Genomic DNA, 144,179 nt, shown 5'->3' on the forward strand with positions numbered 1-144,179 from the left:
ACACTCTCCACAACCAGGCACATCACCAGCACCAAGGAGCATGCCAAAAACATCACCTCCATGTGGGTGGCCCACCACAGCCACCCCAGTAACCATGGCTGCCACGAAAGCAGCTAGACGCCACAACCACCACGCAGATCGTCTGCCAGCTACTGGAGTGCATTGACACAAGGAGAATCACCAGCAGAGATAAAGAAAAGAAGGGGATGTCTCTCTCCACAAAGCCTATTTCAGAGTGACAGAAGAAGCATCTGCTCTATGATAACATTGGGGGACCTGATCACACCTCTCAGCATTGGACAGATCATCAAGGCAACAAATCAACAGAGTAACCATTATTCTTTCAGAAGGAGAGAAGAAATCTAGAGTTATCAGTGATGAGAGGGGTGAGGGAGAGTGGGATGAGGAGAGATTGGACAAGGGGCATAAAGAATAATTATGATTTGTAACAATATATTTGCTAGTAATATTGATTTGATCAACATATCTCAATGTTGAACCCCAAAAATATGTATAATCAATTTTGATTCAATAAAATTTTTTTTAAAAAAATAGGGATTGCAATGAATCAGTCAATTTGTGGAGTATTGCCATCTTGACAATACTAAGTCTTCCATCCATAGACATGGAGTATCTGTCTATTTTTTTAGTTCTTAAATTTCTTTCAACAAAATTGTGTAGTTTACAGTGTACAACTCTTCCACTCATTTGTTATTATTCTTAGGTATATATTCTTTTTAATGTTATTGTAAATGGAATTATTTTCTTAATTTTATTTTTGGATCTTTCATTCTTAGTATGTAGAAGTATAGTGGATTTTTCAATAATGATCTTATCCTGCAACTTTGCTGAATGTATTTATTGTAATAGTTTTTACTGGTTTTCTTAGAATTTTCTATACAGAAGATCAGGTCATCTGCAAATAGAGGTAATTTTCCTTCTTCCTTTCCAATCTGAATGCCTCTCATTTCTTTTTCTTGCCTAATTGTCCTGGCTATACGTTATTGTATAGAACTGGAGAGAGTGGACATCCTTTTTTTACTCCTAATTTTAGGAGAAAAGCATTATCTTTCATCATTAAGTAAGATGTTAGGTGAAGATTTATTTGTAGATGCCTTTTATCAGGTTGAGGAAGTTCCCTTCTTATTCCTAGTTTTCTGAGTGTCTTTATCATCAGAAAGCATTCAATTTTGTCACATGCTTTTTCTGCATTTGTTAAAGTTATCATGTGGTTTTGGCTTCTATTCTAGTAGTAAGTATATTACATTAGTTTTTCATTTTAAGCTATTAAGCCAACTACTGGCATAATCCCCCTGGGTCATGGTGTATAATCCTTTTAATATGTGCTGAATTGAGTTTGTTAGTATTTTGTTGAGGATTTTTATATCTGTACGAGGTATTGGTCTGTAGTTTTATTTTCTTGTGATGCCCTTGTCTGGTTTTGGTATCAGAATAATACTGATCTCACAGAATGAGTTGGGATATGGTCCTTTCTCTTCTCTTTTATGGAAGAGTGTGTAAAACGATGAGAAATAGTTCTTTAAATATTTGGTATATATTTAAGTTTTTAAGAAATGCCAAACTTTTTTTCCAAAGACACTGTATCATTTTACATGCCCATCAGCAATGTATGAAATTATGGATTTCTCTGTATCCTCACAACATTTGTAATGTCTTTTTTATCATAACGATTCTAGTTGGTGTGTGAAGAGGTATATCATCTGTCTTAACTTGCCTTTTTCTGGTTGCTTAGAATGTTGATAATCTTTTCATGTGCTTATCAGCTACATATATAAGTTGGTGTAATATCCAAGTCATTGTTAAAAAATTAAATTGTCTCCTTTTACAAATTATTTATATATTATGAATGTAAGTCCTTTATCAAATCCATGATCTGAGGCTTTGTCTTTTCATTTTCTTAATGATATCTTTTTAAAGAAAAAAAGTCTCAATTTTGATGAAGTCAAACATTTTTTTCACTTGCGCAATATGTTGTGGTATCACATCCAAACACTCTTTGCTCAGTCCAAGGTCATGAAGAATTTTTCCTTAAAGTTTTATAATTCTACCTCTTAAATTTAGGTGTATGATCCATTCTACCTAGTTGTCTAATTTGTTGGTTCTAAGTTGTTCCTGGTGTTTGCATTTATTATTTTCTGTTGCTTTTAAGTTTTTTTAAAGACCACCTTTTTTTTTGCATTGAGATTCACTTTTTCCCCTGTGTTGTTTTTCTGTTTTCTGTTTCACTGATTTCTAATTCTTGGGGGTGAGCGAGTGTTCTTTCCTTTTGTTTGCTTTCAGTTTAATTTACTCTTCTTTTTCTAATGTATTAAGGTGGAATATATTAGATTGACTTGAGATCTTCTTTTCTAATGTGGGTGTTTAGATAAAAGTTTCCCTCTAAACATAGTTATATTTAGTTATATTCTGTAAATTGTGTATTCATATGAATTCAATTCAAAATATATTCTAATTTCCTTTGTGACTTATCATTTTGCCCTTGGGTCATTTAGAAATATGTTGTTTAGCTTTCAAGTATTTGAGGATTTCCCAAATTTCTTCCCATTGCTGATTTCTACTTTAATTCTTTTATGTTCAGAGAACTCACTTTTTATTTCAATTCTTTTAAATTTATTGAGATTTGTTTTATAGTGTAGCATAGCATGTTATTGATCTCAGAGGAGATTTCAAGTGCACGTACAAAGAAAGTGCATTCTGCTGTCATTGGGTTGGAGGGTTCCCACCATCAGCTAGGTTGAGTTGGTCAGTAGCGTTGCTCAAGTCTTCTACATGTTTGGTGTTTTTCTGTCTACTTTTTCTATCAGTTATTGAGAGTCGAGTATCCGGGTCTCTATTTGTTGAACACCTATTTCTCCTCCCTGTCCTGTTAGTTTTTGCTTCATATATTTGGGAGCTCTCCTGTTTTATGCATAGACATTTATAATTGTGTCTTCCTGGTGAATTAACTTTTATTATTATGAAATTTCCTTCTTTGTCTCTAGTCATGCTTCTTGTCTTAAAGCCCACTTTGTTATTAATAAATAGCCACTCCAGCTTTCTTGTGGTTACTGTTTATTTTACATAGCCATGAATTATTTTTAAACTCTTGTATCTTTGAATCTAGAATATGTCTCCTATGGACAGCATATAGTAGTATCTTCTTTTTTCATTCCATCTAATAATCTCTGCCTTTTGATTGTAGTATTTTCCATTCACATGTAGTGCTATGATTGATATGGTTAAATTTAAATTTGCCATTTTACTATTTGTTTTCTATATTCTAAGGTGTTTTTTGTTCCTGTGTTCATCATTTATTTATTATCTTCTTTTATATCAAATAGATATTTTTTAGTGTAGCATTTAATTCCTATTTATTTTTTTAAACTATATTTTTGTGGTTTTTTAGTGATGGGTCCAGGGATTATAATAGGCATCTTAGTTAATTACAGTCTACTTCAAATAAATACTAACTTAATTCCAGTAAACTATAGAAATTTTGTTCCAGTACATCTCCATCTCTTTTGCTTCTTTTGTGCAGTTATATCTATACATGTTGTAAACCCTATAATAACTGTTATAATCATTTCTTAATGCAATCTTATATCTTTTGAAGAAGTTAGAAGTAAAATAAATACACATTTTTGTAAACTTCGTTTTATTATTTTTAACTGTGGCAAAATTCACATAACATAAGTTTCCATCTTAACCATTTTTAAGTATACAGTACACAGTGTTATTCAGTACATTCACACTGGTGTCAACCATAGCCACTGCTCATCTCCAGAACTCTTTCTATTTTGCAAAACTGAAACTCTACCCATCAAACAATGACTCCCTATTCTCCCTACCCCCAGCCCCTGGCAACACAGTTTTACTTTCTGTCACTATGAGTTTGATAATTGTAGGTACCTTATACAAGTAGAATCATACAGTGTTTGTCTTTTTCTGACTAAGTTATTTCACTTAGAATAATGTTTTATCAGTGTTTGGATACTTGGATTGCTTCCACCTTTTGGTTTTGTGAAGAATGTTGCTATTAACACAGGTGTGCAAAAATCTCTTAGAGAACCCGCTTTGAATACTTTTGGGTATATATCCAGAAGTGGAGTTGATGGATCACATGGTAATCCCATTTTAAATTTTTTGAGGAGCTGTCAAGCTGTTTTCCATAGCAGTTGCACCATTTTATGTTCTCATAAACAGTGCACAAGGGTTTCAATTTGTCCACATTCTCAACAACACTTATTTTTCTCAGTTAGTGTTACTGAGCATCTTTTCATGTGCTTATTGTACATTTGCTTTTTAAAAATTTTTTTGAGAAATGTCTATTCAAATTCTTTTGATTTTTCAATCAAATCATTTGGGTTTGGTTGTTGAATTATAAACATTCTGTATATATTCTGGATACTAACCCCTTATCAAATAGATGATTTTGAAAATATCTTCTCCCATTTCATGGGCAGCTTTTTCATTCTGTTGATAGTGTCCTTTGATGCATGGAAGTTTTGAGTTTTGACATAATCTCATTTATCTTTTTTTCCTCTAATCACCTGTGCTTTTGGTTCATATCCAAAAAATCATTGCCAAATCCAATGTCATGCAGCTTTTCCCCTACGTATTCTTCCAAGACTTTTATAGTTTTAGCTCCTACATTTAGGTCTTTGATCCATTTCCAGTTAACTTTTGTATATGATGTAAGGATCAACTTCATTCTTTTGCATGTAGATATCCAATTTTTCCAACACCATTTGTTTAAAAAACTATTTTTTTTTCCCATTGAGTAGCCTTGGAACCCTTGTCAAAAATTATTTGACCACATATGTCAGGGACTATTTCTGGGCTGTCTATTCTTTTCCATCAGTCTGTATGTCTGTCTTTATGCCAGTATCACATTGTTTTGGTTATTATAACTTTGCAATAAGTTTTGGAACCAAGAAGTGTAGATTTCCAAATGTATTCTTTATTTTCAAGATTATTTTGGCTATTTGGGATTCCTTGAGATTCCATTTAAATTTCAGGATGAATTTTTCTGTTTTTGCAACAACAAAAAAAAAACCATTGAGGTTTTAATAAAGATTACACTGAATATGTAGGTCACTTTGGGTAGTGTTATTACCCAAATTAATATATAGGGTAATATATTAATGACATTAAGTTTTCTCATCTGTGAACACAAGATGTATTGCCATTTATATGTGTCTTTCTTAATTTCTTCACAATGTTTGTAGCTTTCAGTATACAAGTTTTGCTTCCTTGGTTAAGTTTATTAAGTATTTTTGATGATATTGTAAATAGAATTGTTTTAATAATTTCTTTTTCTGGTTATTTATTATTAGTGTATAGAAATGCAACTGATTTTACATGTTGCTTTTGTATCCCACAACTTTACTGAGTTTTTTTTTATTATTAATTCTCTCAGTTTTTGTGTGTGTGGAATTACTAAGGTTTTCTGCGTATAAGATGATGTCATCTGTGATCAGAGATAATTTTCCTTCTTTTCCAATTTGATGTCTTTTTTTTCTTGCCTATTTGTAATGGCTGTGACTCCCAGTACTATATTGAATAGAAGTGACAAAAGCAGGCATCCTTTTCTTGTTCTTGTTCTTAGACGAGAAGCTTTCAGTCTTTCACCATCAAGTATGATGTTTGCTGTGATCTTTTCATAGATGGTCTTTATTATGTTGACGTAATTTCCTTCTATTCCTAGTTGTTGAGTATTTTTATATTACTATTAAATTTCATTAAAATGTTTTTTTTGCATCAGTTGAGGTGATCATGTGGTTTTCTTTCTTCATTCTGTTGATGTGATGTATTACACTGATTTTTGCATGTTGAACTATCCTTGCATTCCAGAAAAAAAATCCGACTTGGTCATGGTGTATAGTCTTTTCAGTATGTTGTTGAATTTGGTTTACTATATTTTGTTGAGGAGTTTTGCATCAATATTCATTAGGGATATAGGTCTCTAGATTTCTTTTCTTATAATGTCTTTTTCTGTCTTTGGCATCAGGGCAATGTCGACCTTTAAAAAAAAATGAGTTTGGAAATGCTTTCTGTTCTTCAAGTTTTTGGAAGAGTTTGAGGAGGATTGATGTTTTTACGTATGTGGTAGAATTCACTAGTGAAGCCATCTGATCTTGGGATTTTCTTTGTTGGAAGGTATCTGATTATTGACTCAATTTCTTTAATAGTTATAAATCTGTTCAGATTTTCTATTTCTTTATGATTCAGGCTTGGTAGGTTGAGTGTTTCTAGAAATTTCTCTATTTCATCTATATTATACAATTTGTTGTCATAAAATTGTTCATAGTACTCTCTTATAATCCTCTCTTGTTTTATAAAATTGGTTGTATTGGTTTTATTGATTTTGTCTAAATTTTCAATTCTCTATTTTGTTTATCTCTTCTCTAACCTTTATTATTCTTTCTTCTGCCAGCTTTGTATTTAGTTTGTTCTTCTTTTTCTAGTTTTTTAAGGTATAAATTTAGTTTTTCATTTTGAAATATTTGTTCTTTTTAACATAAGCATTTACAACTATAAATTTCCCTCTTAACACTGTTTTCATTGCATCCCATATGTTTTATTATATTGTGTTTTTATTTTCATATGCATCAATTATTTTCTAATTTCCTTTGTGATTTCTTTTTTGGCCCACTGGTTGATCAAGAATATATTATTTAATTTCCACATATTTGTGGATTTTCTAAGTTTCCTTCTGCTATCAATTTCTAGTTTTATTTCTTTGTGCTCAGAAAAGATACTTTGTGTGATTTCAGTCTTTTTAAATGTATTAGCATTTGTTTTGTGGCCTAACATATGGCCTATCCTAGAGAATGTCCCATGTGCACTCAAGAAAAATGTTTATTCAGCTGTTGGATAGAGTATCCTGTATGTCTGTATTAAGTCCAATTGGTTTATAGTATTGCTCAGGTCCTCTCTTTCTTAATCTTCTGTCTGGTTGGTTACATAGATTTTTCTACTTATCCACATATTTACATTTACCAGTACTCTTCATTTCTTCATGTGGATTTGAGTTACCATAAAGTATCATTTTCTTTCAGTCCAAAGGAATTCCTCTAATATTTCTTGTAAGGTAAGCATGATGTCAACAAATTTTCTCAGTCATTGTTTATTTGAAAATATCGTTATATCACCTTTCCTTTAAGAATAGCTTTGCTGAATATAAAATTCTTGGTTGAATTTATTTTCTTTGATTACTTTCAATATGTCATTTTACTGCTTTCTGGTTTCCATTGTTACTGATGGGAAATTAACTATTAATTGTATTGCTGTTCCCTGCATGTAATTTCACTTTTCTCTTGCTCCTTGTGATGGTTAATTTTATGTGTCAACTTAGCTAAGCTATGGTGCCCAGTTGTTTGGCCATACACTAGTCTAGATGTTCATGTGAAGGTATTTGTTAGATGTGATTAACATTTACAATCAGTGGACTTTAAGTAGATTGCCCTCCATAATGTGGGTGAGCTTCATCTAATCTGTTGACAGTTTTAAGGACAAAAACTAGGGCTCCCTGGAGAAGAATGAATTCTGCCTCAAGAATGCAACATAGAAATTGTTTGAGTTTCCAACCTGCTGGCATGCCCTTCAGATTTTTCACTTGCCAGTCCGCACAATCACATGACCCTATTCCTTAAAATAAATATTTTGCTCTATAGATAGATAGGTATAATATGGATTAGGTGCAGATGAAAATGTAGATAGATAGATAGATAGATAGATAGATAGATAGATAGATAGATGTAGATGATATAAATATCTTATTGTTTCTGTTTCTCCAGAGAAGCTTGAATAATACAAATTTTGGTACCAAGAGTGGTTCTAGAAGAACAACATCTTAAGGATAAGTTTTCTGACTTAGTTCTGAGGTTTCTGGTACTGGTTTCCCAGTAGTAAAGAGCACTGGTAGTCCATGGCATAAGGTGCAAAATATAACCATTGGCTACTCCTAATAAAATAAGAGACAAGTTTCTGGGTAACCTTGTATTTGATATCTTAGAACATTTTTTGCCAAACTAAACAGTATAATGACTTTGCCTGGTGGCCCCTAATTACTCTAAACAAAGTGGGAAGAGAAAAGAATGTGCTCAGAGACACAGATTTCCAGCTTAAAAACCACATAAATGACTTAAAGATTTCTATGTCTTCCCTAAAAGAAACCTCATTTCCTCTAACCATAGAGCTGAGACTGCTGAAAGCAAACGAAGAGTCTCATCCTATGAACAGATAAATTACGCCACAAATTAAATTCCCAACTGTCAGTCTACTTGGGCTGCTAGAACAAAATACCTTAGACTGCCTAGTCAGACAATTTATAAACAACAGAAATTTATTGCTTACTGCTGTGGAAGCTGGTAAGTCCAAGATCAAGGTGCTGGCAGACCCAGTGACTGGGGAAGGCTTGCTCTCTGCTCTATAGATGGTGCCTGTTGCTGCATTCTCATGTGGTAGAAGGGCAAGACAGCTTCTTTTAACCTCTTTATAAGGATACTTATCACATTTATGAGGGTGAAGCTCTTAATCATTTCCCAAAGGCCACACTTCTTATACTATCAATTGGAGGTTAAGTTCCAATATATGAGTTTGAGGGGGACACCAATATTCAGACCATAGCGCCAGCTTTGCAAGGTGTCTGCTATGAAAATGAGGGCACTGACAAAGAAGTAATGGGATCCTGAAAATTGGAATAGGGACGTATAAAAAGATCCTTATGAAGCTGGGGGCATTGAAACCCTCAATTATTCTGAATCTTCCTTGCCAGTAGAAGCAGCTCTTCCAACCCCATCTGAAGGGATTAACCCTGATTTGCCTCAGGAAACTGCAATGGGCTCCCTGTGCATTTACCTTGCAAGACACTGCTGTTCTCCTCAGGACCCACCCCCACCATTCCTCTTTGCTTCTAAACCTTGAATGTACTTACATTCAAGTCCCAGCAGTTCCCAAAAGGTGAGGTACAAAGTGTGACCAATGAGGAGGTGAGGTACACTCCAAAAGAACTGCATGATTTTTCAAATTTACACAGACAGAAATGTGGGGATTATATGTGGAGAGGAAATTAAGGGTGTAGGAAAATGGTGGAAGAAACATAAAGTTGGATCAAGCTGAGTTGACTGATATGGGCCCACTAAGCAGAGATTCTGGATATAATGTTGCAGCTCAGAGAGTAACAAAGACTCTAATAGTGTGTTTGGTTGGTTGGCTGCAACATGGAACAAAAGGTGGTGTACACTAAATAAAGCTGAAATGCTAGAACTGCCTTGAGGAGTACCATAGAGGAAACATGCTCACCTACCCCAGAAAGGTCTAGAGAAGAAACCTTTCAACAGAACTGTGAGAAATAAATTTGCAAGGGAAGCCCCATCATCCTTGAAAAGCTTTATGGTTACTCTCCTCTGTAGCTCAGAAATTACAGAGGGAACTGCTATCAGTTGGGAAACCTAAATGAAATGAGGATAATTGCATCCTGGGATGGTAAGGGCTAAGTCGACATTTAATTATCAAAGGCAGGATGGGTGTGGTTAATGGAATGGACAGCAGAGTCGACGCGGTAATCAGAACAGTATGACTCACAGAGACCCTTGGTGTTGGCTGGTTGCTCGTGTGGACCCCTAGAAGTGAAATAGATAGGCAGTCTACTAAATTTTTACTTGACTCATATAAGTGGAATAGTTTTAGGTCAAGTGAATAGAAGTATAAGTTGAATCACAGAAACAGAGAGTCACACCCCCTTAATTCCCAGGTTTGAACCAGTGTACAAGCCCAGAACTCTATAAATGAAGGAGAAGCCAGATCCACTTTGAGGAAAGATCCGGCTACATGACCAAAAATGCTTACTGTTAATTTTTCTCCCCTACCTTCTCCAAAGGAACCTACTGCTCTTACCAGCATAACAGTGCATTGTGCATTGGGGGAAAGGAAATAGACTTTTCAGGGATTACTGCACACTGGCTTTGAATTGATATCACTTTTAAGAGACCCAAAAGGTCACTGTGGTCCATAAGTTAGAGTAGGGGCTATATAAGTCAAGTGATTAATGAAGTTTTAGCCCAGGTCCATCTCACAGTGGATCCAGTGGGTCCCTGAACCCATTATATGGTTATTTCTCCAGTTCCACAATGTACAATTGGAATAGACATACTCACCAACTGGCAGAATCCCTGCATTGGTTCCCTGACCAGTGAAGTGAGTGCCATTATGGAAGGAAAAGCCACGTGGAAGCCACTAGAACTGCCTCTACGTAGGAAAATAGCAAGGCAAAAACAATACCACATCCCCGGAGGGGTTGCAGAGACCAGTGTCACCATCAGGACTTGAAGAAGGATGCAGAGGTGGTGATTTCCAGCACATCCTCATTCAACTTGCCTATTTAACCTGTGCAGAAGATGGATGGGTTTGGAGAATGACAGCAAATTATCCTAAGCTTAACCAGGTGGTGACTCCAACTGCAGTTGCTGTTCCAGATGTGGTTTCATGGCTTGAGAAAATTAACACTTTCCCTTGCACCTGGTATGTAGAAATTGATCTGGCAAGTGCTTTTTCCCCCAAAACCTGTTAGTAAAAACCACCAGAAGCAGTTCAGCCACTTGGGCCATATGATCCAGCAGATCCAACGGTGCTTGAAGTGTCAGTGGCAGTGAGGGATACTATTTGGACCCTTTGACAGGCCTCTATAGGTGAATCACAGTGCAAAAAAAATTCAGAATTTTGGAGCAAGATTTGCCATCCTCTGTGGATAACATCTCTCCTTTTGAGAAAGAGCTTTCAGCTTGCTCTTGGGCCTCATTAGAGACAGAATACTTAACCATAAGCCAACAAGTTACCATGCAGCCTAATCTGCCAGTCTGACCCACCAAGCCATTAAGTTGGGTGTACATAGCAGCTCTCCATCATCAAATTGAGGGGGTGTAGCTGAGATCAGGCACAAGCAGGCCCTGAACGTACAACAAAAGTTACCTTCATGAGGAAGTGGTCCAACTGTCTGTGGTCTCCACTCCTGCTACACTACCTTCTCTCTCAGTCCGCATCTATCACCTCGTGAGGAGTTTCCTGTGATCGGCTGAAAGAGGAAGGGAAGACTTGGGCCTGGTTTACAGATGGTTCTGCACAATATGCAGACACCATCCACAAGGGACAGCTGCAGCACTACAGCCCCTTTCTGGGGCATCCTAGAAGAACAGTGGTGAAGGGAAGTCCTATGAGTGGGCAGAACTTCAAGCAGTGCACCTGGTTCACTTTGCTTGAAAGGAAAAATGGCCAGAGGTGTGATTGTATACCAATTCATGGGCTGTGGCCAATGGTTTGGCTGGTTGCTAGGGTCTTGGAAGGAACACGATTGGAAAATTGGTGACAAGGAGATGCAGGAAGGAGGTGTGTGGATAGAGCTCGCTGAATGGGCAAAAAAGTGAAGATATCTGTGTTGTGTGTGAATGCTCACAAAAGGGTGAGCTCAGGATGATTCTAATAATCAAGTGGGTAGGATGACCCTTTGTATGGATGCCAGTCAGACTCTTTCCCCAGCCACCAATGGACTCATAAACAAAGTAACCATGATGACAGGGATTAAGGTTATACATGGGCTCAGCAACATGAACTTTCATTCACGAAGGCCAAGCTGGCTACAGCCACTGCTGAAGGCCCAATCTGCCAGCAGCAGAGAACAACACTGAGTCCTGATGTGGCAGCATTCCTCTGGGCGATTACCCAGCTACCTGGCAGCCAGTTGATTACTCTGGCCTACTTCTGTCATAGGAAGGGCTGTGTTTTGTTCTGACTGCAATAGACACTTACTCTGGATACATATTTGCCTTCCCTGCCTGCAATGCTTCCACTAAAATTACCATCCATGGACCTACAGAATGTCTTGCCCACCATCATGGTATTCCACATAGCATTGCTTCTAATGAAGTAACTCAGTGTGGCCCATCCTCATGGTATTCACTGGTCTTATCATGTTCCCCACCATCCTGAAGCAGCTGGTGAAATGGCCCTTTGAAGATTCAGTTACAGCACAAGCTAGGTGGCAACACCTTGCAGGGCTGGGGCAATGTTCTCCAGGAAGCTGTATATATCCTAAACCAGCATCTAATACATGATGCTATTTCTCCCATAGCCAGGTTTCACAGATCCAGGAATCAAGGGGTAGAAATAGAAGTGGAACCACTTCCTATTACCTCTAGTGTCACACAAGCAAAATTTTTGCTTCCTGTCCCATGACCTTATGATCTGCTGGGCTAGAGACCATAGTTCCAAAAGGAAGAATGCTTGCACCAGGAGACACACAATGATTCCACTGAACTGGAAGTTAACACTGCCACCCAACCACTTTGAGCTTCTCATGCCTCTGAATCAAGACAAAGGAGGGAGTCACTGTACTGGCTTGAGTGATTGATCCTAACTACCAAGAAAAGATTGAGTGCTACTCCTCATGGAGATAAGGAAGAGTATTACGGAATACAGGAGTTCCATTATCTTAGTATTACCATGCCCTGTGATTAAAGTACATAGAAAACTACAACAACCCAATTCAGGCAGGAATACTAATGACCCAGACTCTTCAGAATGAAGTGCAATTTATCAACTTTGCTTTATATTATGCTTTTGTTTTATGTTTAAGGGAAAAAAATGCCTACCCTAAAGTCATGAAAACATCCTCTTATGATTTCTTTTAGAAGCATTATTGTTTTAGAAGCTTTTAAACTTAGATCTATGCTCCATGTCAAATTAACTTTGTGCATTGTGTGATGAGTTAGAAATCAAGAATCATTTATCTTTTCCATTCAAATATTCATATTGAATCAGCACCATTTATTGAAAAGATTGTCCTTTTCCCACTGAATTGGAGAGATACTTTTATCATAAAAAGATGACAATTATGTGTACAGCTATGTCTCGACTTTTTTTGCTATTCTATTGGTTTATTTTTCACATCAGTAACACTCATTCTTAATTTTTAATTCTATTGTTCATCATGATATCTGGTAGTGTAAATCCTCCTGATTTTTTTATTCTTCTTCTTGATTTTCTTGGCTATTCTAGGTCTTTTGCATTTCTGTGTATGTTTAAAATCATATTGTCAATTGCCACACAAAAAACTTCTGGAATTTTGATTAGTATTTTATTTAATCAGTAGCTTAATAAATTGGAGAGAACTGAAATTTGTTAAAAAGTAAGATTTTCACCCTAGAACATGTTATATTCCTTAATTTATGCAGGTCTTCTTTAATTTTATTAACAATGCTTTATAGTTTTAAGAGTAGCAGACTTGCACATGTTTTATTAAATTTATTCCTAAATATTTGATATTTTAATGCTACTTGCAATTTTATCTCATTTTGGTTCAGTTCTATTTCAACTGTTTGTCAGCAGCAAACAGAATTTTTTATATTGTCTCTGTATCCAGAAACCTCATGAAATTTATTTATTAATAGTAATTGCTTATAGATTCTTCAGGATTTTCTGCATACACAATCTTGTCATATGAGAATAATGATAATTTTTCTTCCTTTTAAATTATTACAGTGCATCTTTTTCTTGCCCTATTGCATTGGTTAGTATCTTCAGTAAAACACTGAATACAAGTGGTGAAAACAATCTTTGCCTTGTTTCTAACCTTAGAGAAAAAGTGTTCAGTAGTTCACCATTATATATGATGCTAGCTTTTTAGTAGGTTCCCTCTGTTGAATTAAATAGTTTTCCTTCTAGTCCTAGTTTGATGAGAGTTTTTGTCATGAAAGGTTGTTGAAATTTATCAATTTTTTTCTTCATTCATTGAGATGATCACATGGTTTTTCTTTTATTATATTATTTTAGTAAATTATATTGACTTATTTTCAAATGTTAAACCAATGTTGGATTTTTGTGACAAATCCCAGTTATTTTTATATATGTACAGACACACATAAGGCTAGCTCATAAAAGACACTGAAGCTTCTTCCTTGGTTTTTTCATTTGCTTAATCTTAGGGAAGCTTGAAACATCCAAGCAGTCCTGTGGTGAGGTCCACATAGAGGATAACTGAGGCCTCCCACCAACAGCCAGTATCAACTTGCTAGCCATGTTGAAAGCAGATCTTTCAGCCCCAAGAAAGCCTAAATACGACTGTACACCAGCAAACATCTTGGGTGAGACTTTATGACTGACTCTAAGCCTGAATCACCCAGTTAAGCTGCTCCCAAATTCCTGACCCAGAGAAATTGAGATGACAAATATATATTGTTGCTGGAAGCCACTAAGTTTAGGAGTAATTTCTTATGAAACAATAGAAAAAATAATACTAAATGTCCATATACACATTCTTGTGCACACTTTTTAAAAAATTCAATATATCCTGAAAATTATTTTATATGATTTCATAAAAATCTTCATTTTTTTACAGCTTATAACACTACATTTTGTGAATGTATTACAGTTTGTTGAACCAGGCTCCTGTGAATATACGGTTGGATGTTTCCAATATTTTGCCATTACTAAATAATGCCACAATTAATAACCCTGTGCATATTTGTTGTTGTTGTTGTTGTTGTTGTTGGAGATGCTTCAGGATAAATTCATAGAGGTAAGATTGTTGCTTCAATGTGTTATATATTTGTAGTTTTGCTATATATTACTAGATTTCACTCTGTGGGCTTATACCATTTTTACTCTCACTGGCTACACATGAACATGCTTATGTCCCTAGGGCCTCACCAACATAGCATGTTTTCAAGCTTTTGAACTTTTGCCATTCTGATAGGTGAGAAATGGTATCTGTGTAATTTAATTTGCCTTTCTGTAATTATGAGGAAATTTGGGCGTATATTCATTTGTTCAAGAGCCCATTTATATCTTTTGTGAACCCTCTACATGTTTTGCCCATTTTTCTATTGAGTGTTTTTTTAAATTTTATTGAATCATAATTGATTATACATATTTTGGGGGTTCAACATTGACATATGTTGATCAAATCAATATTACTTGCATATATGTTGTTACGAATCATACTTATTCTTTATGCCCCTTGCCCAATCTCTCCCCATCCCCCTCTCCTTCTCCCCTCCCACCTCTGATAACCCTAGATTTCTTCTCTCCTTCTGAAAGAGTAATGGTTACTCTGTTGATTTGTTGCCTAGATGGTCTGTCCAATGCTGAGTGGTGTGTTCAGGCCCCCCAATATTATCATAGAGCAGATGCTTCTTCTGTCTCTCTGGAATGGGCTTTGAGGAGAGAGACATCCTCTTCTTTTCTTTGGTCTCTGCTGGTGACTCTCCTTGTGTCAATGCATTTCAGTGGCTGGCAGACTATGTGCATGGTGGTTGTGGTGTTAGCCACTTTTGAAGCAGCCATGGTTATTGTGATGGCTGTGATGGGCAACCCACATGGAGGTGATGTTTTTGGCATGCTCCTTACCTAGCTGCTGGTGGCTCCTGCCTCCATGTCTTAGGACCCTGGGTGGGCCCCATGGCACTGGCAGTGTGCCTGGTTGTGGGAGGACAGTCTGGTCCCCAGATCCATACCTTAGGACCCCAGGAAGGCCCCAATGGTTACTCTGTTTTTTCTTTCAGTTCTGTGTTGGATTATTTGCTGTTCCCACCACTTAACTCTGTGCTGGAACTAATTTGTTGTCCTTTGCTTACTTCTAAAGTGGGGGAACTTCCTGTGGGGACCAGTACTTGAGCTCTGTGGTTGAGCTTAATTGCTGCTTTGCTGCTGATTCCCTGGGGAAAGCTTTTTGTGCAGCTCAGGTTTTAATGGTTGACTTTATAGGTACTTCTGAGTTCAGTGAAATCTGCTTCACCTGGGTTGTGTAGAAACACTGGTCTGGGCCTGAGTCTTTTCATCAAACTACACCCCACACAATTCTATATTCCTGACCAGTCTCCTCTGAGTGGTCCTGCACTGATTGGGGGGCAGATCAGCTGTCCTTGCTATGCCCAAGTATTCTCCTGATGGGCCCGTCTCCCCACCGCCCATGCTCCAGACACTTCCCATGGGATGAGCTGTGCTCTGGTTCCTTGCAATGACTCATTAGCCTCTGAGGGGCTCCATTTTTTCAGTTGTTGTAGCTTCTCGATCCTATGTGGGTCCACAGGAACTCTATTAGTGGTATTGCTGGCCTGGGGGCCACCAATGCTTCCTCCAAGCAACTTCATCCAAAGGGTACAGCTGCAGATTTTGCCAGTTCCTGCTCCACATGCTCAGCAGCTCCAGCCTGGAGATGGCTGGGATTCAAAATGGTTGGAGTGGTTTTTTCTTTCTCTCATCGTGGCTTCTCCTGCCTTCATGCTCTCTGTAGGTCTCCCCTCCTCTTCCCCTGAGCTCTAGCGGCCCCAGCTTGGCTGTTGTTGCTTTTTAATAGTTGTAAATTAATTGATTTGTGGGTGATAGTGATGCTGGGGACCGTGTATTTCACCATCTTGACAGGAAGTCAAGTATTTAATTCTTTTACTTTGATTCTTGAAAGTTCTTTACATATTTGGTGTACTAGTCCTCTGTCTATGACATATGTTGTAAATGTTTTCTCCAAGGTTATCGTTTTTCACGTTTGGCCTTGCTTATGGTGTTTTGCCATCTAAAAATCTTAATTTTTATGTAATCAAATTTATTAATTGTTTTAATTGCATCCGGGTTTTGAGTCATAGTGAAAAGTTTTTTTCTACACACCAAATTATACGGAAATTTACTAATACTTTCATCTAGTACTTATGTGGATACAATTTTTACATTTAGGTCTCCAATCATTTGGGAATTTATTAAGAATATTAGTTTATGCATCAGTTATTGATTACCTCAATAATGCTGCATTAAGAATCAAGTATAAAATACCAGTGAAATATAACAATACGTGTTTATTACTTATAAACTTTTGGAATCATAAACACATGGAAACATGGAATCCTACCTCTGTAATCAGCTAGGTGTCTGCTAGGTTTCTCTCCTGATCTTGGCTGGGCTCACCCACATGTGTGAGAACTAGCAGATCTACAGTGGCTTCTCACATAGGTTGGTTCCAACTGCAGCAATTAGAGCAATGTGGCACTGCTCCACATCTTCATAATCTTCCAGCAGGACACCCTGGGCATGTTCTCAAGGCAGTGGCAGAAGCATAATAGAGCAAGCTCTAATGCACAGGTGGCTCATTCCAAGCCTTTGCTCTGTAACACCTGCTGACATCCCACTGGCCAAGCCTGATCAAGTCCAGAATAGAGAGGGAGGGCATGAGAAAGCTATATGGCAAAGGGTTTGAATACAGGAAGGGGTAAAGAATTGAGGGCATCTTTACACTCTAGTATATCCTGTGATCTCCTAGATCTAGTTCATCCTAGAGCCCTCCTTACCATCTCAGGCTTCTGGAGAGAGTCTTTATCACTCACTGTCTCTGTTTCCTCTTCTCCCCTTTAACCCAGTCCACTGCAATTTGGCTTTCTCTCTCAAGCTTTCCACTAGACCTGTTTTCAACAAGGTTGACAATGGGCTGTAAACTGCCTATCCAACATGCATTGTTTGGTTCTTATTTTATGTGACAGAATATGTGAGTTGAGCATAAGTCTAAGTCATACTTTCTGTAGGCAGGTCATGTTTGTGCCAGATATCTTCTGATTGCCCCTCGAGATCCTCTCTCCATTCCTCTCCTCCCTGTTCTCTTCCATGATATGGGTCTCACCCATGACCTCCTGTACCATCTGGCTTTTAGTTGCCTTCAGCCTGCAGGAATCTTTGGCAGGAGACTGGAGGGAGGTAAGATTGAATTACTTGTTCCCTCGGTTCCGTACCTGAGAGGTCTTCTGGGGCTGGCTGCAGCCCTGGTCATGGCTCCTTTCGAGGCAGCCTGCTCTATAGGACTCCTCTTTCCCAACGATGGTGGCCTCTCCTTCCCTACTTGCCTTCAGGCCTGAGATGGTGACAGCCAGCCACTAACTGCCCTGGGTTCCTGCACTACCCACATGGTCTAGGTCTTCCTATACCCTCCCACACCTATGAAAATAGTCTCTTTATAAGGAAGTCTTCCTCAGATTATCTGCTCCCTGCTGGAATCCTGATTGATAGTGTGGGACTATCATTGCTGCCCTCTTCCTCCCCAGAACATCTGTCTGCATGTAGGACTTGGATGTGGTTCCTTCTACTCATCTGATCAAATCCAATAGATTATATTGAGGCAGAAGGGAAGGAAATGGAGAAGGTCGCTGGTCCCTACCCTTTGTGATTCTAGGAACAGTGTGTTCTTTCAGGAAACAAAAGCAAGCACATAAAACAGAAGGAGGGGGGACTCTGAGCAGCAGTGTGTGGCTCATGCTAGCCTGGGAAGCACCTGACCAGCATTTGCATGCTTGCACATCTGGATGTGCTGCTCTCCACCTGCTCTGGCAATAGCAGCAGGAGCAGGAAACATCCTGAGATGCAAGATCAGCTGTTGAATGAGGCTCTGAAGTTTCCATTCTTACCAGCAAGCAGCAAAGACATCTGGGATTGATTCTGACGCTCACATAAACACCCCAAGGATTCTGAGAAACATAACGATAAGGAACCCTGGGAAAACTGGCCTTCCTGTTTATTTGGCAGATGAGGCACAGAGTCATTGAAATGTGTGGTTTTGATGGAAAGTTAACCCAATTTTCATCGCAGTTGTGAAGACACACAGGCTGTATTTATTTACATGACCTTGACCCAACTGACCGCTCCCTCCTTCTTGAGACAGTCTGTTCCCTGGTTCTTCTCCTAACTTTCTGACTTGTCTTTCGAGGTCTCCTTCTTAGGCCCCTTTCCCCCTGCCTGCCCCTTAAACAGTGGTGCCCCCCAGGATTCTATTCTTGGCCACTGCTCATCCCACTCTCCATGTTCTCACAAGCAATCCAAACACTTTCATGACTGAACCTGAGGCTCCTTCTGTTCTTCCTGTGCAACACACTGACTCAGGCAAAAGTGCTGGGAAAACCCCAGAGCCACACAAGGAAAGTGGTGAATCCCAAAGAGAGCTTGGTGTGCAGAGATACCTGGACACGGGGGAAGCAGTAACAGCCCACGGGGCTGCACCTGTTCTCTGTGTCCTCCAGGGAGCAGAGGAGGAACCGAGCAAGTGAGCTGTGCCTTCTCTCCCCCTGGTGCCTTGAAGGATGGTTGAAAACTACCTGCTGCTACGTATTTGCAGAAGTACACGGTCCAGAAACAATATCACCATACACTTGTCTAAGAAAAAATCTGGAGAAAAGACTTTAAGAAAAAAAAAATCCAAATACAGATAGAGAGTGATGGAGAAGAGAAAGTGGTAAGTAATAAACATACACACACAAATGCATATTGCCTTCATAGATATCATTTTATGTATAATGTAGTTAAGTATATATAGAAAGTGAGCATCTGAGAATGTGTAGTCTAAGAAATAAGGATTCTGAAGTAGAAAAGACCTGCTTACTGCAAGATAAATTCTAGTAATAGCTTAGAATAAATGTACTCAACTCTCTCAGCAAAACCTGGGTGCTGAGATAGGGAGGCAGAAGTAAATGTTTAAAGGCATCATTCAGGTTAAATAGCAAATGAAAAATAAATACCAAACAAGCAAAAATAAAGAAAAGAAAAATCAGGAAACCACAAAATAAAATGAATAAAAAATACAAAATAAGACGCTGTGAGGTATAGTGTAGCAGTTGTTGGTGTGAATGAACAGAATGTTCTTTGAAGAACAGACACCTGCAGATTAAATGAAAGATTTTCATAAATATGCTATTTAGAAAAAAAAAAATGCATACTTTAAAAAAAGAAGAAAGGTTAAAAACTTTCCAGTGTTTGTAACAAGGTCAACTAGATAAACTAAAAAGCCTCCTGCCCCCAAAATCTAGAATGCTGGATAGCATGCAGCAAGCATGCTTCTGGACACATAGCCAAGGTTATAACTGCCATTAGCCAAAAATGAAAAGGTGATTGGAAACCAGAGTCTTAAGCATAGGCTGACGCTCCAGTTGACCCGAGTAGAGATAACAAGAGGGAAGGGAGGAGTCCACTGTTGTCAGGAAAGAGCTAGGGTCTCGCACCCAGGGAGACGTGTCAAACACATAGGCCTGTGTAAGGCAGTGTTGGTCCTCAAATGCCACATAAATCTAGGACCCTCAAAGACCACACCCTCCGAGAAAGGAACAATTCAGAGAGACAGGGTTGCTTGTCTGTCTTGATCTCAGCTCCACATTTATTTGGGCCTTCTCTTACAGCTCTCAATTACATCTTACCATTTGACCCAGAAGGGCCTTACCCACCTCTCAGTAGATTTATTCCTTTTTATCTTATTTTGTTCCTGTTGTCATTATCACTATTATAAAGGTGCCTTTTAAATCATGATTTCTGTGGCTGGTATAAACACCATCCATCTTAGATCCAGCAATCTTGCTTAGTTCTCTCACTATTTCTAATAGTTTATCCATAGATGCTAACAGATTTTCTAAGGAGATATTGTATTATTTGAAGATAATGGAAGTTTTGTTTTAGTTTGCAACTTTTAAACCTTCTATTGATTTATCATGTTAACTACACCGGTTGGGTTTCTGATACAATATTTCATGGTGGAGTTGATGTTTTATTTCTTGGGCTTTAGAAGGACTGCTGCCCGTGTTCATCAGTAACGGCGATGCCTTCTGTGGGTTTCTGGTCGACACCCAGTGCTGCCACCAGTGTGTTTGGTCACCAGCCCAGCCCCTGGAGGACAGCCACTGCTGAGCTCCCCCCACCATGCTGCAGCCCCCCGCCTTCTCCATGGTGAACAAAGAGTCCTCCAGCCCAACTGGAAAACGGTCAGTGGGTGGGTTTCCTGGTTTTCTAGAGTAGATCCATTCTAGTATGACCACTTCTCTAAGCCTGAGAATCCCTTCTTCCACAGTCTGCAATGGGGTTCTGACTTATCTGTTTTATTTCACATGAGCCATCACTCCCACCAAGATTAAAAACAATTGCAGCACCAATTAGAATTGCCTGCCAGAGCCCTTGCAAGATTGTTAAAGGCTGCTTCATGGGTGAATGCCCCCATATGAACAAACTTTCCCCTAAAGAGCTTTATAGGATGGCCCCTTGATCCAGCACCCTGAGGATCCACTCCCAGGCAAACGCCCCCTGTGCCTGCCCAACACACATTAGCTGGGCACTGCAGCTCCCTGAAGAAACCCCTCTCCTCTCTTGGCAGACCCACCCCTTGCCCAGTGGGGTCATGCTGAGCTTTGAATCTCTTACTTGTCTAAGCACAAGAAGGGGTGATGCGGCAGCTGCTGACAAGGCAGCTGGGAGCCAGTCAAGAATTTCCTGTAAGACGCCTGCCTCATTTCAGTCATCTGCCTGTTCTTCAAGCAAGGAGGAGCTTCTGCCTTCCAGCAAGGGGGAGTGGCCATTCCTGAAGGACCAGAGGTTTCTGGGGGATCTGGAGGTTCAAGGTCTTCTGACATATTTACCTGTATATTCCCATCCCAGATTGCAGTGTCTCACTCCTTTTCTATCAGAGCCATGACTTTGGCATAGAAGACTCATTCAGACTGGGATTCAGCCTTCTCCAAAATCCTGCCACTCTCACAATTAAGTCCTGGGTCTGGTCTTCAGCTTTGTGGTCCCTTTTGCTGCATATAAGGATCTCTTTAAAGGTTCCAAAGAAGCATTCTGATTCACACTTTGCTTTAAACTGGTGATTGACTTATGATCAGGATTGTGCATTTTCTCTTTTCAAAGTGTCGATGGCACTCTGCAATAGCCACTCAATTCCACAGTTCCCGTAAGTACTCTGTCCCCAGAATCTCTCAAATATAATATATCCTATGAAACAGTATATCTGCTTCACCTGTACCCTGCCTCAGTTCTGCATAGGTGACAATCTTAGCAACTGCACTGTTAGCACATGCCAGGAACTATTACCACTGTACCTACCACTATGATGCAGTCCAATTGCCAGCCAGTTGGCAAGTGTCACACTTCAGAATTCCATCTTTAGAGTCCCCTGGCAGCAGGTCTTAGAGTGGATTACCTATGGGCAGTGCCAAAGACAGACAATTGGGAGTGTGTGTCTTATTGTGGGAATACTCGGGAAGAAAAAACATGTAGGGGAGTAAGGAAAGCTAAGCAAGGTTGGGGAAAGAAATGATCAAGGATGTAGTCACAGGTGAATTCCAGCCATGCCTGATCCCGGAGATCACCACAGAGGTGCCCCCCTCATAGGACAAGTGGTGGCCTTCTGTATCCTTGTATCAGCCACTGGCTGAGGGTCGCCCCTAGGAGAGGGGTGCATAATCTCCTGGGCAAGGAGGCTCGTGTCAGTCAAGGGCACGAGGGCTCTCTCCAGTGATGGGGGAACCTGTGAGCCATTAGTCACCAACAAAGAAGCTGGGGGATGGGCACACCCATCCACAAAGGGGATCTGGGGGCACTTCAGCACCGCTATGCTCCTAAACCCTACCTCTATGTCCTGGAAACTTCCACTCAGTGATCAGCAACTTCCCCTGTGTTGTCAGAACTTCCCCTCTGCTTCCTCACCCTAGATTAGTTAGTAGTCCCTGTCTCACTTTCTCCTCAACCCATTCCAACTGGACTACTGTCCCCACCCTTCCACGGAGGCTGCCCTTGTCAGTGCCATCATCAGCTACTTACCTCTATGCTGCCCAAACCTATAGTCACTCCTCCATACGTGCTTGTCTTCACCCAGTGGCTTTTATACACCCCTCTCTTCTCTTTCTGCCTGTCTAGGATTTAAATACCATCTCTCTGGGGATGGTTCTCTGATCTGCATCTCCACCCCTGGTCTCCCTCTGGAATCCCAGATTCATATATCCAGTGGCCTCTGACTCGACATCTCCAATGGGATGTTTGTGATCATTACAGACTTTATGGCTCCTGATTTCCCTCCCCTTCCTTACCCCCTCTCCGCTCAGTCCTCTGGTTCTCAGTTGCTCAGGGCAAAAACCCCAGGAGTCACTCTTGATTCCCCTCTGCACCTCGCCCCTCACGTCCAGTCTTGCAGCTCGCCTGTCAGCTCTCTCTCACCAGCAGATCCCCGTTGGGCTGGTTTCTCTGCATCTCCACTATGGCTGCAACGCCGTCTCCTCAACTGTGGCTGATGCCATTAGCCTTCTTACTGCTCTCTGCCTCTGCTTTTTCCCTTCCATGACCCACTCTCCACTGGCAATTAGAGGGGCCTTTTTAAAGCATAAATTAGATAATGCCATTTTCCAGTCTTAAACTCTCCCGTGACTTCCCATCACCCATGAAAATAATCTAGTCCTCATTCTGGTTTACGGAGCCCTGGCTTACTGCTCAGCTCTCTCCTCTGCCACTGGCTGGCACTCCCCTCGCAACCCCCATTCCTGGCTCACTCTTCCTTTCCATGCCTCAAGCAGACCAAACTCTTTCCTGCCTGGGGTCTGCATTAGCAGCCCTGTGCCTAGGGCACTCTCCTCTGCTAAACTTTACCTGGCTGGTGCCTCCTCATCAGCAATGTGACAGGCATAGATGTTACTTTGGAGGGGTCTTCCCTGACCACCCAACCCAAGGCAGACAACCCGTCATGGAATGCTGAACCCCCTGCACAATGCCCATCACAATTGAATACTGATTGATTTGTTGATTGATTGGGTGACTGATTGGCTGGCTCCCTGCACCAGAATGTAGGCTGTGGAAAGTGGACACTATCCACTGGTTCCAGACCATTTCTCTTTCCTGGAACTTGTTCCTTTCAGACGTTTGTCCTCGGATTTACCACTGCCCTTCTTCTTGTGGTCAACCTCTCCTCTCCTAAAATTCCCTTTTGTCCCCTGAGAATTTTAGCACCTGCTTCACAATTTTCCTCTCTCTCCAACTTCAGTTGTTATGCCCCGTGGGGAGACCTCCAGGTGACCCACCCACAACTCTGGTCTCTTGGTTCTCTGAGCACCTTGTCTTCAGTGAGCTTTTCTTTACCCTACCTGAGCCAGCCACTCCCACAGTCACCCCAGACTGGTCATTGCCAGAAATTCTTCCTTTAGATTATGAGCACCAGCATCTGACTGCGAGCTCCTATTCTTCCAGCACAGTGGCTCAGTGCCGTCACTCCACAATAACCAAATGGTGACCAGGACTCCAAACCACTGGACCCATCGCCTCATTTGTACTTCTCAGTCTTGTCCTGTCCTTTTTACCTGTCAACCTCAGGTTCCATGGTTTCCTATCATTATTATTTTATAACCTCCCTCAGCTTGTCCTGCTCGCTCCATCACATTGTCCCAGAAAATCCACAACTCTGGATAAACCACAATCTGTTCATAAGCACCAACCTCAACTGACACACAACCCAGCCCATGACTCGGCATTTCTCCAATAAGCTCACATATTCTTAATAAATTTTCCACCACCACCGTGACCCTCCAGCCCTTCAGCTGATAACCTTGTTCCCCACGTGAGAAAACACGTCATCCAACGTGAGCTACTTCTCTTCCCGTGACATCCCAGCATTTCCTTCCTGTAGGCCAATCTGCCCACAAGTGACCTGGGTCCCCTTCAATGTTATGCTATAAAGGACCATGTCCTTTAGTTAACACCTTTCTCTTAGGTATCATCAGTCTCTTCTATTGGGTCATTCCAGAAGCATGAAAACATGCTTTAATATCCTCCAGCTAAAAAACAAATAAGGTCCACCCTTGTGACACATGCCTTCACAGGCTGCCACCCCATTTCCCTGCACCCCTTCGCTACCAGGTGTGTCAGCCCTATCTTAATTTTCTGTATCCCGATGCCTTGATGGCTGGAGCCTTGCTGACATGGGAGGGACTGCCCCTCCCAGGGCTCGCCAGTTCCTACAGATAGCAAATGACCCATCCACGAGTGCACTTTTTAAACACAAACCAACCTCATCCAGATCCCGCATCCCCACATCTCCTTTATACTCTCTGGGCCACCGGCCCCCGCCCTAATCACCCCAGGGCCAGGTGCCAGAGATCCAGGGTCCCCATGCCTGGAGCCTGCTGAAGTATTTAAACCAGCCAGTCCTACACCTGCTGACCCTGCCTCATCTAGTCCATCCCACAGAAACCACAATAAAGACTCTTGCTCACACTCCTCCTCTCCCTCTGTCTCCTGACGAACCCCAGCACCCCATGTGTGGCCCTTTGGTGTGATGTCACATGTCCTTTCCTCTTAGGAACTGTAACAAACTATCCTTTTGATGACAGTCCTCTCCCAATCTGTTGGCCTTGCTCTACCTCAAATGTTCTATTAATACATTATATTCTAGAAGAGCAGGCTTCTCAGAAGTGCTGTCTGTATGGCGTTGTCTCTAATTGCCCATTTCCCACTCCTCAATCTGCTCCCACCTGTTCCCGTTCCCGTCACTCCATGAAAGCTACTCTCACCAAAGGTACCGATGGTATAATAGGCATTTTTCTGACCAGTCATTCATTCTTTCAGGAAATATTTATGAAGTCTCTCTTTAGTGATAAGCACTCTGCTAGGGCTCCAACAGTGAACAGGACAGAAAAGGCCTTGCACAGAAAGTGGTGTGGCAGGACCTCCCTGTGGCCACCTGGCGACTAAGGTCCCAAACTGAGAGCACACAGGAGCTCTATACCTCTTGTCCTCGAGGGCTGCTTCCTCCAGCATAACTCACCAAGAGGCAGCGTCACTGGCCCCAGCACCACCCCCACCCACCCCAGTAGCAGTGAGACAGGCTGGGGGGCACAAAGTAAAGATGAAGTCCAGAGTCGCTGGTCTCAGGAGGGCCTGCACACTTTCCCTCCCACCCTCTGTGGGTGAAAAGGGTGTGATTCCCCTCAAAGTCACATGAAATAACAGCTCCAACATAACCTGGCACAGCGATTGGGATCGCCAGTAAGGAGAAAGTGGCATCTCTGTCCTCATGGCCCAACCCGGTGCCGCTAAGGGAGGTCCTGAGGGCGGGCCTTGGAGAGCACTGCGAATGCCAGGGCGGGGGGTGTTGCCGCAGGAGAGAAGCCAGCTCCTCCCTCGGAAACGTTAAGTGATCTGCCCACGTTCTTCCCTACTAAATGGCAGAACAAGGACTTCTCCAGGGGGGAAAGGCAAGCCACTATAAATGTGGGTGGGTTACAGACTGGGACTGCAGAGTAAAGGGGGTCCTGCCCATCTCCCTCGACTGATGAAATAACTAAAGCATCTTGGAATTCTTCTCTAACCCCAGGGGTGTAAGCAGGAGGGTCCTAGGCCCAGAGGGAAAGGGTTTTATGGATATAGGGGAAATGGCCCAAAAAACGGGAGGCTGGGGGACACACCAGGGGACTTTGGCTAGTTTATAGGTCTGACCTGGGCTCCCCCTACCATCTTCATGAGGATGAAGGGTCTTGACCCTGAAATCAGCACTGTCTTGAGGTCTGTAAAGCTGACAATGTTTGTTGTCACATGGCCCCCCGATCCCTGTCTTCCCCAGTAACTGAGCTGAATGTCCACCAAGAAGTACTAGCATTGCTCAGCGGGGCCCTGAGGGGCTACATGAGATCATGTGGGGAACACAGGTGTTTTCAAACTATGTCGTGTCAATCTGAGAGGCCAAAGGGGAAAGTACTGGGGCCTCACTTTTATTTTCTAGGCAACACCTTGCTGCCTTAAAGCCTTTGTGGAACAGGAAGGGGAGTATCAAAAGATGGAAGGAGGGACATCAGAAGATTTTCATCATGGCCTGCTAAGAAAAGCAGAGGGCGGAGGAAAGAGGAAATGGGAACGGCACGAGTGAGAGCCGTGGCAGACGACCGAGGCAGAGGACAGCTGTGCAGACTGGAGGCCTCTCCTGCTGGGACATCCCACCTCTCAGCTTTCAGGGAACTTTATGTGTAGACTCTTTAAACCATGACTGATGTTTTCAAATTTGTAGACAGACGTATTTTTGTTGTTTGATTGGCTGTCTGGTTGGTTGTTTTCTTCATTTGGAACAAGAGACATAAATAGGAATAACATATTCTGGTATTTGCCCACCACTTAAATCCCAAATAAAATCAAAAACAAGCACAGTAGGAGTTGATAGATAGCCAGGCAGCATGGCCAAGACAGTAAGGAAGGAAGGACGCTAGCAGATGAGAAAGACGATGTAGTCAGGAGGGAAAGTCTGCGTTGGGTCTACCACGCCAGCCCCGCAAGGGCAGAGGCAGGCCCGCCAGCCTGCAGGTCCCGCCCCATGGACGGAAAGCCAAGTCAGTGTCGGGGACTCCACGGCACCCTGGGCTCCTGGGTAGGAGATTTTGCCAGGGCCAGCCCTGTTACAGCTGGGGACTCATTTAGACAGAGATGGAGTCAAGCCAAGAAATGACCTTCATCACTTAACTGAAGCATCAGCAGACTTCAGGCAGTGTAAGAGCCTACAAAGTGAAAGAAGCTCCTGCACACTAGACACTGAACTTGGTTTTTGCCCATGTGCTGCCTTCTCGGTGAGACCCACTCTGAGTACTCTATTTTATCTTATTTTATTTTGGCAGCTGGCCAGTGAGGAGAACCAAACCCTTGGCCTTGGTGTTACAAGGCCACGCTCTAACCACCTGAGCTAACGGGCCAGCCTGAGTACTGTCTTATAATCTCCAAACAATGCCCTTCCCCCAGACTTCAGTGGCCCCTTCCTTTTTTTTTTTTTTTTTTTAAACCAAAGCACTTATCACCTTATTACACTCTATGTAATTTTCCTGTTGTGATAATTGAGTCTCCTCCCCACCTGTAGAATACAAGCCCTACAAGAGCAGGAGCCTTGTCTGTTTTATTCACTGGCAGATCCCACATGCATAGAACAGGGATGCACACTTAATATACCCTCAGTACACAGTTGCTCAATGAATGGACAGCAGGTCTCTAATTCTCCAAGCCTCACATCCTTTCAGAATCATGTTAAACTCATGAGCAATGAGTTTAAAAATGGGTTGATATGGGGGACCTACGGCCAGAGGTGAGATGAGATGGCATCAGAATATACTTCCTACGTACAAATAAAAATTAGAAAATGAACTTCTTTAACAAATGTTTATTTATATCAAAATACAAAACATTTCTGAAGCAGAGTAATGTTACATGAGGAGCAATTAAATACTAAACTTCTTTTAATCAGTTTAACTTGCAACACTACCGGGGGCCTTTGCTGACCACACATCTTGTCATTTGACGTGCCTTCTTTTTCTGTTTGTTTGCTTATGTACTTGTTCACTCGTTTTGATTTTTAATTCAGGACATGAACATGCAATGTTACTGGCGATGAGTTGGTTAGTATTCGGCAAGCCTGAAAATACCAGCGAGTGGAGCCTGGTATGGCAGCCTGAGTTAAGGCAGGCTGCCAATTCTCTCCCTAATTGAGTTTGGGGTGTCACTTGGTTTTTAGTTGGCAAGTCTAAGGCCAAAGAAATCACTGTCGTTGGTAGCCAGGGCAGGCATTATTGCTGAGGGCCATAGAGCAGGTGTAGCTTAGGGGTCACTTCCGGTGGGGTCTTCTCAGTGGATTGGGAGGAAAGGGCAGGACAGCCAATAGGTGCCCACCTGGAGGGGTGGCAGCTAGAACAGGCCCAGACCCAGGCATGGGAGGTCCAGGGAGTGTGCAGGAGGAACCCTCTTCCCCAAGAAACCAAGCAAGAGTGGGGAGGGGAAAGGTTCCTCCCAGTCTTGGAAGTCTGTGATTTGGTGACTAGAGGTGCCTGCCCCTTGGACGGGCCCTTTATAAATGATTAGAGTTTGGAGATTTTGAGGAAAAAGCACCTAGTTGAGAGTGCAGCTGTTTCTAATACGCCTCCATTCCCCGACAGAGAAGAAAGGGAAGGAGACAGGGAACAGGGGAGGGACACACCCCCCTTGTCCCTACAACCGCCCCACTCCCAGAGCCCACCTGGGTCTCCCTTTCAAGCCCCCAGTGAGTGCATTCGCTTTGGCATTGTGCACCTGTATGCTCACACACACGGACACACGCACACGCACACGCACACGCATACACAAATGCCCAGGGTCCTTTCAGAGTCTGCTCGGGCAGCAGAATGGTGTCCCATCTCCACCATTCTCTGCTCCCAGGGGTCCCCTTGGCCCCACGGGACCCCAAGGTCCAGCCCCAAGCTTGGCACACGCTGGCATTCCCAGGCTTTAGAAAAGAGGGTGATAGAGCAGGGAGCTCCTCAGAGACAGGTTATACAGAGTGTAGAATATGTTCATATAAGGCTTTGGTACAGCACCGGTTTAATGTTCTTATAGTTTGATTTCTAAGTTATCTTTTAGAAGAAAAAAAAGCTTACTGAAAAAATAGTGGTTTTATTTACTTTTGAGTTACATACCTGAAGTTCAAAAAGTAAGCCTCTAGTTGCCATTCAGAGTCACACTCAAAGGTGTCCTGTGTGCAGCTGCACAATCTGTTGCTTTGTCTTTTATATCGAACCAAGTCAGCCGACCGATACCATGAAGTCAACTGCCATGAAAACTGACTTTGACCAGTCCATACATACAGAAGAGAGAGAGAGAGAGAGAGCACACAACAGCCACCCTACGTCTCCCACCCCCGATCCCTAGGGGAAAACAACCAAATAGAAGGTAAAAGAGAGCAAGGTATGAGGAGCCAGCGGGGCAGGGGCCCCGGGGCCTGGTGAAGGGCAGCACCATGACGCACCCAGCGCAGCTACGTCGTGTACTCAACATTCAAGGGATGAAGACGAGGTTTGAGTGTCCTTCCTGGGAAGACCTGGCGTGGATGGGGTGGTCCCCAAAGAAAGCCAAAGAAAGAAAAAAGGCATTCGAAATGAGAGCAAGAAATCTCATGACGAAACTGAAGTCCTCTCCAGGATACAAGGAAAGAAAAACCAGAGCGAGAGGCGCCAGCGTCCAGAGGTCCGGGGTGTTTGCGGGGCACCCCACTGCCTGCTCACCCCCACCCCGGGCATCTGCGGACCACCGGGAAAAACGAGGGAAGAAGTTCATGCAAAAATTGCCTCCAGGTGTGCGATGTAAGAATTTTATCCAGGATGATAAAGTCCCTCCTGCCAGCATCAAAGACGAAAGGGGCCAAGTGCTGCTAAGGGCGCAGGATGTGGCCCCTTCCCGTCAGGGGCTGTGGGAAAGAAGGAGCGACTGAGGAAGGCACATGGTGCCCCACCCTCAATCCCTGGCCCCACACGCTGCAGTTAGGGGGTGGAGCCTGAATGGGACTTTGAGACTTCCTGGCACTGACGTCTGGGACTTAGTAAACAAAATTGCTTTTCTTCCCTAACCAGCCATCCCCTCCCAACACCACCCTCTACAGCGCCTGCGGCAAGGTCACCCATGAAGCACTCCCTCCCAGGCCCTGGAAACTGCCCTAGCAGTTCACGAACAGCAGGAGAGACCCCACGCCATGACACCATGACACACGTGGTCAATCCCATGCGACAGGAAGTGTGCTGTCTAAGCCCTCCTGACCCCACCTCCTGCCTCTCAGCTGCCCAGAGTGGTTCAACGTGACCATCTAAGCAAAGAGGAGGGAGAGGACTCAGCAAAAAGCCAAGGAGGAAGGGACAAACCCCATTTCCCAAGCTACTGGTTGACGATAATTGAGAAAAGGACAGGGCCCATGCTGATCCTTGGGAGAGCAATTCCCAGCGGATCCGTCCACTCCAGACTCTTGTTCCAGGTGACAGACAGAGGTAGCAAAACTAAAACAACTCTATAGTTTCCCCCGCCTCCTATCAAAAGAGAAAAGCACCAAAATTCAAATATCCCTTCCACTACACGGGGACTAAGGAGTGTCACAAGCCTGTGGAACAGCTCAGTGTCCTGGCAGTGGTGGTGGCCTCGAAGTCTCCATCAGAGCCTGTCCCACTAAGGGAGAGGTTTGAGGACAGAAAGTCTCACTTACTCCATGTCCAATCAGATCTCAATCCCCTTTGCACCACGTGCCTTTGTGAAAGGCTGGCTCTTCTGAGACACTGGAGATTGATACTGGGCCACCTCTCCTTTCCCTCCAGTGCCCCCACCCCCATCACGGTCTTGCTGAGAGCTGTCACGGCAAGGGCACTGCAAGGGAACACTACATTCTCTCCAAGTTCTAAAATTGCAAGGTAGGGGATGTCTCCATCTTCCCTCTTCCTCCCCCAAATGGAGTCCATGTAGAGGCTAAGGAAGGGGACAGTGGTGCGCAGGCCAGTGGCTCTCCGACCTCCTGCACCTGATGCTGCTGGCTCAACGTGGGAAGACACTAGAGTGCTGGAGGAGCCTGGGCCTCGCACAAGGACAAGCCCCGGAGCACCTGTGGTGCGCAGTGACTTCCTCTGCTGGTTGCATGTGCACCAGAGGTGGGCAGAGTCCACAAGAAAGAAAGGAGGGAGGCTCCAAGAGCCCAAAGAAGAGAATGGACAAGCCTCCACGTGGAGGCTCTGGTAGCCGGGTGGGGGCTGCAAGCTTGCCAGGGCCGTAGAACTCACTGTGCTTTCTCTCACTCAACCTCCCTGAAAAATCTCACAAGAAACACCTGGCCATATCTTCCTTTGGCCTCCTGAGGAGACTGCAGGAAACATGAGTTACTTATAAGGATGGACACACTGCCAGTTGGACCCAGTATTAGAGCCCTTCTAGGGGACTGCATGGACACAGCCCATTTTCCTTCAGAGTCCTTGGAAAGTAGGAAGTGTTCAGAGCAGATAATCCCCGGGACCCACAATAGTGCCCAAATGAATGGCAGGGCCCCATTAGGTCTACAGAAGAATCAGGAGCTGGACTCAAGCTCTCCCCAACCAGCCCTTCTCATGGCCAAGGCATCTGAGTTCCTCCAGTGATCAAACTCCACAGATCACACCTTATTTTGGCTGGGGAAGAGAGGTTAGTATTGCCTTTTTTTTTTTTTTTAAGATGTGAGAGACTGCAGTCTTAAGTCCCTCTTGTCTGCTGGTACACCAGCTTCCAACACATCACTGACCTCTTAGCAAGTCAGAAGAAAGAGCTAGCACCCAGGAGACGTTTGCCAAGGCTGTGAGGCATGGAGCCCTTGCAGCGCATGCGAAGTCTGGAATTCTTAGAGAGGTATTCTTCAGGGCACACAAAATTTCCTGCTCAAATATAAGGAAACTTCTCTCCCCAGAATCTCCCATTCTGGGTCAAATTCTTCCAACACATTGTTCAGTTTTGCAAGTCCCAGGCTGGGTGCCAGCAGGAAGGCTGCAGTAGGACCCATCCTCCTGGTCACAGCCAAAGTTCATCTCTCACCCTAATCCTCCACCCAGAGTACCAGGATTGGACCATCCCAGTTCCAGTGGCACTTTATTTTCCATTTAAAAATAACTGAAAAGGGCAGAGTAGCGATTGTTGCCAGAGCATGCGGTTTCTTCCCTTTGGATGGGACAAACTAGCTTTTAGGAGTGAAGAGGGTACACAATCATTCCACAATGTCTGGTGAGTCAGCCAGCCTCAAGCTGGTCCCTCATATGCTGGGCTAAATTTGTCTAGCTTTGAGAGAGATCAGGCTGGGGTCCTGGAAGGAGTGATCCAAAGGGTGGGCACCCAGGGACCCAGGTCCTGGATCCAAAAGGTTCTTGAGCAAATAACGGGCTCACCTCACCAGTGGATCACTCCCTCAGAGGTGGTGCTTGTCACTGTACTGGCTATCCAAAGGTACGTGTTAGAGGATAAGCCACACAACACAGTGCCCAAGCCTCCCCTTTACTGCTATGATATGACAATCTTGGATGGGGTGTACGAGAAGAAGTGCTACCTGGACCCCCGCTTGAACTCTCTCATATACCAAAATGTTGTTCAAGTTGACATAGAAGTGAAAATTACTAGAGTCTCATGTCTTTACAAGAAGAAAAGGTTAGGCCAGGGGATCCTATACATAGACAACCTCCACTGTGGGGATATTTTGGATAGAATTTCTTTAGAAACTCCCTTCAGAAATAGAGGACATGAGGAGAAACCAGAGAGGTCTTTAAGGGGTAGGAAGAGTCATTACCTGGCAATGCAGAATAACAAAGATCCATATGGAGATACCTGGCTAACCGACAGGCAACCCGAGGACCACAATTTTAGCAACACCAAAATAATTTCCCTTTCTCACCTCAAGATGACCTTGACTAACACAAGGAATGTTCCTGCACTGCTTGTAAGGATCTTGCATAAATCAAAACTGCGATACTACGGGAAACCTGATAAAAAGATGATTGAGCCATAACAGACCTTTCTGGAAGTTGCTGACAGTTCAGGCATCGTGTCAGTGATTATGTGGAATGCTCTGTGTCCCGAGTGGTATAAAAGTTTGCAGGTTGGTTTAGTTCTTCTGCTTCAAGATGATTCTGTTAAGAAGAGTCACCCATTCAAGATACAGCCTCTCCCTGTGGATCCAGAGATCAAACTAACTTCTGCAATGGAAATCTGCCTGAACCTTCAAGATCCTCCCACTAATATAATCATCATTCCAGAAAGGCAGGTAAAATCAGAATGGAGACTGCCAATATTAAATCACCGATTTGTCACAAGATCAGAACTAGATGGTATACCAGAAAATCATATCTGCGATGTTATAGGCATTTTAGTTTTTGTAAGAAAGGTCCAGCAGTCAAAAAAGAAAGAAAACTGTGAAGATTCCTGGTCATATCACTGCATTCACATTGCTGATGGGACTTTAGAGCAACCATTTATAGTGGACCTATTTTCTACAGCTCAGCCAGAAATCTTTGAAAATATTTACCCAATGACATATTTTGTGCGTACACAGCTGAAAGTTGTCAGAATTGACACTCAAGTGCCTAAACTGCTTTACCTCACCACTACAAATGAAAGTTGAGTGTTTATTACTGGTCATAGAGGCCAGCCATATACCTACGATTCCAAGGTAAAAATCTTTATTCAGTGTATTAAAACAAAGACTGATTCTGAGGAAGCAAAGAACACTGTTCTTGGTGGATATTACCGCTATCCACCAGTGCCAAAGACATTTTCCAAGTATAGTACTTCCATTAAAGCTGAGTTGCTCTTGACAGCTATAAGTGAAGTGAGGAAGGAGACTGAAGGCTTGCAGTATAAGGAACAAAAGCACACTGCAATTCAGGGGATAATGACTGTTATAAAGTATATCCCCCCAGCGGTGCAACTGAAGTACCTCAGCATCAGAAACACTCCAGAATGCTAACAGACCCTCCGTATCCCAAGCAGCTAGAAGAGAAAGTCAAAGTCAGGAAAGAGATGCTAAACAGCATCAAGATGACAGGCCTAAGAGTTCTCAGTGTTTTCAAACTACATCTGCAAGTTTATGTCCAAGCAAGAAAAAAATAATTTTTCAAGGCCCATATGCTAACCAGTTGCTGTACCTCAGCCAAATGATTCTGCACAAATAAAAGGAAATAAACCACGCATGCCAAGCATCTTCCAATATCAAGAAAGTACAAGCACTAGAACCCAAGGGAAAGCCAGAAAAATTATAAGTGATTAGGTGGGAGAGTCAGTGTGGAGAGAGAAAAAGTTTGGCTTAATAAATCACCTACATTACAGCCATGTTTATCCTGAAAGTATTCCATGAAAATTTATTTTCAAACACAAGAAGTTTCTTACCGAGCTGTATAATTCTAACCCTTCAAAATACATACCACCAGAAGGTAGGCACCCCAAACTTGATGATTTTAACAGTGCTCAAAGCCTTGGACATTTTGAAGTAACTATCCTAGGTCTAAACCATGAGATAGCAATTGATGTTGCATTTCTGCCCATGTACTGTCCAGAAGATCTCTGGACATCTCAAATAGACACATTGTTAACCTGCGTGAATTATAGCTGTATATATCCACAGGAAGTACCTGCCAATGACCAATTTCCAGGTTCAAGAGCACTTGCAGGTGATATTATAAAAGAAGTATCTGAACTGGATAGAGTACATATCATCGGTATCTTGGATATCTGTAATTTGGGTAACAACAAAGTGAAAGTCTATTTGCAGAAAATTTATAGTTCAGAGAATATTCTTAAAAATTAGCAAATGAAATTATTACAGATTATAAAGAGAGCATTGCTTTAAAGTTATTCTGTCATTTTGCCCATACACCCCGAATCAGCCATGCAAGGAAACGCAGACACCGCCAGACCCCCAGCCCAGGCCAGTCCCCACTGTCCAGAATTGGCAGTCCCTGCAGGATCCAGGCCAGACACCAGGGTGGAGCGAGTGGACCATGAGACCTCCAGCCACAATGACTAAACACCATAGGAAAGATACCAGAAATATGAAAAATCAAGAAAGTATGACACCACCAAAGGAAAATAATAACTCTCAAGCTCTAGATCCTATAGAACAGGAACTCCTTGAAATGACTGACAAGGAATTTCAAGCAACAATTCTAAGGAAACTAAATGAGATACAAGAAAACTCAGTTAAACAACACAACAAGATGAGAAAAAATATATATGACCTGAAAGAAGAAATGTACAGAGAAATCAATGCCCTGAAAAAGAATGTAGCAGAGCTTGTGGAGCTGAAGGATTCATTTAACAAAATTAAAAACACAACAGAGAGGTTAACCAGCAGGCTAGGACAAACAGAAGAGAGAATTTCTGACCTTGAAGACGGCTGTTTGAAATAACACAGGCAGACCAAAAAAAAAAGAATCTAAAAAATTGAAGAAAATCTAAGAGAGATAACAGACAACCATAAGTGCTCAAATATCTGAATCATGGGTATTCCAGAAGTGGAAGAAAAAGGAAATGGTATTGAAAACATATTCAATGAAATAATGGCAGAAAACTTTCCAGGTATAGGGAAAGTCACAGATCTTCAAATTCAGGAGGCCCAAAGATCCCCCAAAATATTCAACCCAAAAAGGTCCTCTCCAAGACTTATAGTCAAACTGGCAAACTCAAAGACAAAGAGAATCTTAAAAGCTGCAAGAGAAAAGCATCAAGTCACGTATAAGGGAGTCCCAATCAGACTAACATCAGACTTTTCATCAGAAACCCTAAAAGCCAGAAAAGAATGGGATGATATATGCAAAATACTGAAAGACAAAAATTACCAGCCAAGACTACTTTACCCAGCAAGGCTATCCTTCCAAAATGAAGGACAAATAGTATATTTCTCAGACAAACAAAAACTGAGGGAGTTCACTGCCACACAACCAGCCTTACAAGAAATTCTCAAGGGAGTACTGCGTTTGGTACCTGAAAAACAACCATCACTGCCATGAATACTCAAGCAAGAACAAAACCCATCAGTAAAATTAAAATGCTAACAATAAAGAGGAAAAATAGTTTATCTACCACCCCAAGAAATCAGAAACACAGAAGACAAACAGAAAATCAGAAAGAAAGGAAAAAAAGATACTAAAGACATCTAAAAAAATCAATTAAATGCTAGGAGTAAATCAACACCTTCAATAATTACTCTAAATGTAAAAGGATTAAATTCCCCACTCAAAAGACACAGACTGACTGGACTGGATTAAAAAGATGGACCCAACAATATGCTTTTTTCAAGAGACTCAGCTCACCTATAAAGACACACATAGACTAAGAGTGGAAGGATAGAAAAAGATATATATACCATGCAAACAGAAATGAAAAATGAGCTGGAGTAGCTTTTCTTATATCACATAAATTAGACTTTAAACCAAAAACCATAAAGAGAGATTTAAAAAGGCCACTATATAATGATAAAAGGATCTATCATAAATATATATGCACCCAACATCAGAGCAGCCATATTTATAAAGCAAACACTATTATACCTAAATAAAGAGATAGACACTAACACCATAACAGCAGGGGACCTGAACGCCCCACTATCAACACTGGACAGATCATCCAGGCAAACAATCTATAGAGAAACACAAGATCTAAACAACACTTTAGACCAATTGGACTTGGCAGATATCTACAGAACATTCCATCCAACATCCTCAGAATATTCATTCTTCTCATCAGCTCATGGAACACTCTCCAGGACAGACCACATGTTAGGTCACAAATCAAGTCTCAACAAATTCCAAAAAATTGGAATTATTCCATGCATTTTTTCAGGTCACAATGGATTAAAATCAGAAATCAATAACAAATGAAACTCTGGAAACAAACACATGGAAATTAAACAACATTCTACTTAATGACATATGGGTCCAAGAAGAAATTAAATAGGAAATCAAAAAATTTATTGAAGCTAATGAAAATAATGACACATCATAGCAAAACCTGTGGGATACTGCAAAAGCAGTACTAAGGGAGAAATTTATCGCACTGAATGCTTACTTCAGAAGAATGGAAAGATGGCAAGTAAACAACCTAACATGTCACCTTAAAGAACTAGAAAAACAAGAACAATCCAAACCAAAAGTTAGTAGATGGAAAGAAATAATTAAGATCAGAGCAGAACTAAATGAAATAGAAACCCAAAAAGTGATACAAAAGATCAATGAAACAAAAAGTTGTTTTTTTGAAAAGATAAATAAAATTGACCAACCTTTAGCAAGGCTAACTAAAAAAAAAAGAGAGAAGACCCAAATAACAAAAATTAGAAATGAAAAAGGTGATATCACAACTGATAACTCAGAAATTCAAGGAATCATTACAGACTATCAACAACTATATGCCAACAAATTTGAAAATCTGGAGGAAACAGATAAATTTCTGGACACATACAAACTACCAAAACTTAGCCAAGAAGATAAAGAAAATCTGAACAGACCAATAGCAATAAAAGAGATTTAAGCTGTTATCAGAAGTGTCCCAACAATGAAAGCCCAGGACCGGACAGGTTCACTGCAGAGTACTATCAAACCTTCAAAGAGGAACTGATACCAATTCTCTACAAACTATTCCAAAAGACTGAAACAGATGCCCTTCTCCCAAACTCATTCTATGAGGCAAAAATCACCCTGATACCAAAATCAGACAAAGATACAACAAAAAAGGAAAACTATAGACCAATATCCTTGATGAATATAGATGCAAAAATCCTCAATAAAATACTAGCTAACAGAATACAGCAACATATACACAAAATTACACACCATGATCAAGTGGGATTCATCCTGGGATGCAAGCTTGGTCCAACATATGCAAATCAATAAATGTGATAAACCACATCAATAAAATCAAAGACAAAGACCATGTGATCATCTCTACAGATACTGAAAAAGCATTTGACAAAATTCAACACTTGTTCATGATAAAGACTCTCTACAAGTTAGGTATAGACAGAAAGTATCTCAACATAATTATAGCCATATATGATAAGCCCACTGCCAATATCATCCTGAATGGGGAAAAGATGAAAGCTTCTCCCTTAAGAACAGGAAGTAGACAAGGATGCCCACTCTCACCACTCCTATTCAACATAGTGTTGGAAGTACCAGCCAGAGCAATCAGAGAAGAGAAGGAAATAAAGGGCATCCAGATTGGAAAAGATGAAGTCAAACTGTCCCTGTTTGCAGATGATATGATCCTATATATCGAACAGCCTAAAGCCTCTACAAAAAAACTCTTAAGAACTGATAAATGATTTCAACAAAGTTGCAGGATACACAATCAACACATAAAAATCAGTAGCATTTCTATACTCCAACAGTGAACATGCAGAAAAAGAAATCAAGAAAGCTAGACCATTTACAATAGCCACCAAAAAAATAAAATACTTAGGAATAAAGTTAACCAAGGATGTGTAAAATCTCTACAATGAGAACTACAAACCACTGTTGAGAGAAATTAAAGAGGACACAAGAAGATGTAAAGATAAACCATGCTCTTGGATCGGAAGAATTAACATTGTGAAAATGTCCATACTATTCAAAGTGATATACAGATTCAATGCAATCTCCATCAAAATTCCAATGACATTTTTCTCACAAATGGAAAAAAACTATCCTAACATTTATATGGAATAACAAAAGATCATGAATAGCCAAAGCAATTCTGAGCAAAAATAAATAAATAAATAAAGCTGAAAGCATAACACTACCTGACTTTAAACTATACTACAAAGCTATAATAAACAAAACAGCATGGAGCTGGAATAAAAACAGACACATAGATCAATGGAATAGAAAAGAGAACCCAGAAATCAACCCATACACCTACAGCCATCTGATCTTTGACAAAGGCAACAAGCCTACATGCTGAGGAAGAGACTGCCTCTTCAGCAAATGGTGCTGGGAAAACTGGATATCCATATGTAGGGGAATGAAACTAGAACTGTACCTCTCACCATATACCAAAATCAACTCAAAATGGATTAAAGAATTAAAAATACACCCAGAAACAATAAAACTCCTTAAAGAAAAGAGGGGAAACACTCCAGGAAGTAGGATTGGCTATGGACTTCATGAATATGACCGCAAAAGCACAGGCAACCAAAGGAAAAATAAACAAATGGGATTATATCAAACTAAAAAGCTTCTGCACAGCAAAAAACCCCAATAGAGTGAAAAGACAACCAATGGAGTGGAAGAAAATATTTGCAAAATATACATCTGACAAAGGATTAATATCCAGAATGTACAAGGAACTCAAACAACTTTACAGCAAAAAAACAAATAGCCCAATTCAAAAATGGGCAATGTAGCTGAATAGGCATTTCTCAAAGGAAGATATACAAATGGGCAACAGACACATGAAAAAATGCTCAACATCACTCAGCATTCGAGATATGCAAATCAAAACCACTTTGAGATACCATCTCATTCCAGCTAGGATGGCTAATATACAAAAGACTGAGAATGATAAATGCTGACGAGGTTGCAGAGAAAAAGGAACCTTCATACACTGTTGGTGGGACTGCAAAATGGTGCAGCCTTTATGGAAAATGGTATGGAGTTTCCTCAAACAATTCCACTGCTGAAGGGATACCTGTACTACAATGTTCACTGCAGCTCTATTTACAGTAGCCAAGAGTTGGAACCAGCCCAAATGTCCATCATCAAATGACTGGATAAGGAAACTGGTATATCTACACAATGGAATACTACTTTGCTATAAGAAAAATTGAAATACTACCATCTGCAGAGACATGGATGGACTTAGAGAAAATTATAATAAGTGAAACAGGTCAGGCGCAGAAAGAGAAATACCACATGTTCTCACTTACTTGTGGCAGCTAAAAAATAAATAAATAAATAAATAAATAAATAAATATACAAGCAAATAAGGGTGGGGGGGAGAAGACACAACAATCACAATTCCTTGAACTTATTAAGACAAGTGAACAGGTATGATGTAGGCAGGTGGGGAGAGGGATGGGGAACAGAGGAATGGGTAAAGGGACACAAAAATCAATTACACTGTATATTGAGAAGTTAAAATTTTTTAAAATTGGCAAATGAAATTATTTCAGGTTATAAAGAGAGCATTGCTTTAAAGATATTCTGTCATTTTGTTGGTAATTTCAGTAGCTTTTCAGCAAGAATATTACTACATGAGCTTTAAAGTTATTAAGTAGTTTTATGTTCATCTTGTACTTGGAGCTAACACACTTCATTTTAGATTCATTATTGAAAAACGTCACTAAAATAAGTTTGTGTATCAAAAAAAATTACTTCTACGTGACTATTATCTTCACGTGAGAATTTACGTTCACTATTCCATTTGTGATGTGTATTTTTTTTGTTTTGGGGTTGTTTTTTTTTTCCTGACCGGTAAGGGGATCGCAACCCTCGGCTCGGTGTCGTCTGCAGCAAGCTCAGCCAGTGAGCGCACGGCCATCTCCATATAGGATCCGAACCCACGGCCTCCTCGGCGCTACCAGTGCCACACTCTCCCGAGTGAGCCACGGGGTCGGCCCTGTATTTTTATTCTAAAGCCTCAGTATGTCATTCTGACTTACAAGAGTAGCTTTTCATGGAGATTTAACATCCTTCCAATTTTATTCACATATAATGGAAAACTTTGAATTGCCGCTCTGAAGATTAAATTTTCCTAAAGTGGTCAACCTGCATTTCTCACAACCATGATAGTTTTTATCATTTTCAAATCTGCAGATGGATTGTTGTGTTCCAGTTGCCCCTGCTCTATAGTTTGGTCAGCTGTAAATGAGTGGGCTGAATTAAGTTGTCTTAAGGTTTTTCCATCCCACATCTTGACGTCATATTCTCTGAATTTCTAAATATTTTGGCCATTGTATGACGTTAAAGCCAGAGGCTGAAGTATGTCTGTATTCTTGCTGTATTCCCTTGTAGTTTCAGTAAATGTAATGTGAGTTTAAATAGTGAAATGTTATCTCATATTTAAAGTGTTCATATTGAAAGTAGAAAACAGTAACTAAGATAACACGTTTTATTCTGGTTATCTGTTATACTTTGTTTTAAATGTAATAGGCCACTCTGCATTTGCAAGACCCTCTGGTTGACACCTATATGGTTGTCAGATGAGCCAAAATGACCATCAGTTGAATTTAAAGATTATTCTGTTTCAAGATGAATCTGATTGTACTTAAGCTGTTAACTTGTGGGATTTTTCCTAGTAACCCTATAGCTCTGTGACTTCATATGCCATACGTTTTAAATGATTTAGGCAGCCTATGAACCTGAAGACATACTGTGGTTTGTTTATAAATATGCTCAGTCTTTTATTCTTTATAACTGTTTAAATGTTAAATAAAGTAGTGGATGTTATAATTTTGAGTGTACTATTAAAGAAATTAAAATACAATAACTTTTTTATTAAAGAAGTTAAAATACAAAAATAAAAACAACTGAAAAAAGCATATATGACATATTTATACCAGATACCACACTCACACTGGTTCCAGGACCCAGCAGTGATAATAACCAGGGTGTCTCTTCTCCAAGAGTGAGCCCACGCCATTAACCTCACAAACTCACTCACCGCCTCTGCCTTCCAGGAGCTACCTGAGTCAAGGTGCTACACACCAGGACGGGCAGCAGTGTCAGTCCCCTGGCAAGCCTGACCTCCCCCTTTCCAGTGCTGCTGAGCAGAAATCCTTCCAAGAAACCACAGCCATGGGGATGGATCCAGAGCCTTCAGCCCACGGTCATCCTCACCACATGGAGCATCTCTGCCAAAGAGCTCCAGGCCATGTCCCCTCCTGGTGGCAAGAGATGTGTGGACCCTGGTTCTCTGGGACTATCAGATCCTGCAGCTCCCCACAACCTTCAGTTCATCATCCTTTCTGCAAGTGGGTTATGCTATTTAAAAAATTTTTATATATACACCTTGCCATCAGAAAGACCCAAGCAACTCTGCCCACAGAGTGTATCAGAGGAAGGACGGGTAAGAAGGTGGAGACAAGGCATGACTCAGTGCCCCAGCCTACCTGGGGGAGGCGGTGCTGCTCAAAGCATCTCTGGCACAGGTACAAAAATAAAGCAAACTATGACTTCATATAGATATATAGATAGATAGATAGGCTTTATATAGGTTCAATATATATATGTGTGTATGTGTATGTGTGTGTGTGTGTGTGTGTGTGTGTGTGTGCGTGTGCGCCGAGGGCATGAGCCCCGCTCACCTCAGCTTCAGGTGCTGGCCCTCCCACTCCACTCCCCACCTGCACCACCTGCCTGAAGCCCCCGGCTACCATATTGCATCTGACCCTTGCACCTCCCACCCCCCCAGACGTTCCCCTCTCTCTTTAAAATAGAACCAATTATATATATTTATATAATTTTATATACAATCTCCATAAAAAATATACTAAAGATGTTGTATTACTAATTTGACCCTCCTAACCAAAACATTAGCTGTCTAGCAAAGGAAGAGCAAACTAAAAGAGGGTCTCCTAGGCCTGACACTGCTCAGGCAAATTGGTGTGTCTCCACACATCTCCTACACACACACAACACACATATACACGCGCCACATACATACAAATACCACACACTATACACACATGCCCCCAGTCCGCACAATACACCACACACACACACCACATACACACAACACACATACAGACACCACACCCCTCCCACACACACAGCACACACATATACACACATCACACAAACCATGCACACACACCCATATCACACACATGCAGATACCCCACACATACAGACACCACCCATACACCACACATCCCACACTCCACATACACTTATACACACACCAAAAAACCATGCACAAACGCCCATATTACACACATACACCACACACCATACACGCACAACACACACATCACAGAAACGCAACTGCACATACACATACACCACACACATTACATAGACACGCTCACACACACACGCATTCCACACTTACTTCCTGAACATAGGAAAGGAACACTGGAATAGGCTGCTGGCTGGGAGGGAGTTAGAGACCAGGGAGATGACCTGGTACCTGCAGAGGGACAGTGAGATAGATGATCCCACTTCTCTGACCCAGCCAGGACACTGTCAACTCCTGACAGACCCTCACTGTTCACAATAGGCAGTGTAAATACTCACTACCAGAGTGACTGGAAATTTCCCTTCCAAAGACCGCAGGATGACTATGAGGAGGTTTATTACACCAGAAATAAGGTGTCATAGATCCCTAATCCCTCGTCACCAGCATGAGGAGAGCTGGGCATTTGCCCCTCCCACCTGCTTAGGTGAAAAACCCACACATCCCCCGAAAGCATGCTCCCGGTATTTCTAAGGCTGAAAATGAAAATCCCCCTCCCGCTGTGCCCTCCCAGGTTCCCTTCCCCACTGCATCCACCTCTGCATCCTAAACCATGAACAATTGTGTTCAAGACCCCTGGAGTCATAAGGAAGTTGGAAAGGAAGGAGAGGGAACCTAACTAGTATGTACATGGGGTGGTGGGGGAGAGCTTGCCTTAGTTCTTAAAATAAATCCAGAAGTCCAGTGCCAGGGTGAGGTAGGACTGGTGCACATTTCTTCAAGTCCCTAAAGAAAGACAGGCCTAGACGGCTACTCACATCACCATCTAGTGGATGGGAAAGGCAGACAACCAGGGGACCAGGGACGGGAGCGGAGAATCTGCAGCACTTTGCTGCAACTCCCCACGTTAGCTCTCCCAGCCAGTGGTGCAGAGCTGATAACCACTTTAGCAGCAGCTGTCTTCAGCAACCTTAACACTACCAATGACCCCCACGGAAGAGGATACCCACGTGATTTCAATGACTGCTGTTCTACCAAAGTATTTCACAATGAAAATATCCTGACTCCCTTCTCCAAGGTATGGCCAGCCATTAATAATATCTGCACTAAGGCTTAAATTTTTCTTACTCTACACAGAAATCTTTGGGATATGGGGGTGTTTGGGGACCAGACAGTCTCTGGGAAATGTTTCCATTGGCTTAAAATGAGGTCTGAATAAACTCCTATCTTCTTGACAAGCCAACACAGAAAACATATGGTGGGAATATTATATTTTCTCCAGAAAGACTTATTTGCAAGTATAGTCAGGGGCCCAGAAATAAAGCTCTGGACCAGTGTAAATCACCGCCAGTCAGCGGGAGGGCTGGTATGGACATTCCTCACCGAACACCGAGTTGGTAAGAGTGCTAATGTCCAGTCTGGGCTTTAATCCTTGGTTTACTGACTTCTCCTAAAGAAGAGATTTTTAATTTCGACTCTTGACCCAAAAGGAAGCAGAGTCGGAGCCATCGAGAAGGAGAGAAGGGCTGGTCTTTGATTTCGGGGTGAAACTCTCTCACTCTCCTACCTCAACCACAGACTGGTGACCTTAACCTCTCGAGAGAAGAGAGAGTGAATACCCAGCCTCTGGATGCAGGACCACTGTGTGGCTCCATGGCCTGAAGGAAGCCTCCGCACCTCATAGAAAGGGTGAGCCGTGCAGAGGCCGGGCCCCGCTCCCATCTCCATCACCATCACTAGTGTCTTGTGCACACTTTCAGAGAGCAGAAAAGAAAGGGGGGCACCTGCCGCTCGTGCTCAGGGGAACAGGCACCTGAAGCCCAGGAGAACAGGCTCTCCTCCACTGATGACAGGCCGGCAAGAGGATGGGCTTCTCCAGACAAGTCTCCAGCACCGGGCCTGAGGAGCCCCCAGAAACAAAGAAAGTTGAAATACATTGCAAAGAAGACGTCCGTGTTTGGTCTGGGCACTTAGTGTTAGAGGCTAATTCTAGAAGAAGCAAGACCTCTACCAAGATCCAGTCTGGGCCAATGTGCCAAGATCCCACCCCACAATCTGTTCCTAATGTCATCACCCTCCCACCCCTGCCTTCCCTGCCACCGCTCCCCAGCCTGCCCTCACCAGGCAATCACTCTTTTCTTTCTCTTGAGATTATGCCCCGATGTGTACACTGCAGCCTCAGGGTAGCGAAGTTATCACACGCCCCAAAGAGAATGGCAAGGCTTGTTGTCCCTGGTTTTGTTCTTCTGCTCTGTCCCAGGATCCCACTCCTACTCCATGACCAACCTGTCTATCCCCTTCCAGCCTAACACACCTGGTAAAGGGTCCATCTCCTCTCCATGCCCCAACTCTCTAACTCCTTCCTCAAACATCCTGCCCCATCAATTACCATATACAATCTAGATCTGGCCATTAGGACATCTCCCGAGCCCTCTCCCCAAAGCAACCAATGCAGCCACATTGGAGTCCAAGCCTCCATCCTGATGACGACCGCTCTTACTTGATTTTGGAGAAGAAACAAAGGCAGAGCTGAGCGGAGAGGCACCAGTGGGACTGTATGCAGTTCCCAGAGGGACAACGGGGGCCTCCCCATGTCCTACCCCTCTCCCCTCTGACTCCTTCCTACTGCTCCCCAACACTCCCTGCAGTGCCCCCCAAAGCTCCTTTACATGCAAGCAAAGCAAGCCCAAGATTAACCATTAGCTTTTCTTTTCCTAGGTTTCTGTACATATTAATAAAATGTACGTTATGTACAATTCTTCCCCCAGCCCACCCCCAAACCCCCAAAAGGCTTTTGCTAACAAAATCAGAACACAGATGCAGCCACGCACACCTCGGCCTGGATGCAAATCCTAGGCACTGGCAAAGACGTCCCGATGCTCTGTGAAGTCTGCTTCTCCCCAAAGCTACTGTTTGTCAACTTTGCCCAGAACAAAACAAAAAAGAAGTCAGGAAATTCCACATCTGAACCTTACCCAGTGTCCTCTGCATGAAAAGGGCAGAGGAATAAATAGCTGAACTCAGTTCAACCCCAAATAACTTAGGTCACAAATCAGAAATAAAGACAGAGAGCTTGGAAAAACACCAGTAAGTACTCTCCCCAATCCACCCCAGCTTGGGCCTTTCCAAAGAGCATGATCACAGGGCCCAGGCCCCTCGTCAAAGGAGGAAGCAGACCCTGTCAGCCCTTTGGGATGAAGCCATCCTTCCAGTTGAGATAATGGAATCTCAAAAGGCCTCTCCTAGCCCCAGCTGCTGGGGACAGGCTATCCACGCACTGGCGGCCAGCCAGCAAATCAAGAAACAGGATTCACCTTCTCCTGATCGCTCATCTTCTTTCCCTAAACAACTGCCGTCTCCAGGCTCCCTAGAGAACGATTTTACTCTCTTCCTGGTCTGTGGGTCACCTACCACTGAAGCTACCACAGCGTCCAGCAACGATGCAGAAGGAAGGGGCAGATTAAAATCTGCCCCAGGAACAGGTTTTTATCTGAGTTGCTTCCACTGCAGGGCTGCCAGGCCAGAAAAGGGGAAGCTCGGAAGTCATGTGATCTCCCACAGGGTGGAGCAGGAAAACCCTAGGAAGCTTAATCGTGGTCACTGCCACTGTTCAAAGGCAGAATACAAAGGTCATTGGTCCCTAGAATTGGCTACACACCCTCATGCACACATTCACAGCCACACTGTCACCCACTGTCACGCCCAGCATGAAGCGAGTGCCTGCGGCATCTTTACTCACCACCCCACAGAGCCAATTTCCACTGCAGTCCTTAAAGGAGGGACTGAGAGAGCTCCCAGGGCTGTAGGAAAGCTGCTGGCCTCCAAGAACACTGTCGCAAGAAGGAAGCCCTCTTGAGAGGAGAGAGTCCAAGGCCACGGACAGATGGGGAGACCTTGTGTCCTTTCCCTAGCCTCGGGGATGCCACAGCACAGCTGCCCCCCAGTGGCAAGCAAGGAGCACCGCCCACCACTATCTAATGTGCTGAGGTAAGGAACACTGCTGGAGGACAGAAGAGAAGAAAGGAGTCAGCACCACCGTCCACACTGGGGCCTGGTGAGCACAGCCATGGTCTGAGAGTCTCAGCCCACAGAGGGGGGCGCTACCCCCCAGGACATGCTAATGCAGCAAAGCCTCCCACCTCGCCTTCTCCTCTTCTCTTCTAACCTCAAGGCCTAGAACTCCCACGACGGTGCTCAGAAAGGTTGACTGAATCCATCCTGTGGTCAGACAGCCCTGACACCCGCATTCGCCGTCCACCCCAAACCCTGGGCTACCACCAAGCCCCGCCCTGGTGGAAGGATCACACAAAGACCACAAATGACGTGACAGCCCCACACCCCACCATGAAATTGCAGGTAGGCCTGCTCCCCACACCCCTCAGGGAGATGCTGGCGTGAGCAGCATCTGGTGGCACAGTGGCAGAGGAAGGGCTGCCTCTGGAAAGATCACAAGAGTCACCATGCTCTACTCTTTTGTTTTGCCAGAGCTGCTGCCCGGTGGCTGAGCAGTGCATCCCCAGATGCCCGATCCCCAGAGCAGTACATCAGCGGGAAGGCCCAGGATCCACCCAAGGGCACAAAGCCCCCAGCTCACCAGGCAAGAGAAAGGAAACACCAGGGCCTGTCTGGCAGAGAAGCCTATTCCCTAAGACAGAAGCTCCAGGAAAGAACAGCTTCCCAGCCTCTGGCGGCCAACTCCCTGGCAGCTGCAATGAGGCTGCCAGATGCCTTCTAGTGCTTTGACTTGGCACTGGGGGAGGTGGATTGCCCAAACCCACCATGGCAGCAGCACCAAGAAGGAAATATTTCCCAGAACCTGGCAGCTGCCTCTATTCCCGGTCAAGCCAGAAGGGGTGGCTCCTGCACAGGAAGAGGGCAGATCCCCTCTACCCCACCCTCAGGGCCTTCTGCCCTGTTCCTGGGCAGCACCATCATCTCACTGGAAGAGAGAGAGAGACATCTTAGTAGCAAGACGACCTCACAAAAGCTTCTGGGTGCTGACAGCCTGAACTAAGACAAGACTGGGGCAGAGGAGGGGTTGACAGCCAGCCCCTGCTGACCCCTTCTACCTTCACTCCTATGCCCCAGCCAGCTCCACATAACAGAACTGGGGAGAGAGAATGGGGATCGAGAGCACCCCAGAACTCTGAAATCTGAGGCCCCCTAGCTTCATCTGCTCCCGTCCTATGAAGCTTGCATCCACGGCGGTGGCGGGGGTAGGAGTAGGATGGGGGAAGGCCCAGGGCACAGAAGAGTCAGCAGGCAGCACATGGGAAGGGTGCAGAGGAACCACGGTGGGCTCCACACAAGCGCAATTAATCACTCTGGAGAATTAACTCCTGCAAAAGGAGAGGAGCAGAGCTCAGGGAGTGCCATGCAGGGCCAGCATAGATAGAGCTGCGGCAGCCTGGTGCTCAGCACAGCCACTCCAAAGTGGGACAACTTTCGGCCCCCAGGTGGCCAGCCCTGGCTGGACCAAAAAGGATGGATGGATGAGCTTGAGTTTGTGCTCGGGGCTCCCTTTTGGCCCCACTGCTGAGAAGCTTCCCCTCTGTGGTGTGAACAGAACTGTGGAAGAAAGATGCCAGTCTGGCCCCGTGCCCGGCCACCCAGGAGCCAAGAAATGAAGGCTATGTTTAGGTCTGTGGTCATTCATTGCTGATCCCCCAAAGCAGGCAGCTGGGAATTGGGGCAGGGCCCCATTTCTGCTCTGGATGGGAGAAGGCGGTGAGACAAACGTGAATTCAGCTGAGAGGCATGAATCCCATGTCAAGAGGAACGATCGCCAGCACAGATGACAGGCACCCCATCAGCCACTGCCCTCCTCTCCTGCTCTCATTGGCCACAAAAGCAATAGCACTTTGCTCCAATGTACATACATATATACATGGAGAAACCCGCAAACTACACACATATGCATTTGCATCCACATCTATACATATGTGGTGTTTGGAAGACGGGACGGAGGCGCAGCCCTCTTCCATGACCCGAGAAACTGAAGCAGAAGCAGAGAGCAGTAAAGCCTCGCCTTCCTCTTCATCGCTTCCAGGTGCTGGAAGAGGTGAGGAAGGTCAACCTAGTGAACAGGGGCGAGAAGGGGAGGAGACAGATGTCTGCCTGTCCCCAACCCACTTCCTGACCCCGACCCATAGGTGAAAGGGCTGCCCCCAGCCCTCTGATGTACATCCGAGGCCAGCCTGCCAGGGTCTGGGGTGAAATGCCCACTCTGGCAAGAGAAGGGTATGCAGAGCAAAGGTCTGGGCCATCCCTGGGAGGACAGAGGAGGACACATCCCCACACAATGTCCCTCCCTGCTCCCTTGGCCCAGCACCTCGCCCTGGGGACACTTAGAACGGTGTGGAGTCACAGCAGAGTGGCATGGCCTGGGTCATCTTGGTCCACACTGTTGAGAATTGCCGTCTGGTCTTCCGGAAGCTGGCGGTGGCACAAGTCTGAGAGCCGGGCAAAGGGGTCAGGACGAGAGTGTCTCTTCTTCCTTCGGAGGCAGACAGCTTCGTCGGGCCACAGAACCTGAGAGCTGGGAAGCTGCTGAGCCTGGGAGGCAGGACAGTCTAGAAGGGGGCAAGCACGCAAAAGACAAGACGAGAAAGAAGTGAAGAGGGCAACGCAGCCTCATGCTAACCCTCACCACCTGACGAGGCTCACACCCTGGGTTTCCAATGCTGAACAAAGCAGTCACCCGGCTGCAGTAGGGACGAAACCTAATCACTCGGGGAAACCATCCTCTTCACCACTAAGGCGGCAGACAACCCACCCTGCCCCCTTGTTCTAGTGAGAGTCATGAAAGTAGAATAGATATGACTTTCCTTTCTGGAGATGCACAGATCTAGTCAATCAATATATATTCCTTCCCAGTGCCTCCCAGGTATAGGCAGCATTCAGGCTTCTAAAAGCAGGTTGGGACTCAATGCATTTTTCTCATCTGCCCCAAGCAAGGACGGACTTTACACAAGACTTCAACTGTACCAACAGGGTCAGGCCTGGACCCTCCTGTGCTGCCAGGGCCACCCCTTCTGTGGATGCAGCGGGAAAGCCTTTGTTTCCTGGAAGATTATACGAGGGCATGGGGAATGGGCAGAAGAGACAAACTGCCAAGAGACAAAATGTTCAGGTACTGAAAGTGCTAAGAAGAAAGGTAAAATAGGGTCTTGTGACAGCAAATGATGGAGGCACTGCCTCTGCACCTTGAAGGGCTAACACTTGAGTTGAGTCATGAGTTACGAGCATTCTAGGTCTGAGGGAAATTACTCCCAACAGAAGAGACAGCAAGGGCAAAAGCCCCAAGCTTAGAGCAAACGTGGCATGTTCCGGAGATGGAGGAAGGTCATCTCAGCTAAAGCAGAGTGAGGCAGGAAGATGGACGGGTGTCAAGAGGTTTCAACCCTGTTCTGGTTGCAATGGGAAGCCTCTGGAAGGTTTTGATCAGAAGTGTGTGTGTGCGTGTGTTTGCATGGTTATGGCTAAAACATGGTGGATGCTGTCACATTTCCTAAAGCTCACTCTGGGTGTGTGTGTAGAATACACTGCAAGAGGAGCCAGGATGGGGCAGGAGGGCTGGCCGCAAGGTACTGCAGTAGTCAAGGCGGGAGATAAGAATGACTCAGAATGCAGTCTGAGCAGTGGAGACAGCAAATTCGGGATATGTTGCAAAGGTTTAGCCAACAGACCTTGCCAAGTGGGCCGGATGTGAGATGTGGGGGCTGAAGTAGCCTGAGCAACTGGGCAGGCAGCAGTACTAGCTATAAAACTAGGGAAGGATCAAGGAGAAGCAGGTGTGGAGAGGATAATCAATAGCTCTATTTTGGACATTTTCAATGCTTATAAAACATCCAAGTGTATATTCAGCAGGCAACCAGAAATACAGGACTTAACCTCACAGAAGAGGGCTGGGCTAAAGACAGACATTTGAGAGTTGTCAGTGTGGGACAGGTAATAGCACCTTGTCCTCAGAGCAAGAGAGAATATAGGCATCTGGTGGTTATAAAAAACAAATAAATTCTACAGGAAAGATAAAATATATATGAATGGGGTCTTAAGCTGAAACGAGCATAAATAGTTTAAAATTCAGCTTTGGGCTCAATTTCTCCCCCAAGCCCTAAAAAACTCATTTTCTTTTTCTCTACCTCAATATTCCCACCTGTGAACTGATAGGATACAAGCACCACCCACAGGCTAAGTGATCAGTAAGTGGTCACCGACTCCTGAAGATTCAAGGGGTTTCACCTCTGCGTAACACTCTTCCATAACCCTGTCTGTAGAGAGAGTGACTCTCCAGCAGTGATCGGTAAGCCGACAAGAAGCTGTTCAGCCCTCTTCCTTGACAGCCTGCCACAACATTCCTAAAACCACTGTGAAAAAAGAGTACTTGATAAATGTTAAGGAATTTTCTAAAGTCTAAAAGAGGGCTAAAAATAAATAAATAATAAAAGAAGGCTAAATTATTTTTTCACTGTCTTCGAGGCTGCCTGTCACTGCTGGGTAGACATCGAACAAATTTCAATAGAGGTGCCCTTTCCACAGGACAAGAAGATTTCAGTCTATCTCATTGACAAGAGTTTGGTCAACCTGCAGGGGCTAGGTGCACACCACACTACCCTAAGCACACAGTAGTGCCCCATTATTCCCGTGTTCAACTAGAAGGCCTGAGATTGTGATAGAGAAGAGATGTATAAGGAGATAGGGATATTTGCAAAATATGCTCCAGAATGGAAAAAAATATGACACAATCCATGTTGTCTAAAAGCACATTAAAACAACACATTTTCTAAAGCTGTATGTACAGAAAAGGTTCTGCAGACATACATGTCACTGAGAGGACTGGTTTCCTAGGGGGGAGTAAGGAATCTGGAGGGCAATCGAAGATTTTAACCTTATCTTTCTTGTTTTTCACATGAAAACTGTATTTCTGTATTACTTAAAAATTATGTTAAAAAAGAAACATAGAACAAGAGAAGCTAGTGGATTCAATTCTAGAGAAAACCCAGGGTTGGGATCCTGAGCCCAACGATCCTCACAGTAACCACAAGGGAAGAGAGGAGCAGGCGTTTCCACCATTTACCGGATCGTTTCTTTGATTTCGAAGAGCCCTTGGATGGCTTTTTGGGCTTCTTTATCCGTTGGTATTTCAGAGCCTCCAGCCTCTCAGGCGCAGCAGCTTTCCCGGGTGCAGGTGGAAGTGTTCTGGAAGGGACAATTAGAGAGGCACAGGTCAGCTCCCACATGAGGGAGCCTTTGGAGAGTGGCTAGAGGAAAGCCAAAGGGCTGACCCCTGGAAGGATAAAGGCCATTCCACAGCATCCGAGGTGTCCACGATGGTTGCTTGACACCCGCCTTTCCACTGCCCCTGGAAGGGAGAAAACCCAGTAGAAAGCTCCAGCAGTGTGCAATCTACTATAGATGGAAACCACCTGTAGAGCAAATCAGAAGAGCCTAGGAGAGGGAGAGAGAGACGTTAATAGGAAGCCTCATCACACATCACTCAAGGCCAAGTAAGTGTCAGGGAAGGAAGCAGGTTCAGCATCTGAAGTTCTCAGAAATCATCACCATCAGGACCTTTAAATGAAAAGTAAAAGGGAAGATTAGGGCAGAAGATGAGCAACTCCAATCCCAATTAACTGTCCTCCACCTCCAGAAAAGGGAAGTGCTAAGTTACAGACCCACCATCCAGGGAGAGGGCGGCTGCATAAAACGCAGCTTCACTGGGCTTCCCCCTCCAGCTACAAGCTGCAAGCAGAAGCTCGGCAGCTGAGAGCAGCAAACACTTGTCGTACACCCACATGCTCAGCAGGGGCGTCTGCTTGACCCTCTGCAGACAAGATTCAGATTCCCCCATCATGGAAGAGAACAGAAGAGGGGGGTTGTGACAGTTGGAGTGTCCAGATCTGGCAGCTTCACAAGCCATGCCGTCTGTAACAAGTATCCAGTGAAAGTCTATATTTTAAGATTCAACAGAGAAACTGAGGTTGCTGGGAGAGGATACTCATGCATACAAGACTCTCTTCCTCCACCCCAGTTGTGGAATTTCGCCTTTTGCCTGATGGATCAACTACATGGTTAGGTCACAGTCAACGATTTAACTGGAGCTTCTACAGCCCAGGTAACAAAGGGGACCAAGGAGAATTGAGAGGAGGGCAGTCTGTGACAATCTGTGCATATTGGAGAGAACTGCTCAAGACTCATCAAAGAAGAAAACCTAGGGAAGAAAGTGCTGGCATTAGCAGATGGTTGGGGAAGTAGGGACGTTCTAGGGCCATGGCTGACAGAGGTGAATCACATTCTTCCTTGCCTCGACCCCCACATCTCCATCTCCCTCCCCCATCCCTGTCACAATCAGGTTTTGGCAAATCCTGATTAAAAGAAATGGGATGGACAATGCTGTGAGGGCAAAGGAAGCCCCAGAGGTCAGCAGGCAGGCTAAGGTGAAAAATAAATAAGAGTAAGTGATGGATGGGAGAAGGCAGCCCACCTCCCAGCGTCGGATACCTCCATGAGGACGAGGGAAGGAAAGACTTGCAGACTAACTGGGGATAAGCCTTGGTCTCTGGGGTTTCCTACATTAACTGGCAGTGAAGTAACCTCCATCTTCTTCAATGGATATCACTCTATAGTCTCCTTTAGTCCATAAAGTATCAAGAAGCTTCCTCAAAATTCAGGTCAGAGACAATGCCCTGATTTTCCATAGCCCCAACAGGAGTGCTAAGAAGGCCACCCAGGGCCACGTGCGTGTGCGCACAGGCACACGTGCACACGTGCACACACACACACACACACACACATACATACACACACACACACACACACACACACACATTTCATGGAGAACTAGTCCAACTCACCATCAGAAGTCAGGTCTTCCCCCGAAGACCAGTGTGACGATGCCCTGTCCCTCCCTCCTTTACAAACCCCATGGTCCACCCACAGAGATCCTACACAGCAGCAGCAGCTAGAGGGAATCTGGAAGGAGACAACAGGTGGGATAGCTAGGACAGGAGTGAGCATGCCTTCCCAGTGCTGGTGGAATGCCCCCACCCCCTCTCACCTGCACCAAGACTTCTTCATGCTGCCTAAAAGGAAAGTCAAAGATTTGAATCCATCCATTCGGTTTATCCATCTCCTGGTCCTAGCTGGCCTCTTTAGAAAGACCACACGAGGAAAGCGATGCAAGATCTGATGAGGCAGATGACAAGCAAGAACTGAGCTCCCCAACATGAGCCAGGGTGACCCACTAGAACATGAGAAGAACTGGCACAGGGCGACCCTGAAAATTCCTGGGGGTCTTCAAGCTAGGGAAACCTGCACGGGTGATCTCATCATAACAATCAACACATCATCACTTGCCATTTCTGTCGTGCAGCATTTATTTACCACTTACCACGCCAGGAACTGTCCCGTGTCCTCTACAACAATTGTCTTCGGTCTTTACAACAACCCAGACAACATTGACCCCATCCTTCTGATGGAGAAACTGAAGTGTAGAAAGGTTAATCAACTTGGTAATAATCCAGTTATTGTGGGATAGAGCCAAGACTCTCAGCATTAGGCTAAACTACTCTTCAAACGTCTTCCCAATAAAACGGGTATAGAAGCTACGTAGAGAAAAACGCTACTTCCACATCACACAGAAACAAAGCCGCCTGCAACACACGAGCCTCATCACCCACCCACATTCTCTACCTCAATGGCAGAGCCAGGTGAAGACAGACCATGGACAGGGAGAGACTGGCTAAAGTTATGTCTTCAGGCAAAAATTCCCAAACAGTAATGATCCATTGAGGAGCAGAAGCCAATTTTCCCTTGAGAATCAGCCAAGCTCCAGGACATCTGCTGTCCACCTGGTATAGCTCTTGGCTCAGTGCTTAAACAGCCATGTGGGGATAAGGCTCTGGACACACCAATAAAGGAGAAAAAAATAAAAGCCAGTCTCTGGCAGGATGGAAGGGAGGTAGGGGGAGAGGGAAAATACTTTTGGCATATTATACAGAAAAGACACATGAAATATGTTCCAACAAACTTTACCAATAGTACGTCAAGCCCTCTGGAATCAAATTGCCTCCCTTGGGCCGACCCCGTGGCTCACTCGGGAGAGTGTGGCGCTGGGAGAGCAGCAGCGCTGCCGCCGTGGGTTCGGATCCTATGTAGGGATGGCTGGTGCACTCACTGGCTGAGCGCGGTGCCGGCAACACCAAGCCAAGGGTTGCGATCCCCTTACCGGTCACAAAAAAAAATAAAAAGAAAAAAACAAATTGCCTCCCTTGGTTGGAAGGGTGACTATGTCCCCCGTTGATTTCAGGGCCACCAGGGCCTTGCCAGTAATGAAGCCTTTGGTGCTGACGTCTCAGATAGGAAGCTTTATCAAGTGACTCCATTGCTACCCCCCAATAACACTGCAGTAACCTGAGTGTGGCCCACAGACTACTTTCTTACAACAGAACCCAGCCCTGGGCTCTCCAAGAAGCCAAGGTCACAGTTCTCTTTCTAATCTGTCTACGTTTTTCTAGTACAGGAGTGCTGCAAACGCTGGGCTTCTCCTTCTCCCAGGGAGTAAAGGGACAACCAAAAGGCAAAGGCCTCAGAGCCTAGGGAGCTTTCTGGGTCTTCCATTTCCCAAGTTCTCTGACCCAGTGGTGTTTTTTGCAGTTCAGAAATACCAAAAATTGCCTGGAATTTACTTTAACACTCTATTTTTTCCTCCCTTTTCAAAATCCATAGAATCCTAGTTTTGCCCATTTAGCTGAAGAGGTCTTATTTGCTTAGCTCTCTGCTTACCCAGAGTAGCTGAGGAAAGATGCAGCCAGGTTCAAAAAGCAGGCAAACCTCAGGCCAGAAAAGTGGAAATCCACCCAGACATTTCCTTCCCTAGCTCCCCAAGAGCTGACACCGTGTTTAGCCATGCACTGATTGACGGGCTGAAGCGGTGGTATGGACAACGGCGTCCTCCTCTTCGTAACTGCCCAATAGCCCCTCCACCTGCCTGACTATACACTGAGAATGGGAGGCCAGGACATCCGCTCACACACAGGCCATGCCAGGGAGAAGGGGAGTCCGTGCTCACGTGCTCAGTGGGGTCACGCATAAGCCAAGGGCTCTGCCTCAGAACTGGGGAAAGGCGCATCTCCAGGTGGGGGATCCTCCCTACAGCTCGCCTAGTCGTGGGGCCACGTCCCTGCTCCCAGTCCCTCTTGCATCACCAAGGTCACAGAAGGCATTATAGGAGAGGGGAGCAGAATAGATGTGAGAATAGGGGTGCTGCTAGTATCAGACGGGGGGAGCTGAGAACATGGCTTGGCCCCCCAGCACCCCACAGAAAGGGCAGGTCCACATAAGAAAAGAAGAGAGGTGGGAAACACTACAGGTGTGAGCAGAAGGAACAGGAGAGAAGGACAAGGAAACACAGTGAGAACGGACGCAGACAAGAGGTGCCACGACTCCTCCAAGCAAGACCACATGTGGACATGCAAAGGCGTGGCATGAAGACAGCATCTAGAGGCCCCCGCAGCGCCCGCGCCCCGTGGTGCACCCAGCAAGCAGGACAGCGAGCAGTGGCTCCTGTTGCCCAGCACCAGGAAGTTCTCACTCGGGGGATGTGGGAGGGGTCACTCTCCTAGGCTGGGGATGCTGGCCAGGCCCCAGAGAGATAACCATCCTTTGTCACTGCCCCTAGTTTCTGGATTTGCCACAGCAATGATAACATAACTGGGTTCTCTTGGATCTGGCACAGGGGGGACACTGGGGAAAGAGGGATCAATGGAGTTGGCTGAGGGGTATGGGGGCAGCAAATATGAATGGAGTCCAAGCACTTTGCAGGAACTGGGTGACACCTCTGGGACAACAGAGTAGTCTTAACTGGGGACAGGGAGGGAAAATGGGGAAGGTGGAGGACAGCCTGGAGCATCCATCCCGAGGCCCCTGGAGCCAGCCTTCCTCACAATTCCAGGGCCCCATGGCTGCTGACGACTTTATAGCTGCAAATCGTAGAAAAGGTCAAAGCGGTCCTCTTTAGGGGAGGCCACTCTGATGACTGAGTGCCATATACAGCCCTGAGTTAGAAAAATCAGCCTGCCTTGACATGGCCAAGTGGGGAAGCCAGAGAACCCAGGGGGACGGAGATGAGGCATGTTCTCTCTCATCCAGCACCCGGGGCCTGCATGTGTGCGTTCCCAGGAGCATGGCAGTGGCGTCCGCAGCAAATGGGCGTGTCTTTTTAGGTTACTATGGGAAAGAGTGAACCTCAGGTGGCCCTAAGCCTCCTTAAGTGACTCAGTGGCCCCCTAAAATGCCCAAGTTCCTTTGGCCTCCACCCAGAAGGACATTAGAGGAGAAGTCAGCCCTGGTGGGGCAACGGGAAGGACAGTGCTGGTCCCTGGGGCTTCCACGTCTTGCCAACTCAACACCTGCCCGCCCAGGGAAGCCTGCCTTCTCGCCTGGGGGAGCTCTTCCCAAAACCCTTTTCCTAGGGCATGACCCAAGGTGGTCGCCATGGCGACTACCAAGATCTGGAAAGCAGTCTGGACCTGAGGGCGAGGTCACATTTCAGTCCTGTAACCACCAGGAATGGGCTGCAGAATGCAGGGAGCTCAGGAAAGTGACCACATTTCCTGCCCTTGCCCTAATGGACTACAGATGACCTGACCTTGAGGAAGATCCAGCCACTGAGGGACAGGCGGGCATACCACAGCCTCATGCTCCTTGAGGGGACCTGGTATCACTAATACTCCAAGAAGGGGATGAGAGACCAGCCACCTAGGGGAAGAGCAATCCTTGGGGGGTGGGATAGGGAGGAAGGGGACCCTGTGCCTGAGGCTGCTGGGAAAACAGGGCAGAGGTATGGGGGGCAGGGTGGTCCTGGATTCCAGAGAGTGTACAGGGATGCAAAGCAGATCTTGGGGCCCCTGGGCGCATGCAACTTCTTGGGGGCTTCTGCGGGAGGCCCTGGCTGTGTTGGCAGCAGCTGAGAGGTGTCTGAGTGAGAGGAGCTGCAGGGACTCTGGGGAGCTGGCCATGGGGGAGGGGCGGGGGAGGTGTGCAGAAGCTGCAGCTGGGGGAGCCCAGCGTGGCCCGATGAGCTGCTGGGCCACAACACGTGGGGAGCCCAGAAGCTGTGGGGGTCGAGGAGCGGCAGCTGCCACCCAGGGGCGTGAGGGGACGAGGTCTGGACCCCTGTCACGGAAGCGATGGCCCTGGCGAAGCCCCGTCCGCCGCCCGCCCCCGCGCGGCCCAGCGAGAAGCTCCCTTACCTATTGAGCTGAGGAGAGGCTTGTCTCGACAACACTGCCCAGATAGCTGAGATAATCAGAAACAAAGCAGTTACCAACAGCGCCGCCGGGACACCGCCCGCGCACACCCACAGGGAGCAGGGGGCGGCGAGCAGAGACCACAGCGAGGCCAGAATGGGCGAGGGAGGACAGGAGAGAGACGCAGACCCAGACGCACGATGGGAGGAAGCAGATGAGCGCATACAAAGCACAGACACGGGCTGCGCCGCCAGCGCCTCCTGCGCCGACCTAGCTGGAGCCCTGCCTCACGCCCTGCCCGCCTTCGCCCCGCCGGGAGCAGTCCATCGGGGTGGGAGGTGTGCTTGCACTTCCAGGTACCAGAGAGGGTGGGAGGGCATGGGGCAGCGGGGAGCCTGGGCTCCCCCTCCTCAACCACCTCCCGTCCTTCCTACCACCAGGCCAGCCTCCTCCGGAACTCTCTGCTCCCTCCACTGGCGGCTACATCAAGAAGAGAGACCAAAGGACGGAGCCAGAGAGAGAAAGGGGGGGCAGGCAGGAAGGGAGGAGGAGGGAGGATCGGGGACACTGCAGAGACGTGGCAGGCTCTTCTGAGCAAGTCGGGTCAACCCAAAGACGATGGAGAAGGAAGAAAGACAGACAGAGAGGCTGACTTGAGAAGGAAGGCAGGGGGGAGGGAGGAGGGGGAGGAGGGCAGGAGGACAAGACAGGAAGAGGCAGACAGCATCCAGGCCAACTCTGGTACCTGGAATACCAGCGGCTACAGTTTAGAGAGTGCTCTCTCAGGCAGGCTGATCTCAGGAGCATGTCTGTCTGTCTGTCTTTCTGCAGCTTCCTGCGAGGCACACAGGTGGAGGTGGGGAATGTGGCCTGAGATTTCCCTCTCGGCCTCCAGGGCACCATCCTCCTGAGAGGCCATGGAGGGGTACTGAAGTCCGGCGCTCACTAGGGCCACTAAGGGGCAGGAGTTTGGGAACAGGAGGCCCCTGGCCTGGTGGTCCAGGGAAGTCAGGCCCTGGGGTCCTGCTAAGCAAGGAAGAGGGGCTGGGGAAGAAAAGGAGACTGGACATGAGGTCTGCAGGTGACCCTGGGAACTTCCACCAATGCCAGGACTGCACAAGTGTGGAGATCCCTTGACTCCAAGGGGGACGGGGTGGCCACTGGCAGAGGCTGCTCGCTTCATACGCCATGCCACCTTTCCCATTCAGCCCACTCCCCAGTATGCTGCGGGTCTCCTGAGAGCTCTGGGCTGGGCAGAGAAGACCCCTCTTGCTCCAGGCAGGGTACCTGGGCAGGTAAGCCCCACCCCCCAGTGACCACACCCTACCAATGCCGCGACCAGAACTCCTCTCCCGAAGGATGCTGCAGCATGTCCAAACAAGGCCTGTCATTTGGGTGGATGGAAGGGTGGGGGCAGGGCAAGGAATGGGGGAAGGAAGTTGACCTGGTGGACATGGGAGGAGAGACCAGCTCACACTCACCCTGAAGTAGGTAACGTTGGCGGGGCCTCTGGTCGGAGCAACTCCTCCCCCGTCCTTCGGGGGGAAGACGTCTGTCCAAACACATCCAAGTTGTCCGCAGGCCCCGCAGGAGCAGGGCCGGGCGGAGGGGAGGGGTAGCCTGTGGCCAGGGTGGTGAAGCCCATGGCGGGCCGGTAGCTGGGGCTCCCGCTGCGGCTGCTCTGGGAGGGCGAGCCCGTGGACGGCGTGGACTTGCGTGAGAAGCTGACCGAGGCTGGAGGCTGCAGGGTGATCTCTGACATCTCCGCCTGCTGCAGGAGGCCCGGGCGAGGCCGGGCACGAGCAGCCAGCTCTGGGGAGCCGGTGCGGGAGCTGAGGGGGCTTTGGGTCAGAGGTGAGAGCCGGGAGGGCTGTAGCACCACTTGATGTAAACTGGGCTCGGCGCGCCTGGCCTGGCGGGGGCTGGGCCGGGGCCGGGGCTGGGGCTCGTACCACCGGGTGTCCAGGCTGAATGTGCTGGGGCCGCCGTGCCCCCCCGGCTCAGCTGGCTCGGGGTAAGGCAACACGGGTATGCCCATACCTTGGCTGGTATGTCTTAGCTGCCCTTGGCTCACCAGAGGTTGCATAGGTCTGTCCTGCCACTTGGCGGCCGGGGGCACTGGGACGGGACCCCTGCCAGGCGACTTGCCTGCCCAACCCTTTGGGGCCTCCAGGGACAGCATACCCGGGTAGGCTGCAGGCACCTGGAGGGAGGAGGGGGGCAGTCCTCGGGGGAGGCAGGCCTTGGGCTGCAGACTCTCGGCTACGTCACAGGGGTGCAGCTGGTGGGGAAACATCATGGCTGGGGGTTCCAGCCCCCCAAAGGGGAACTCCGGCCGTCCCCAGGGCTCAGGGGAGCGCCCTCCGGTCGGCGTCTGAGTCAAGGGCAGCGTGCTGTTGGACGCGTTCTCTCCATTCTCCTCAGGGATGGTGGGGTGGCCGAACGGCCCCTCAGTGTGCAGGGGTGGGGACGACATGACAGAGCTCAGGGGGCTGCCCACTTCTGGCATGTAGAAAGGGGGCGGCTCCACCTCTCCAGGGCTGCTGCTGCTGAGGTACCCATAATACTGGCTGTGGTGGAAGGGCCGGGGGGCGGGGGGCCTGGCCTGGCCCGTGGCCTGGAGCCGGCCTTCCAGGCCACTGGGGCCCTCCAGCCCACGGGGCTGGAACCGAGGGCTGTATGCTGGTGGAGGCAGGTAGGACTCCTGGCTGGAAAGAGGGGTCAGCTGGGACTTCAGGGCAGCCACGGATGTGGGCACAAGCGGGTCCTCGTTCTCCTCGTCCGACTGGCGGAACTCGGGATACATGTCCGTCTCCTCTGCAAAGGGAAAGCCCTCGATGCGCCTGCTCTTCATTGAGGGCTCCATCTCGGAGGGGTCCATCACGAAGCGGCCATCAGGGCCACGGCTGATAAGCTCAATGGGCGTGGTGGCCTCAGCCTCAGCCTCAGCCCTGGCCACGCTGTACTTCCTGCTGCTGATGGCCCTCTTGGTCTTCTTGTACAGAGACAGCTCCTTCTCCCGGGCGGGGCTCAGCATGCGTTTGGCTGCAGGCTGGCCCTGGTCATCGGAGGACTCTGAGGGGGCACGCAGCGTGCGGATGCTCTCAGGACTCACCTTGCCGGAGGACAGGCTGTGGAAACAGCAGGCAGGGTGGGGGTAGGGGCGGTGAGGCAGGCACACGCTGATGTTCTCTTAAACACTAACACCGTGGAAGACAACACTAAAGAAAAGGAGCACACGGGGGCTGCATATTCAGTACAAAATGCAACTGACCCTTGAACAATGCAGGGGTTGGGGCACTGACCCCCTGCATAGTCGAAAATCCATGTATAGCTGTTGACTCCTCAAAAGCTAACCTACTAATAACCTACTGTTGACCAGAAGGCTTACTGATAATATAAAGTCAATTATGACGTTTCGTGTGTTATATGTATTGTGTACTGTATTCTTAAATAAAGAAAGCCAGAGAAAAGAAAATGTCACTGAGAAAACTGTACGGAAGAGAAAATACATTCACAGTATTCACTAAAAAAAACTTGTGCATAAGTGGACTCCCGCAGAGCAAGCCCACGCTGTCCGGGGGTCAGCTGTACGTTAGCCAGCTCTCAATTGTCTAGATGTGTAGGAATGGACACCGCATTTCTGCTTTTATTCTGGCTACCCTACATCTGGCATGCTGTCTAAGCACACCTCCAACTTCACTCCCAGGTTGTTCACGAAACGCAAGCTCACTGTAATACTGACTTCAGCAAAATATGTTAACAAGGCAAATCTGTTAGGATGAAAAAATACTACAGAAATACGTCCCAAGGCTAAAGGGAAATGGATTATCTGCCAATGTGGATGGTCTACACCACCGCTCCCTCTACCAGGGTGAACAACTTAAAATTAACATGCAGACCAAGTCACAGCCAAGAGCTTAGAAACGCTGGTGGGGACGGAGTGAGGCAAAGCATCCACCTGCATCCACCCTCATCCCATGAGCAGCATGGTTCTCGCAGGGTCAGAGACACTCACGGAGACTCCAGGCTCTTCCTGCAGTGAGTGATGGAGAGCGGAGGGTCTGGAAGGAAAAAGAGAGGAGAGAGGCCTGAGCCAGCACCAGCTGGGCATCCTCACCTCAGGAGGACAGGGCCCGAGGACAGCCCCAGGGAAAGAGCTGCTTCCCCACTCCCTCTTCCAAATCAAGCCCCAATGGCAGCTCCACCCACAGGATCCCAATTTCCCTGTTCCCAAGGGGGCCATGCTACAAGCTGCTGTGTCCCCTGATGGGGAGCATCTGAGAGGGGACAGGGAGGGCTGGGAAGGGTGGACACCCACCTTTTTTGCGCTTGAGCTTACGCTTGCGCTGCTTGTTGACAAAGCAGGCGGCCAGGGTGCTGAACAGGATGGCAGCTGCCAAGAAGCAGATGGTAGCCACGATTCCAGCCAACACGGGCCGAGCCAGCCCCTCGTCGATCAGGTCAGGCTGCGGGAAGATGTCTACAGGGCGGGGAAGAGCACTTGTGAGTCTTCCCTCCCCAGGCCCACCTGCTCTGGCACTCAGTCCCCTGTTCTTCCCTGCCTCCGCAGGACATGCAATGTCAAGGCTCAGCTCTGTGCTCAGGCCTAACACTGAAGAGGTCTGTGTGGCGACGTGAGGAGGAAGAAGAGGGGATGGTCTGTAGAAGTCAAGTTTTCCACACAGTGTGGAAAGAAGAAATAACACCTCTGTCTTATCCCCATGAAGAAAAGCATTTCCACAGTAATGTATATTTGCCTAGGGCTTCATATTTTGTGAAGCACATCCATGCATGCAATCAGATCTCCTCACATTAACCCCTTCAGCCAGACAGAGCACATGTATTGCTCTCATTCTCCAACTAAAAACTGTGATTTGCTGAGGTCGAGTGACTTGCTCATATAGATACTGCTATCAGTGCCCAAGTCAAGACCCAGTTGTTCTGACTTCCAGCCCAGGACTTTCTGCCTTCTACCATGCCATCTCTACAGAATGAGAGCCCTGATGTGAGGCACCTTGAGGGTAAAATACTAAAGCAGGAAGAGGGACTCTTAATCTAGAACTCAGATCCATCTAATTTTTTCAACTCATTACAATGCAGGCATGCAACTTCTTCCAGGGAATATCAGCAGGCCCTGTCGTCTCAGGTACAGAAGCATGCTGGAGCTGGTGGGATGGTAGACCTGGGTCCAATCCTCTCATTTTACAGGTAAAGGACTCAGCCTTGCTTTGTGCCCAAATTCACAGAGCTTGTTAATGACGGAGCCAGGACTAGACCCCAGTCTGCCATATTATACACATAGGACAGTTACATCAGTAAATGCCAGCCACTCTTTAGGTTCATCACAGGGAAAATCTTGGCCAGAATTCCTTGTCATGTCAATAATAATAATGGATAGAAATAACCCAGATTATGCTGACAGGTTGAGTGGAGAATGAATGCTACAGCCTTTAAAAAGGGGGGACAAATGCAGGGAACGCTGTGGCTGCTGCATGTCATTCACCGTGCAGACTCATCTGACTAGTCTCATTTCCTTCCAGCAGCCAGGCATAAAGCTACCGAGGGCAGAACAGTTCACCAAGATGGGCCCACAAAACACTTGTCTTCTATGCTGGCCTTGGCTGTTGCAGGCTATCTTCCTGTTCCTCCACCTCCCTGAGTCTCTTCCCTGGAGAGACCTAAGACCGAAGTTTGCAAGGTTCTGCTGCCTATGAGACAGAAGTCATGCCCCACACCAGCACTCCTGTGACCCTATGAGTCGAGTCCTGCTTCACCAGCCTCTTGGCCAGGGTGCTGCCCCTGCTCCCGGGTCTGTGGGCTTGCAGTGCCCAGGACGTGGTGCCACACTGGCTTAGTAAGCAAATGCCTCTCCCACACCAAGCAGCCCACGGCACTCAGGGAGGGACCTGCTACGGAGCTGAAGAGAAGATGTGTAGAAATGGGACCAGAGCCAAGAGAAAGTAAGATAAATGGAGAAAATGCTAGTGAGTTGGCTTTATTTAGCCTGAACAAATGAAGGGAGAGGAAGGAAGGGAGGGAAGCAACAGCAAACAACAATTTTCCAAATGAAGCCACATAATTACAAAGTCCGTAGCAGGCGCTCAGTAAACACTCCTTCACCTGCTGCCTCTTCCCTCCAATTCACAGCCCTGCCCCCACCAGAGAGCGCAGCACCAGAGGATGCAGAAGCGTACAACAAATAGGACTGGAGTCAAGTTCCTCTTGACTACTGTGGTGAGAGGAGTCACTGGACGTCCTTCTGTGGCTATCTTATAGAACCATCAGAGCCCAGCTCTTTAGCAGGACACAACATCATGTACTATGGGATAAAGGTGTCCCTACTATAAGTGCGTTAAGGAGTGTGGGAAATCCAACTATGGTATTTGAAAGGTGGGGCCTTTGAGAGGTGATTGTGAGGACTGTGCCATCATGAATGGATTGATCCATTCGTAGAGTAACGAGTTATCATGGGCGTGGTTCTGATGGCTTTATGAGGACAGTGAGTGAGCAGGTTAGCTCACTCTTGCTCAGCCCATCCTTGCCATGTGACACCCTGCATCGCTGTAGAGTCACCACCATGAAGGTGCTCACCAGATGTGTTCCCTGGACCTTGGTCTTCCCAGCCTCTGAACTATAAGAAATAAATTTTGTTTCTTAGTAAGTTTCAGGTATTTAGCTATAAGCAACAGAGACAGACCAATACACCCTGCATCACAGAAACATGGATCTGGTGGGCTTAAGAAACACCATGGCTCACACAGTTTTAACAAACACTGCCTTAGTTTCCCAGCCTTAGCTGTTTCACAAAGGGACTCCCATGTGGCTCTGGGGATTACATTCCTAGAGTAGTAAGAGAACCCCCAACCCCAAAGTACCTGTGCTGGAGATGCCGGCAATGTTACTGGGCTCACTGATCAGATCCTGCATGACAGCCAGGACGCGGAACTCATACCAAGTGTCCTAAAGCCCAAGAGACAACACTCAGTCAGCTGCAGGATCTGTGATGACAACTGCCCCCACCCCCACTAGTCCTGCACATGATTTTCATGGAGCAGGGTGTCCAAAGCCCTGGAGTACGGTTAGTGTTCAATGGTAAGTGTTGGGCAGCACAGGCCAGTTTCTGTGGTGTCAGTACTTCCACCACGGCTGATTTCAGCCACGAATGTGAGGTCACTGAAAGAGCTGGGAGGGGTAAGCACAGTGTGCCCCCACACCCAGAGAGCCGAGCCCAGCATACCACTAAATGAGCACCCAGGAAGGAAGGCAGAAAGATGGGTGAGACCGCATCTATGACACGAGCTACCTCCTCCCAGCTAGGGAGACATCGACATTTAAACGGGTCAACTGGAAAAAAAGATAATATGTTTTCCTCCAGGGACCGTAAGTTGTTAAAGTAGAGGTCCTTGCTGGGCAAACCTAGAAGACAATCCTTCTGGGGCCTCCTGTGCCCCTCCCAAGTGAGACTTGCTAAGGAGGTGATTCAATGTTCTTACTGTACACGCTGGCCTCTCAACCTGCCCTGCGCGGGTATGGGTCAGTGCTTTGAGAAAACCCTCAGCAAAAGTCCTGCTACCACGCTGCTGGCCCTGAATCTGTGGGGCCTCAACGGCCATGATCTGAGGAGTCCAAACCGTGGTGGTGGATCTGGGAGAACCCAGCAGTGGTGGTGAGGAAGTCCAGCACACAGCTTGACCTCATACACTGACTTGGGTCACCCAAAGCTTCCAGTGGTTCTAGAAAGAGTCGTCATTTCCAGAACTTGGTAAGAAGAGGCAAGGAAAAGCAAAGCCTTCACCTGTGCCAGATCCTTGGCAAAGAACTCTCCATCAGTGCCTGGGATGGCGTCATCTAAAATCTCCCAGCGCTCCCCGACACGGATCTCCATGATGTAGCGGTCGATAGGAAAGCTGTGGTTGGCGGGTGGGAGCCAGGACAGGAGCACACCCTGCTGGGTCCGATTGGCTGTGAGGCACCTTGGTGGGGTAACCAGCACCAGGGGTTCTGGAGTTGTAATGGGGAATGCTGCAGCGGGGGAGGGAAAAGGAAGAGAGCATCAGGCAGGCGAGGTCGCTGTGGCCACCCACCCAGCCACAGGAGCCAGGGCCCCAAGGCCAGCACTGTCCTATGCGTCTAGGCTCACTTCATCTCAGGGCCAGGGCTTTGCAATTCCACCTTCAGAGCACTTCTAACGAGCACTTGTGAGGGAATCACGTACCTCAAAAAGGGGGGAAACGGGAGCTACAGGGACGAAGTCAGGATTCAATGTAATCACAGTATCTTCTGTTCTCTTTCATGGTACTAGCAATATCTTCTCAAGGCACCCTGACCACTCCCTCAATTCCCAGATAGGGCGAGCATCCCCCTGCTGCCCACCTGGAAAAGAGTCTGGGAACAGGCCAGAGTCCTGCCACCCCCCACCCCCACCTGGGAAGGGCCTGTTCACAGCGGCCCTCTCTGTCCTCAGAGAAGAGCAAACCCAACCAGAGTGGAGTGAGAGCTGGCACATACTGGCAAACTCCACCGCAAGAGCTGGCTGCACGGCCACCACCAAATCAGGCAGGGGCCAGAGGGAAGAACCAGCAGGCAGTGCGTGAGGGAGGGGACGCCCAACTCCCCTGCAAAGCCACAGAAGATGCAAACATGCACCTAACAGAGAAGGATGACATTCTAAGCCCCATCCTTCCATCTAAGAACGCAACAGGAATCTAGCCAAAGTGCTCTGATATGGGACCAGGCAAAGCCCACAGGAGGGTCTGAAGGGGATCCTTATTGGGAGATTGAGTGACATGATAAAACAAAACATTTAGCAAGGTGCCTGGCACATGGTAAGCCATGAGTGGAGGCTGCCAGGACCATCCCTCTCAGCATCCTTGTTTATCCTCACCCCTCAAGGAAACATCCATAAGACATCCCAGCTCCAGGCCTCACCTAAAGTGTTCACAGTGACCACCTCACTGAAGGCGCTGGTTCCCAGCTTATTCTGGGCCAGGACACTGAACTGGTATGCTGTCTCAGGCTCCAGGGTGTCCACCAGCAACCAGCTTGGTCCCAGTGGCACTGGCAAGGACAGCCAGTCATGGGGCCCAAACTGTGCCCGCTTCATCCTGGCCAAAAGAAAGACAGGGTAGGGGACAGGGAGGTGGGTTACACTGGAGAGGAGAGAGTGCACGTAGGGTCCTCAAGGGGAAAGCAGTGGGTGGGCCTGGAGTTCCCAGGTGCAAGAGCAGGAAGAGGAAATAGCCAAGGTGGGATGACCTGCCCAGCTCTGGCTATGCCAATCCTCACAATGCTGAGCCACCAGACGTCACTGGAACCTCCTCTACTGGATGGGGCCCTCAGAATACATCATGTTCAAGACTCTGAGGTTGCCAATTGCATCGTGGGAGAAAACCACCCTGGTCGCAACCTCGGAGTGTCTCTGCCTCGGGAGAGCAGGACAGTGGGTAGGGAGGAAGAGCAACTCAGCAACAGCAGGACGAAGGAGGGAACCCAAGTGACCCTGATTGCCCACATTCCCAGGGACACCCAAAAGCCAGAGCAACTAGAGGCTCACTGTTCTAATCAGATTTGGGTCATCTGAGGATGCCCAGGTATATGACAAAAATGGCCAAGGGGTTCCCCACAGTGGGGCCCAGACCCCTAAGGCCCTACGGGTTAGGAATCACAATCACCGGGACAGTGCTGTGGTGCCGGAGCACACTGAACCTAGGGGCGGGGCTTTCCCTCGTCCTAGGCCACGCCCCCCACCTCCCAGGCGGTGACGAGGCCGGCGGCCGCAGGTGCAGAACCGCGCGCCGCCACGGAGAGGAGACGTCGTCCTGCGGAAGCGCCTCTCCCCGCAGCCCTGGGCGTGAGTCGCGGATGCCCCGGGGTCCCCTCCAAGTTCAAAGGCTCCCCGCTGCATACGCCCGGGAGGGTGAGCTGAGGCGGCGGAAAGCATAGCAAAAAGAGGCTAGCGACAAATGTCTGGTCAGCGCCCAGAGAGTTAGAGGCAGCTGAAGGAAAGGGAAGGACACCTCCCCGCCCAGCACGCCAGAGCCAGGGAGCCAAGTGCGCAAAGCAATGGGCGGAGCAGCAGCAGCGCCGGGCAGCCCCACAGGCGGCGAGGGCCCAGGCCAGCCCAGAGCCCCCCTCCTCCGCCCAGACCTTCCACTCGGCCACCCCTGAGACGGCTCGGCCATGCCTGTCACCCCTTCCTTGGCCACGCAGCCACCCCTTGTGCCACCATCCACAGCGGCCCCCGCGCAGCCTCGTGAGGAGTCCCCCTACCCTGCCGGGGTTGGGGCACAGAGAGAAGGGGGTGGGGGCTGTTCTGGAGGCAACTCCCACCATCAAGGTCCAGCTTGCCTATGCAGAACTCAAAATGCCCATGACGGTCGGCCTGGGAAATGGCCCTTCTCAGCTTGCCTCACTGTTGGCAACTGGGTCAACGGGACTCCCTGAGTGCCCCCAGTCTCCTCTGGAGTCTGACTTTTCCTCCTCCCCATGCTCAAGTTGCACCTGGTCTGAAAGGAGGAAGCAAGGGGGTTTGTTCCCCCAGCTAAGGGGTGTCGCCCATGACGCAGGTGGCCACAGTTCTCAGCTCAGGACAGGGGTATGGGGTGACAGAAGCCCTAGGGTGACAGGAGGGAGGTCAGCTGGCCTTCTTTCCTCCTTTTCTGTACCCCTGTCCTGTCTGGGACATTTTTGAGATCTCTTCTAGCCTAAGGTCTGGACAAAGCCCTCAAATCACTGCATCTGGCTAAATTAATGACAGAGACATAAAAGCAATCGAGAAATACATGGTCCTAGAGAGAAAGTGCAGATGCCAAAGACAAGATGAGCATCGCTTCTCTGTCCTGGCTTCTGGACTGCTGTGGAAGGGACAGAATAAAAATTAGACTCTGTGCTGCAGGCTGGGCTACTTCACAGAGCCCTTGAAGGTTAGGAGTCTCTCCAGACTCCAGAGGACAGGAACCTAGAAGAAGAATGAAGCAGGACGAGGAAGAGGGACAGCAAGATAAGCCTAAAGAAAGCAGCAGAGGGTCAGGCAGTTCTGGCAACAGCCCAAATATGCATCCCCAACCTTTCAGGGCCAGGGACACCCAGAGCCCCTTAGATGCCACCCGTCACCCACAAGAAACTGGCTGCTGTCTTGGCCCCCTCACTGTCTGCAGGTCTGGCAAGTGAATAGCCACATCCCTGCCCTAGCTGCCTGCACCCCCCCCCCTCCCCCGGGCTGCCTGAGATCGGGCGGGCAGGGGAGAAGCAGAGAGCAAAGCATGCGGGGCGACTCACAGAGGGCCGTACCAGACTGAGAATGTCTGCTCGTAGCCTCCATCATAGCCGGGCTCCCAGGACACGTTGGCAGTTGTCATGGAGACCTGGGCCCGGACACTGCCCGGGGCATGGGGGCTGGTGCCTGGGGACCAAGTGGAGACTTCTCAGACTGAAAAGAGCCCTACCAATCTTGCTGGGCACCCATCATCTTGTCGTGAGGACCCCAGAGAGTGGAAGCATGTCGTAGCAACATGCTACCCAGCCAGTGAAGTGATTAGGGACGGGGACGATCTGAGGGGCTGCCTCCTCTGACCCCACTGCTTAGCAGGGCTGGAGAGGGGAGCCCGTCCCACTGTGCAGTCTATTCCAACCAGCAGGTCACATGAGCATCAGGAATACAGGCCAGAGGGACACCAGAAGCCTCCTCACCCCAGGCCCAAATCCTGCACTCACTGTAAGCACAGAAACACTGTCTCTGAAGGTCCCCCGGGGAACCAAAAAGTGCCCTCTCCTGTCAAGCTCTCTGGCATCATGAGACAGCCATATGCCACCTGAGGACTGATGTGAGGGGCAGCACAACCCAGCCGCTAAGAGCTTCTACTCTGCTTGGAGTCCTGGTCCTGCCACTTGTCAGTGACATGACGCTGGTGTAGGAGTTCCACCAATGCCAGCCTCAGTTTCAACGAACAGAAACTGGGAGAGACACCAGCTCCACCTCCTAGGCTGTGAATGATGAGGTATGCAGGCCACTAAGTACAGAGCCAAAAGCTGGGGGAAAGGCCCAAAACATGTGGGCTGTGCATACAATCATGACTGTCAGGACCTGATGGACAGGCAGAGGTCCTGGGGACACACACCTCAGGCAATTGGAAAAAAAAGCACCAGTAAGTTCCCCTACCCCAGCCTCCCCATGCCAGGCCAAGCCCTTCAGCCTAAGCTCTACACCCCCATCCAAGATGCCACAAGGCCGAATTCTCCCTCACCCCAGTCTTTCTGGCTTTCCCACTGGGCCCTTAAACCAGGACTCTCCATTACTGCTAGCCACGTAGCTGCCTCTTTTCTGTGTCATGTGGGCTGCTGGGAACACCTGGCCTGTCGCCATCAGACCTCCCCAAGGACAGGACCCACATCGACCTTCCCATGCAGAGCCCACAGAGGGCAAGAGCTGCACGTGGAAGTGCAGGGCTGGACTGACTTAGGAAGGACACCCACAGAGGGTGAACAGTCACCACGGAACGTCTTCCTGGGGTCTAGCACCGGGATCCCAGCCGGCCTGCCCTGTGCCCCACTGCCCAGCCCGGCCCCACCAGCCACATACCGATGACGGTGAGGTGGGTGCTGGCAGTGATGCTTGTGACCACATTGGTGGCGATACATTCCCACTCCCCGTGGTCCTCCTTGCTCAGGGCACGAAACTGGAGGCTGCCGCTGGGCAGGGCGCTGTGCTTGCCTCTGCTGGGCTTCCCCACCTTGGCCCAGCAGGGGGAGGAGAGGGGTGAGAGCAGGGAGGGGAGGGAAGTTAGGGGAGGAGCCAGCGACCCCGCAGGAGTGTGAGCAGAGGGGGCAGGGCGGTCGGTCACTGAGCCCCTAGTGCCTGCCCTGCCACCACCCTCCTCCAGTCACCGCACTCGGAGCAGACCCTCCCCCACAACCCAGTTCCAGAGCCTGGGTACCTTTCTCCATGTGATGACAGGGAAGGGGTCCCCCGCAGCCGCGCAGGGGATGAGCAGCTCCCGGCCAGCCTCCTGCCTGTACTCCCAGCCTGGTAGCACCGTAAAGTACGGAGGGTCCTGGGGAGCAGAGCACAGGCACACGTGTGAAGCTGGAGATTCAGCAGCCGTGCTCTTGGGGGCCACCCACCGCCCAGGGCCTCACCTTCAGGACGAGCCTCGCGGGAGGAGACTGGCCCATGGTCCCCAGCGTGTTGTAAGGCACACAGGTGTACGTGCCGATCGCCTCCTCTGTGGCCTCTTCGATCCGAATGGAGCCGTCCTCCATCAGGGTCCAGCCCAGGTTCTGCCAGACATGGACAAGGGAGCAGGAAGCAGTGGTCAGGGGCAGACACTCTGGCCCACTCCCCGCTAGGCTGGACCTGAGCTGGGACAGACAGAATACTTGGACAGAGGCCAGTCGGAGCCTAGGCCGGGGCATCTGCACACAGGGAGAACAGGAACTCCTACAGCACCACAGCTCCTACGGGACCATAGCCCCTGTGGGACAACAGCCCCTGAGAGAAGCAGCTCTTGGTTTTCCCAGAGTTTGAGGACTGGGAGGGGGGAGTCCTGGCAGAGAGCCAGACCCCAGAGGCAGCCTCTCAGCATCAGAGGGCACCTCTCCTTCTGCACCCTAACTCGCGTCTCTCTAGCACCTTCTCGACCTGCAGGGGGCGGCCGTCTTTGTTCCACTTGACCATGGTGGCAGGCGGCTCGGCGTCCACAGGGCAGCGGATGTAGCCATGGATCCCCACAGGCACATAAATCACAGGGGGCATGTTGAGGACACGGGCTGGGTCTGCATGGGGCAGCAGGTAAGAGAAAAGAAAGATGTGAGAAGAGCCAGGTGAGAAAGTCAGGAGGAGGCAGCCCGGCACGAACACAGATGCTCCGACTGCAGCGGTCCAGCTGGCACAGCACTAGGTGCAGAGCCACAGCCACAGGCTGCAGATGGCAGGCAGAGAGCAGGCTGCAGACTTGTTTGCCCAGCCCACTGCACTGCTAAGTACTGCTGCTGCCAGTGCTGCTGGCCCTCAAGGCACGTCTAGCCTGTCCCAGTCTTCAGTGCTCCGCAAACACTACCATTCACAGACGCTACTATTGGCAAGGACTCTCCACACCCCTTGCCTTAGCCCCAAAACACCAAACCTCCTCAGCCCAGAGTCTCCCATGGACAGCGAATAGGTCACTCTCCACATCCTAAGCCAGAAGAGGAATGTCAGCTCTATGCCTAAGACCATCATCGGATAACCACAGGGGGCTATTTTCCCTCCTCTCCATTTGGCTGGGCATCCAGCCTCCCTAAGCCTCAGTCTTCCCTTCTGATGCTACAGCTGAAATGCAGAATCAACCCGGGCCACAGAGGAGACGAAGGGCTCCCAGGAGAGCAATGAGAGAACCCCACACTCCCGGGGCACAGACTGAGCCACCCCCTCCCAAAGCCCCCACTTTCTCTGAGGGCCACGGAGGAGAAGAATCCAGAACTAAGGGGCGGTGAGGACGAATGGGCTGGTATCTTTTAATGTTGTGAGCTCTTCAGAGAACAGCATTGCATAAATACCAGGCCGAGGTGTATATTTAGATATAGCTTCCTACTTTTGTCTGAGAGGGTTTTTTTCCTCCAAGGTTTTCAAAGGGTTTATGAATGGGAAATACTCTGAACACTGCTTTTTAGCAGAAATAAAGATCCTTGTCTCACCCACCTGTAAATCTCAACCCCCTGGATTCCCTTTGAAGGCAGGAAGGAGGTAAAAAGGATGGCTGGTGTGGGAGTGGGCGCTGGTGCTGGCGCTGCGGAGAGACAGGGAAACCACAACACGCCTCCCAGCACGAAGACAGCCTCCAGCTTTGAGGATGGGCCTGCATGTAAGTTAGGTACATCTTCCTCTGACAACCACCCCACCATGCCGCCTTCCTGCCCAGGTGGTACAGCCTGTGTCCAGCCATAAGCAGGGGACACTCCACCCACAGTTCTCTCCTGCTCTAGCACCACTGTGGCACGTCACAGTCACTTATGAAAATTTCTTGACTGCTTTGTCCTGCTGCAGGTCTGGTGGCACAGACCTAATGTCCTGGGCCTCACAGCTCTCTAAAGCTGGGAACTTGCCATGCAGCACTCTAAGAGTCCTTCCACACTGCTGACGGTGGGTGTGGAGGAACGGTGCTCTTGCCCCACCAGCAAAGTCACTCCACAGAGGTGAGAAAACGATGTGAGTACGAGATGAGGGTCTGGCGGGGCTCAGCAGCTGGGCTTGGCTCCCCCACCACGAGCACTCAATGGCAGGTGCCCAAACGCCCAGCTCTGTGCAATAGTCAGACCAGCTCCAGCTGCTGAGGCCACTGATTGCTCCTTGCCTTGTCCTCGGCTCCTCTGCTGACCCTGGGCCACCATCTCCACACTGTGACACTTCTCACCCCTGCCACCCCACGGCTGTGGGTGTGAGCCTCTCTCACACCAGCCCCCAAGTGATAGAGAGCCTGTCACCTTCAGCAACGATGTGGGGCCTTTGTTGCCTGAGAGACGGGCCATCCGCCAATCGAAAGGAAGACATTGATTCTCATTACTCATCCTTCTCTCACACGGCACTCAGCTTGCGGGGGGTGGGAAGGCAATGGACTGCACTCAGATACTGAAGGTTAGCAACCTGAATCGCTGTGCTCGACAGAAGCCATGCCTGCACCGGCATGAGGAGCAACTCATTCATTTGGGTCTTGCGCAGCCATAGGGAAGAGCGACACAGGAGCTGGACCAAGTCACCCTGGAAGAGGGCCCTTCCCCCCGCCTCGCACACCCTCCACAGAGGGAGGCAGAGAGCATGGCACCAGGAAACCCAACCCTGTGCCCTCAGACACCTGAGACAACAACCCCAAAGAGCAACTTGTTCAAGGCACCAAGGTGCCGGCCGCATTCAATCCCTGGGCAACTGTTCAGAGGGTCCGTGCTCCGTGAATCCAGCCTCAGCCCCATGGATGGCATGAATCAGCTAACTCACACAGTGAGGCCAGCCACAGGAGACACGAGCAAGTGAGCTCTCCCCTGCTGACCCGCGGGTCTCAGCCTCCTCTGGAGCTGTCCCTTGTCCCTCCCTCCACTCATATTCACCCCAGTGACACTTGGCCATTGCTGCCCTCCTGCCTCCAGTCCAGCAAACATGGCCAGAACCTCCTGGAACCCCCACAGCCAGGCTGCCCCTGGCCCCTACTCACATTGCACAGTCAGGTACGCTGAGGCCGAGGGGGAGCGCCCCAGGCTGTTGCTGGGGACGCAGGTGTACTTCCCTGCGTCCTCTGGCTTCACTCGGAAGATGATTAAGGTCCCATCGATCAGGATCCGCACCCTCAGTTTCAGGTCACTGAAAAGTTGACAAGGAGATGACCAGGGAAGGGCGCTGGCAGGTGGGAGAAGGGGTCTTCCAGCAGACACCAGAGCAAGGTAGAAGGGCATCCCCTTCACCTCCTCCAGATGCGGCCCCCCCTGCCATACCCAGGGGCCCTCTTGTCAAGGCCCCCTCATGCAAAGACTCTGGCCATAGCAAGTGGGACACACGGACCATCCCCTCCCCAAGCTCCTGGAACCCACAGGCAGCTTTGCATAGTCCCTGCTCACAGGCCTGGTCCCTGGGGCCAGGGAGGACCCCTGTGAGTGACACGAGCAGGATGCTCACTTCTGGAAGTAGACGTTCTCGTCTTGCCAGTACCAGGTATAGGTGAGGTTGCCGGGATACGCCTCCGCCCGGCAGGTGAGCAGAGCATCCTGGGATATGTTGACGGTGATGTTCTCAGGAGGGGACACTATGAAAGGAGGCCCTGGAGGGGACAGAGAACAAGCATCACCCCACCTGATGCAGGAGGTCAACAGCACCAGGTCTCCCAGGGAGCTCTGAGGTGCCTCAGGAAGGGGTGCTGGGGGCACCACACTGGGCAGTTTTCATGGAGATGCTTCCAGCTACTATCGATGCCCGGGCACCTTCTCAACCACATCTGTACCCCCCCCCACCACTCCCCATACACACACCCCTCTCTGCCCAGCCTTTTCTCCAGCAGAGCTCAAGCAGAAGACATGCAGGAGGGAGAAAGGCCACTCTTTTTAAATCCAGGGCAAGAAATAATCCTGTCTCCAGAGGAGTCAGCACTGTGTGTCTCACCAGCCAGAGGTTAGGAAGACTCCTTGGGGAGAGGAGGCAGAGGTGAACTTCCTGCAGGCCCTGGTGCTGGCTGTCCTCACAGAGGCAGCAGCGAGGCTGGCTCTCTCCCCAGGGAGGGGGTAGCCTTTGTGCAAGCTGCAGAGGGACCTCTGGCCCTGGCTGCCACTCAGCACTCAGAGGCGGGAGGCGGGAGGAGTTAGTGCCTGCCTGGGCAGCTCTGTCATTTGGACACGGCTGCCACCAACCCTTCCCCTCTTTTCCTCCAGCAGGCAGGGGGACTGGGAGAAGCAGGGCAGAGACCCCTCCACCTGGACACTGCCCTGTCCTGGGCAATATCCAGCCCCTTCTGAGGGCTCTGGGGCCCCAGGCAGGGCAGACTGGCATCTTCCAGTGCTGACTGCACAGACCCCAGCTCTGCCAAATGTCCTTGGTGTTATTTAAATGTCTGGGGCTTGGAATGAATTCCTATCTTTATTGATGCCATCACTAATGGATGAACGACCCAAGGGAGGTCTCCTCTCCTGGGGAGGCAGAGGCACAGTAGGGATGCTATCTGGACAGAGGAGAAACCAGAAGCTACTCAGCACGGTGCATCCCTGCCACAGTGTCCCACAGCCCATGGACATGACCCTTTCCCAGGCAAGCCAGCATGGAAGCTCCAGCCAGAGACCACACGGTACACAGCAGCCTGCCAGCTCATGGACTGCATGTACCTCCACCACCCCAGCTGTGGTGCCCCAGGAAAACAGCCTCTGTAGCTCATCTGGGCTGGAAGTTTCCTGCCAGAGCCCAGAAGATAAAAAGGCTGAAGAAGTCACTCCTACCTTGGACGAGCAGATGAGTCGTGTGGACAGCCTCCCCCTGGATGCTGTATGCTCGACAGGTGTAGGCACCTCTGTCCTCCCGACTGACTGATGTCACTGTCAGGCTGCCGTCACTCACCTGGGGGCCGAAAACAGACGAGCTGAGTACCCACCCTTGGGTATCCCCAATGCCACCCTCGGGCAGAGAGATGGAATCAGAGAAGCAGAGGTTGATATGGCCTCGTGACCATCTGGGGGATGCAGAGGGCAGGTGACTCCTTGTCCATCTCCCTCCAATGCCCAAGGCCGAGTTGGGCCACCAGCTCCCCCCTGCACACTGTGCCTGTGCATACAGTGACATTGGACAGCTGCAGGGGACACTGCCTTGGAGGAGGAGCAACCACTTACCTGGTATTTCCCACTAGCACCAAGGAGTGTCCCCTCCTTGAGCCAGGTGACAATAGGCTTGGGGTTCCCAAAAGCTGTGCAGGTCATAGTAATACTGCCGCCCTCCTTGGCCTCGATGTACTGGGGGGGTGTTTCTGTAAAGGTGGGAGGGGCTGCAAAGGAGACCACAAAGGTAAAGGATGGGCCAGCCAGTGGCTGCCCTGCAGGCAGTGCCCACCTCATGCACAGCCCTCATTGTGACTCCGCGGGACGCGACGAAGAGGGAAGGAAGGTGGGGAAGGGTGAAATCCTCTGCCCACCTGTGCTACCAGGGAGGGAGCCTGGCATTCTGACTCAGTCTGGCTGGGCCCAAAGGCTATGCTGTTTCCATGGAACTTAGATAATTCCCAATGAACTAATATTTATTGAGCATCTGCTATGGGGAAGCCGCTGTGCTCAGCACTAGGGACATGACCTACACGTAGCTCTCTGGGGCCCTTACACAGCACCCGTCTGCCACCAGCTCCCCAGTGTTCTGTCCTCCTTCGGTCTTTCCCCTGAGGATTACCCATGACATGCAGGGGCCTCTACTTCCTGAACACCAGCTCAGCCAGGCCCCCATCTTTCTAGGATGGCCACTGACTGAGCCCCTTCTAAACTCAACACAGATTACAGGCCAAGGCTACACAGAGTCTTACTTTCCCCAGATTCTGCAGAGAAAATCACCCACCCTTCTCCCTTTCTGGCTTCCATGGATAAAGGTAGAGAGTCCACTCTGTGGCTACTCCCTTCTTAATTCTCCTCTGATTATGCCAGGTTATCTTCCCCCTTCATTGGAGATTTGATTAAAACTCCATCCTGTTTGGATAATCGGCTTTTAAGAGCCTCAGCCCCACTGCCTGAGCTGCTTGTGGAAGCAATCCAGTCAATCTTAACCCCTTGACCATCAGTTCTGTGGGCTCCTGAAAAGGTAAGGAGGACCCACTGCTGAGCACCAGCCCTGAGGCCCACAGTGCCACACTGGAATGGGCCACTGTGAGCTCATCTCAAAGCACCCAAAGCTCAGGACCCAAGTCACGGGCCAGCCAGCCTGCCACCTGTGCAACCTTGGGCTAGGTATTCAGCTTCTCTAGGCTTTCCCTAAATCCTCCACCCCCCAGAACTCATGTGAGAAATAAATAAGATAATGTTTGTGAAAAGAATTTGTAAATTGCACACACACACATGTGAAATGTAGGTAATGCTACCTTTACTTCCACCACCCTCATCATCTCTCCGGGAGCTGCTGAGACACAATGAGAAGCTGTAGGAGGCCTCTCCTCTCCACCAAGCCCTGCCCTGGGAACCAGTCAGAGCGCTTCAGGGTCTGATCCTGGCCCCTAGGCCATCCTCATCTCCTAAAACTCTCTCCCCCTCACTTGCTCCAACCACACCGGCCTTCTCTGTCTCCCTCGAATATCCGAACAGGACCTCTGCTTTCACTGTTCTCTCCACCTGAAACTCTGTACCCATGTCTCACTCTTTTGGTTTATGCAAACCTTTGCTCAAACGTCCTCTCCATCTTACCTGGTCAGCCCATCTAAGATGGCGTTTCCAGCATTCTCTGTTCCCTAACACTGTTTTATTTTCTTTAAAGCACATATCACTAACTATAGTTATACGTATATACACAAATATATAAGTATGTGTGTGTGTGTGTGTGTGTGTGTGTATACTATGTGTGTACTTCATGAAGTTCGTGGAAAAATCAAATTGAAAGATAATACAGACCTTCCCACCAACATTTTGAAGTAGGTTGCAGTACGTACGTGTACACATATATATCTAGCCATGCATCACTTAACAAGGGGGATACATTTTGAGAAATCCGTCGTCAGGCAATTTCTTCACTGTGTGAACATCTCGAGGTGCCCTCACACAAACCTAGACGGCACAGCCTGCTACACGTCGAGGCTACACAGAACAGCCTATTGCTCCCACGTGAGTAATGCACTGCACTGCGACGTTACCATGGCTATGACGTCACTAGGTGACAGGAATTTTTCACCTTTGGTATAATCTTACAGGTCCACAATCACATATGTGGGCCATCACTGACCCAGACATCATTATGTGGTATGTGACTGTATAGATATTTACATGAATATGTTTGTTTACTTGCTTCTCATCTGTCCCCTTTATTAGAATGATGGTTCCTGGAGAGCAGACACCTTTTGTGCCACCCCACAGTGTGCCCAGCTGATTTCAGCACAGGTCCTGGTGGTAGCAGAGAGCTCAACAAACATCTGGCAAAGGAACAAATGCACAGAACGAATACATGAATAAAGGTGTACACGCATACACACACTACAGGCCAACACAGATGCAAACACACTCAACTCCCTAAGAGCAAGGCCACAGCAAGGACACTTTGGTCTATCACCTCCCAAGCCCGTGGCTCAGTGTCGGCACAAAAGGGGTTCATGGAAGAAAATCAGTTCTCACCCAGTGTCTAGAATATACTAAAAATAAAGGTAGAGATCAGTCCAAGTCCTATGAAGGGGTCCCAGCATCCCAACTCCAGGCCTCCCTTCCCATCTGGGAGCGTGGCTCTTCTCCAGGGGAGCCTGCCCTGCCCAGCCTGCACCTGAAACAAAGTTAATGCCTCCACAGCCTCCATCACCTCTGGCGTCAAGCTTAAAAGAAAAGATAGTAAATTAAATTTACATCCTGAAGTGACAAATTACTTACTAATTACATAATTACTTTATTATTTAGGTGCTAATCGGGAAAGTACTTTGAACAATTTCGAGTTTTCAGGAAAATAACGGTTTGACTCCCAATTATTTACTGAATTAGATGTTAGCTTGCCAACTGCATTTCCAGGCTTAATTCTTTTTTACAAGTGCCCTATAATTAATAGTGCAGGTTAGAAATAGGCTGGCCTCTCCTCCAAGTAATTCTCCCACCTAAAGCACGGCTTGGCTTGGGCTTCTGGAGTACTTTATATGTGATAAAGAAGTAATTGGGTTTGTTTCCATCCAACTGGTCTTCAAAGAAAACACAGAAGGAGAATGAGACAATTTGTAATTCTAATTTTTCACTGGCCTTTCATTTTCCAAAGGTGATCCCTGTCAGAAAATGCCTGACATTCAACAGTCTGGTTTGGAAGCAATGAAATGCTGGTGCTTAGATTCTTTCCTTCAACAATGGGAACAATCATGCTGGAAAGAACCTCAGCACTTGGGAAGAAGGGAAAGGGGGAGTAAGGGGAGAGAGGTCGCTCTCTCGCCTTGGGAGGCATCTGTTCTGTGCTACCCATTTTGCAGGTAGGCTCCTTGTTTATGGCAAAATAGGTTCTATCATCAGCCCTGGCCCTCAAGCCCTGGAGGAAACAGTGTACCACACCTAGCTTTTCTGCCCAACACCTCCATGTGAGCAACCTGCCTGCACTCCCTGAGCACACCACTCTCCTCCCTCTGCCTGGGGTACCCTGCCTTCCCCACACCCTACTCCTGCCAGGTCTCTGAACAGAGGCCACTTCTGCAGAGAAGCTCTCCTTCCTTTGTGCTTCCAAAGCCACACTGCAATCGTCTCTGGACTTGGCTATCTCTTGAAGTCTCCTTAAAAGTTGGAACTGGGTTTTGATTCCTGGTTGTATCCCCAGAGCCTGCCATGGAGTGGACATCCAAAAATAAGTTTTGAATGGATAATTATTCATGGATCCACAAGGACTTTTAAACCACCAAAGTCCTCTGTATCTTTCAGCCTGAAATCCCTGCTCCTACATTTTCATCTGACTCTTTTTTCTTTCTTAAGAAAGAGAATTGCCACGTCTTATACATAATTACCCACATGTAATTAATGCTCCAGACACTGTGCAAGATACTCTTCACACAGCAGTTCATTGATCCTCACAACAACCCTGCAAATAGGCATTGTTTTTAGTAACTGAGGAAACTGAAGCTCAGAGAGGACCACACAGCTAATATGCAGTGGGTTCATGAGATCACCCATATCTTTTAAGGGTCCTGGTCCATGCTTAGTCCACTCCAAACAAGTGGGAATTTCCAGAGAATCAACTCCCACTCGTGCAAACAAGGACGGAGATGTGACAGCAAACTAAATTCTACTCTCCCGTCATATGAGAGTCTCCTGAACACCTGATATCTCAGATTCCTCAAATGAACGCCACTAACCAGGATGAGGTAAAAGGAGAGGAGGCAGCACCCCCAGATGATTCCAACCCCTTTCTGGAAAGGGCATGGGAGAGAAAGGTAGCAACGTGAGACTCTTGGCTTGGAGTTCATTTGGGGAAGCTTTAGCAGCAGATTTACTTCCTGATTATGTTTTGCTTGGTCTAATATTAAGATGAGTTTTCATTCCCTGCACATGCAACAGCTGGCATCAAAAGGAGGTGATTCAAAAACTTGCCGGGTGGTGGAGACAACCCACCCAAGATTTAGAATATGCCTCCAACAGTCTCTTGGGACTAACTGACAGGGACCAACTACATCTTGGGTGGAAGGAGGGCCAATGCTCTTGCTAAGGTGTTCTGTTCTTCCAGCACCTGGTGCAGCTTCTCAGACCCAGAAGGACCATGGGTCTGACCCAAGCCCACTGGGGAGGACAGATGGAGCCATCCTTCAAGGCTCAACACTGGAGAAGCTTCCAAGCCAGGAAGAGCAACAATCACTCTCCTCCAACTGCAGCATCTACAGCCTCAGATATCAAAACCATAAGGACCTGAGCTGTATTGTGGCACCTCCACGCACATATGCTGTCAAAGTCTCAGTAACCAGCAGAGTGTCTGCAACACAGGGGTGACTGGATACATTTCTGTCATCAACTGAATAAAGAAGAATAACAGTCTTTCCCCCAAAAATGAAACAAAACAAAAAACCCACCCCCTTCTCACTATGGGGACCACTTCTTCATCTTTTCTCCATGGTTCCAGCCTTCTGGCTCCTCCAGAGAACCTCCTCCCAGGTAAGGGCCCCCAGGGACACAAAGGGGAAATGTCCCTCCAGGGAGACCTGAGGGCCCAGCGCGTGGTGTCAACATAGGTATGGACACAGGCCTCCAGCCGAGGCCAGCCCCAGGAACTTGGCAAGCTCACCCCAGCTTCACTGCCCTTAGCTGAACGCTTGGAAAGCATCTATACCCAGCACAATCCATTGCACCCAAGCTATAAATGACCAATGGCCATTAAACATGTTACCCCCCTCAAGGATTTTTAGGCTTTATGCATAGGTAACCCCATATGAGCAGGGACCATGCTGGGTTTGCTCACCACTGTTTATCCATCATCTGGTGCAGGGCTGGGCACACGGTAGACCTTCAGTACATATTACTCAAGTGAATAGATTTAACAAGGAATGAAAATATCGACCTGAAGAGAAAGACTAATGGGGGACTCCAGGAATTCCACTGGAGAGTGGAAAGGCATTCTCTGACCTAGCAGGGTCATCCCGAGGCTGGGAAGTGACCCCAACAGTGACCAATTTTGCTTCCACAAAGCCTCAACCCTTCTGGTTTCAAGAAGCAGATTCCCACCTCCCTCTAAGGAACTCTGACACTACTATGTACACAGGGAGCTGCTGTGTGCATCTCCACAGAGCCCAGAGGATCTAGAAGACAACTGAGGGGGCCCAGGAGGAGCGAGCTGCTATGGCATGCAGCAGGGACTTGGGAGAGGGACGGGGTACAGTCTAGAGGGGCAGCCCCTGGAGGCCTTACACACCATTGACAGTGAGGTGAACCCAGCTGCCATTGTGGAAGGTGTCATACTGCTGGTCCAGCATAAGCACTTTGCACTCGTACCAGCCTTGGTCCTCAGAGCGAACCTGCTCCAGCCGCAGAGAAGCTTTATCATGAAGACTGGCCCGACCTGGAAAAATAAGTGATTTGAAGCCCCAGAGGCCCATCAGTGCAAGGACAGAAGCTCCCCACCCCCCACTCCAGCCAAAGGCAGGGGACTCATCATATCCTTCACACCATTTCCCATGAATAACATGGGAATAGCAGGGCCCCCGAATAACAGCTCGCACCCCCTCTGGCAGCAGGTGGCAAAGGAAAGGCACAGCGCCCTGGCCATGGGGCCACTCTCCCTCCTCAGCAGGCCCCGCCCCAGCCTGCAACGGCAGCTCAGCACGTTCGGCACTGAGAAAAGCCCCAGGTCCTTAGAGTACTCCCATCCTTTTGGAGATCTCTTGGGACAAAAGAAAAGCATGACAGATACAGAGCTGAGAAGAGACAAAAGAGAAAGGGGCAGAGGTATAGACAGAAGAGGACAAGGGCCCCCAGCAGGTGCTGGAGCATCTCCATTCAGCATGAGCAATGTCCCTATTACACTGGGTGCCCAGGACCACCACACTCAGCTTCCCTACAGTAGGATGAGAAGGTGGGAAGGGACCAGGAAGGCAGGGACCCCCCAGTCCTGCCATCGGTGCCAGAAAGGCTACATCTTACCAAAGCCCAGCAACTCCAGGAGCTGCGGGCAGCAGGCCCTATGAACCCAAGAACAAGGAAAGGAACAGCTGGCAGAGCAAAGGTCACCCTTCCTTAACCCTATCCTCTCCCCCATGAGGAGGCCCCCTGTGCACACCGTGGCAATAAGAAGGTAAGTGTGGCAACAGGAGCCCCTTCCTCCACACCAGAGGGACAGAGCAGCCCCAAGTCCACCTCTCACCTCACCCACCCCTCACCCCAAGCCAGCACCACTTCCGCCTCTACTTCCTCCTCATCCTGACACTTGCCAGCTACCTAAAAACCAGACGACTAAAACCAACCCTGGCCAGAAAGAAAGCGAGAGACAGGCATTCTGCAAGAAAAGCAACTCAGGTCTCAGAAGCCGCAAGTGAAGGTAAAAGTAGGAGCAGGGTCTGCCAGTGTCCTCCCTTCCTTTCAGCCCCGCACATGCTCACACTCACTGCCACACGGACCCCATGCCCTCCTCCCTGCAGGCTGCTGGCAGGTGGCAGCAGCGAGTCACAGCAAGACCGCCGCAGGGACGGCCACGAGAAGAGGAGGACGGGTGGCAGCACCCCCAACTGCAGAGCCAGAGGGAGGGAATGGGCACGGCCAGACAGGCAGTCCTCTCCTGCGCTGCTCGCATGTGGGAGCCCAGCCCGTGCCCCGCGCCAGGCCGTGCCTGCCGTTCAGAAGGGCTTCTCTTCTGCGTATCTCCTGCTCCCACTCCTCCCACCGCTTAATTAAAACCTACCAGAGTCCAAAGGACAGGAGGAAAGAGGCAGAGCTGTGAAAGGCAGAGATAACAGGCCGGTCAGGGAAGGATGGGAAGCAACAGCCATGGAAGTGGAGGGGCCACCAGCGCACAGGGACCACGAGCATCCCCGGAAGGAGCAAGAAGAAAGCGAGAGCAGGCGGAGGGGCCAACCTTACCTGCATACTCAGGGTCCACATGGGGGGGATAGTAGCCAAACTTGATGAAGATAGGGATGGGGACCCCGAACTTGAACCACTCCACGACATATGGCGGGGGCTGTCCCGTCACCGGGTGGATCACATCGCATCGCAGGACCACACTCTCGCCGGCGCGCGCCGTCACGAACTCGGGCTCCTCTCGCAGGCCGTGGGCGCCTAACAGGGACAGCCAAGTCAGGGCATAGAAAGGGGATGACAATGAGATCCTGCCCAGCAGTCCCAGCACCCCGCCCCTCCTCAGGGCCACTCTGTTCCCATGTTCTGCCCTCCTTCCACCCTCCCCAAGGATCCCCAGTGCACCCTCCACTCTTTCTCCACCTCTCTGCTCACATCTCCCTCTGCTCTGGAGGCCCCCAAGCATCCACAAACCCGGGGGCAGGGGAGGAGAGGGAAGCAGTTCTCTTCAGTCCTACAAACCAGATCCTTCCTCCCCAGTGCCCAAGAGCAGCAGGCATGATCGTGCTCTGGCCCCCTATACACCCCCAAAATTAAAAGAAGTCATAGATGTGGAGCTGGAGGGGCCTCGGTGCTCTCTGGAGGCCTGCAGGCCTGGCCAGCTGTGGACGTGACGGTTCTTCCTGAACCAGGACGCAGAGCCGCTTCCTCCCACGCCCCACCCCCGCTCAGCCTGATGTTCGCAGCAAAAAACAAGAGTACTCCATCCAGGAGCAGGGAATCCCTAACACGCAGCGGAGCAGCAAGGCTGCTCATGGCAACACCAGAGGGAAAGCCCCACGGGCCTGAGCCCGCCTCTGCAGCCCCTCCTCCCACGACCGACAGTGCTGTGCCAGCCCTGCTGCAAGGGGGGCAGAAGGAGCCCACAGCCCTCCCGTTTCCAAGCCCTGAATCTATCAGACTCTCTGAGAAGCTTCAGACGTCACCATTAGGAGAGCAGAATGCTGGTGATGGAGGAGGGGCACCCCAGGGCTCTCTGTATCTTGGGCAGAGGACAAGGAAAACAGACAGCTGGATACGGCACACCCGTCCTGGCTGGCAGGGGAGAGGCAAGGAAGGGGGCAGAAAGCTGGAAGATGCTGCAGAGAGGCAACCCCATGCACAGCAGCACCCACTCCTGGGCCCCACACAGGGCGTGCAGCCCCATTCCCAGCTGACACTCCCCCATCCCAGCAGGACCAGGGAGGCCACAGGCCACCTTGTCCAGTTATGTCCCACTGAAAGGGGCAGCCAGGGAAAGCCTCCTCCCTGCCTGCCCTGTGCTACCCACCTCTCCCGGTGACCACAAGCTTTCCACATTCCGCCCCTCCCGGTCCTAGACTCCTCAGGGCAGTACCAAGGACAGCAGCCTCAGTACCCAAGCCCAGGCTCAAAGCCAGGGGCCTGCTGGGCCCTCCCCTCAGGGAGAGGATGCCCCGAGGAAGCACTTCCCAGCCCTGTGTGCTCCTGCCTATGTCTGTGTCCGTGTGTCCGTGTCCGTGCGTGTGTCTGTGTGTGTGTGTGTGTGTGTGTGTGTGTGTCTGTCTGTCTGTCCTGTTCCTCTCTTTCTCTCCGTGTCTCAGATTCCTCTCTGTCTCTCTCTCTCCAGTTCCCACTGTGTGTGAGCCTGTCTACCTGCCTGTCCCTCTCCCTCTTTCTGTCTCAATTAGCTTGTGTGTGTGTGTGTGTGTGTGTGTGTGTGTGTGTGTGTGTGTGTGTGTGTGTGTGTCGGGGGTCGGGGGTCGGTGCATTTCTGTGAGAAGGGAAGGGGTTTTGCCTGCTTTTCTGTGTCGATGGGGCTCTGTCTGTGTGTGTGTGTTTCTGTGCCTGTCTCTCTAGGTCTGTCTGTATGTTGTCTATGTGTGTCTCCCCATCCCCCTCCCCTGCAAGTTGCGGAAGGAGGAGGAGGAGGAGGCAAGCCCTTCCAGAAGCTGATTGGCTCCTAGTGACATCACTGTTTTCTAGAGAAAGAGCTAAGATCACAGAGTATTTTTGGAGCTAAGCAGAGTGCTGCACTCACCTGCCTGAGGCCCCAGCAGGTTTCCCAGCTCCCCCACCCCCAGCTTTGCTTCAAGCTAAGTTTGCATGCCAGCCCTCAGGGGAAGCTGGAGAGGGCCCAGCTGCTGCTGGCGCCTCCCCCACAACCCCGGGGGCAGCAAGGCAGACGAGCCTGCCTCCTAGCCTCCAGGAGCACTAAGGCCAATGATGGATCAAGAGGGATGGGCAAACGGCAGGCACCACGAGCTAGCAGAAGCAGCGTGCGTGCATGCATGTGCAGCACAGACCTGTGAGGGGGAACTGCAGGAGCCTGGGGAAGATGAGGGAGCTGTGCCCAGGGGCCAGGTCACTGGGGGGAGGGTGGGCAGAGTGGGCCACAGAAGGTGGCTCCTTCAGGGCTGTGGTCCTAGAGCACAGGCAGGAGGAAAAGAGGCCTGGGAGAACAGTCAGGCTCCCCTCACAGTGGGGAATGTTCTGGAGAGCTGGCTGCCAGGTCAAGGGCTCTGGGGGGCAATGACATGAGGGGTTGGTTCTGGCATGACTTCCCACCTTGCACTGTGCATTCGATTTGCAGGAGCGCTGCCTCATTCTCACCGCATGGAAACGAGCCTGCCTCTTTCACACCTTCCCAGCACTGTCCAGGCTCTGGTCCCACCCCCACCTCTCCCTCATGGCTGTCAGCCCCCACCCACCACCTCTTCTGAAGGAACCTTCAACCTAGGAGAAGCAGCTGCAGAGAAGAGCATCCCAAAGACAATGAGACAGAGCAAGACAAATGAGACAGTTTCCCCAGAAGAAAGCTGAGGGGTAGTATGGCAGCCCACATCCCGAGCCCAAGCCTTCCAGGTTTCCTGGATCCTAACATATTTACCCAATTTCCTCATCTGCTCCGCATACACACACGCATGCACACATATACATGAGCATGTTCTCTCACTCCATAACCCACGAGTACTTCTGCCTAAGCCTGATCCTTTCTGAGCCAAAGTATGTCTAATCAAACACTCTCTCCAGAAGAGCTTGGTGTGAAAAAAAAAAAAAAAAGCAAGCAGCCTGGCAGTAAAGACAGAAGAGGGGCTTGATGGAGGAGAGAGAGACTCAAACATAGAGGACCAAACCCAAATCCAGAGTGAAAGAGATTGGAGAAGCAAAGGAGGAGAGGGCTGCAGACGAGCCTGGTGCAAGCTGGACACACACACAGCCCGGCCCCTGGAGGAAGAACTCAGGGACAGTGACAGCAACAGAGATTCAGCTGCCGGACACAGACCCAGACCATCACAGCACCCAGAACTGGAGTTGTGGGGACAGCGCTGAGGCTGGAAGGGGGCAGGCAGGCTTGTCCCCAGCAGGGCCAGCTGCAGCAAGGGCCCACTGCTTGGGCAGGGGGACGGCAGAGGAAGGGGAATGCCCCACGGGGCCAAAGCTGTGAGGGGGACCTCGGACCCTCCCCCATCACAGCAGCAGCCAGAGGGGTCAGGCCTCTCCCTCAAAGGGAAAACCTGGCATTGGCAGGGGGTGGGCAGAGTAGGAAGGAGGCCATGAGGTGCCAAGGATCTTACACCCTCTTTAGAGGAGGCAGGAAACAGTGGTACCCTGAGCCTGGCAAATCTGCATCTTGGGGGTCTGCCCAGCCTACTTTGGAGTCATTCTGCCCTGGCAGGGAGGAGAAAGCAGGAGGGACAGAGAGGACGAGGCAGCCCGTGGTCTGGCTGACCTTTTTGGAAGCCCATAGGGTACAAAGCTCCCTCTGTCTGGGCCAGGTGGTACCCAGTGGGTAGCTGAGTCCAGGGCTGCCAGTGACCCCCTGTAGGCACAGATCCACGAGGCAGCCGGGGCCTGGCATGGCCCCACGTTCAACACACGCAACCTGGAGCTCATCCACAAGGGAAGGCTGGGGAGGAAGGTGGTGCCCGCGGACAACAGAAAACACTCTGCACACCCGGGCAAGGCATGAGGAGCCAGGGCTGAGAAGCTCAGTGGTCAGGCAAGCCTGACACGGCGCACACACCTGCGCTACAGCACCCTCTGTGCTAGGAAGGTGACACGAATCTCACTCGATGCCCACAGTGGCCCCCAGCCAAAGCACTACTGTCTCCATTTCACAAATCAGCAAACACGGAGGTTGTGTGGTTCACCCAAAGTTACTCAGGTACCAGGTGGCAAGTCAGGATCCCAGTTCCATCATACCATACTGCCCCAGTCACAGGTCCAGGGGACCGAGGCCTCATGCACCCCCACCCACCCCCCCACTTAAGGCACTGAGTCAGAGGTCAGCCACTCCCACCCCATGCTCAGACAGGTTTTCAAAGTCCAGCCTCTGCAGCCCAGGAGGACCAGAAAAGGACTCCAGGGTGGGCCCGTCTCAGGGCAGCTGGACTGGCTCTGGGTGAACACCATTCTGCCTGAGGCCTGGGAGCCCCTGTCTGAGTCTGGCTGGCGGCTGTTGGGGGAGACGGAGTGAGCCCCCGCCTCCATCACTCATTAGCACGAGTCCCTGCTGCAGTCTCCTCCTCTGCCTCCTCCTACTCTGGGCACCAGACTCTCAAACCACGGGCCTGTTGACTAATAATACCAGCGACAGCCACCGCCACCTCCATCTGCCAGCCTAAAAATAATCCCTGCTGAGTCCAAAAAAGGCACAGCCCCCAATAGTCCCCCAATCCCTCCTCCCTGACAAGCCAGGAGGCTCCAGGAGATTCCAGGAAGCTGGCAGACCCGGGGCTCTCATGAAGTAGGAGGCACACGCCCAGAGGAATGGCGTGAGGAAGGCAGAGGACGGACTCCCCGCTGCTCAGAGCTGAGAGCACCCAGAAAGTGTGAGACAGAGTCCTGTACCCAACATGGGATGGTGACCCTGCTCTCCTTCCCAGAAGGCAGGTGGGTTGGATGTTGGTTGTCCCTTGGACATCCTTCCACCTCCAGAGAAGACCCCCACACCATCCTAGACAGGTCCCAGAGAAGGAGTCCCATCCTCCTCTGGTCTCTCCATCCATGTCCTCACTGCCCTTCCAGCCCCCGACTCCTCATCAAATCTCTCAGGGTTGGAAGTCAGAGGTCAGAAGAGCCCAGACCAGGACCAGCCAGGAAAACTTGTGACCCTTAGGAAGAGCCAGGCACAGGGAGGGAAGACTGAGATGGCAGGCTCCTTCCTTCTGCGGGTGCTTCTCCTCCTGACCCTTCTCGGGTGGGCTCCCCCCAGCAGCCCAGGAGGCAGCAGCGATGCTATTAGCAACCTTAATTTGCTCTGGGCTAGATTGTATTTCCAAGAGCTCTTTCCCCATGAGCCACTGGCAGGAAGGAAGTCAGTAATTCAATCTCAGCTCTGCTCCTTTAATGGCTTCTCAGCAAAGCCACACCCCCACACCCATGACCCATCTCGCCTACACACACACACACACACACACACACACACACACACACACACACACACACGCATTCAGGTGTGCATGTGTGCCCCAATGCCAACAGACAGCACAGAGGCCCGGCTAAGTGAGGGCATCACAGGCTTGGCCTGCCACAGCTGGGCTCCTCGGGTGAAGTGCCAGATAGGCATGAGAAGTAAGTGGGAAATCTACGTCCCATATTTGCTCCTGGTGAAACGTCAACATCCTCTACTCTGAACCAGGAAATGAGAACAGTGACTCACCTTGCACAATTTGTGAAGACAAGCCTGTGTGCAGGTCGTGTGCCACAACCCCGTCTCAGTGGGACATGTGACTGTGAGGGGGGACAGAAGGCTGTGCTGAGGGGGGCCTCCCCAGCCTGCTCTCTTCTCAGAGGACAGTCAGGCTGGCTGAAACCCCCTCACAGCCCTGCCCACCTGAAATCTTTCTCCACAACGCTGGTGGAGGCCCATTGCTACTCACCAGTCTCCTGCTTATTCACGCAAGAGAGAACAAAAAAGCAGGAAGATTCCTGAGAAAAATAGGTCAGCTGCCTCCAGCAGACCAAGCTCACTTCTGTGGGCAGTGCCCCTGGGGGGGCGCCTGCTCTAAGCTGCCTTTCCAACCCCAGTGGCCTCACCCATCTCCCAGGGACCCAGCCCCTTCTCCACACTGGAGTGTGCCAAGCTAGTGGCAACTGAAGTCACAGCCCCCCTCTTAGCGAGATGAGCCATTTGCAGCTCCCTATGAGCTCTGCCCTTGTTTGTCACCCACTTAGGCTTTCTCTCGGGACCTGGGTATCCTTCAATCCAGCCCCTTGGCTGGAGCTTCCAATTCTGGTAACTTCTGGGCTGTCTAGACTCTGGTGCTGGGTGAGGGGACAGGAAAGCAAGGAGTCTGCCTGAGTGCAGACTCACTGCCACCCACAGCATGCACAGCAGAGTGGCTTCCACCTCATGTCTGCCCACTAGCTGCCCCTGTCTTGCTGCATTCCACACAGGAGCACGCAAATGCACAGGCACTCCCACACATGTGTGCACATATGTGTATATTGATACAGGCATGCACACATATATGCACACATGTAAGGGCCCACATTTATACATACATACATGCAGGGGTCCATGCATATGCACACACATGCAGGGGCACACATGCATGCACATACAGGGGAACACACATGCACACATGCAGGGGCACACACATATGCACACATGCACGCAGGGCCATACAGACACACATTGCTGGAAGTTCTCACCAATTATGGCTCTTTTCACCATTCGGATCCAATCTTTGCACAAACTGCTTGACCAATCCTAGGAAGCGGACTGAAGGGACTGCTCCTGGGGCCCCCGCTGAGAAGGCCACAGGATGTTTGTGGTGGGAGGAGACTTCATGGAGAAGAGAACTGCGCTCTATCTCAGGCCCAGCCCTCTTTGGGGCTTGCCTAGCCCTCTTTGGGGCTTGCCTCCCACCCTCAGGTCTTCGAAAGGCTATGCAGAGGCAGTGAGCATCCAGAAGGGCTGAGAAAGAGAGGGCCCAGGAAGAAGACAAACAGCACCAGGCTGGACAGAGGGCAGAGGGCAGAGAAGAGAAGCAGACATGCACCAGGAGACAGCAAGGATGCAGGCAGGAGGGGGAGGGTCAGAGGGAGGCTGGGTCTAGGTAGCCTCTGTTCCTTGGGTAACCAGATCCCAAGAGCCATAAACATGAAACCACCTGGGTCTGGGACCTGACAACTCCTAGACATGTTGGGCCACAGGCCAGCAGCTGAAAGCTGATTCTTCCCACTGCCCCTCAGCCATGCCCTTTCCAGCATATCCCCTCCCAACTTCTCCCAGGGAGCATGCTGCCAGGCAGGGACACATACACACCCACTGACCACTTCTTGAGCCAAGCCCTTCTCAGCTGAGTTGCCCATGGGGTCCTGCTAGCAGCCTCCAGATCTAATCTTCCTCCCTCCTGTCTCCACTAGCAAAAGGAGGAAGGGTGGGTCTAGGCCAGATGGAGAGTCACGGGCATTGGTGCAACTACCAGCAAGATCTGAATCAGAACCTCACTTTATCTGGGGGCACTGTGGGCAGGGATAATTCATACACAGACTCTATGGCAGACAGGGCAGGCAGCCTCGGGAAGGAAGGCCCAGACTGCCCTCCCCTGTCTGAGGTCCAAAGTGGGAAGTTACCCCAAGCTTGCCAACCACCATCTTCCAGACTCCAGATATTGCTCTACTCCTTCTCTTCTTCACGCCCTCCAGACACACATGATCAAAGTGAAAGGAGTCCCACCCGACACTGCCTGACGGTTCCATCCCCTTCCACCCCTGTGCCAGAGCAGCTTCTGCCTCAGCTGCATCCTACAAGTGGCATCTCAAAGTCCCTCCAGCTCAGGGATCTCCCCAGAAGCCCCCTCTGCCGGTCAGAGAACAGCTGAGCGCTCACGCAGAGCCTCCCCAGTATCTGAACACTGGCTGCTGCTTCCCCCTGAGCAGGCACGCACTCCCACCAGAGGCTGGTGCTGTGAATGGCTTGCCTCCTGGGCTCTGCATCCCGCCACAAGCTTCTGACCACCGACAACACTCCAGCTTTGCAGACCTTGCAAAGGACTTCCAAGCAGCTTGGAGGCCTGCATACTCTGCACACATGTCTCTGGAATGCAGGGAGACAAGAGGTTCTGCCCACACAAGGTCAGCTGCTGAAGGGGCCTTGGTTCCTGACAGAACCTTTTGAACTTCCCCTCAGCACACTCCCAGCTCCTGGTGCTCTGTATGGCCCAAGGGAAAGAAACTGAGGAGGTGCCTGGAATCTCAAAGATAGTGAAATAATAAAAGCAATGTTACATTTATTGAGCATGTACTATATAACAGGCAGCACTCATTTCCTTGTAGCACGAATGTTCACAAAAACCCCATGAGCGCATACTGTTCAGGCAAGTGACGTTGAGAGAGGTTGAGCAGTTTGTCCAAGGTCACAGGGTCAGCAGTGGTAGTGCCAGGATTCGAATCCAAGTAATTTGACTCCAGACCTAGGTCCTTAACAACCACATGTAGAGCCACTTTAGGCTGAAAAGACACCAGGACCGACAAGGTCACCCCCTGCTTCCAGACAGGGGTACATGTCAAGCCATCCCAGAAAGAAGGACTTCTCTGTACCCCAAAAGAAGGCATAACCTTCATGCCCAACAACCTTCAATATTAGGAAGTCCTTCCTTCTGTCTTGCCATCCTGTGTGTTGCTGCAATGTAAACCCATTTTCCTTTATTCTGTGCTTAAACTTGCAAAAAAGTCCATTCTTCCCCACCCTGACTCAGGTCTGGAAGCTATTTCAGATAGAGCCTCCCTTCAGCGTCTCTTTCCTATTCAAAGATCCCAGCACATCCTTTTGTGCTTTCAGCGACAGTCCCATAGCAGGAACATACCAAAAACTGGAGGGGAGGAAGATGAGGGCATTGGAAGACTGCAAGAAAATGGGGGAGCGGATGAGGAGGAGGCTACAGACAGACTCTCAGGCTCAACTGGACCCACCTCACATCTATCCCCATTCCATAAGCTTCTGCAGCCACCCTGGCCTCAGTTTCCCATCTGACAAATTGAGAGTTTTTAATCCACCCAGAACAACCATCACTTAACAAAATCATCCTTCCCTTCACCCTCCCCTGGTTGTTTTCAGACACCACTCCCCGCCCCCCACCCCCCGCACCCCCCCAAGTAGCACAGAAGACATATTCCATTCCAGAAACTTTCTCGAATCACCCCCCTTACACACCCCCCAGTCAAGGTGACTAGATAACCCTGCAAACGGCGCTTCCTGCAGACCCCTCCTGCCGGGCACCGCTGGCGTGGATGCTGCGGGTGGGGGGTCCTCCGGTCCACCTCCTCCCACGGCGCGGCTCTCTCCGCCGCCATCTCCCCGGCTTTGTGAACTTGCCCGCAGCCGGGTGGTGTCTGCGAGCTGGGAGCCGTGAGCTCAGAGTCCTGGCACCCTCCGGGCTCCGCTCCTACTTCCATACAAGGGCCGAGAGCCGGGGTGCCACCCAGAGGCTTGTAGGTCGCTCTGCCCGTCTCCAAAGCAAAAGCCCGCGCGCTCACGCACGCGTCACCCAACTCGCTGGCTTCCCTCCTGCCCCTTCCCCAGCCCAGACCAGGGTGACGAAAAGAGAACAATCCCCTCCGCTCCGAGACGCGGCCGTGGGGACCCCTCCCCCGCCGCAGTCTCGCAACCTCGCCGACGGGGAGAGCGGCGTGGGTCGGTGCAGCCTCGGCGCGCTCCCGGGGAACTTTTGCCTGGCCGGGGCCCAGGCGCGGTAAGATAGGCGGAGCGCCTGCCAAGGCCAGCCCAAAGCGGACGCTCCTCGGAGCCGGCTGAATCAATTCTGCTCCTCTCACCGTGCACTGGGCACCAGGCGCCGCGCGCCCTCCGCCCCGCGAGGCGGATCCGATCTCCAGCTGCCAAGATGTGTGGGCAGGAGGGGCGTAAACTGGACGCCCTCAGGGCCGAGAACCCTGTCCCTTAGTCGGGGATGCGAGAGTCCCAAGGCTCTGGATCGCGCCTTCCCGCAGGGGCTCCTCCGCGGAGCGGTGGCGCTGCGCGAGACTTGGCGCGCTGCAGCCTACCCGAAGACCCGCAAACTCCCCAGCAGCCAGAGTCGGGAGAGCCGCCCGCTTCCCCAAAGCCGGCGGACACGGCAGCTCAGGCAAGAGGCAACGGGCTCCGCACGTCGGAGTGAACCAAAGGGCCCAGGGTGGGCGAAATTGACCTCCATTTCAAGGCGTCCTCTCCCCGAGTGCCCGGCAGCCCGTGGGCTCGGCTCCTTCCCGCCCGGCTCCTCCGGGCCTCCCCGGCAGTGCCCCGGGACGCGCACGGCCCGAGCCCGAGCCTCGCCCGCCGAAGGCGCGGCGCTCGCGGGGCCGGAGAGCAAGGGGCTGAGAGCGCCGGGAGGGGCGGAGGAGGGACGCTGCACTTCAACTCACCTTGAGCCGCAAGACCTCGGGTGCTGATCACACTTGCTATCAAAGTGGCCACATACCAAATCATAGTACTACCGCGCGCCAGCCAGGAGCCTCATCCTATCGCAAAGTGCTCCCGCGCCCGCACACTTCTCCAGCCCGAGCGCCGCCTCACGCCCGCCTGTGGCCCGCCTACGCCCCGCGCCGGTGCTCCTGCAGCCCGGGCGGCCGGGTCTCCATCCCTCCTGGGCTCCGCTCGGCTCGGCGCGCAGCCTCCCCGGCCCGGCGCAGCGGCACCTGCACTAGTAGCCGAGCCCGAGCGCAGCCAGCTCCTCGGCGAAGCCTAGCCGGGCCGGGCCTCCGGGACCGCCCCCGCCGGCTGCCTATTGGACACTGCCTGCGAGCCTAGGGTCCGATTGGCTCAGACGTCTGCCCGTCGCAGCGCGAAGGAGGCGAGCCCATTTCAAGGTGCGTTGAAGTGTGGCGAGCACAGAGCCGCAGAATCATGCGCATTGCTTGGGAGAAGGCGTTGTAGCGTCTCTGCTCTGTTCTGTTCTCTGCTCACACTGCATGGCAAGTTTCTGGTGAAGGAAATGGTAGCTTCTCGGGCCGGCTAACGGGACCCTGGGTGTCTCAATAACCCATGAAAGGTCCGAGGGGATGGAGCCCCCGCCCATCCAGGGAACCCAACATCCGGTTTCCATGCAGCAAAAAGTAGTTCCCAGGAGGACTGTGCTGATTCAGTGGTGGGGAAACCCCAGAACGGCAGCTGGGAGAGCGAGGGCACGTCCTTCGCTGGAGATCTTTTCAAAGAGGTCACGCGCTGCCTCCCCCACCCATGCTCACAATCAGACACTTCCCCCAGAGCAGCAGCCACCCCCACCAAACGTGATGTTAAGTTAGGTGCCATCCAGCGTGAAGGCAGGGGGATGACTAAAATGACCTCTAAAAGCCGCAAAGATTTAGAATGAGTCACTGGCTCAGCTGCGGAGTGTCACAGACCCCTCTGGAACACGTGTATACACATACGGCCACCCCCAGTGCCGGTCATCTTTGCTCATCCTTACTAAGTCTCAACTTTGAGCAACAAAAGTTTTTTTCTTCCCCCTTCTCGAAAAGGGTGCTTCCTCGTGCCCATGATTCCTCCCTCCCTACCTGACTCAGAGCCTACCCCATCTCAGCAGCATAAAGCCAAGGTGGATATGGGGAACAGTTCGCCAAGGGAAAGAAGGAGAGGGGCTTCTTATTCCTGCAGAGCAATATAGATAAGGAAACTGTGAAGTCTTCACATTTCCCAATCTCCCTACCCTAGCCTTTCCTCGTCCCTTCCCCCAATACAGTTGTATTTGCAGAAGAAATAAATGGGTGTCATGGAAACATCTACTACAAACAACCACCTCACACCAGCGTTCTGGGGCTGCAGTGAAGATGCTTGTCTTTCAAGGAGTGAAAGCCATAGTGAGAGTCCCACCGTACCCCAGGACAGGCTGCTGGCCAAGGAAGGGAGACAGAGGGGCGGAGGGGTAGAGCTCAGGAATTTCATCCTCTCAGAGCACTCATTAGCCACAAAGACCTGGCTCTAGAACATGAAGCTCCCAAATGAACAAGACAACTTGCTTCTGGGAAAGTGTGTGTGCATGCACACACACACACACACACACACACACACACACACACACACACACACACACACACACACACACACACACACACACACACACACACACACACACACACACACCATGAATACAGAGTCTCACACACACACACACACACACACACCATGAATACAGAGTGGCCTTGAACACTGGAGGAACAGCCTTCCCTGAAATCTGAACCCTCTAAGCCACTGCCAGCCAGGAAGTGGAAAGCTGGGACCCCCCCAACAGAGCAGCAAACACAATGGTAAAGTTGTAGAATCTGGATGTCATCTGCAGAACCAGAACTCTTCAGTAACCTCCTACCCTACTCACCCACTCCACTCATGCAGACACACTCAAGATGAATAACTCTGGGGACATCTTTCCCTGAGCTGTTGCCTTAGGTGCCCTTTCTGGGCCAAGATGCCTTTCTTGGGGCTATGAAGTGAACTGGAAGCTAAAGGCCTCACTGATGCACTAATTCCCAGGCAGCATGCCCCAGAATAACAGCTCCCCCCCACACTCCCCCCGGGGTCCTAGTGCTGTATACCTTACTGGAATCCATCTGCCGAACCAGTAATAACAGTATTCTTCTCCTTCCGAAACTTCTAAGCAGCTAACTGTGGCCTCGGGAGAAATTCTGGATTCCCAAGGGCTGGTACCAGTTCCTCACCATTTTTAGGTATAAATAAAGCAGGGCATGGGAAGCATCAGGGCTCAGAGAGATCTCCTAGTGGGCTGCAGGGTAAGGAAGAGGATGGAGCCTCTCTCAACGTCCACATTGGTGGAACCTGCTTGGCCATCCACTCTGTCCTGCTCAGGGTGGGGGTTTCTGCTCGGTAATTAAAGCTGTCTGTCACACTGGAAAGAAAAAAAAAGCACATAAAGAGTTTAAGAAGCATGAGGTGGATTGGGAAGGGGTTCAAAGGAAGTATCTAAAGAGGAGAATGAATTTTTTCTGGAAGGTCTACTGGAAGTGGAGTGGAACGAGGAGGTGGAGGCAGAGAGAAGAGAGGAGAGAGAAGAAAATTGATACTAAGGGAAAAGTCAGTATCAGCATCATCAGACATGTCTCAGCTGGGTTTCAGGTCAGCTCAGTTGGAATCAGATCGATTTTAGCTGTATCAGGTCACAGGAATGAAACGGTTCAAATCTTTTCCTCTTGGCATGTGGTTGAGATTTGGACCCAGGAAGGATGGCAGCCCCTCCCTGGCATGGACACATCCAGCTGAGTATTCAAGGTGAACATGAACCCCAGCCATCCAAGAGGGATGTGAGGGGGAACATGAGCTCTTCCCATGAGCAGCTCTTAGGTGTACCTGATTAGTCACCGATGTACCCATAGGTGCAGTAATCTACCTAGGAATGCTGTGTTTATTAGCTACCAGAGTGTCTGTCATCCTCTTATCCTCGCAAAAGCACTTAGTTTTGGGAAACACAAAATACTAATCTTACCAGTTGAAAAAACACACCTAGCCACCTACCCGCACACCCCCATAGGCCATTGGAGGACAAGTGAGAAGGGTGGCTGGCAGGAGCTTTAAGTCTAGGAGAAGAGGAGACACTCCCTTCCCATATCCACTGAGCAAGTAGGATGCAAAAACAATAGTTCACTCACCTGTCACTTCTGACCTTCCTCTAGGGTCCCAGACTTCTTTGTAGAATCTAAGGCAGGACTGTTGTTGGGACAGCTGCTTGTGAAAAAGAGAGGCAGCTCTAAATCAAAGCAATTTACCTAAAACGGACTCCAAAAAGCATGTTTGGTGTTTATATAATTAGGGAACTGTATCAGTTGTCTTGCCATAAAAAAACCCATCCCAAATTGTGGTAGCTTAAAACAACAAGTCGTATATTTGCTCTCAAATCTTCTCTGCTTCATATGGCATCAGCTCTGCTTGGGCACAGAAGTTCTTCTTTGAAGACAGCCCACTCACATGGCTAGCAACTTGGTGCTGGCTGTGATCCAGGGCTGTTGTCAAAGGCTGTGGTTCTTCCTCACGTAGTCTTCTCCACAGGCTGCTTGGGCTTCCTCACAGCATGGTGGCTTTGTTCCAAGAGCTGGTATCCCAAAAGAACCAGGTGGAAAACACATTACCCTTTGTGTCTTAGCCTTGGAAGACACATTGCCTTACTTCTACCAGAGTAAAAAAGCTGACCCAGTTCAAAGGGAGAGGATACAATCCCCACCCCTCAATACAGCAGTGTTCATGTCACATTGCAAGAAGAGCATGTGGTGTGGAAGACAGTGTTGTAGCCATTTTGGTATGATACAATTTGCCATAAACACAGTCTTCAAAATTAAAGCAAATACAAACTGTAGAAGAAATCTCTAGAAAGAAAGGTGTACCAGGATTCTCCAGAAAAACAGAACCAGTAGGATAAATACAGATACAGAAATAGATATATAAAAGAGGATTTATTATGGTAATTGGCTCATGCAATTACGGAGGCTGAGAAGTCCAATGATATGCTGTTTGAAAGTTAGAAAACCAGAGAAGCTCTATCTGAGTCCAAAGGCCTGAGAATCTGGGAGGCCATTGGTATAAGTCCTGCAGCCTGAAGACCTGAGAACTTAGAGTTCTGATGTCCAATGGACAGGAGAAGCTGGATGTCCCAGCTCCAGAAGAGAGCAAATTTACCTTTCCTCTGCCTTTTTGTTGTATCTGGGCCCTCAAAAGATTGGATGGTGCCTGCCCACATTGGTGAGTGGGGTCTTCTTTGCTCATTTCACTGATTCAAATGCTGATCTTTTCAAGAAACACCCCCACAAACACACCAGAAATAATGTTTTACCAGATATCTGGGTATCCTTTCACCCAGTCATGTTGACTTCTAAATTTAACCATCACAAAAGGGTTTCACATACAGTTCTGGATCTTGGAATTTTCTCACTTTAACTCAAGCTGCTACCACTGGTCCCAGATCCCAAGTCACAGGGATGTGCCCTTGACCCTTATGAAAGACTAGCCTAATTGTGAAGCAAATCCTTCCACCTTGTTTTCTCTTAACACACCAGAGAACATTAAATATGTTTTAAAGAACTTGGAAGAAGAGAAGAAAATAAAAATAGGAAATTGGATTTCTTTTTTTTTTTTTTTTTTTGTTTGTTTGTCTTTTTCGTGACCGGCACTCAGCCAGTGAGTGCACCCGCCATTCTTATATAGGATCCGAACCCGCGGCGGGAGCGTCGCTGCGCTCCCAGCGCCGCACTCTCCCGAGTGCGCCACGGGCTCGGCCCAGGAAATTGGATTTCTAAAATGTAAATGTCTAATCTTAAGATCTGATGCAGGAGAAGTGGAGAAAAGCTTTGCAAAGTTCTCATGGGCAGGTGACCTCTGGTAATAAGTTGTTTTTCTAGACCCTTGTAGCTATTCTAAGGACCCTTGTAGTCCATCTTGCCCTCTCCAAAAATGAATTCCTGAAGACCATTTCTTATTGAAACTCAAACTTCAAATTTCCCAGAATATGCAGTGTTCTCCCACTCAGCTGCAGTTTCCCATGAAGGCCACCACTTGGTTAGGTGGTAGTGACTGACCCAGAGACTAATCGAGTCCTTTCTGGCTTAAGACGCCTGTTCTGACCACTATAGGATTACTTTATGATATCTCATCCAGATGAGTCCCCGTGCCCAGGACTGCTGGGCTCTATGCACATGGCATTCTGCGCATGTGGCAGGTGTAACACACACAAGCTGCGGCACATGGCGTTCTCCCGCAACTTGCCCTCTCATGTACGTGTGCTCAGGTGTGCATATGTATATCTACAGAGCAGAACTCTCTCATGCTCATCTTAACTCAGAGCTCTGGAAGAGGTGTTTGTGGCAATGTAGTAGAAATTAATTGATGAAGAAACCAATTCCTGGAATTTTAGCCAAACTGTAGTCATTTCCTGTCTGGCTGAAAAGGTAACAAGTTCTTGCCCGAAGTAGAAAGGAGATCCATCATTTAGGATAAGTTTATTTGAAAACCAGATAGATAGCACCCTCAGCCATACCAACACCTCTCTTCTTTCTTCTCAACATTTCAGGACAGTTCTGAACAACCTAAGAGAAGACACATTTTGTGTTTTCATGGCTTAATTTAGGAACACCGCTCTGGATGACATTTGTCCCTCAGAGCTCAGGAGCCCTAATGAGAACCCTCCTGTGACCTGCCCTGCAGGAACTACCACCACCACTGCTCACCTTGCCAAGGGCTGCATCATGGAAAATATGATTCTTGGGCCTCCTGGGGCAACTGTGGCCCACCTGAGCATGCCCTTGCCCACCCACGGCTAAAGGCCCCAGCAGCCTGCTGGGAGAGGTGGGCAGCAGCGGCTTTCACTTACACACCTGTCCTTCAGGAGTTAAGTCAGCCAGGAGTCAGGCCTCCACTGCACCATGCCAGCTCTGGCCCTAGCAGGGTGGGGTCTGGGTCACCCCTTTTGTCTGAGTTATATGTCCCCCATCCACAGAAGGGACAGCAGAAGGTAGTAGGAACTAAGGTCTGCAGGGGAGAAGGATCTGAACATTCTCATGGGCAGTTTCTCTGCCACAGACTCCCTAGCAGCCCAATTCCATGTCCCTGAGTTATTATACAGAAGGAAAGTGGGACCCAGATTTAACCAAAAGGCCCAAATGGGGGATTCTAGAAGCTCCTGCAGAGGCATACACAGTCATGGACTCAAGCAGCTAGCATCCTTGAAACTGGCAAGAGCTTGATGCTAACAGAGGATCAGAAAGAGATGGGGAGTTGGCCAAGGAGCAGGTCATGCTCAAATGCCAGAAATGGGGAGATCCGGGGCTAGGCTCAAGAAGCATCAGCAGAAAGAATTCCCCCATGAACAAGCAGCCCCCAAATGGCACCACATGAACGACACTTACTAAACAGTCAATGGGGCACCTTAAGAGAGACAGTGGCCCAGGCTTGGGTTGCAGGAGAATAGGTGGAGATGGCACAGGTGGCGAGGGCTGATGGAGGAAGTGAGCTGCAAGCTCAGTCTTCACTAAGGGAGAGGGAGAGGCAAGTGGAGGAAACAAAGGACCACAGGTGAGGGAGGATGCTGGTCATAGCCACTGAGGACTAGGGGACAACTGTCTAGCATCCCTGGTACCTGGCCCAGAGCAGGCAGCCACTAAAGACTCAGCAGGTGAACGTGCAGATGTGGTAATAAATTGACCTGTCTGGCAAGTTCATGGCACAAGGAAGAGGCCTCCATGTTTAGAACAGAGACTGGGTTGGGGAAAATGAGGAAATAGGCCAGCTCGGAATGATGGGGAGCAGGCATTGGGGGTAACGTGGGGGAGTGTGGGGTCTGCTAGAGGTCGGGATAAGAAATGGGTCTGGTCCTAAGGAAAGGCTGAGGAGAAAGCATCTTTCTTGGCTCACATGAAACCAAGGGGCACAGAGGTGGGGGCCGGGGAGTGAAAAGAGGCCCTGGCAATGGTGGGGGAGGGGCCTGTGCTTCTGCTTTGAACCCACAGATGGACAGCCCGGGGATGCGGAGGAAAATAGGCCATGAAGCCACAGCTGGAGGGCTTCTGGGGGTCTATTTCTGGCACCCATTCAACCCCCAGACCTCTCATTTCTGGACCCCTCCATGCCTAGCTCTCAACCCCCACACAAAAGGCCCTTGTGTGGGAGTGCTGGGAGATGCCAAGTGCAGCTTTGTGCCACGGCCTCTCCACCCCTTCCCAGAGACTTGGCATGAGCATTGCCCCACCAGGTGCAGGAGACAGGAAGAGAGGGGATGAGGCCAGACAGGCGCCCCTGCTGCTCCCCTCTGACCACCTCCCGCACCCCGTGCTCACCTCCTGCCCCTCTGATCTGTCCTTCTGCTCGGCGCCTCTATCACAAGACCTTTTCCCTCAATCTTCTCTCTCTCTTCCTCTCTATTCCTCCCTTTGTTGGGTTTCAGAGTGGTGTGGAAAGCCTAGAGACAGATCACGTTTATTCTTGGAAAATACATCCATGGCAGAGGGTACCACAGCAACAAGTTTCCATGGTGCTCGGACACAAGGCAAACGTGTTATAAAAGAGAGATTACCGGACTTACAGTCGGAAGACCTGAGTCCATCCCTGCCTTACCTTGCCAACAGCACAGAGCCAAGCACTCTAGTAGGTGTGGGACAAGCAACGCAGACATGGTTCCTGCTTCACAAAACTTACAGCTGACAGTGGGTAGAATGTGCCAAGGGGTTACTGCAGTGGCCAGTGGCCAGGAGCTCAAGGGGTGCTGTGCACACGAGGTATACCAGAAGCTCAGGCAGGAGAGCACAGTCTGGCTCTGCATGTCCCATGGATTTGACTGCTGTGGCACTGGTTAAAACGAAGAGGATGATGCTGAAACTCTAACCTTGCCTGCAGCCCAGTATCTGCTTCTCGGTGATTAGAAACTAGGGAACAACATGAGATGGTAGAGACTTAGCTATGCAGGAGACAGGATTGCCCGATCTGGGAGATTTGGGTATGCATGAGAAGGTGGTGTTCCTGAGGGTGGGGTGGGAGGGATGTGTAGTGGTGATGGGACCGATTTGGGAGAGGAAAGAGGTTTATCCAGAGCCCTGACTTGTGAGAGCTTGGAAGTGAAGCTTCCTCCCCACTCCCTTTCTAGGAAATCAGCCTGGAAAAGCAAAAGCCTGTGCACTTGGGGGTAGGCACAGCTGCCAGGAAAGCCCGGGGGTGGAGGTGGGAGGAGGTCAGTCAAGGCCCTGAAAGGAGATTCATGGGGAATCCCGGACAATGGGCTGATAGAGGGAGGAATGTGGAGAGAAGGGGACGAGGGGAGGCCTCTGCGAGGGCTGCTCTGCTGGCAACTTCCCAAGGTTAATCGAGGGGCACAGGGCAGCCTCTGCGACATTCCAACAAGAGAGAGGCTGGTTTGAAAAGAGCGTTTGCTGTGGGGAGAATGGGCCTTTCTCTGCCCTAGGCTGCTGTCCCTTTGTGGAGGTCCTTTGAGGCATGAGCCCTGCGAAAAGGCATGGGGTGGGTGGGGGCCAGAGTGCACAGCTTGCCATTCTTCACCCTTGGCAGACGAGAAAGGGGTCAGTGGCTGGTTCAGCTGCCCTTGGACCCCAAGACGGCGGGAGCTGGGAAACTTGTCTATGAGGAATTCCAGAGTCCAACTACACCTCATGGATTGTGGGCATTTAGAGGAGGGCAAGAAGAAAGAGCAGGGAGGAGGCTCAGTGCCAATTGAGGACTAGGCAGTGCCCACAGGGGGCAGAGGGGGTAGCGTACAGTGCAGGAGGAACTGCTGCTGTTCTTCAGGGCATGTGTCCACGCTGAAGTCTTTGGCATGCTCAGAAATGCCAAGGCTTTTATCACGTGGTATGTTAATAAAACTGAAACCCACATATCTCCACAAGCACACACACAAGCAACACATTGCACACACACCCGCTGCAGGGACACACACAAATGAATGCCGAGTCACACATCTAGAGGCACATACGTAAATGCAGGACACTCCTGTGCACACATGTGGAAGCCCTTCCTATAACCTCACACATGTTATCTACAAAGCCTGCACCTTCTCGAGCTGTTCTGTGGGTGTGTGTGCCACGTCCTCACGCAACCCAAGGTCAGCATACACAGACTCATAGTTCATGGGTACGTGGGACCTGGTGCTTTCTCCACCAGAACCCCAGCCATGGATGTCCCCACAACACTCCTCTCTTCTTGCCTCAGTCAGGTCCCAAGAAGACGTCCACATGAAATCCACCTTCCTCACACTCACCCTGAGCCCAGTGTCCAGGCTGCCCTGTGCATCACCCTAATTCTGGTGTCTAGGGTACCAGCTCCCCAACCAACATCTGCTGCCGACATCAGGGTGCAGCCACCAGCAGGTGGCGCCAGCAGGAGCCTCATGTAACCAGGATCAATATGAAGACAAATCCACATTTCTGGGAGGAAACACAGTCATGCCATGGGTACATAACCTTCCTTACTGCGCCGGAGCCGACCCTGTGAATGGATCTACCAAAAGCACCAAGACCAAGGAAAGCCATTTCCAAGGGAGAGGAGAGAGAAAACAAAAGATTCAATGTTCAGAGAAAATAGAAAGCTGAAGGTTAGGGATAGAAACGAGAGGAAAGCATCCAGGCCATTTATGTGTGATCTGCCAGAGGATTGAAGGCGTACGTGCTCGTATTTGGTGTGCACACGTGTTAGTGTTTGCATGCACATTTCAGTGCTATACTGTAATGCCAGGGGTTGCTTTTGTGTTCATGGATATGGAAAAAGGAATTGTAAAATGGCTTGAGAACTCAGAGGTGTGTGTGTGTGTGTGTGTGTGTGTGCGTGTGCGTGTGTGCGCACGCGTGTGTGTGCATGTGTGCGTATGCGTGTGTGCACGCGTGTGTGTGTGTGTGTGTGTGTGTGTACTGCTGCATGTGGTGAGGCCCAGGGAGTAAAGATGAAGCTGAGCAAACTCGATCGCCTCAAACTCCAGTCCCGCCAGCACCCTGCGGAGCACAGTTGTTAGCCTCCTCCCACACACTCGCCACACCACACACACTCCAGGGACGCACACACACTCGCTCCACCCACGCAGCCAGGTGCTGTGCTGCCACACACAGACCTGCCCACCCACACACTTTCACACATGTACGCGGGCCCGCAGAGAACCGTAGGGATGCATATAGATGTGGCGAGAGGCACATGGTCTGCATGCTCGTGCACACGCTGCACTCCCGCACTTTCTGAGCTGCGTCTGTGCATTTTCAGTGCCCCACACTCCCAAGAAAGGGAGAGAGAGAGGTTAACAGAGAGGAGGTGACTCTCCTATGCTGCACAACATCCTAGTTTCTGAGCCTCTGAGGACTGAAGGAGACACGAAACTAGAGAACTCCTGTGTCTCGGGATAGGAGCACAGGGATGAACAGAAGAGTGGCCTTCTGCACAGCCCTCCGCCCCAAGCTGCAAGCAGCAGGGGCACCTCCCTGCTCTGTGGGTCTGCAGAGTCCCTCAGCACTGTACTGTGGACAGCACCCTGATATCAGGCACATGGAGCCCCTGAGCAGTTCTCAGAGGTACAGGGCACTGGAGCCCCCTTTTCTGCATCCAGAAGAGGAGCTGGAGTCAAATATATTCAAGTCTCAACCTCTTTGACTCAGAAGTCTTATAATCAGGAGATAAAAATGCCTACCTCTCAGGGATGTTGTAAGGCTCAAATGACTGGAGGACCATGAACCAGCCAGCGCAGTGCCTGGCACATGCTACAATACACTCAGTACACCTGCTCTGGCTTCCCTCCCCAGGAGCTTCCAGCCCAAAAGGGGAATAGTCTGTGCAAAGCATATTCATTTACTTGGTAACATGACGTTGTCGTGCTGCGGGAATATGAGCCGGGATGATCTGGGTTCAAGCCCTGACCTTGCCAGGTTTTAGCTCTGAGACCTAGGCAAATCACTTAGTCCATCTGAGTCTCAGTCCCCTTCTATTAGCCTGAAATAATTGCAAAAATGATAGCTAACTAGAAATGAGCCTCACACACGCCAGGCCCTGTTATAAACACTTTACAAAGATCAAATCTGTGAATCCTCATAATATTAAATGGAACAGTTTGTTACTATTACCATTTCATACAAGAAATGAAAGCATTTGCCTAAGCACTTGCCTAAGATCACTCCATGGTAGGGGCAGAGACAGGCTTGGAACCCAGGCAGCCCACCCGCAGATCTGTGTTCTTAACCACGATGCTGTGCCACCTCCTGTGTGGCATATCATGTGTGTCCGATGACATCATGGGTTTAAAAGAGGTTTGGAGACAGCAAAGCGTTACGCAAGCATGGCAGTATATTATGCATCCCAGCCTGGCTCGTGTATGAGTACTTGCACACGGAGTGAGAAATGAGATGAGTACAGAAAACAGGATGGGGACGAGGCCATCTGGGACTGCTCCTCACATGGAGAAGAGAGAAATGGGTAAGAGTGAGCCGTGCTTACGGCTGCTTGTGTGGTTTCTGACTCCTTCCTTAGTCCACTGCTAGTTTAGAGATAAAACTACTGTGCAGAAAAGTAAGAAGCTAGCTCTCAAGTCACTCTGAAGTCCTCCTCTTAATTATAGCCATTGTCTCACCAGTCTTTTTCTGCTCTGCACCTCCCTTCACCACCCCTCGGTCACATTCCCCAGTGGAGAACACGTCACCTGCTCTGTGACATGTCTGCAAATCACTATGACAGGAGAACTGGTGTTACAGCCCACAGTCATCCTAGGACAGGTCTCAGAAGCACAGTCAAGCCAAAAGACCTCTATGGATTAGAGAAGGTACCTCTGCTGTTTTAAAGAGGTCACAGAGATCAGAGAATTTGTTTGCAAATTACTTTAGCAAAGGAAACTTCTGGACACTCTGCTTGGTTCCCAACTGACTCATCCTGATACAACCTGATGCTTTCTGTAGAAGATTCCCTGATTTTCAGAAAACATTCGTTTCGCATACATGAGCACAAACCCCATCTCTTTAGAAGTCCCATACATCTTGTCCTTGACTGGCTGCCACACAGGACAGAATAGTCACTGACCAGGATGAGGGGTCTTTCAAACCCCTCACATCCCCCTCACCTCCTACTTTTCCCAATCCTCCTTTTCTTTCCAGAATCCTGGGCAGTCTTCCCCTTCCCCAGGCCAGCCCCCCCTTCCTTCCCCTCCTAGCTGGTGAATCCATTAAGACAGAGTTCTTTTCTCGTGCTCCTCAAACTGGCAGAATGATCTCAGGTGTTTAGTGGCAGTGGCTGTGAATCTGTCACCATGAGCGGTGCAGTGAGGGTGCCCAGCTCTCTATTCCCTGCTTGCTCTTTTTCCACCTCCTGTCATGTTCCCTCCAGCATAACCTGGATCCCTGCTGCCTAGGAGGAGTGCAATCGCTTCTTCTCTAAATCCCAAGGAGCAAGAGCCTCATGGAGCCTCTGCTGTTGTCGGGGAGGCTGGAAACAGGGTGAAGGAGTCCTGGTGCCCACGGAGCAGCCTAGGTGTTGAAGAACTGTCACCCCACCCTGCCTCTCCACTCAAGGCTGAGGGATCCCCACTCTCTCCAGAAGCTTGCCTTCTCTTCCGACCTGCCACAGGCACACAGGATGCCCCACGTGCGTGCTTCCCTCTGAGCAATCCCTTGTCCTGAGCTGGGACTACTGCCTCCTGACGGCCCCTCTCTTCTCCTTCCACCCAAGAAGAGATGGTTCTCTGGTTCTCGAATGCAGCTCGTGGGCCATGTGCTTTAGAAGCACCTGGAGCACTTGATAAACTTTTGTCTTCTGGGCCTCACCTCAGATCCACCTCAGACTTACCGAATCAGTATCTCGGGCGGGCCTGAGGACCTGCCCTCTGCAGAGCCTCCTGGTGGCCTGGGTGCACTGCAGCTTGAGGAACACAGCCCTTAAAGTCACAGGAACCATCCCCAAAGCCATCAGGGCTGCTTCTTTTGCCATCATCCTTCACCCCAGAGGAGTGAAGTCCTCAGACCCTCACAGGCTCCCTGACTTATCTGCCAGTCCCTGTCCCAGGAGAGGCCCTGCTGCAGCCCAGAGTCAGGTGTGGACTGGGAACCCACACTGCCACTAACTCACTGTGGGAACTCTGGCAAGTCTCACTGCACATGTGCCTCATTTCCATGGTGGCTGTACAATGGGGCATGACCTTGTTCCCTCACCTCACAAAGGAAAGAAAGGTGGAAATTGGTGAAAGGCTAGAAGGCTAGAATAAAAGGCATGTGTTCTTATTGTTGTCTAAGAGATGCGTGGGAGTGGAAGACGTGGTCTCTGTCAGGAGATCCTGTTTCCACACTGCATACCAGCAGGGCAGAAAATCAGGAAGCTTGGCCTCCATCCTGCCTCTCCCTGCGGGCCCTTCCCGGAGCCTATCCTGAGCCTAGAGGAAAGGAGGCTGGGAGGATTTCCTAGGTCTGCTGGGAGAGTCTCCCTCCACCCACACCCTAATCTGCCCCTAGGCTACCAGCCCCTACCCAGGGCAGCGGGCCCAGCGCTCTGCACCAGCTCCTCCCCCTCTAATTACTTTTTACCCACTTTGGCGCCAGGCCCTCCAACCAAATTACAATCAATTCTTCACTCCTCCTGGATCAATGCCATCGACCCTGAAACAGGAAGGACAGATCCAAACTCACCCTCCAAGAAACCAATGGCCCATGGCAAAGCCCAGCAGAGAGACCTGCCCACCCAAACTCTGAATGGGCATGCACACACGTGGGTGCACACACATGCACATGCACGTGCGTGCACGCACGCACACACACACACACGCACGCACACACACACAATGCACTCATTCCCTTGCCCAAGAAGCATATGGATGAGTACATGCACAAAATGCACGGGGCCACACATAAGTATTCACATGTAAACCCCCGAATAGTTTGATACGCACACATGGTTCTCTCATGTATGTCTACACACGTGCACACAAAAAGCACAACCTCCCACCCATACATAGTGACACAACACACACCATTTGCTAGAAGAAGCATGGTCTGGCCAAGTGATGAGCAGAATTCTAGCATGTCACCAGCCCCTTCCAGCTGCACACCCAGAGAACAACCACCTGTCAGTCATGGGTGTGATGAGCCTGGCGTGCTCATCTACCAGCGGTGTAGGACTCTGGCTATCCCTCCTCTGGGACGTGCCCTGCCTGCTGATTTCTTCTGGGGTGCTGGAAAAATGCCCAGCACTTCTGTACCAGACAGAGCCTATTATAACTCAGCTGGGCTCTCTCTACACCTCTGTCCTCAGAGGAGCTTGAGGTACATCTGTACCTGGAGCCCCAAACAATTGGAAACGAGGTGCCAAGACTCAGAGATGCCAACACAGAGTGACAGCCACCAGCCCACTCCCATGCAGCTCAGATACAGGGACACAAGTGTAGGGGAGAGAGAAGACAGATGGGACTACCGACTTAATATTGCCCAAGAGATGCACCAGGCCTCCAACTACACTGCCCCCACCCCCCACCAGGTGGTCAAGCTTGTCTTCTGTCCTCACAAACACCCAGGCCACTGGTCTCATGTCAGTCCATCTCAAGGTCAAGCCACAGAAACACAGAACATCAGAGGTAGAGAAGCCCTCGGAGATCATGAGGTCACCCTGTGCCCCTATTCTCTCCATGCCTAAATGTCCCTTTTAACATTCTCAACAAATGACTGTCCATCACAGTGAACATGTTCATGGGACACCAGGGAGAATGGAGAACTCTTGTCAAGCAGCCAGTTCTTTGGCCGAACAGCTCAAAATGTTCCCAAAATAGGGTCCAAATCTCCCTCCCTGTGGTGTCCACCAATTGGCATAAAGTAGAAGAAAGTCACTTTAATGATAAGTGGTTGGTCATTTTACTGAAGCTGCTCGGAGGGAGGACTGCTGTTTTCCATTTCTACAAACAGTTCTCAGTATGAGATTCTGCGGAGAGTGAGACCCTGGGGGTAACCTGAACCTCAGAAGGATATGCAGGTGTGACCTCATGCACGCAAAAGGAGGATCATGAAAAAGCCAGAGACGTCTTTCAATCTATGGAAGAAGTCCAGTTTGGGTTTTGTGTCTAATTTTTTCTACTAATTTTCCTATGTGACAGCAGGGAAGTTATTGGGTCTCATAGGCCCCAGCTTCCCCCACAATAAACTGAGTTGCTAGCATTACAGCACTGATGGCAGGTGGCTGAGTTCCAGGGAGGACATTTTCAGTGCTCTGCCCACCCACAGGGACCCCAAGCCTCGGCTCAGCATCGGAATCTGAACCTGGCAGGTAAAGTGGACGTCTCTGTCCTCAGGATCTCCGTGTGTAGTTTGAACTTTCTCTGTGGAATCTATTTCCCCCACTCACTCACACTGAACTTTTCTAAACCCTCCTTGAGGGCTTGAGGACCATCAACCGTACCCCCAGGACTCCTCACCCCACTAGCTATAACTGCTTGGACTAAGGGGGGTTTCTTGCTATTCAGCCATCCCTTGCAGGCCAAAGCAGTAGAGAGTCCAGCTGCTGGAGGGAAGGCAGCTGTGGGGGATCTCCCTGGCAGGTGCTCTGGTCCATGTGGTATTCCTGCCACCCCATCATCTTCACAGAAAGGTTGGAGGGGTATAGCAGCCCAATAAAGGCATTTGGGAGGAGCAAGAAGTATTAAATAGCAAATGCACTACAGGATTCCTAGAGAATAAGAACTGGACAGAATAGGGTCCAGGGAAGGATAGTGGTTCTTAGTCCAGTGGCCTTTCTCCCCCATTAGCTGAAACGGAGGTGGGGCCAAACAGATTCCCACCAAGGCGGCACATAGTCCTAACAAAGAATTGTTTATGCTTGCAGATGTTTGGGGATTAATAATGAGCTTATTAATTAAGCAACATGAAGCCGCAGAGTGTGTCTTTTATTATATGCCACAAACAGAGCTGTTGTTTAGGTGGCTGTGCATTCCATGAACTGTGCGGTGGGACCTGGCACCACCCATAGGCACAAGGGGGCACGACAGAGGGAAGACATCTGAGGTTGAGCTCTGGAAAAACACATGCCACTCTGCCTGGGAGGCTTCCAGATCTTCTTAGAATCTCCCCAGGAGACAACAAGCGTCTGGCACCCCCTCTTCTGTCCAGCCCTTAGAGAGGTCTTCCCCCTTCCCAGCTGGAAGGTAGTGCTGTTCCACTGGATGCTGGGGTGGGCAGGAAAAGCTTTGTCAGGGGTGCAATGGCAGCCCTGTAAAGGAAAGAGAATGGGCAGAACTGGTGGAAGCTGGCCTTGCCCAGACAGAAGAGACACAGTGCAGGAGCCTGCAGGGTGACCTGGATGGCTTGCACTTTGGCAAGGAGGGACAGTGCCACAGTGACCTGATGCCCCAGATTCCCTGCCCAGGGGACTGGCATCGGAGCCATGTGCTGACTGCCTTGAGGAGGCTCTCCAATCTTGCTGCTGTGGTCTTTCCTTCACCTGTAAGCCGGAAATCCTGAATCCCATACCCATGCAACAGACTTCTCAGAGGCCAGAGTCACCAGACCAGGAAAACAGGTGCTCGGGGGAGTTCTGCAGAAGCCTCTCCTAACCCGCTTCAGCCTCGCTCCCCTTCCTTGCCTTTCCCACCCAAAGAGAAGAGGTGGTGATTTTCCTCAGAGCAGAATTGGCCCAAGAGGATATCTCCTCTGGCCAAGAACAGAAAGCGATGACAGTAGGTCCCAGAGAACCTGTCCCTGTCTGGAGATGCTGGATGCCACAGCAGTGAGATCTGTACCCAGCACCACCAGCCCCAGTTCTCTCATGGGTGTCCCACTCCTGTCCCAAGAAGGCAAAACACTGGTGGCTCCCTGCTCACTAAGTCGGCATCATGTAGTACCTTGGTTTGCTGTAAAAGCGACAACCAAATTGACTCTTATTTACATGGTGAGCACTGAGCTGGAGCAGTAGAGGGAGAGTCGCATCTGACAACAGAGCCAGGAGCGTTCCCCACATGGTGAGAAACTGCTAAATACGATGGTCCGGCCAGGAAGGTGGGACTCGGCACCAGGGAATGAAGGGAAACGTGGGTGACAGGTGTGGGCAGGAGGGGTGTCAGCGTCAGAGCAGACCCAAGCATACGGTCTGCCTGAATCAACTGGTGAGCCCTTGACAGCCTCTCAGGCTAAAATCTGCCCTTACTACCTTTTCTGTCCCTCATGTCCTCCAGGAAGTATCTCCCCACCTGCCTTTGGGGTACTGCTCCTCCCGTGGCAGACACACCACTGGGTCCAATCCAAAACAGCTCAGAAATACTGCTCCTTCTCACTTGAGCCATTTCTAAAAACTGGAAGTGCAGAAGACTTGGTGAATCCTGGGGTCTTGCAGAGGTCAAGCCACCCATCCCCCTACTCCAAGACCTACACATCCTGGAACGTCGGGTGTTCTGTTGCCATGCATAGGTCATATCAGCATGGAAGATGACGCTCGCCGGTGTTCCTGCAGAGGTGGGTAAGACACCGCCAGGCCAGGCATGCCCTTGACGGTTGTGCTGAAAACCCCACACGCTCCTGATGCTCAGGTTAAACATAGAGGTCTCCTCTGGCCAGGACTAGGGCGGGTGTCCTTCTTCTCTCCAGGTCTACATGCAAGACCAGAGAGGGGAGGGGACCCCCAAAAAAGCACAATACGAAAACAAAAGCATTTCTTCTTCAGGCCAGAGTCTAGGGCCCCAACCGGGAAGCCATAGTTCAGGGCAGGTCACCAGTAGGAAGGAGAGAAAGCCCTGGGCCACAGAATCCTCAGGGGAAAAACCATGCCTGCACCACCTTGGCCCCAACCCACCCTTGCCCTTGGCCCATGGAGATCCATCTTCTTCCCACTTGTGCATGAAATGAGGCTGGGAATGAGGGGCAGGGAACTCCGAGGCTTCCCCTGGGAGCCGATGTTCCAGCCTCACTGCGTCCCCGGCTGCTCAGCACTTCCCCACAGGGATGGGGTAGGAATCTGACTGTGTTTCCAGGTCTTCAGGGTCCTCTTACTCTCACCTGAGCCAACGGTTTGAGAGGCCAAATTGCTGATGCTGTGGGAGGCTTCACATGGTGTTTCCTGTGGGTATTATTTCCAGCCTAATGTTGTATTAACATTGCTCTGCCTGACAATTACTACATTATTATGTATTAATCATAGCTAATGACACACATTCTCCCTCCTTCTCTCCTTAGTCTGTACAGGATCCCACCTAGATGCCCAGGCCCCCACCTGCTCTCCCTCCATCTGCACACCCATCGCACCCTCAGGGGTCAGGCCCAGGCTCAGCACTCTTATGGGATAAAGTCACAGGAGGGTCATTTTCTTTCATCCGTGTTCCAAGATAACAATATCCAAAGCCAGGGTTTGGAGCCCACAGATCTTTGCTACCCATTAGCCCCTGTCTCTCCCTCTCAGATGACAGCAGTCTAGGAGGCAAAATGAGGTCCAGAAGAGATGAAAGGATGTCGTGATGCTTTGCTGGCATCTGGAAGCAGAGAATGAGGCTGGAGCTACGGTTGTCTGTGACTTGTCTGCTCACTGGAGGGCCGAGTGAGCACTGCCCTGTGCTTGGCTCCATTCATCCACTTGATATCTGTAAGCCTTTACTCGGCAAGCACTGTCTTAGGGAAAGGGAACAGGACAGACAAGGCTCCTACCTCACAGAACCTCGTTCCACGTCAGGGGTCAGGGATCCAGCAGTGAAGCATCTTGGTCCTCAATCGTCCAGTGAGGACTATTCAAGCCAGTCATTTAAGGGGTGGTCTGCGTCCCTCCTAGTGCACTGACTGATGAGAGAAAGAGAACCCAGAGAGAAGACTCCTTCCTGACCTCAAGGAAAGTAAAGTCCGCTAGGAAAGGGTGCAGTACAACTGACCAGGCACCAAAGAACCACGGAGACATGCCACGGAGACAGGCCGATGGAGCCAGCAGGAAAGACACACTGAGTGTGCCTGTGCCTCTTGCAGGGGTCACACCCCTCATCTGTGACTCACACTTTGTCCTTGCTGGCTTGAACATTTTTTCAGGGGTCCTTCTATGCCGTAAGGATCATTTGTACATGCTCACCCACAATATGACCAAGGCATAGAATATGCCCAGATGTGGGATAGAATGTCCTTGCTTAACAGTTGTTATTGGTGGTTCCTCAATGAGAGGAAGGAGGCTGGTGGTGGTTGCAACACTGGGGATAAGGGGGCTTCCTGGGCTGGACAACTGTAGATGTTGCAGGCACATGCTGAGCCCAAGCCATACTGATTTACTTGCAAGACATGAGCACTGCAGGAATTTGTTCACCTCCCTTATCTCTGTGCCCTGAGGTTGGCAGTTCATCCGCACCCCAACCCTCCATGCTCGCAGCCTCCTGGTGGCCACATGCTTTAATATAGTCCCCTTCCTTAGGGGTGACAGGTGTTTCCAATAGCACACTGTGGAAGTGATGGTGTGGAACTTCCATGGCTGGGTCATAATGGCATGTGGCTTCTGCTTGTTCTCCTGGATTACTCACTTGTGGGGAAGTCACTGCCAGGCCATGAGACACGAGCAGCCCTGGGGAGGAGTACACGCGGGGAAGAACTGGGGGCTCCTGCTGAGAGCCAGAGCCAGCTTCGCAGCCGTGTGGGTGCGGCACTTTGAAGCAGATCCTTCAGCCCCAGTCAGGTCCTCAGATGGCTACAGCCCAGGCTGACATCTGATTACAGTCCCATGACAGTCCCCAGGCTGTGATCACCTAGCCAAGCCGCTTCCAAACTCCTGACCCATAGATACTATCAGAGGTAAGAAATGGGTATGGTTGTTTTAGAACACTAAGTTTTGGGATAATATGTCATGTAACAGAGATAACTAATACATACCCCTAGCAATAACAGTTCCTAGAACTCAACAGGTACTCAAGATATGTTTGATAAATGAATGATTGAAGCTTTTAGCAGAGAGACTATAAGTCAAACGTTACGACCATTGGTGAGAGAGAGGGGATGACCATGGCCAGGACAATCAATATTCAAAAACTTGAAAAGTTAAAACTTAACCCTGAACTTGGGTATTCAAGAAATGTCATAATACAAGTACTTCATTTTCTTTAAATCAAGACAAATTGACTCCAAGTCATTATTGTCATCCAAGACCTCAACCTCACTCAAGAATCTGAAAAAGAACCCCACATGGAGAAAGAGCCTCTACCCTCCTAGTCTGTATAGTCCTCGTGATACCTTCAAAGGCCACACACCATGATTCCTTGAAGCCAGGTTACACTACAGCTATAAAGGCTTTCTTGGGAGTCCCAGTGTCTGGAATGTAGTCTCTTAGAAATGCAATAAAACCATTCCCTTCTGAGGTCTCACACTTCATTCATTCATTCGACAAATATGTATTGGGTGCTGTATTAGTCAGGGTTCTCCAGACAGACAGAACAAATAGTGCACGTGTGTGTGTAGAGATTTATTTTAAGGAATTGGCTCATGCGATTGGAGCTGGCAGGTCCAAATCTGCAGAGTGGGCCAGCAGGCTGGAGATTGATAGTGCAGCTGATAGTGCAGCTCAAGTCCAAAGACTCGCTGGCAGAACTTCTCCTTTGGGGATATCAGTCTTTGATCTTAAGGCCTTGCCTGATTGTATGAGGCCCACCCACACCATGGAGGGTCATCTGCTTTACTCAAAGTCCACTGATTTAAATGTTAATCTCTTCTAAAAAATACCTTCACAGCAACATCCAGATTAGCGTTTGACTGAATATCTGGGTACTAAAGCCTCGCCAAGCCGACACAAGATTAACCATCATAGATGCCACGAACTGATCTAGGCACCCGGGAAATAGAGTGAGCCAAAATAGACAAGAATCTGTGGTCTACGACAGCTTTTACATTCTAGGGGTGGGAGAACAATAAAAAACAAATAATTGAACGCACATACAATACGTCAAGCTCTCATGCTAAGGAGCAGCATAAGTCACACGAAGTGAAGGAGAGTGACGAAGGTCACTGTTTGGATAGGCTGGTCAGGGAAGAGCTCCATGAGAGGACAGCACCTGAGCAGACACCTGAATGAGTTGGAGAAGCAGGTGGCAGGAGGGTCTGGGGAAAAGGCTGAGCAAACAGCAAGCACAAGGGCCCTTCTTTCAGAGGGGACGAGCAGGAGCCCCTACTCCCAGGCCTCAGGACCTTCATCCTGCTCCCCACCGCAGGGAGCCCCCTCAGAGGCTCTCCTCCCATCTCTCCCCACCCAGGAGCCCAGGATTTCAGCCAACGAAAGCCCGGAAGGAAGCTTGTCTGAGAGCAACTTCTCTTCCGGCAACACAAGTCTAATCTGCATAAGCAAGAGACCATAGAAGACCAGGCCGCTTTCTTAGAAAGGGTGGGATGGGAACAATATAAAAAGACCAAAACTTAATTTCTCAAAAAATCAAACAGCCACAGAAACAGCAGCTGCCGTCATACTCCACTGCCGGCTGGGACCTTCAGAGTTGGGGGGTGAGGAAAGGGAGAAGGAGAGGAGGAGAAGCAGGAAATCTCTCATTTCTAGAACTTTCTGATTCAGGAGAATTCACAAATTTCTTGACAAAAACTAAAGAAACTCTTGCCCAAACTATAAGGCCTCTTGTTTCCCAGGAAATCCAACGTGGATTGGAAAATCAGAGTGGTTTGGGGGGTGGGAAATGCAAGGAGGTGCCTCTCCACTCATCCAGTCCTCCCTGGGCTGGGAGCAGAGGAGAAGCACCCCGGAAGCCAACCCCAGGGAGAATCGAGGCTGTGGAGACCACTCCCCACTGGAGAGGGGGAGTCAGTGAGGGGCATCGGCCTTCCCACTGTTATGAACTTGAAGTAGGAGAGCTGGAGAGGAAGAGGTGAGCTGACACCCAGTACCTTCCCTGAGAACATGAGCTTCAACCAGAGACCTGGGGGAGGGGTGGGGGGTACTGAAGGCCAAATTGTGAGAAAGAGACCTCATTGCTGCCCCTGACCCTTCCCTCCCTCACCCTCTTACACTCCAGCTCCAACACACACTCTCGCTCACATACACACACACACAGCCCCTGGGGAAGATGGTATCTGGGAAATTGAAATCAGTTCAATTCATCAAACCTGTTTGCATTACATTTTCTCCTCTGTGCTAGGTACCCAGCCAGGTGCTGGAAGTGCCAAGAGAAAAACAAGGCAGCCCTGTGCTCTGAGAGCTATGCAAGGTTAGGGCATGGTCACCAGTGTGCCATTGGTACGAATAAAGTCTAACAAGGGCACAGAGGAGGAATAGATTAATTCTGCCTGGAGGGTTGTGTGAGATTTCTCAGCAAAAGTGACATGTGACCCTTGAGGAGTGAATGGGGATGGTGCAGAGAGCTGCTGGTGCCAGGGCAGACCGCGTGCGGGACACGAGCTTGTTCTGGGGGTGGTCGCGGTACTGGCCAGCAGCACGCAGGCTGTGGTGAGGGGAGGGAACTTGAATGGGCCTAGGAACGGGCTTGTGCTGCCATCATGAATGGCTCTGTTAAAGAGCTTGAACCTCATCCTGTAGGGAGTTTTTAAACTTAAATGTTCTTAAGCATGACGTGTGCTCTCGAGCATTTTGAGAGTAATGACCCAGGTGTCAGCAGGGTGCGTGGTGAAGGGCGGGTCAGAGGGTAACGATGAAGAGGGCCCTGGTCCAGGCAGAGGTGTTGAGTTGGGGACAGCAAGGACAGGGAAGAGAGGACAGATCTGAGCACAGTTTCAGGAGGAATACCAAGGACTGGGTGGATGCAGAGACAGGGATCCCACTCAGGAACCAATTGCTCCCAGCTTTGTGTCATGGTTGGTGAAGGAAGCAGGTTTGGAGCAGAAGGAGCTGACATAAGTCCCACGAAGGCAGGGGCCCGTCCTGCCCATCTCAGCCCTAGCACAGTGACCGACACATAGAAGACACTCCATCACATTTGTGGACTGAATGAGCGGGAGAACAAATGTGCAGTGGTAGACGAGGGAAAGTGTCCCTGCTCAGGATGGCTGTGTGTCCTAAGAGGACACTTCATCCTCAGTAGGGACTCACTGCTGGCAGAATGCTCGGCCCCTCTGAGGGAACCTCTCTAGTCGGGGATCTGCTGCTGGCTGCTGGGCTCCCTGGAGGTGCATGGAGTGCGGGGGATCCAGGGGTGAGTGGCATGAGCGCTGTCAGGGGCAGAGGGCACCGCACAGCTGCAGGGCAGGCGAGAGGAGGACAGTGAACGAACTGAAATCCATTAACAAGCAGGAAATCCATAACTGGGTCTGAGGCCAGGAAAGGGGATTTGCAAAGAAAATTCTATTCAGGGTGTATTTCCTTCTTATCGCAGTAAATGGTCTGCCAAAGTGGTATTGCTCCATATTAAAAACCTGCTGTCCTTTCAAAATTGCACACAGACACCCATGCATTATGTCTGCCATGTGTCCATGAAGAGGGAAACCTGTCTGTCCTCAGCTCCCATTCATGAACAAGGGGCCTGGCACCTTCTCACTGAGTCGGGTGGGACGAAGCAGCCCAGGGTAGACAGCTCTGCCTCACGCAGCAAACACTGCACCTCGACATTCTCCTGGAACTTGTGCTTCTGGATAAACTCCACCCCTTCCTTTTCAAAAGACACCTTTATTTATTCTAAAATTATTTTACAGAAAAAGTGACTCCTTTTTCCTTTGGTCTGTGGTTCTGTAAATTTTTACGCATATGTAGAGTTGCGGAGCCACCACCGTAATGAGGATACATAACAGCTCCATCACCCCCAAACTCCCTCAACCTACCCCTCTGTTCTCAAACCCTCACCCAGTCCATAACCCCTGGAACCTAGTGATTTCTTTTCCAGCACTGTAATTTTGTCTTCTCCAGTACAGCAAGTAAGTGCGACTGCACGGCGTGCAGCCTTTGGAGCCTGGCTCCTGTCGTCAGCGTGACCTCTGCGATGCGCCGCCGCTGCTGCCTGTATTGAAGCTCGTTTTCTTCCATCAAGAGGTGTCCCATGGCGTAGATGGGCCTTCGTTCACCCCTGCCCTTTGGGTCCACTGCATACATTTTAGAACCTTTCTCACAGAGTGGGCCAAGGAAGGAGGACGGGGACACGCATTCCTTCATTACACAAGTATTTGCTGGGTATCTGCTGCACCTTGGCACTGCTATCTGAGTGGGGCTGTCAGGGGCTCAGGGTAGTCCTCGTTGAGAAGCAGATGTTCAAGCAGAGACATGAGGAGGAAGGAGGGAGCCAGGGAGCCTCGCAGTGCCCCCGGGAAGGGCGCAGCCCACCAGCAGAGGAGCCCCTGGAAGGGAAAGGCCTAGCAGATGTTGCTGGAGCCCAATCAACAAAATGCGGTGGGGTCTGGACATGAATGAGTTCCTTCCAGACAGGCACTCCACACCACAGTGCCTCCCCCAGGACCCCTGGCTGCGATGTCTCAGAGCCCCCAGGACACTGTCTCTCACTCCCTCTCAGGGCCAAGCCTGAAGAGGCTCCTAAAGAGACTCTAGCAAAGCGCCCATGGTGGGGAGCCTCTGGTGGGCTTCCCTGAGCCCTATAACTATACCCAGTCTTCAAAACGACCTCACAAGCCAAAGACTCCAAGATTCTGACCAAGAGGCTTTATTCTGCTCCCAAGAAACTGGCATCCTGGTCAGACACTGCCGTCGGGGCCCTGAGCCGAGGAGTCCAGGGGCAAGACCCGGAGTCAGAGGTGGCCTGAGTCCTGGGCACAGGCTCAAGAGGCTGAGGGCAGAGGGACCCCTGCATCTCTCGGGAGACTGCTCAAAAGCCCTTGTGCTAGAACAGGCAGAGGGTGTTAATCCACTCCTGACCACTGGCTAGGGTTCCAAATCTCATTAGCATTTACAAAAGGGAAATTAATCTTCCCATGGTAATCTGGGGATTGTTGATTTTTATTGTTAACTCTGTTTTATGAAGACAAATAAAGTATCTTCAGCACACAGACATCCCCAGAGGTGTGAAGGAAAGGGGAGGTGGGGGGAAACGGGACATTCAGACAGAATCGAGGAATCTCTTGCGGCTCCATCAGCAGGTTCTGGGAGCAACAGACAAAGTCAGCTGTGTCTGAGCCATTCAACTGACCATGAACAGGGAAGACCCCTGAAGAGGACAGAAAGAGCAGAACCCCATCACCCCAATCAGGCCCATCTGCAGCTGACAGAGACAGCTCTGATTCTTCTTAATCACATGCAAGTTAGAAATAAATATTAAAAACCAGTGGCATGGAGAAAGGAGATGACATTTTGAGATGCAAATGCAGTGGGAAGCCCAAAGCCAGGCAAGGAGAGCCTCCAGCCCTGGGAGCCCCTGAGCAGACATGGCCTGCAGACCACACAGAGACCACCTGCCCCACACCTCTCAGGACCAGGGACAGAACATCAGCTGCTAACGTTTCAGTGCCAGAGCTGTGGCGGCTCGTGACGCTCAGGGCCTTCGTCATTAGCAGTGGTGTACTGGACAAACCTGGCCCTTGGTGGTAGAGAACGTGGGCTCTAGTCCATCTCCTGCACCTCAGTGGAAGGACGTGACACAGGCAGGACACCTGCAGGGCCTGCCATGTAACAGGTGCTCGACAGGTAGCCATCTACTCGCCCATCCTCTGCTCCCCTCAGAAGGCGAAATCCCATGCACAGAGAAATTGGTTTGAATTGCAGAAATTAAAAATCTTGGTTAAACACCAAGTATGAGAACTTTCTCATACTAACGCAGGCACTGAGGATTCTGCAGGAATATATGAGATCCTTGGAATATACAGGAAATAATACATTCCCACCTCCCACCCACATGGAACTTAAAATTCTAACAGGGGAGGGGGTGAGTGCACAGTCCACTGAGCGTGAGGGAAAGGGCAGCTGACAGAGACTGCGCGGTCCACGCCAGGAGACATCGCCGTGTGTGCCTGCCTCCTGCCCCACCAGCCTGCCCCTCAGCCACAGCATGACTGGAGGGGAGGAGCAGCTGCTGTCCAAGCTTCAGCTCACGTGCCGGGCATTTCCATCTATGGTGTCATCTCTCATCCTCACAGTCACTCTACAAGGGTCAGATGGGCAAACTGGAACTCCACAAGCAGGTACCTTGCCCACGCCTGGGAATCATCTGGGATTCTTGCACTTCCCACCCAGCACTGCCATCAGAAGGACCCTCTGCCCAAACCTGGGCCTCAGCCCAAAGAGTCTGTGATTCACTAACCCATTACCTCAGTCCTGCCTGAGATCTTGACTCCTCTGAGGCCCTGTAAGCCACCCTCATTAGTGCACACTCCCAAGTCCCTGGCACACGTGCCCCCTCTGCTTTCAGCTCACTCTTCTATGCTCTGCTCCTGAGCCTAAGGGCTTGACGGTCCCTGGAGCTGTCACCCCAGCCAGCAGAGGGAGGGTGGCAGGGGGCGCAGTGCACTGCCCGCTGCCTGGCTCTGCAGGGGGCCAGGTCTCCCCAGATAGAGGGGGACAAGGCCAGAAACATTTACCCACTGGGAAATTATCATCATCTCGCTCCTGGTGTGGGGAGGGCAGATGCAGCCCTGGCTGATTAGGAGGGCTGCATTAACACCCAGTCAAAACAGCACTTTAAAACCAGCTTTGACAAAAGTGTCACATTAGATGTATCTGAATAAAGTCAGCCAGGCGGCTGGCAGGGCACATTCTACATCATTTTGACAGCCTGCATTAGGAAGCTGCAGGCACCACTGGGAAATTACCTCCAAGCAAAGCCCAAATTACAGTCAGTGCAACATTGCAACCCTTAGTGGGGTAAGAAGCGGCCGGGGAAGGGGTTTTGAGGGAGAGGAATGGACATTTTCCTCTCCTCTCCTCCGCCAGTCAGGAGTAGAGAGAGGTGCTACCAACTGGTAGGGAAGCAAAGTGGATTTTAGTGCAGTTTGGGGAGACGCCTCCTCTTCCTTCTGGGTGGGAATTCTCCCTGCTTGCCTTTCTGCTGCTCTCCAGGGCAGCGGTCTGGAGCATCCTGGACGAGGAGTTATGAGCTGGAGTCTAAACCCCGCCTTCTGGTTCTAATGACCTCTTCCATCCTGGGCAACTGAACTCCCCTCCCTGGCCTTCATTTTCTTTCCTGGAAAAAAAGATTAAAAACTGCTAGAATCAGTGTTTTACAAACTGTGTTCCTTAGATTTGCAGAACATATCCAAGAAGTGATTTGAGGGGAGGGGATGGGGTGGAAAAACTGGTGTTTCACACCCTCAGTGGCGGAGGAGCTAGAACCGTGCTGTTTTTATCTGTTGTATAGACTGAGGCTCGAGTGAAGATGCCCTTGAAGGAAGGAAGGAAGGAGGGAGGGAGGAAACCACCAGATCTCTAACTGCTCTGAGAGTCTATGCTTGAAGAGTCCCATATTCCAGGGCTCAGGCTGGGCCTTTTCCAGAGGTGGTCATCCTCAGAGGCTTCGTGGCAGGTGAGGAAACCTGTGCATCTTGCATTTCTCCCAATGGGGTGATCTGACGCCTGAGCCTCCTGGCCCCTGGAAGAAGGAGGAGGCAGCAAGAGCTAGGACCTCAGGCCTCCTGCACACAAGGAGGCGGGGCTCTGGGGCCTCCACCTCCCCGCCCTGCAGACAGTCACTAATGCAATCTGACGGGGCAGCCTCGTGGGGAGAGACCAGAGAGGGGACGCAAAAGGGTGTGAGGACTCTGAATATTCATGACGCTAATTAAGCAACAGCTAATTGGAAAATGTTGGATTCTATGAAGACCTCAGACTTACATGGTTGCAACAGGCACCAACATAATAACAATCATCTAATGGGCACTTTGGGTTCTCTCCAGTTTCTTTCCTCTCTGTCCGGCTGTTAATATGCAGAGGAGAGCAAGCCAGTGAGGAGACCAGGCCAAGGGCAGCTCGCTCTGAAGCACGGTTGTGCTGCCGAGATTCTTTCCACAGCATCACGAGTGGAGCTGCTGAAAAGAGGGCTAGAGAGAGGTTTGTCTTTTCTGTGCTGCGGACTTCTGAGACTGGGGAGGCAGGGAGCTAGATAGAAGGGGGGTGTTTGCCAACCCCAAAGGTGGAAGGAGGCTGCACACCTAGCCAATGCCTCCCACTCAGCAGTGAGTAAACGTTAGTGCTGGTGACAGGGACAGAATGGCTGGGGAATGGAGTCACCGCGGGGAGGTCTGCAGCCTCCTGGTGTGTCTTTTGTGGAGCTCCCCTCTGATCCTAGGAGGGCACTTCGCAAGGTCTATGTCAGCCTGAAGCACTGAACGCAGCTCAGAAGTTGGGGAAACGCCAGCCTACTGGTTTAATTTTCCTACCCTGCAGAGACAAAGAAACACTGCCTTTAAAGGAAGCAGAATAAAAAGTAAAAGGTGCCTTAGATCTTTTGAAAAATGTCTAATATGATATTGAAGTTACGATAGAGGACAAAATACAATCACACCTTCTTGACTTTGAGATTTGTTAAAATGGGGCCAGATATGCAACAGCACAGAGAGGGGAGGTCTCGGAAGCCCCTTCTTAGTGAACGTCTCTGTTATCTATGAGGATGTCAGAGCTCACACGTGCTCTAAGTCAACAGTCTCACTTTTATCATAGAAATGATGGAAAGGGAGGAAAAATACATGTCTATTTAGAAAATAAAAGCTGAACATTAGAATCAGGGTAAGTGACCGTAAACACCCCCTACTAGTACTGCATCTGCATTTCATTAATCCACTGCTTTGCAGAACAGCCACCATCACCAGCCACAGGCACCTCCCCTTGCACGTAAGGCTCAGCAAGTGAGCCTGGGGACCCCTGGTGAGGAGCAGAGTGTGGAGCCATGCCTGAGCCCCCCCCTCCTCCTGCACCCCCACCACAGCCCTCTATCCACCTCACTGCTCTGCCCAGCCTGGCCCATGGCCCTCCTGATGTGGCCTGCCAGTGAGTCCACTCAAGGTCGGAGGTTTCTCTCAGGGAAGCAAGGCAGGGGCTGAACCCTCACACCCAGGTACTGTAAGGGGCAGCTGGTGCCCACATTCGAGATTATTTCTGGGTGTGTCTGTGAGGGTATTTCTGGGTGAGATTAGCATTTGAATCAGTGGGTTCCGTAAAGTAAGTGGCCCTCCCCAGTGCGGGTGGTCACCACCCCATCCACAGAGGATATGAATAGAACAGAACACACAGGAAGGGAGGATTTGTTCCTTTCCTTCCTGCCTGCTTGAGCCAGGACCTCCCATCTCATCTTCTCCTGCCCTTGGACTGGGATTCACACCATTAGCTCGTCTGGTTCTCAGGCCTTCGGACTCAGACTGGGACTGTACCACTGACTTTCCTGGGCTTTCAACTTTCAGATGGCAGATTGTGGGACTTCTCACCCTCCACAATCACATGAGCCAAATCCTCACAATAAATCTTTTAAGTATATATATTACATACACATATTTTAGATATATATGGCCTCTTGGTTCTATTTCTCTGGAGAACTCTGACTAATACACTCGACAGACCACTGATAATCAAAAATCCAAGAATGAGCCGGGGACAAGTTCTCCATTGAACTGACCCAGCAGGCCTTCTCTCTGTCTGAGCCTCAGTTTCCCTGTCTATAAAAGGAAGAGTGAGTAGTGACTGGGGTCCATTGAGGCAAGTCATCTGGACAACTTTATGCATAGTTTTTTGGTCAATACTCCCCAAAGAATATGAGGTGATGGATACATTAGTTTGATGTGGTGACTGCTTCACAATGTACCCATATATCAATGCATCACATTGCACAACTTCAATGTGTACAATTTCATTTGCCAGTTATACTTTAATAAAACTGGTAAGTAAAAAGAACATTTCACTCAGGAAAAAATCCTGAGTATCTTATCTGTTCTTTTCTGACTCTTAACTTGCTACTTCAAGGAAAAGACTTGGTTCATAGCTGAAAGTTACTTGAAATTTGATGTTGAAGTCCATCTAGAACCCTAGAATATATATGTGTATATATAAATATATAAATACACATGTGCACACATGCACACATACGGATATAAAGGAAATATATATATATGTGTGTATACATATATATAAATTTTTTTTTTCCTTTCTGTTGCATGTTTCCTTCAAAGGCTTGGTAAGCGTTCAATTTCTAAGCGTGAGCTTCCACAAAATGAAATGTCATCAAAACTCAGATATTATATAATCTTGAGATTTCCTGCAAGTCTGTCTTTCTAAGTATTTAAAAGTAAAGCATTTCTCCAACAGTGAAGAAAAACCTCCCTGAGGGGCTGCGGTCAGTTGTAACCCAATTCTGAGCATATTGCAACATGTAAAAGGAAAGCCAGGCCAGCTTGTCTGCCAAAGGCCTCAGCTTGGCCAGAGTGGCAGAGTGGCACTCCAGGGAGGTGCCCAAGCAGCTGGTGTCAGCACATGGCACGGAGATAAAGTGGCCCCGTATGAGCAGAAGGCCAGGCGACACAGCAAGGGAGCTCCCCAGTCTGGGCACCTGGGAGGCAGAGGGAGGAGCCACTGCCAGTACGTGGCCACCAGGCACCCATGGGCTCAGTATGGTAGGACCCAGGTCTGAGTGGGACCCCATCCTCACTCCAGGTTGGATGCCAAAGCCCATGTCCCCACCACATTAGGTCACCTCGGAAGAGTCTACAGGGACACAGAGGGCCTTTATTTCCATCGTTCTCCAAATTCCCGAGCTTTCTTCTCTTTACTCTCCATGTGAGCATGTTTCACGGGGAGGTACCCCAGACTGTCAATGGTCCCACAGCCCACTGCCCTGTGCCCAGTTCTGTCGCCCTCTGTCTCACTGCCCTGCCTGGGCCGAGGCTGGATGCGGCTGCCCAGCACTCTGCAGAGTGAACTCATGCATCCCAGACTCTGCCTCTTGCCCAATTCTCTGTTTCTGAGTCACCCCTAGGCCAGCTCTGCTCTCCCCACTTCTGGGAATCCTAAGCAGGCCCAGAGCTGGCCCTCGCTTGTCTGTCCCTGAGGTGGCTCAGTGGTGTCAGTGGGTGCACCCCCACCCATAGTGTCCCATAGTGCTACACTATGAGCACCCGGGACAGAGACCGTTGTTCCCTCGACTGTCCTGCCTGCTGGGCCCAGGCCATGCTTTGCACACACCTGCCTATTCAGCAAATGTGCACAGGGATCTCCCTGCCCCTCACTGTGTGCCAGGCACAGCAGTAGGTGCAGAGATCCCAGCACAAATGACACAGCCCCCTTGGTTGACTGCTGGCTTGGGCAAAGGATGCGCTGAGACCTTCTGTCCCTTTTCCGTCGGTAATGCAAGGGCCAGGAGCAGCATCCTCCACACATGAGCTTAGCGCAAGTGACCAAGCCCTTGATGTGGTGACAGGTATGTCTGTTCCTTAGCCCACCATCTGGCTGCCTCCTGCCAGCCCTAAGTTTCTGACCCCAGCTGCCACTCCCAGCAGGCTCTGTCGGCTGCAGCCATCTCCTCACCTAAGTGACAGCTCTGCAACATCACTGTAGCAGGCAGCACGCTGTGTCCTTGACTTTCTCCTGCTGCAGCACACTGGGGATGTCCCTCACGCACTGCAGCTCTGTGTATGCTCTGCGGCCATCCTGCTCTTTCTACCCCCGGCTCCCCAGCATCTAGGGAAACCCGAACCTGAGTGGCCACTGGCCCTGACCATACTGCAACTACATCTGCAACCCCTGCAAACCTCTCACCCCTTCTAAGCCTGCTCTTTCCTCCATAGAATAGCAGTAATAACACACACTCGGCTCACTTCCCATGTGTGGAAGCCTCTAAGGCACAGTTATTATTGTTATCACTCCTGTATTATGACCCACCCCAAACCTGATCATCACAAGGCTGGGCTCGGGGAAGTTTTGGTGCCTAGGGACTGTCACCTCTTACCTTCCCCAGTCAAATTCTGGTGGAATCATGGCTTATCTCAGCAAGCCCAGCCCCACAGCACACATATTAAGGCCCCACATGAGTATGATGTTTAATTTTAGGTTTTGACTTGACTGGGCCATGGGGTGCCCAGAATTATTCTGGGTGAGTCTGTGAGGGTGTTTTTGGATGAGAATAACATTTGACTCTGTAGGCTGAGCAAAGCAGACTGGCCTCCCCCATGTGGGTGGGCGTCATCCCATCAGTTGAAGGCGTGGATAGAAGAAAAAGGCTGCCCTCCCCCGAGCAAGGGAGAACTCGTTCTGCTTGATTGTCTCCAGACCAGGACATCAGCTTTTTCCTGCCTTTGGACTCAGACCAAAACATCAGTTCTGTCTGGGTGTCCAGTGTGTCAGCCTTCAGAGAAGGCTACACTGTCAGCTCTCCTGGTTCTCCAGCTTGCTGACCACAGGTCTGGGGACTTGCAAGCCCCTAGAATTGCATGAGCCCATTCTTGTAATAAATCTCTTCATCTATATGTAGGCACACAAATGTCCATGCATACGTGCACATCCTGTTGGTCCCGATTCTCTGGAGAACCTGACCAGTGCCATCTTCCAGTCATCCTCATTAGGCAGTGTGAGGGAAATGGAAATGTGTTGGAGAGTTTTTTGGTGTCAGAATGACTTGGGAGAAGAGGTGCTACTAGCATTTAGTGGGCGAGGGCTGGAGATGCTAAATGTCACCTAATATTCATGCTGGTCTCACCCCAAATGGCAATGGTGCTCCTTGAAGACAGCAGATGGAGACTCTGCTGCCCTTTCCCAGTTCCACTCTTGCCATGGATCACCCCAGAACCACACAAGCAACACTGACCCCTTTCTTGTTTCCCCAGCACACAAAGCTAGATGCTGCCTGGGACTTTTGCACTCACTGTCTACCATGCTTGGAGCAACCTGCCCACTCTCCCACACCATGCCAGTGGTTCCTTGACTGCCTCCTTCTTGTCCATCATGTCTTGGCTCAAATAGCACCACCTGTCAGAGGCCTTTCCTGACCACCTGACCCAAAGCAGTCCCCCAGCCGAGACACTCTTCAATCTGTCTGTCGTCCCCCCCACAGGGCACACAGTTCCCTGTGAAACGACACATCTACTTGCTCCCACTAGAATGTGAGCCCCATGAGGACAGGAACTTTGTATCATTTACTCTTGTTGTCCCAGAGCACAGTAGGAGCTCAGTCAACATTTAGTAAACCTAGGCCGAGAGCATACAACATGCCAGACACTGCTGGATGCTGGAAGATGCACGGTAGGAAAAGCTCTTTCCCACTGCAGAGGAGGGGCAGGCTCTGGGATTTGCTTAGCACCTGGCACTCCTGGATGAGAGCACTGGAAACCTAGCCAATCCCCAACGTGTGGTCCCTGTGACCCGGTCTCTGTCTCAGTCCATGAGCAAGCTAGTGCCCTCTCTCACCTCCAGCCTGTCTAACCGGAGACACCCATCCACCACCTCATGCTCTCACCAGCTCTTCCCTGGGGCTGGGCCTGTCCCCCTCTGGACCAGCTTATCTCTAGAAGTCCAACTGATAGTGTGCCAGTGACCCCAGCAGGGCTGGAGACTGCCTGCCTTCAAAACTCCATCCAGCGCGGCTGTCAGTCCAAGAGGCAGCATGGACGTGGCACATCCCCAGAGCTCCTGCCTTCTTGAGACCTTGTCCAGCTTAGGTTTCCAAAAACACAGCCTGCCTGTGCACAGACCCACTTAGGTTCAGACAGACCCTGCCCTAGGATCTGGATAGTATGTTGAAAACTCACTGACCTTCAACATGGTCCCAAATATCTCCTCACTGTCTCCATGGGACTTCAGGTCAGCCACATCCCTGGAGCTCACTGGCAAATCTTTTATTTGATGGCACATCTGGAAACCAATTTCTAGGGACGTCTGCAGAGAACGAAGGATTAAACAAGACAGCCAACGTTGTGAGAAGAAAATACAATCAGAAATGCCAATGAGCTGGCCCAACGAGCCCACAGGGAACACCCACTGGCTGTGACTTGAATACCTGCTCCCTACCTTTAATTCCGGCACTTTTTCCAGAAGCTTTTTGTTTAAAATGTAAATGTTATTATTATGTGCAACTTGGGGAGAGTGAAACACCAGTATTACTGCACCCTCATTTCATCACACTAGTAGATCAAACACCCAGGCAGATGGAACTAGAACAGGGTTCAGGAAGGAGGAGGGGGACGTATGACACACAGAGACTCCTGTTTCAGAATTTCGCCTCGGGTCACACCTTGGTGACATTCTCTCTGCAAGGCACACCCCAGGCAGGAAAGGATCACCGAATACCATCCCCTCTGGTTTCACAGGCTGCCTCAGCTTCCCCCAGGCTCCCCCTGAGGGCAGGAACCACAGGTCCTCCATGATCTGATCACTAAACTCTCTCTGCAAAGTGTGAACAATTATCTTTTTGTCTTAGATGAGGTGATACAGGGTTGAAACTCTTCAAAGGGAATTCTTGGAATGTAAGAGGAGAAAAGCAAAATGAGAAATCAGAAAATGCAGACAACCGTCTTGTCCTAACACAATGCATCTCTTTCTACAGGTGGGAATGACCCTGCTTAATGGTAAAATTTCCAAGTGTCTTCAGGATTTGAGATTTCTGCTCATAAAAATCAGATCCATAAATGTCCTATTTTTCTTCAAATTAAGTTTTATTATGTTACAATATAACTTATTTGGACAAAAGCAGTATACTCATATAATATAAATTGCAATATGGATTATAGTCAAACTTTCCATTATCATGTGTCTTCAATTGATCCACACATTTTTATCAAGCATACCTAACATATTTGCTCCACCTGGGAGCTGAGAGCAGCGGCCTCAGCCAGACCTTGAATAAATGGCAGGTTCCTGTTGTCCCTGGGCGGGCTTCTCTGGGCATGAAGGCCAGGCTGCACTTGTGCCTGCGTCCCTGGTCTGCACCTGCCACTGAGGGAGGGGTGGCTCCCCTGGCCCCAGGCATTGAAGACAGCTGACATTAACCATGAGGGCCTGTCCTTGCCTTTTTGGAAGGGTCTGCGCTCTCAGCCTCCTTCACCTCAGCCTTCTCTCTGTCACACTCCTTTCTTCATCACTCATCAACGGCTGCTCAGGGCTCGATGACATTTACATTTGGGACTATCCTCTCTGCTGCAGGGCTTTCCTGTAGAACTTCCTGCAGTGATGGAGATGTTCAGTATGGGAGCCACTAGCCAGCCACAGGTGGATTTGGAGCATTTAAAGTGTGGCTAATGCACCTGAGGAAATGAGTGTTCAATTTTATTTAACTGTTGTTAATTTAAGTTTAAAGAACCAAGATGTGGCTAGTAGACACCACGTCAGATGGCGTGGCTCCAGCTGGCACTGTGTGGCATCTGGCTGCCCATCGTTCTCTCTAGGTTGCAAGAACATCCACATTGAGTCTTACGTTTAAATACCTGTTTAGCCTAAGAGATGCCTTATTTTCATCATATTTGCAAAGCAGATTTATATACTTAACCTTTAATTATACCTTTAACCTACTAAATGATCTATTTCTCTCCAGTCTAGGTTACGGACTCTGCCACTCCCCAGGAGTCCCTCACTACTCCTGACCAGAGAGGAAAAAATCAAGTTGTATTATGGGGAAGCTGAATATCAAAGAAAGGGAATTTCGATGGGCTGCCTTAAGAAGTGAAAAATCATTGAGAACAATAGGGCTAAGAAGTGACAAAGGGAGCAGACATTTAAAGAAAGCCTGGGAGATTGAAAGTTTGGGAGAGGTGGATTGGGTTCTCTTGACTAGATGGTGAATAAGTGTCTTAACCTTTCTGGGTCTCAGTTTCTTTGTCTGTAAAATGGGGATAATACCTACCTTAGTCGGATATCCTCAGAGAAACAGCACCAGTATGGGGGGAGAGAGAGAGAGAGAGACTGAGATTTCAGGAATTGGCTCACACAATAATGAAGGCTGGCAAGTCCAATATCTGTAGGGTGGGCCAGCAGGCTGGAGACTCAGGCAAGAGCCAATGTTTTGGTTCAAGTCCAAAGGCTGTCTGCTGGCAGAATTCTTTCTTGCTCAGAGGAGGTCAAACTTTTGCTCTATTCAGGCCTTCTAGTGATTGGAAGAAGCCTGCCTACATTATGGAGGACAATCTGCTTTGTTTAAAGTTGACCAATTTAAATGTCGATCTCACCCAAATACACCCTCACACAAACATCCATAATAATGTTTAACCAAATATCTGGGCACCCTGTGGCCAAACCAAGTTGACACATAAAATGAACCATCATACCACCGTGTAGTAAGGGTTACGTTCATTTGAGAGCACATTATTTGAGAGAATGTGTATAAATGTGTTTTGAAACTGTCAAGTGCTATAAGAATGCAAAGACCAATAGGTATATGAAAAATGCTCAACATCACTAATCATCAGGGAAAGGCTGTTAGCATGGCTATTATCAAAAAAACAAAAGATAAGTGTTGGCAAGGATGTGGAGAAAAGGAAACGCTTATACGCTATTGGTGGGAATGTAAATTAGTACAGCTGTTATGGAAAATAGTATGTAGTTTCCTCAAAAAATTAAAAATAGAACTATCGTATGATCCAGCAATCCCACTTCTGGGTATATATCCAAAGGAAATAAAATCAGTATGTGGAAGAGATGTCTGCACCCCTGTGTTCACTGTGCATTATCTAATGGATGACTGGATAAAGAAAATGTGATATATATATATACACAGTGAAATACTATACAGCCTTTAAAAAGAAGAAAATCATGTCATTTGCAACAATGTGGATATACCTGGAGAACATTATGCTAAGGGAAATATGCCAGACATAGAAAGTCAAATATCATATGATCTCACTTATGTATGGAATCTAGAAAAACTCAAATTCATAGAAGCAGAGAATAGGACGGTGGTTACCAGGGGCTGTAGGGTTGGTCAAAAGATATAAAATTTCAGTTTGAGGAGAAATAAGTTTAAGAAATCTATTGTACAACGTGGTGACTACAGTTAATGACAATGCATTCTTGAAAATCATTAAGAGAGAAGATTTTGTGTTCTCACCCCACAAAATGATAAGAATGTGAGGTAATGCGTATGTTAAATTGGTTTAACCATTCCACAACGTATACATATTTCAAAACACCATGTTGTACACAGTAAATCTATAAAATTTTTATTTAAAACATTAAAAATGAAAGTGAAAGAGCAGTGCGTGTGGTCCAGGGCAATAGACGGAACTCAATGGAGAGGTTTAGCAGAGTCCAGCACTCAGGTGGACGGGACAGTGCAGTGACGGTCCAGGTGACAGAGCCCTGGGTGAGCTGTGGCCATGGGATGGGGAAGCGGGAGATGTGAGGGACATTTTAAAGGAGAAGTCACCCTTGAACTTGATGAGGAACTGGACATGTTAAAGAGTGAGACACAGAAGGGGCACAGCTTCCTTACATGTGACCAAGTGCCCCTGGCAGGCAGGGATGTTGTGCTGGTGGTGGGGAGCAGCAGGAATGAAGACGATGTTGACTTTAAGGTGGCAGCAGGGCATTTAAAAGAGCATGCCATAAGCAGGGGAGGCTCCTGTTGTTAGGAACTGTGAAGGATCTGAGATTTTTACCCGATTATAAGCTAGCAAGGCAGCCTGCCACTGCTTCATGGGTGCAGCCCCTTGAGGCTCCTGGGTCAGGGACCGAGAACTTCGTTGCTCACAGCAATGACAGTAGCCAGAGCCTCAGCTTCGTCCCAAGCCCCAGATTCCTCAGGATGAGGTGAAAAGGGCCAGCCGATGCCTGCGCAATCAGGGAGGCTGTGTTCCAGGAGAGGAAGCCGGAGTACAGGAAACTCACATCCTCTGTGAAGGGCTGTAAGCTTACCTCTGCCCCGGGGAGACATTATCATGGTTATACTGGACAGCCACAAACCTGCCCTCTACTCTGGAGGGAGACCTGCCAATGATCCCTGAGAAGACAGGCTGCAGAAGGGGGGGTCCATGCCTCTGCTCACCAGATGTGCAGAAACGTGAGACCCATGGGGAAGTGACCCCCAACAGTGGTCTGGATTTAAGAAAAGAAAATGGCTGGAGGTTAGACTTGGGAATCTTTAGCAAATGCCCAAACCAGGGAATTCTAGTATTCCTTAGTCTTTGTCAGTCACGATTCTGGCAGAAAAAGTAAGTGCACCCCCACCTGTGCAGATAAAAAGATTGTCAGAAGGGGTGACTCACAGAGGTGGAAGTGGGGCGGATGTACCACAGGCCACCACGGCCTGACGTGGATGGGGCGCCTTACATCATCACAGCAATCTCACCCCATCATCACGTGTGACCCTACAACAGCCTCATCATGGGGTACATTATGATCCCTATTTTACACTTGGGAAACCGGGGTCCAGAAATGTTCAGCAACTTGCCCAGAGCCACAGAGCTGTCCTCCTGTCTTCACACACCACGATCTTTCCACCCTGCCACGACGATTACCTCCAGAGAGGGGGACATAGTAACTGTCCCTGCCAAGCATCCCAGAGTCTAAGAAGCATATTCACAAGCGTTATCTCCTAACAGTGCTCTCTCTGCAGTGATTGTCCCTGGTAGGAGCAGGCACTTAGTGGCTGGAGCAATCTTTAAAGATGTACTGTACATCAGGTGATGCCACATCTGTCCCTGCAGTGACATGCCATTGCCACCAAACACAGTGAAGAGTCCTTACCTCACCCCATGGGCCCTCCATGATCTGGCCCTGGCAGGGAGATCTCTCAAACCTAACTTCCACATCCCCCCTTTCCACAGACCTCCAAGCTAGGCCAGCCTGGAACATGCCGAGAGCAGCCCCTCTCAGACCCTCTGTGCTGGCTGTTCATGTCACTTGAACTCTCTTTCCCCAGGTTCTGTATGGCTCGTTCCCTCACTTTATTTGTGTCTCTGCTAAAATATAAAAAATAGACTTCCTCAAGGAAGTCTTTCCTAGTCATCCTAAATGTAATCTCTCTCTCTCTCACACACACACACACACACACACACACTTCCCTTCACAAACCCTGCAGTTTATTTATCTCTTTATCATCTGCCTCCCCCACTAGCAAATAAGCTCCATGAGGGGAGGAGCTGTCTTCTCTTCCACTGTCTGCAATGGCGGCAGTGGTACCCGCACATATCAGGGACACAGAGAACTGCTGCTGAAGGAAGGGAGGAAGGAAGGGCCGAGTGTGTGAGGAGTGGGGGAGTGGGAGGGGGCTCCAGTGCACCATCCCTCGCCCTTGCTTCCCACCGCACTCTGCAGCTGTGACCTGCCAGCGTTGCTCGAGTGCCTCTTGGCAGAGCTTGGGTCTGCTACACACTGCAGAGCCCTCCTGGGCAGAGCGGATGCAAAATGTCAGGAGAAGGTTTGTCTCCAGGAACAGAAGCAGGGAGGACTCCACCCCTCCCAGCCTCCAGATGTCAAAGGTCCCTGAGACAGAGGGATCCTCGTCCCATTAGTGTAGAGACTGATGCCCACTGCCCCCCCCTCCTCGCTTCCTTGTGGGCTCTCCAGGGAAGTGACTGGCCCTGCGCCCCACAGCCCTTTTCACACATGCTCCTCACTAGTCACAGGGGCAGAGGCTGTGGGAGCAGCACAGGAGAGGGATCATGGGAGCTCTGTCTGCACCCTCAGGTGTGGAATGCTGGAATGTTAGGAATATCAGGACAGGACCCAGGAAAACAATTAAAAAAAAAAAAAAGATGAGGCCTCATGAGCAATATTTCCAAATATTTTGACACAGTTGGAGCTTACCTATGTTTTGAAGAATGAGTAATGAAAGACTGCCAACCTTCATGAGTTGGGGTGGGGTAGGTGGCAGGGGGCGACCTCTGGGAGTCAGGGTGTCCGTGCTGAGATGTAGCCAAAAGCTCTATTTTCCATGCTGGGGCCACAGCGTGGAGTAACAGGGCTGGCCTCTGATGTGCCATTGGGTCACCTCCCTCCACACCCTCCTGTGGCCTGCCTCCAAGGACATGGACACAAGTCTTGTCACAGGGAGCCTTCAGCAGTGAAAGAGGCAAGGCTGCCCTGGGAGCTCTGAGGAGGTGATTACAGACTTTCCAGACTATTCGCCACTGGCAGTGGAGGGGAGACTCTTCCAATGCAGAGGATCCACTGCACTGCTGGCCCCTGGGGAGGACAGATGCGGCAGCAGCAGGCCAGGGGACATGGTGACGGTGGGGACACAGGCCTCCAGCACGACAGCCATCCCACAGAGCCCACAGCAGAAAAAGCGCAGGCATGGACCCAGGGACAGGGGTGGTGGGTCCAGGCAAGCCCTCTGGCTCTTCAGACGAAAGACCAGCTGACTGATCAGCAGAGCTGTCGCTAAGGTACAAAAGGGGGCCACAGTCTTCAGGTAAAGGGACGTCCCAGAGGCCCAAGGTAAAGTTGGGGAGCCCTGCGTGGGAGATTCAAAACCTGCTTCTGGTTTCAGCTTTGCCTCTAACTCACTGAGCACCTTGAGCAACCCACTTTACCTCCTGGAGGCTCATTTTCATCTCAGAGACATGCAGGGATGACGGGAGATGCTGCGCACGGCTGCGCACAGCTGCGCACGGCCCAGCCCATCCTCGCCGTCCCCACCTCCAGCCCCAGTGGTGATGACCTCCACTGACCCTCCCTCACCCTGCCTCACCCAGCCGTGCCTTCAGTGACGTGATGAGGAACAGTCCAGCCTCTTTAGCCAGGACGGTGATGAATGTCCATCTGCCAGCTCTGTCCCTGCATCTCTGGCTGTGATTTTCCCCACTAACACGTGACCTGGTGCAAGTGAGAGGCCTTACAGGCAGCAGAGGAGTCCAGGGAGCAGGGCAGGGAGCTGGCAAGTGCCTCGGGGCAGCAGCCAGGCGGGATGAGGAGGAGGGCTGGGTGCTGCCCCTGCCTGAGCCACTCGCCCAAATCCAGAGCCAGCAGCTGGCATCCACGCCCCAGACCACCCCCTCTGAAGCCAGTGGGTCCCTGGCAGGGGTCTTCGAGGGTAGGGGTTCTCTGGATTGTTTTTCAGGTCTGCCTGGTGAGAAGCTGTGCGGAGGGTGGGTTGCAGAAGGGGCAAGGGCGCCTGGGAACGCTGATGGGGTCCCGCCACACCCGCCGTTGCTGGCGTTCCTCCTCCTGCTCTGAGCCTGGGAAACCATGGAGGTCTGTCCCACATCCACCAGAAAGGCTCTGCATCAGAGCCCACCCACTGGCCACAGATCTGCCGCAGGCATCACCAGATCCCTTCTAAGGTGACCAACCATCTTGCTTTCCAGGCACTGAGGGGTTTGCCCAGAGGCGGGACTTCCAGGGCTAAAACCAGGACACTCCAGGATGAGGCAGTCTCCGTATCCTTGCGATAGGATGGAAGACCTTTTTATTCTACACCAGGCTTCCCTCTCAAATCCCTCCACTCTGCACGACCCCCAGCCCCCATCTCTCCAACAACAGCACCTCCACCAGCCCAGGAAGGGAGAGGTGGGAAGGGCTGTGCCCGCTCGCGCCTGCCCGCGCCTGCCCACACGCACCCGCATCCACTCACATCATGGGCACACAGAAAGGCATTCTCAGGGCAGGACTAGTATTTCTAGAAGCTGAGCTGGGATGAGGGTTGAAGGCAGAATTCCGAGGTGGGTGAGAAACCAGAAGAAGCCCCTGGGCCATTTTATTCATCAAGTACCACCCCCGTTTTTGACAAAGCTGGACCCAGCCCCTGGGCTCCGTGTGTCCCTATCCTCCCCACTCCCTTTGAAGGCAGTGACAACATCCTGCTGACAGCTCTGACAGGAACACATCCAATTCGGACATCGCTGCCTCCCAGGGCCTACTGTCCCTTGTTCCTCAGGGGGCGGGTCATACCCCAGTGGGGGGTCTCCCCTGCCCCCTCCCAAGGGAGTTTAGGGCCAGGTTCAGGTTGCAGCTGTTTGGGTCAGAACTTGGTGTCTGAGGAATCATGACATTTCCTACTTTTAGAGCATCTCAAGCCTCCCTAAGTGTACCATCCATCCTTCTTCCCTTCTGACCCTCCTGCCAACGCTGTGAGCTCCCGGAAGCCTGAGTAATTCGCTCGAGGTCACACTGTGGAGCTGTGCTGAGGCCCAGACACTGTTTGCTCTTCTCTCTGGCCTATTGTGCTTCACTCATGTGCAGCATCATCAAGCAAGGCCTGCCAGGCGCTGGAGGGTCCAGGCCTATGGGGAAAGTGTCACACCAGTTCTGATAAGCACCAAGCTGCAGGAGCCAACAATCCAGGACGGGGCCCAGATGTCCCCACCACCAAGGTCCCCACTTTAGATGTCTAAGCCCAGCCTGAATCCAGAGGAAATTCCTTTCAGGACAGACGGTACCTGCAGAGCTGTCAGCAAGAGCTCAGCAGGTCTCTAAATACCGGCCCTTGTTCCGACAGATACCAAAATATCACAGAGGTGTCAGCTCTTTTAAAGCTGCATTTTCTATAGTTTTTCCACGCTAAAGAGGCTTTCAGCAACAACAGATCTTCTGAGTAATTTCCTGTCAAATGAGAGGGGTGGGAAGACTGTACATACACCTGCACGTTGATGGAAGTACCGTCCTTCCTCCAAGGCCAGCCTCTAACAGGAGACCTGCACACCAGAGGGGCGAGTACCGGGCACCAGGACTCTTCACTAAATACCCGTGACCTCCTCTGAATCTAAATGCACCCCGTGCTGGCAGCCCAGAGAGTGTGTCCATGGGACTGAGTCCACACGTGCTGATGCTGCCGCCCCTCCTCTCCCAGCTGGATGGCCCTGGACACTCAGCTGTGTGCCTCGACTTCCAGCATCTGTGAAACAGGAGTCCTAATGACACCCATGTGTGGTAGCAGAATTGTCGCAAGGATTAGACAAGGGAAACAGGTCAACCTCTTCACAGACCACAGGCTCGCAAACAGTGCCCCACACATCCCGGCTATCAGTATGACTACGTGCAGGCGGGGGAGCGTGGTTCTCACAGGACTTTACAGGTGTGATCTAGTCTTTAAAAAAATGTTTTAAAACCTTGAGACAGGGGGCCGGCCTGTGGCTCACTCGGGAGAGTGTGGTGCTGATAACACCAAGGCCACGGGTTCGGATCCCATATAGGGATGGCCGGTTTGCTCACTGGCTGAGCATGGTGCTGACAACACCAAGTCTAGGGTTAAGATCCCCTTACCGGTCATCTTTTAAAAAAATAAAATAAAATAAAACCTTGAGACAGATGGCATTACTCCCTGTTTGACAGATGAGGAAATAGTCTCAGAGAGGTGTTGGGGAGCTTGGGGATGAGGTCGAGGCGCTGCCAGAGGGGCAAAAATGGAGACTGAAAGCCAAAGCCCTCGCCACCTCGCACTGAGGCCACCAGGCCCTGCTCCACATGCCGTACACCTGCCTTCCCTGACCTTCCCTGAAGAGTGTTCTGGATCTCTCCTTTCGCAGTGCTTTCACACGTGTTCCCTCCTCCCTGCAGGTCCCCAGCCCACGGTGACCACACAGATTAGGACAAGTTTTCCACTTGGGGTGGTGCCACTACACGGGCACCAACCAGCCTGGACAACTGGGGCAGCCAGGCTCCAGGACCGTGCACCCTGGCCAGGCGCTGTGCAGGGCAGTCTCACAACAGTACCCACAGGGCCCCAGCTCACATATCCTTGAGAGGCTCCCCGACCTGCCTCTGCTAAACTCCTACCCATTCCTGCCTAGCACTCACTGCCATCATGATTATACATTTGCATGCATTTATTTGTCAATATCTGTCATCCCCTCTAGACCCAGTGAGGGCAGGAACTATACCTGATTTATTACCATCCCAAGTGCATGTTAATTAGATGAATGAGTGACCAAATGAGCAATAAGCCGTATGCCAGCATTAACCAGGCCACCTGTTTGGATTCCAAGAGCACCGCCGATCAGGGTACAAGAAGGTCTTTGATGATACCTACAAAGGAGCCTCACCCAGAAGACCTGACCACACGGAGTGTGCAGTATCACATTCTGACTTGCTCACTATGACATCCCCGTGGTGACCACAGTCCCCAATACACAGCAGGTACTCCTGCGTTTTTGTTAAGTGAATAGATGTTTCTAGCAGGTGTGGTTTCAAAGCAGTCACATTTCTGTATTTGAGCTAGAATCCTGTTTCATTGAGCAAATATTAACTGGAAAACCATAATCTCTAGAAGTTAGCAGGATGCTCTCTGAAAAATGTGATATTTACATAGGTCAGGGCCTGAGCATTCAAACATCATGATATTGAATTGGTCAATCTTGCTGCCATAGTCTCCTTACAAATAATGATAACACAATGCACACAGTAAATACAGATGATCTCCACACAAATCAAGTGTCTGCCATTTTTAGTCGTGTGTCTTTGGGAAGGTATATTCCCTCAGCCTCAGTTTACTCAGCTATAAACGTAGATATAATACATGCATTTATAATAAGTAATAATAAATGATAATAATAATTAATAAATGTAGATATCATATGTAGATAAAAATAACCACCACCTAGGGGGTTGTGAGGATTAAACTAGATATTACCTGGCACACAGTAAGCAGGTATTATTATAATTGTTCAAACAGAAGGTATCATTTCAGAAGAAAGTTGCTTGAATCTTTGAGAATATTTTGCAGGAGAATTTTCCTGACATCATTCTATATACAGAAAAACATGAGGAAATTCTGTGAATGTACTGTCTTAATGAGAGTATTCCCTCCAAACCCCACTTCTACCACAATCAACTATCCAGTTTGAGGTGGATTCTGATTGAAACTATAAAAAAAAAAATTGGCAAGAAGAATGTATATTGCAAAACAAAATGTGTTGCTTTTAAAGTGATTTTGGAGCCTCGGTAATTAGTCTAGCAAGTTCCAAAGATACATTCTGCAGTCATCATTCAGTATTTGTGTCCTTTGGTAATCTGCCTTTCTTAAAAAAACATCAACTGGGAAAAAACATCTGTTCTGAAGCTGCCTGGGACCAAAGGGCCCCCTAGGCTGTGTTGGACTCTGTGGTATAAGGAACCCCCCTTGGATCCCACGTTCTTTCTTCCTGCCAGGCTGCGCCTGGGTCACTTCTCAGTTCTGGTGGCTGCTGAAACAAGACAGATGCTGCTATACAAAATAACTCAAGAACATACCAGAGCCTGTTGCTTCCAGCACTTGGAAAATTTGACATTCAAATATGCAAATATTTTATGGCACCAAGAGAGAAAAAAAGAGAGAAGAGCTGCAAAGTCACATTTGAAATGAAACATACTAGAGATGTAAGCAAACTGGAATTTACACTTCTGGGTTCTAATTAAACCAGCGCTATTATCAGAGAGGAATTTGTCTCAATTTGCCACAGGGTCTCCTGTTGCTGCTGAAGTCAGCAGATGCGACAGCCCCATCTTTTGCAGGCCCAGGTTCGAGCCCCATCGTCAGCCTGCCTGAAAGCGCTTGTTGGCACAAAGGGCAGCGAGGGAGTGCGGCAGGGAAGTCAGAACACTGTCTGTACCCCATTTCCCGGAGCTGGAGAGAATGAGCAGAGTCAGTCTTATTGTCTCACATGGTGAAGGGAGAAGAAAACAAACCAGAAGTTCCAAGTCCATCTGGGTCGTACTGTTAACAGCTGGGTTATTTTGATCAGTCATTTAACCTCTTAGAGTCTCTGTCTCCCATACATGGTAGTGGAGTCAGTCTAGATTCCAGAGTCGCCCTCCAGATCTTGGAGTCTGCGAAAGACTGTAGTAGAACAGAATTAAACTACGGCTTCATTGTTTACAAGCTTTGTGAACTTGGGCAAGGTGCTGAATATCTTAGAGCCCTGGTTTCTCATCTGTAAAACAAGGGTAATAATAGCTCCTATCTCGCAAGGTTGCAGTAAAGTTTAAATGCAATTATGTCAGTAAAGCATTTGACACAGGATAAACTCTGGTTTTATTCCCTCTTTCTTATCCTTGCTTCTCCTGTATGATGGCAGCTACAGAAAACAACTAGATTAATCATGATGAGAGAGAGAGTTAGTAGCTGGGATACCCGCACATTAACCTCATCAATACTGTGTTCTAGCCAGCAGAGATGACTCTGAAGGTCTAGGTTCACACCCAGTCATACATGGGACTTGTCACTTAATTAAAAGACACTTTTACACCTACAATTGGCCATCCCCTCGTGCCAAACACACTTCTCAACATGCCCCAACATAGTGTATTCTCCCTTACTTGACATGGACGCTGAAACTCATTGATTTCATTAACGAACCTGGTTCATTCCACTGGCATTTGTTCCATGCTTTTTTAATACTGAGACCTACTGCTTAGCAGGCACTATATACTAAGCACTCAGTAAAGGAGAGAAACATCTTTGTGGGTTGATAGGATGAAGGAACCCTGCTTTATTAATAGTCTTGGCAACATTAAAGGACATTACTGGGAAGGACATAATGAAAGAAGCCTCCCTCCTAGAGAATCTGAAAAGTACATCATATTAGTTAACTACTGCCATTTAACAAATTACCCCAAAACTGTGTGGCTTAAAACAAGAAGCATTTATTATTTCACACAGTTTCTAGAATCCAGGAGGAATCTGGGAGCAGCTTAGCTAGACGGTTCTGGCACAGGGGCCTCACGAGCCTGCAGTGAGGATGTCAGCCTGGGCTGTGGTCATCTGAACGTTTGGCCAGGACTGCAGATCCCCTTCATGTGCCTTAGCCCCTGCCCGAGGGACCTCCCTGCTGGAGAATGTCCTCATGAGATGCAGCTGGCCTCCCCCTGAGACAGCAGTCCAGGAGACAGCCAGGTGCCAGCCAAGTGGCTTCTACCAGTCCTGGAGGCCACACTCTGCTGTCCCTGCAACTTCCTGTTGGTTATATGGTCGAGTCCATTCAGGGTGTGGGGGACACAAAGAATCTAGATGCCAGGAGGCGAGGATTGCCGGGGCCTTGTTGGAGGCTGGCCACTGCCTTATAATTGCCCAGAAAGAAAATTCTGACTTAGGCCATGGAGGGGACACTGGGCAGCAATTATAACCAGAGATAAAGAGAGAAAGGAGAGAGGCCATCAGGGTAAAGATCAGAGAAGCAGGAACTGTCCTGTAGGAAGGTGGGCAGAACCTGGCCACCAGAAGCCTGACCCCAGCCAGAGGGAGTAAGGACAGGAAGGAGGCTGTAAGGGTCAGAGACAATGGGGTCCTGGGGGAGCAGAGAGCAGAGAAAAGAGGGTGCTGGTATTGGGGGGCAGCCTGAGCAGCTCAATCGTCTCCAGGACAGCTTCCTGCTGAGATGTGCAGGATGCAGAGGGAGGCGGGGTGGTCTGTGTCTGTCCTGGACTCTCAGCCTGTGGTTTTCTCTCTGTCAAGGGGACAGTCCAATTCTCACATTTAGTCCAGCACAGGTTGCTGTCTTCCTTCCCTTGTTCCACGTTCCAAGCTCCAAAAGTTTTCTATCCACAAGGGATCCTAGAACAATCCCAAGAAAGAAGCCTTTCTAAAGACCTCTAGTGAAGAAGTTTTACCTGGATGGCAGCCTCCATGTGGCCATGAAACTGGATATGGCTGAGATTTGTTTACACTTTAGTAGTAGTCTATGTCGTGGGTATTGGAAGTTAATCATAAAAACAGAATGAATCTAAGTTACATTTAGAAGCGTTACCCTATAAGCCACCATTCCAAGGCTCCCAGTTTCTCACTAAGCAGATGAATGTGGTTTCCTTTCCCGGGCATGACCTTGAGGGAGTGCTTCCTGGCAGGTCATGCGGGCCAGGACTGCCCAAAGCCGTTTGTTGGAGCTGAGTAGTCAGTACCCACGGCCTCTGCCCTGAGTAAATCGGTGTCCACGCAGCCCCAGGAGCAGAGCTGGTTATGTCTCAGCTGTGCTTTGGAGAGGTTGATGAGTGACGGAGGCCCCGAAGATCCCATGTGGAAGGAAAGTGAGTCCTGCTTCTCCAGGGCTGGTGCACAGAGCTTTGGTCCTGGGGCCCCCTGGGGCTGTGAGCATGTGTCTCATCTCAGAGGCTGGCAGGTTGTGCTGACACTGCTTATCTTAGGGAATAATAAACCAGGGCTGATCTGCTCAGAACCACTTGGCTGCATCTCTTAAGAGAGAACACAGTGCAGAGACATGCTGGCCTTGTCACCCATGAAAATGATGTCATATGACAAAAGAAAGTGCAGAGAGCTGGAGCATCAGGCCTCCTGAGGGGGAGCTCCTCCAGCAGCTCCACACCCTTCAGCACCCAAAGGTGTCAGGACCTCTGTGAGGGTGAAGCAAGCCTGGCCACAAGCACATTATACAAACTGCTGAGCCACCAGGGTGAGCAAGAGGCAAACGTCAAGGGCAGCGGTGACACGTGCCCAGCCCTCAGCTCGGTGTGGAGACAGCTTGCCTTCCACAGTGTCGGAAAAGCCACCAGCCCTCACAGTGCCTCGGCCTCAGCCCTGCAGTTAGGAAGACCTCCAGGAGACCTCCTGGGGGCCTTCTCCTTCCACAGCAGCCTCGATACCCAAGACAGGTTCAGATGCAGGTTTAGAGTCCTCTTACTCTTCTGAGCTAGAAGAATGTGCCAAGCTCCATTCTAGTTGTTCTGTCTAGATTGTGTCATACCTGGGTTCATCTGTTTTAGAACCTTCTTGTTCCCAATATGCATTCTCTGCCTCTTCCAGGACAATGCCCAGAAAGAGAGGAATCTGCATATTTTCCCCTTTAATGGGGGAGTAAATCTGAGTCCCTAATCCCTCCCCAATGGCCTAGCAAAGGCATCCGTACTCTGACAAAGGGCTTGAATATATAAATACACACACATACCTGCATACATATATACACACACAATATATATATACATTTATGAATATACAGACATGCTCTAAGAAAATATATATTACTGAATATATATTTTAACGATATGTATATTTCTTAGAAAATTTAGAAAAAGGCAGAAACCCCAAAAGAAAAATGGACAAGAAGCCTGAACAGGCAATTTGCAGAATTCAATGAATACCCAAATGGTCATTAAATATACGAAAATATCTCACTGCTCAACAAAATGCAAGCAAAAACTGCAATGAGATACCATGACACACCCACCAGAGTATGGCCAAGCATTGCTCAACAACCGGGATACATTCTAAGGAACGCAGCATTAGGCAATTTCATCGTTGTGCGAACATTACAAAGTGCACTTACACAAAACTGGGTGGTGTAGCCTACTCCAAACCTATATGGTATAGCCATTATAATCCTGTGGGACCAACATTGTACATGTGGTCTGTAGAAGATCAAAAAATTGTTATGCAGTACATGACTATGGTTAAAATTTAAATGACTGATAGTACAAAATTTTCCCAGGACTGTAGAGCAACAGGAACTCTCCTATGCTGCTGGTAGTAGTTCAATCTCTATGGAAAACTGTTTGGCAGTATCTACTGCAATTGAATCTATGCATACCCTATGACTCAGAAACCTTACTGCTAGGTACATACCCTACAGAAACGCATACACATGTCCTCAGAAAAACACACATTAGAATGTCAGAGCAGCAGCATGGTTTATAATAAAGAGTACATGATCATTCTCTTATGAAAATCATCACAGTTTTACCACCTAAGCTTTCATCCCTAAAGACTAGTAGTTTTGCCCATTTATAAATTTTGCATAAATGGAATCACACAAAATGTATGTATTTTTTGTGTTTACTTTCTTTCATTAAAGATCACATTTACGGATGGTGTTCTGGGACTCATCCGTGTAGTTTGTGTAGAGGTAGTTTAATTTCCATAGGTGTCTTCCATTATAGGAACATACCACAATTTATTCATTTCATTGGTGATGGGTATTTAGCTTGTCTTCAGTCTTTATGACAAATCAGGCTCATCTGTAAAGAGGAGAAAAACTGGGGTTCCTTGAATAAAGGGCTGAGGAAATTCAATGAGAAAGTGTTGATGGAAGCACTTAGCAGTGTCCAAGCATTTTACGGGTATCTGATATTTTGGTTTATTTTTAGTTTTCAGAAGAGAACATGAGTCTCAAAAGGGTAGTCAAAGAAACATATCTCAGTGGCTGAAATAAACACCCTGATTAAACCATCCTCTTTGGCCAAGAACAGGGAAGCCTAAGCTCTTGGTCAAGGACGATGTGGTGATTCCATGCCGCCTTCGCTCTTTC

General features: G+C 49.4%; 1 protein-coding gene and 1 pseudogene across 1 annotated transcript; one reads left to right on the top strand and one right to left on the bottom strand.

Annotated features, from left to right (window-relative positions):
• The first annotated feature begins 29,557 nt into the window (after positions 1–29,557).
• Positions 29,558–34,885, top strand: LOC134375914 (RPA-related protein RADX-like; annotated as a pseudogene).
• A 14,402-nt stretch (positions 34,886–49,287) lies between these two features.
• IGSF9B (immunoglobulin superfamily member 9B) lies at positions 49,288–94,533 on the bottom strand. The gene is made up of 20 exons (XM_063093724.1): positions 94,215–94,533; positions 83,889–84,086; positions 82,228–82,374; positions 76,527–76,678; positions 76,140–76,257; positions 74,836–74,977; positions 74,378–74,523; positions 71,827–71,969; positions 71,334–71,474; positions 71,132–71,248; positions 70,777–70,927; positions 69,489–69,600; positions 67,128–67,303; positions 65,995–66,221; positions 65,075–65,159; positions 62,518–62,679; positions 62,215–62,260; positions 59,678–61,327; positions 52,025–52,146; positions 49,288–49,517 (listed from the first exon to the last, which is right to left on the bottom strand). Exons 1-20 carry the CDS (start codon positions 94,276–94,278, stop codon positions 49,309–49,311), a joined length of 4,308 nt encoding a protein of 1,435 aa, XP_062949794.1. The 5' UTR covers positions 94,279–94,533; the 3' UTR covers positions 49,288–49,308.
• Positions 94,534–144,179: the final 49,646 nt, after the last annotated feature.

This window comes from Cynocephalus volans, chromosome 4 (assembly GCF_027409185.1).
Source record: "Cynocephalus volans isolate mCynVol1 chromosome 4, mCynVol1.pri, whole genome shotgun sequence".
Lineage (NCBI taxonomy): Eukaryota > Metazoa > Chordata > Mammalia > Dermoptera > Cynocephalidae > Cynocephalus > Cynocephalus volans.

Bases quoted from the DNA above. Each gene is read 5' to 3' on its own strand.
- IGSF9B (XM_063093724.1), bottom strand. From the start codon at position 94,278: ATGATTTGGTATGTGGCCACTTTGATAGCAAGTGTGATCAGCACCCGA. The intron at 76,258-76,526 runs GTAAGTGGTTGC...TTCGGCCCCCAG, and splicing joins GTGCTAGTGGGAAATACCAG to GTGAGTGACGGCAGCCTGAC. The intron at 49,518-52,024 runs GTAAATGGTGGA...GCCCCCTTCTAG, and splicing joins GAAATCAAAGAAACGATCCG to ACTGTCCTGCCTCCCAGGCT.